Genomic DNA, 128,425 nt, shown 5'->3' on the forward strand with positions numbered 1-128,425 from the left:
ACAATGTTCTCTTTATCAAATTTTTTCTTTATTAAGCATTCCCCTGGTTGTTATAGCTTTTTGATAAGATTCCATAGTTCTGAAACTTTGGGAAACAGTTTAGCGTAATTTAAATAGCTAAATATACACTTACCTTTTGACCCAGACATTCCATTGATATTTATCAAGAATAATAAAAGTGTACATACATACAAAGACTTGTACATGAATGCTAATAACAGATTTATTTGCAATAGCCCGAAACCGTAAATAATCCAAAAGTCTACCAATAGGTAAATGGGTAAGCAAATTGTGGCACAGCCAAACAATGGAATACTACACATCAAATTAGAGAAAATTCTTAGTTACTCAATATTCTATTCTCTAGCGCTAGTGTAAATTCCATCTATTTTAATTACGTCTTATTGCTTGTTGATGGCAGATGGACATGTAATTGAATTTTGTATATTAATCTTGTGCTCAGACACTATGCTGCTCTATTTCTAAAAATATCTATAAAATCTTTATGAATGATCATGTCATCTGAAAAGAATGTCAGTTCTATTTCCTCTTTTCCATTTCTTTTGTACCGGATTTTTGTCTCATTGTGCTGGTTAAGACTTGCATTACAATGTTGAGTGATAACGGTAGCAGGAACGAGCATCTTTCTCTCATTCTTGATTTTAAAGAGAATGTATCTAACTTAACCTGTTTAGGGTAATGTTTTATGTGGGGTTTTTAATAAATTCTATTTGTGTTAAGCGAGTTTCTTTATATTATTAATAAACGTTAGATTTTTGATAGTGATAAACATTTATCACATGCTTTTTCTGCATATTTTGAAATAATTATTTGGTTTTTCAGTTTTAGTTGCCAATTTGGTAGATATATTTATCAAGATTCTAACAATAAACCATTCTAGAATATCTGAGATAAATTCAATTTGGTAATGGAACAATAATTTTTATACAAAGTTAGAGTAGGTTTGCAAGTATTTTTTAAGACGTTTTACAGTCTCAATTTTGAAGGAAAAAAGACCAGTAATTAATGGTATTTCCTTGTTATAATAGTTGTATTCTTGCAAAATAATGATTGTGTGCTTTTTACTTTGCTAAGGCAGACTTTGTATAAAAAAGTAGTATTATCTATTCTGGAAAAATATGGTAAAATTTTATAAATGCATTTTGGCCTAATATTTCTTTTATGCAATTATTTTTAATTAATTCTGTTTCTTACTAGTTATAGACTAGATAACTTTTGTAATTCTTCTTAAATCACTTTTGGTAACAATTTTTTCTAGAAATATCTTTACTTGGTTTACAATTTCAAATTTATTGGCATTTAGTTGTTGATAACACTTTATAGTTTTATTAATTTCTTTATTTATCAGTAGCTATATCCCCCTTCATTAATATTTATTTGTCTTTTTTTTAATATTGATCCATATTGCTCAAAGTTTCTTTATTATCATAGGTTTTTTTCCAAGATGCAACTTTTGAATTTGTTGCTCTTTTGTTTTTTTGTTGTTGTTGTTTCTCTTTCATTTACTTCTCCTATGATTTTTCTTATGTCTTTTCTTTTTATTTCTCTATAATCTCCTGTCTTCTAAATATAGAATTCTTTTCAGATTTTCTTTTCTTCTAATGTAAATAGTAAGGTTATAATTTTCTTTAAAAGTGCTGCAATGACTGAATCTTATAAAGTTTGATATGTAGTATGTTCCTTATATTTCAATCATAGGTAGTTTTAAAATTCCAGTATGATTTTTTTTAACAAATTAGCTATTTTGCAGGATATAGTTATAATTTCCTGATATCGTGTATGTGTTTGTATCTATATCTATCTATATCTAAACCAAAGTCGATATCTGTACCTAGATACAGATCTAGATATATATTTTGTTGTGTTCAGATTTGTGTATATAATCACTTCTTTAAAATATGTTGAGGCTCTTTTAAAGATCTAATAATTAACTTTGTAAATATCCTAACTATGCATGCAAATAATATGTAGTCTTTGTTAAAATATAATTTTATACATGCCTCTATACACTTTTAAATTGTATTGTTCAGATCTTTTATATCCTTTCTGATTTCTTGCCTGCTTTACTCATCGATAATGAAAGAAGAGCATTGAAATCTTCCACTGTGAACGTGGATGGATATTTTCCTTCTTATTAGGTATTCGATATCTAATTTATCCAATTAGATAAATTTGGATTTATCTAATTTTGTTTCACGTATTTTAAGGCTATATTATTAAGCACATGTATGAGTCAGGATCATTGAGCAAGGGGCATACTGAGTCACATGCCGTAACTTAAGGGGAATACTGTGAGAGGTTATTCTCAAGATGTGGTAGTTGCAGGGAAACTGCAGGGAAGGCGACACACCGGGACTGGCGGGAGTTGAGTGTGTTAGAGCACAGTGCACATCTGCAAGGCCAAACGGAGCGGACATGAGCAAGCAAAACAGAAAAAATATATTATAAAATAAACTTTGGAGGGACCTTGCATGGACCCAAGAGGATCATCTGCTGTGAACTAAAGACTACGATTGACTCACACTGTTCCTTTAGGCTCAACTGACACGCCTCTTCCTCTCTCACTCAAGAGGGGAAAAATACAAAACAAATATGAACTAAAATAAGGTGAAAAATACGCAATGTGACATTTCCCTGTTCTAACCAGCACCCTAATACTAGATGATACTCAGTAACACAGAACAGTGGACATGTCTTCTATGTATGCAATGGGTGTAATTAAATATTGAGATACGATTTCCAAATCTCCATCATAATGGCAATGATTCTATGTTGATGAGGAAAATATTACTCTTTTGTAGCTCTCTTAAGATATTGATTTAATTGGATGATAAATAATTCAATATCTTACATATATATATATAAAACCATGGCAAACATCAGCAAGTTCAATCTTAGAGGAAATTATTCTAGGGCAGTAGAGACATAGAAAAACAAATATCCATAATATTTAATCAGTGCCATCCCATTACAGAAGTATTGAATCATTCCTGTGATTACTCTCATGAGATAAATAATAGAAGTAAGCCTCAAGCCCCTCTATATGACCATTGTAATAACATTAGCATTATTTCTACAATTATAACCGCACACACACTGGCTGTTGTAAAATGCTTGTGGGATTTTTTCCCTCTGGTCCCCCTTGTGCCTTTTAATTCAAGGTATTCCCAGAAATGTTTTCCTAAAAGGTTCTTTTGAGTGGAAGACTCATGGGACAGTCAGAGTCTTTCCACCTTTATTTGCAGTTTCACAGCACAGTCTCAGAAAAATAAGAGGAATCAGCCTGAAGAATTACCTTGACATTCCAAAGAAATGTAAAATCTTGCAGCAGTGAGTATAATAATTTATATATATGTGGAGAAAATAATTGAGATTTTGAAAAACTCTTTATTTTATATAAAAATTTGATCATAGTAATTCAAATTTTTGTTTACTTTTTTCTGGAATAATTTTGTTAGTGGTTATTTTCAAAAGAGGACATTTAGAAAAATCGGATGATAATTTGAGGGCAAATTGAGGGTTTTAAGCCTATATTTGTATTTCTGAGAAGACATTTAAGCATAATTTGAAACGTATGAGCTTCCCAATCCTACAGAAGTGGTTTAGATATGGACCTTCCCCTTATTACTTGTGTAACCCTTGGGTTCTACTTTCATTATTTCCAAAACAGGCTCAGTAATACAATAATTATAACTCTTCAAGTCATGGTGAAGATGAAAAGATTGGTAAATGGGAAGTATTTAGTATAGTGCCTAGAACATATCATTATTTAGTATATGATATCTAAACATTTTACTCTAAATGCATCAAATAACGAAGCCCATAACTTTCAATTTCATGATGTTTCTTTATTATAGATGTGATAAACAGTTAAAGGCAGAGAAAAATCATCTCAAGTTACCCTTGATGGATTTTTACACCCTCCATATACTCCATGTACTTAGTCATAAATCCCACCTCCCAAGAATCTTATTTCAGGGTTTTTTTCCTTTCAAACTCTAGTTGACATGTCTTTGCAAACAATTCCTCACAGAGGTTTTTCTCAAAGAATGTCAAGTTTAAAGGAGATATTTTTGGGAGACACTCTTCAACTGAAAGATGTGTGAAAAGGTGGACTCAATATTTTCACTCCAAAAACCCTTTGTGTCTCAACATATATGTGGATAGAGTGTGTGTGTGTGTGTGTGTGTGTGTGCGCGCGCGTGTGTAAGAGAGAGAATGTGAGAGAGAGAAAGAGAGAGAGAGAAAAGGGAGAGAGAAAGAAAGGAAAGAGAGAAAGAAAGGAAAGAGTCTCAGGAGAGACTTCATGGATTAAAAGAAGACCAGAAGGAAAATGATCTGCAGATGGGACTGGGGAATATTTATGCATAAGGTAGGTTGGTCAGAGGATTTCTAGTAGAGACTCTCTGGACACTGCTTTGAAGGATCTTTTTCCATATTAGTTTGTATTTTCCCAACTGATGTTCAGTCATTGTAATTTAGGCAGCACTGCCCCAAATGTTAAGAGATGCTGAGGCTTGCACCAATGTTCAGGACACATTCTAAACCAAAAGTTGCATTATCCAGTTTTTCTACAGTTTTGTACTATGATTTTAATGAAAAGTTATCTTTAGATTTCTTTATATCCTTTGATCAGATTCTTCCACATAAATAAAAACTAGGTTTGAATATTTTCAATTTATACATAAAAAGTACTTTGCTAAACTCCACTTTGAACCCAGTACAGACTTATACTGACTCCAATGTTTCTTCCTTAAACTTGATGTAGTTTAATGAGTTCTTCAACCAATCCTCTCATGGCAGAATACAAAAATCCACAGGTAAAACCAATTAATTGATGAAAATGCCGATATCTATTTTCTTATACAATAATTTGGCCGTCTCTAAATATTTTTGGGAGTAGCACTCTGTGGAGTTGATAAGTTAGAATATAAGCCCTTTATGTTGAATATTCTTTGCATGAACATTACTTGTTTTACTCTTGGCACAAGACAAATAGATCCAATATTGTTAGTTCCACTTACTAGTTGAAGAAAGAGGCTCAAAGAGGATGAACTGCTCAGCGCCAACAAGAAAAAACTAACAGGACATGTGAGACTAGATGCTCATCTTCATGATAATTAGGTGAGGGATCTGCCCACTACATCATATTGCTCTCCTATTGGTACCATTGAAACAATTAATTGAAATTAACAGTCTTTAAGGAAAGAAACATGATTTTGCTATGGAGTATATTTGGCATTTTGTTACGGGTAAAAGGTGGTGGTTTCAACATATTCACTCTGCTCCTAGCTGTACTGCATCAAAAGGGCAGCACTGTTCTAAATGTGAGCTGAAATAAGAAGGTCATTCTTCAATCACACTGAGCTCTTCAACATGTCAACAGAAAACAACTAGCTCTCTAAAGTGTTTCTAATGCTTCAACAGTGACCTCTGAAATGTGTCATTAGAATAATTAGCAAAAAGGTGAAGCTTTTATTTAATAATAACCTCTGTTCCTGTGTTCAGATGTCCAGCATTGTGCCTCCAGTTCCCTCTGTCCAGCCTTTCCATGTTCTGAACCTTGAACAAACATGCCAAGAAAGAGAGTCACCGAGACTATTTTCACCTAATTCAGCTATGCTCTGCTATGATTAAGAACCTTTATTTATTTTTATTTCAAGAATAAATATTTAGTTTCACAGGATGTACGGAATGTTTGTGTGTGATTAAAACTTTATACATAAATTATATGTAGCATAGAGAAGAGGAGGGACTTGCTTAAAGTTATACAGGTAGTTAATGGCGGGGAAGGAGATCTTTTATAGAGGTGGACAGTGGCTGGAATTTCATTTGGTCAGTGGAAGATGTAGATAGTTCCCAAGAACATGGAATCTGGCATCACATACAGGTTCATCTTAGGTTGCTACTTAATATATGAAAGAATTGGTGTAATTAACTGAAGTCTCCCATTTTTTCCCCATATTAAATATGAGTATGAGAATATTAACTTTTGGATTGTTGTGAATTAAATGCATGCAAAATTTACAAAAGTTCCAGACATAAAATATGTTTTTATTAAAAATCATTATGGATGTAATGATGGTTTTATTATAAAATGGATTTAAGAGATTCAGTCTAATAAATCCCGTATGACCAAATCTTTTCTTAATGTATAAAACTCTCCAAAACTTAAAAAGTTCTATTGAAGATGTATTATGTTCTGTCCATTTCAGATGAATTGAGTTTCTGCTGTGTACTCATCACTCAACTCAACCTCATGGAAAATCAGAACAATGTCACAGAATTTGTTTTCATGGGGCTGTGGGGAAATAAACAAATAGAGCTGCTGTTCTTTATCTTGTTCCTGCTCTGTTATCTGGCAGTTTTAACGGGGAACTTTATCATCTTACTCACGATCACCTGCAGCCATCTAATCCAACAACCAATGTACTACTTTCTCTGCCACCTTTCCCTCATGGACCTCTGCTACACCTCCACTGTGGTCCCCCGGCTGATCAGGGACTTAGCTGCAGCAAGAAAAAATATTTCCTGTAAAAACTGTATGACCCAGCTCTTCACTGCCCACTTGCTAGCCGGTGTGGAGACATTCATCTTGGTGTCCATGGCCTTTGACCGCTATGTTGCCATTGTCAAGCCCCTACACTATGTGGTCATCATGAACCGGCAGAGGTGTAACATGCTGATTGTCATGGCCTGGGTTGTGGGGTTTTGGCACTCTGCTGCTCTGCTGCTCATGGTACTCAGTTTACCTTTCTGTGGTCCTAATCAGATCCATCACTACATATGTGATGTGAAGCCTCTTTTAAAACTGGTGTGCAAAGATATTCATGTTGTTAGTATCTTAGTGATTGCTAATTCAGGGATTGTGGTAGTTGTTATTTTTCTTGTCCTAATAGCTTCTTACATTCTCATATTATATAATCTTAGGACACACTCCTCTGCAGGACAACACAAAGCTCTCTCAACCTGTAGCTCTCACATAATAGTTGTAGTTTTATTCTTTGTGCCGTGTATCTATACTTATGTTCTACCTGCTGGGAGTGAGAACAAGGATAAGGAAATCTCTGTGTTTTACACTGTGATTACCCCCATACTGAATCCTCTCATCTATACTCTGAGAAATATGGAGATGAAAATCACAATGCAGAAGGTATGGTCTCAAATGGCACATTCAAAATTAAAGTAACTAAGATGATATGCATTGTGCTTTTGATCCTGTGTCCTTAGGACTTTTATCACTTGAGATGTTATAGAAAGCATATAAGCTTTCTTTGGGGAGTTGGACTGAATGACCTCTGACAATCTATGAGCCCTAGAAGTAAGTCACTGTGATTTATAATACAATCTCCGCTTTAAAGGGTCAAACTAGTTCCAGGTGTGACTACTTCAATTTGAAGAATGCAAGAAATATCCTTTGAAAGCACATCTCTGATTATATCATTTCCCTCTCTAAAAATTGATATGGAACTCTACTTTCCTTGAAATAAAGTCAAACTTTCTCACTTGTTTATCAGAAACTTCCAAAATTGATCTGATTCTAACTTGCTCATCTCAGAAGTCACTGCACTGGAACAAAGTATGCTGTTACAATGATAGGCTTTGGGGTCAGGGAGAAATGAGTGATACTGACTCTAGTTTTTATCTCTGTGTCTTGGCAATTTGCTTTAACTATATGCATCTCCATTTTTTAAATATCTTTAAAATGAAGTAGTGATACTTCATAAAGATATAATATTACTTTGGCTAACACACATGAAGTTTTAGCATGGCGTATGGTGTACAGGAAACTCATGTAGGTCATTTTCTCTTTCTCTACATTTTTTCCCGTGTTTCCCTTTGCTTGGATGTTTTCATCTAGCTACACTGAACCCCTCTACATTCTCCAAATATTCTCTAAAATCTCTCACCTCTATGGTTTTATTTCTACTATTTCCTCTGTTTATAATGTCCCCATCCTTATGTTTCAGTGTCTATTCCCTACATACAACTCATGCTTCTGTTGTTTTACTATTCAGGAAGATTTTGCAGATCCATCAACAGACCAGAAGTATTTCTGAAACCTGCTCTGTATTTTTATTGCTATTCAGCTGTACGTTTACTCTATTTCAAATAGTCCTTTGCCCTATAGTAGGTTTCATCTTATAAACTGTGTTTTTTCGGTTTGAGCCAGAAGATTATGTGCTATATCTTTGTTTTTCTTTGTATCTCTCTTACTTCTAGCAATAAAGCCAGCACAAATCAAGATGTAAATAAACAGTTACTGAATTACATTCAAAGACACTACCTTCTCTTTTTATTTGACTGAATACATTGTTCTCACATATCTAGAACGTCCAATTTTTGTCTTGAACAATCATGCATTAATAATAAAATAAGTACCATCAGAAAGGCAAAAAATTTAACATAAATATCATGTGTCTATCAGGGAGGAAATGAGATCAAGCAGACTCTCAGCCCCCTATGATGTCTTTTAATCTATTTATTTTCTGCATTAAGCAGGCACTCCTATTAGAATTATTGTTTACTTCCTTGTCCACTGAATCCCACAACCCGATTTCAGCTCAGTGCTTTGGTTCCCATTTGTCCAGACATTTCTCTCTGCCCGGGCACTTGTCTTCTCAGCACAATGACTGCGTTGCTTCCACACAGAGTTTCCTTCATTGAGTTACTCCTGCCCTGCAGCCAAACACAAAATCCAGGAAAAACCATAGACAGTAGTGTCTGTCTTGAGGGCAAGACACCCTTCTTTTAGTGTTTTAACCTTTATAAACTTTCACACATCTAATATTTTTTTTGGTTGTCCTGGTTCCATGCAAACCTCTGATATAAAATGGGAAAACATTCTGTCCATTCCCTAGGAAATTAGCTTTGGTAAATTATTCACAGTCCTGTTTGATCTGGTTTAATGTAGAATGTTTCCAAACAGTATTTGGATTTCTTTTTAAGTATAGAAAGAGGGTGTGTATAAGTGTGCCTGCGTATGTGTGAGGGTTGTGTTGTGTGTATATGGTATGGGGGGTTTTGTGAGTTTTGTGGACAGGTCACAGGAATTTCCCACGCCATCAGAAAGAATGTTATGCAACAAAACTACAAACACACAAAAATATTATTTGTTTTCTTTTCTCAAGTGTCTACAAGATTTTTGACAAAAATCTAATGATATTATATAATAAGCTCACAGAATATACTGAACTAAGATTGGTTATCTACTGGCTATGTGCTGTTTCTAAGACTGACTTTCCAGCCTAAAGCACAATGTGTAAAATCTTTAAAAAATTGTCAAGTTAATGTATTTTCCTCAGCATGTGAGTGCACACAGAGTATTTAAGACGTATTTATGGCAGTAAACGTGTAATTTAATACATTATCTATTTACACAGAGATTTATTGATAATTTAAAAATCCACCTTTACTAAATGTTATTAAAGGAACACCTTAATCCGTTAATGAACATCCACATTACATAGACACACTATTTAAGCCCCAGGGTTGTCAGAAAACATCGAACTAGAAGAAGACTAGAAGACGTGACTGGGGCCTAATGGAAAGATTGGAGGCCATAACTAGCCATGGGTCATGTAGTTCTATGTGACTTCCTGCCTCACTCACACTCTCTCCATCCCTCACTCTTTCTTCAACTTTACACCTGTCTCTAGGCATCCATTGAGATGGCTGATTTAGATGCTTGTAGGCTATTCTAGTATTCTCTTCAACACAAGAGAGACAGACCTCTGATTACGGCGTCACATAGCCTAGACGTTTTAAAGCAACCTTAGTTTCAAACAGGTCTTCCTTTTCTCTATACCTAAATCATCAACTTTCCCAGAGCATTTTGATTTTATTAAATATCTCTTAGAGTAGCTGGTTCATCTGAAACTGCACAAAAATAGTCTTATTTCACTTCAAGTTCTGATATTTTTACTGCACAATGAGCCATAATCTGAATTGGGTACACCACAAGGAAAAGTAGTCTAGAGCTAAATATTTCAGAGGAGGATGGAGGGACTTTCTTAGGCTTTGAGCCTCCCCATCTCTGTCCAGTTCGTATATTAGAGCCACAGTGATTAGAATATGTTCTCACATGCAAGTGGTTCTCAAGGGATGTGATGTGCCAGGTGCATTATTGTGGCCAGGAATCAAGGCTTTCACGTCAGTGAGACCTGTTTATGGTAGGCTAGCTGAGTGGCTTTGAACATATATAAACATGCGGTTTCTAGTTTGATTCTTGCTATAAACTAGGCGTCCCATGTGTGGTTGTAGTCGTTGCTCTTGTTATCAGGATTTTATCAAATTTAAGTCCCTTCTCCAGAGATCTTAAGCAGCGTGGCTAGTAAGAGGTTCTGTCCAGTCTCTCTGAGTTTGAAGCTTCAAATTTTTAAAAGCTGTGCTGCCTATGTGTCCTTTAGCAGAAGCAAAAGTCTGTTCTTAATCATAAGTTAATAAAAGAAGCACTGGTGTCGGGTTCTTGCCTCAGCTTTCCACTGATTGATGGGGAAAGGGCGATGGAGATGTTGGTGATTTTCTCTCTGAAGGTAACTATGAGGTTGACTGGAGCTTCTTTCCTGAGGAGCAAGGATGTGTCCTGACTTCACTTTTTCCTTAGAAGAAAGAAAGAACCTTGGAAGCCCCTGTTTGCCTGCTCAGAGTCCTGGCTTCCTTCACTGCACATCCTCAAGTTCAGCCAGTGGTCCCCTCCTTCACACACACAAGTTCTTTCAGACTGAATTCTCGAGCACTGTTAGCATTCTATGCTCCCAAAATTCTTTAACTTCAATGTTTTATTTTCACTAATCTTATGTAGTTCTGCCCCCTAAATGTTGTAAATTCTAAAATTCTTTGTAAATTTATGAGATATCATAATATAATGATTTCACTGTGCCACAATTAACCTAAAACATGAGGATGGGCAGGACACCATATGTTTTCCTTAAATATATTTTTCTTCCAACTACAAAAGCTTTGTTACTGAATTAAGACTTTCTTGAAGGCTCCTTCTTGCTTACAATCAGTTTTTTTTCAAATTGCTTCTTATTCTCCATACAGATATGCTTTCCTCAGGCTCTCTGTTTAGTTTATCCAAATAACCAAGCTATAATTGAATTCACTTCTGAATCCAACTTGAAGGGTTTTGCACATGAATCTTTAGGTGCATTGCAAGCAGGCTTCTGGTGTGTTATACTCTCTTAAATCCTGACCTGTCCACTTTGTTGAAATTAATGCCCCCTGTGCCTGAACAAGTGGGTACATGTTGTAAGAAGACCAGCCTTAGCGTTTTTGGTTTCTGTTGCTGAAATGGCTATTAAATCTCACGTTAAGTCCAAAGAAAATTTATTTTCCCTACTTGAACTGAATTTGAGTGTTTTGTCTTTGATATTTATTATAAACAAGGTTTGGGCACTTTAAGTGTGAGCCATATGCTCATTTGACATATTGTTTCTCTAAGACCAGATATAACTCCATGTCTAATGATGTTACATCCACATCTAATTGATGAAACCTTGGTGTTAGTCATGCAATTTTATGGTACTTTAAATTAATATCTAGAAGTAGAATTGCTGGAAAATAGCTTATGGTACCTTGAGTAGATATTGTCAACCTGTATTTCAAAGTTTTTGTACAAATTTACACTACAGTCAGCAATAAATGACTTCCATTTCTCATATTGGTGATTTGTGTGTTTTTTTCCTCTCTGTTCTCTCTTGATTGATCTTGATAGAGTTTTCTGAGTTTATTAATCCTTTCAGAGAATTAACGTTTAGCTTTTTTTCCTATTTGCTATTTAGGACTGTTAGTTATGTCAGGGATTTCTTTCCTTAATTTATTATATCATCATCTCCATATTATTTGGATTCAGTTTTTTTTTTTCCTATAACTTAATTCTTAGGATACTTATAAATAATTGGTTACTAAACATAGTTGTTTTTAATAATAGAGATGATATCATTACACATTCTTCAGATTTTAAAAGAATAATAAAGGATATAATGATCGTATTAAGGCCAATAAATTCAACACCTTAGATAGACGGGATATATTTTTTGAATGATATAAACTACCAAAGCTTATTACAAAATAAATATAGATATTCTCAGTACTCCTTTATATCTTAAAGATTTAATTTATTGTTTTGTCTCTACACCCCCAGTCTAGATAGCTTCACTGGTGAATTCTACCAAACACTAAAGAAAAAGACAATACTTATTCTACACAAACACTTATAAAGATAGAACAGAAGTGAATACATATGAACTCATTCTAGTAGTCCAGCATTTCTCTGATACTTATAAATTACCTTGGCTTTATTATACATTCCTTAGAGTTTTCTATATAACAATTATTTCACTGTGAAAAAAGACATTCTAGTACTCACGTTGAAGTTGAGTGACTTTCATTTTAATGTGAGCTTAGCATGGTTACAGTATATAAGATCAATATGTAAAAATCAATTGCATAGTTTTTCCTAGACACTAACAAGCAGATATTGAATTTGTGAAATTCCATTTATAATAGCACCAAAAATAAAAAATACTTACGGATAAATGTGACAAGATATGAGCAAGACATATGCTGAAAACTAAAAACCATGTTGAGAGAGTATAAAGACCTTAATTTATAGGCTGAAATATTGTGTTTATGGACCAGATAACTCTACATTATTATGATACGAATTCTCTACAAATGACTTTCTAGATTCAAGCAATCCCAAACAAAATATGAGCAGGCATGTATTTAGAATTTCTAAACTGATCTAAAATGGAAATGGAAATGCAAAGGACCTAAATTAGTTCCCACAACTTTAAAACACAACAAAGTTGGGGTTGGCCCCATGGCATAGTGGTTAAGTTCAGTGGACTCCACTTCAGTGGCCAAGGTTTGTGGGTTCAGATCCTGGGCGTGGACTTACACCCATTCATCAGCCATGCTGTGGTGATGACCCACATATATAGTGGAGGAAGCAAAAAAAGAGGAAGATTGGCAACAGATGTTAGCCCAGGGCTAATCTTCCTCAGGAAAAGAAATAAATAAAACTAAATAAAAAATAGAACAAAGTTGGAAAACTTACAGTATCTGATTTCAAGGTATATTATAGAGCTTTAGTGTTCAAAATGGTGTGGTGTTTTCATAAAGATATACAAGCAGATCAATGGACCAGACTAGAGAGTCCAGAATTAGCCTGGTACATATTGGTCAACCAATTCTGAACAAAGGTCTGATAACTTAGTGGAGGAAATAGCCTTTACAACAAATGGTAGTGGATGTGTTGAACATCCACATGTACGAAGAGCAACAACACAAAAAACCTTTCATCTATACACCACATCTTGTACCAATTTAATTCAAAGTGGATCTTAGATCTATATATAACACGCAAATGTATAAAACATTTAGAATAAACAGAAGATATTTGTGACCTTGGATTAGAAAAAAATGTTTAAATACAGTACCATCTGTGTGGTTATTAAAAAAAAAAAAGATAAAATGTACATCATCAAAATGAAAACTTTTGCAGCAGAACAGTTTATATGTCCAGGGGTGAATTCAAGATTTGAGGATATAAATGCAATACCTGTATGTGTTTCTAAGGGATGTTCAAGTGTGTGTTTATTGAGGGAGGAGATTAGAGATATGACCAGCTATCTTCATCTGTGGATTGATCCCAGCTAGCTTGAGTAAAGTTTGGTCAACACTGGGCATAATGTTGAAGTGGACAACCAATAAAACACTGGGTTTTGATATCTTCTATGCTGAAGTGCTGGATCCTTCATTTACTCAGAGTTACTAAACTTTCAAAGACTGGAAACAAGCACTAAACTTAGAAACATCCATTTTCTCACTTCTGTTGCTTACTGGCTATTTAAGCTAGTCATTTAACCTCTAGAATATTTTGTGTTCTTATATGCATAATAAAGGTCATAATACTTATGTCAAAATATGCATTATAGTGAGTATTAAATTATATAATGAATTTAAATACCAACCAATAATCTCTCAATAAATTATTGTTATTATTGTGCTAAGTAGTGTGATCCAAATCAGATCAGATACTATAAAATTTGATTTCCTGATGTGTTAAACACAAGAACAAACTTTATGTGTGGATTTGTGTATGGTAGAGAGAGAGACTAACTCAACTTCAGTGTGAATATTCAGTGACGGGAGAAAGAACTGAATGGTAAACATAGTAAAATCTTTACTGTAACTTTGAGTACTTCCTTTCTCTGATTTTTCCATATATTTTTGCTTTTCCTCCCTGCCAAGCTTATGGGGAAAATAATGTTTATTCTTTTATCTTTCCTTTTCTTTGTCTCCCATCCCTCAACCATCTATTTCATCAATGTTAGTCCCTAACAATGAGTAACTTGGTACAAATTATGATGTCACAGGTCAGTGATTTTATTGATCTGTCTACTCTACACACGTAAGATCTTGATAATGGTTCATTCTTGGACTGTAAATGCCCGTGTTTGGTTCTCTTTGTCCTACCTCATCTCAGATTTCCTAACGCTAAACTAATACTATCACAGGCTATATTAGTTTGCCTCCTATTCTTCAGAAAGCTAGAAGAGCACAGAGCAGTCTGTTTCCTATAATGGTTTTGGGTCTCCAGGGAAATAGAGCCTGAGGCAAGACAAGGCAAATGTGGAAAGCAAATGCCCAAGTGCACTAGAGACATTACCTTGGACAGTGGTTTAACTAGATTTGCCCAGGACCTGTTTTGAAACACCTTTGGGAAATTAATTACTTTCACCTTTCAGAGACCTATTAATTCTTGTATTTCACTTAGGTATATATTGTTCTTCCAAACCAAATTTTCTTCAGGCATAGGCATAAAATAGACAATTCCTAGGACCTAGAAACTTGTGTTAGCTTTTGCAGAAACTTAAGAAAGCTTTTTGTTTATTTTTTGGTGTGAGCTAGTATCGAGATATTAAATAGGCATTCAAAATCCTGGCCTGCTTTCCTGAGGCATAAAAATGCAGTTCTTGCGTCACAGAAAGTTTTAGTAAATGTTTGAAGTCTATTTCCCTTGTAAACCTGTAGAAGATTTAAGATGTGCTGATATTTTCAAAATATTTTCAGAGAGTTAATCTGGATGTATTTGGTTTACTAGTTTACAATTCTGTGCATTTTATTGCAGATTTTGGTGCTGTAGATGAATTGGCGTAGTATCTGGGGGTGGAATTTTTCCTGATGCAGCTAAAAAAACTAACCTGACAGACACTCAGATCTGATGGCAGTGAATTACCCATGGCAGCTTGGTTTGGGAAGGGTCCCATCAGCCACTTGCTTGGCTAATTATATGATTTTTATATTTCTTCTGTATACTTTCTATAACTCCTTTTGTAGCCTATAGTAATTTGATTATTATAAAAGTGTTTTAGCGTATTTTAGTTTTAATTATGTATCATTTAAAAGCAAAATTTCATTAGGGATAATGAAGTTAAAACATTCTCAAATTGGCAGTGAATTTCACTGTGCCTCACACTTGTGCTTACATGCAATCCTCCATAGTACTGTTAAGAAATAGCACAGTTTACACTTAAATATCTACAAATATGAAGAGTTTTCTCTATTTCAAAACACGTGCCATCTTAAAATAGCCTAGTTTCATCTGAGTCAACTAAGGTAAGTTTATACCGTTCTGCATTCTGATACATTACAAGAAAATTTGAATATGTGGTGGAAACTTTAAATATAAGAGATTGTATTCTTATGCAAATAGCTAAATAAAAGGGCACTCAGGATTTTTATTCAGTACTATCAAAGAAGAAACGTAATTATTTGACTATACTTTTATAGTGCAAAAAATCCAGGTAGTTTTTATGTTAAATATTCCCTAGGAGGACCAATCTACTATCAAATTAACTTAAATGTTTCACTAACAGATGCTGACATTAAAGATTATCTAATCAGTTATTAAATTCATGTTGTGAATTTTTTTCTTTATTATTCCATTTAACTTGATTGTATATATGTGCATGACAATTTCTGTGATTCTAAACTACTCACTCAAAGAGGAAAGAGCTCGATATTCTTTATTTCATCAACTGTAACTTCAACTTTTTCATAGGAGTCCTCCTCAATCTCTCTGTGAACAAAATGTTATTTTTATGGCAATATTCTCCTCAACTGACCTTTCTCTTTTACTTCTGCTAACAGCAGTGATCCTATAACAAGTTCACTCAGATTACAGGATGGATTTTAAGAACTATTGTAGATTAAATGCCAGTGATGATCTAGAAAACAAGCAAGGATCCTGATTTAAGCAATTTACATTTTTGTAAAACTGAAGGAAAATTATTTCAAATGTTTTAGAGTCAGAGAATTCTAGTGTACATGTTTATATTAAATACTCCATATCTCCTTACATACGTAAATACTTAGAAAGACAGACTGGGTGTTCTGGTAAACTATCATCTTTCATATTCTTTTCTACTTGGGTAGGAATTCAAAATAGACTTTTCATTGCTGTCCTTCGTGACATCTTCTGCCATCCCTCTCAGCTCTCATGCATTAAATGTAGTCCCAGATTGAGGAAGAATCAGGACTTTTGTCTTCTAACATTCACAGTGTATTATTTTCTAATCCTGAGAAATACTTAGATTCTCTTGATCTGAGTCTCTTCTCTTTAAAATCAGAGATTTGGATTAGTCAAGTGATTTCTACCTTTAAATTGTTCACAGTCAATTTATATAATAATTCTCTGTAAATCAATTTGTTTTAGGTAAAGCAATATATTTGAAAAATTAACATAATTCCATCTCATAAGAAAAGAGTTAGTATTAGTTCTAATAAGTAGAAGATAGGTCTATGATCCCTACTCCCCTAAAATTTTTCAATACTCTTTAGTTATTGTTAACTGCTGAACACTCTGTCACTGATAATTATTCTTAAAACAATAAAAACAAACTGAAAATTTCTCCCTTGCAAAGTTAGAGAATTGAATAATAATTTAAAATAGAATTGATGTCCTATAGTACGTTTTTTAAATGCCTACCTTTTTGGCATCTATAATAGACTTCAAGAGTATAAATAACATAGATACTGATTTTAAGGATCATATAGTTGATGATTTCTAAATAACTTTGCTACAAAAACGTTCTTTATTTTAAAAATAGACATCTAGAGGCCCAGATATGAGTGTCACATCAGATCCAGACAAAGGTAGAAGGTGTACTAGCTTTTGCAAACCAAATGGAGTCAGATAATTCCTCATCAATGAGTTAAATAACTCCTGGAAATGCTTTCTCTTTATTCTTCAGTCATTTTGCACTGATTAAATAATGTCTTAAGACTACACGTTAGATACGAAATATGTATATCCATGAATTTTTAATTTATTCATTATTGCAACAAATACCACTGAGTGCTAACTAATCACAAAGTTTCTCTAAAGTTACCTTCTGTAACATCTCCTTTAATTGATGTTAGTTCCTTAGATTATATATAAAACACATGAAATTTCTAGCAAAAGCCATGACGTATGCACAATTCAAACAACTTGGGCAATTTAATGATTTTTATCTACCCTTTAACACTTGCCATCACAAACTTAAATGGCAGTATATATTTTTTAATTGTCTTTAATACATGAAATGTAAATATGAGAAAAGAATGAGTTTGCTGACTATTGTTCACAATTTTGGTCATTATTCGACATTCTTTTGCTGGATAGTTTTTAACCATTCTTTGTTTTTGAATACAGCAGCAATTACATTGATTTAGCACGACCCATTGAAAATGGTTAATCACATCGCAAAGAAGAGTATGCTGTACACAAATTAAAATTCAGCAATTCAGGCTGGGGTGTTCAAACATGTTTCATTTCCTGAGGATTTACTCCCAGATAATTCAGGATATTTGTCCAGATAATGGTAGAAAAAGAAAGATGACCTTACGTATAAAGCCCACACAATTAAAATACAAGCAAAAAAGCATGTTTTACTTTGATGAATTTTTAAATATATTTTATCTAAATAACATAATTAACTAATAAATAGTTTTTAATTTTCAAAGTATCACTGAAATATTTTAAATCATTACTGGTAAAATATATAATTGTTCCCATTATTCCCATGATAAAATTATTCCACAATAGATTCATCAAATACTAATGAAACTAATGAAAATGATAAAGATGCTTAATTTAATACATCAAGAATAACTAATATTCTATTCATATCAATTTATTTTTTAGTAAATTTTATATTATTGTGATCATACTGTTAGTTTTTCACCAAAATTTATGTTTTCTTTCTTTCAGATACATAATTCATTTGCATATAACATACACCAAACTCAAACATATGGAAAGCCAGAGAAACATCTCAGAATTTATTCTTCTAGGTCTTTCTTATGACCAAAGTACACAGACGTTTTGCTTTGTGCTCTTCTTATTCTGTTATGTTGCCCTGTTGGTAGGAAACCTTCTGATCCTTATCTCCATTCGAAGCAGTCGTCTTTATAACCAGCCAATGTACTATTTCCTCAGCCATTTATCTTCAATGGACATCTGCTATACCTCTAGTGTTACCCCCAAATTAATTGCTGACTTGCTAGGGGGGACAAAAACTATTTCCTATGGTAGTTGCATGTTACAGCTCTTTGCCATGCACTTCTTTGGCCCTATTGAGGTCTTCATTCTTACTGCTATGGCTTTTGATTGCTATGTTGCCATCTGCAAACCTCTCCACTACATGATTATCATGAACAGGACAAAATGTGATCTCCTACTTCTGGCTGCTTGGGCTGGTGGGGCTGTCCACTCCTTTCCTCAATTATCTATGGCAGTCCAGTTGCCATTTTGTGGTCCTAATGAAATTGATCACTATTTTTGTGATATCTTCCCTTTACTAAAAATTGCTTGTACTGATACCTACATCATTGGTGCCCTGGGGGTTGCCAATTCAGGTATATTTAGCTTAGTTTCCTTTGTTGTCTTATTTGTTTCTTATGTCTTTATACTATTTACTTTACGAAATCACTCAGCTGAGGGAAGGCGCAAAGCCCTCTCTACTTGTGGGTCTCATATCACTGTGGTCATCCTATTTTTTGTGCCTACAATCTTTATCTACCTTAGACCTCCTACTACTTTCCCTGAGGACAAAATATTTGCGCTATTTTATACCATCATTGCTCCTATGTTCAATCCCTTAATTTATACATTAAGAAATACAGAGATGAAAAACACCATGAGAAAAGTTTGGTGTCAGGTATTATTTTCAAAGGAAGCCCACAATTAATTTGAAGAAGCTTATAGCTAAGCATCTTTATAAAAGAAAAAGACTTTATGCAAATGAAAAAGTGAAGAACTAGCTCATAGATTTTATATTCCATCACTACATTGAAGGGAATGAATGAGAGAAATAGCACTTAGAAATTTAAAGGAATGACTAAACAAATACTAATTTTCACACACCAAAATTAATTAGAAACTTAGTTAACTTTATAGAGTAGAGTAATAAGATGGTGTAGGGAGGGTTACCTGCAAGGAAAAACCATCTGGGCCAAAGTAAATAAGGCAATGCCATATTAATTAATGAATTACAATGAATTACAATTTTATTGATGATTTTATTAAAAACTCTGGAGTTGGGCAGCCTGGTGGTGTAGTGGTTAAATTCATGCACTCTGCTTCAATGGCCTGGGGTTTGCGGGTTCACATCCTGGGTGTGGATCTACACCACTACACCACTCATCAAGCCATGCTGTGGCGGTGACCTACATACAAAAAGTAGAGGAAGATTGGCAACAGATGTAAGCTCAGGGCCAATCTTCCTCAGCAAAAAACAAACAAACAAAATCTCTGGGCTTAGGAGCCAGATGGCATAGTAATACACATTCTGTGGTAGTGGAGAAGTTGAAATCTATAACTAAAATAATATCTTTACATTTCTGATAGAACAGTCACATATACATCCTTTAGTTGCATTCAGAAATCAGTTATGCAACAAAGAAATCAGTGTAGTAGAGCTTGTCTTAAAGTGATTCCTGGGAGTCAATCCTCCTGACTTCACACTGAAAAATATTAATAACTAGTAAAGACAGATCAAAAATCCACATTTCAGAATGCTGGAAACATAATTACTATTATTCCACCTATTGATTAGAATTTAAGAACACTTCCCATAAAACTTAGGGAACTGAATAATAAAATGTAAGTGTCAATAGTACCCTATCTGCCTAAAATTGAGAAGTAAATGGCAAGTCACTGGATCGACGACCAAAGACCTTTCGTGCTGTAATGACAAAAAAAATAGGAAAAGACAAATAAGATGGTCTAAAAACAAACCAACCAATGAAAAAGCAAATGCGTTTTGGCTGCACATGAATGTTTATAGCAGCTTTATTCATAATTGCCAACCTTGGAAGCAACTATGCTATTCTTCAGTAGGTGAATAGAAAAGTAAACCATGCTACATCCAGACAGTGGAATATTATTCAGTACTAAAAAGAAATGAGTGATCAAACCATGAAAAGGAAACTTAAATGCGTATTACTGAGTGAAAGAAGCCAATCTGAAAATGCTGCCCATTGAATGCTTTCAACTATATGACATTCTAGAAAAGCCAAACTATACAGACACCAAACAGATAAGTGGATGTCAAGCACTGGGGGAAGGGATGGATGAACAAGTGGAGCGAGGATTTTTAGGGGAGTGAACCTTTTCTATATGTTACTCCAATTGTGGATACATGTAGTTATACATGTCAAAACTCATAGACTGTACAACCCCCAGGGTGAACGGTAATGTAAACTATAAATTTGGTTGATCAAATTGTGTCAATGTATGTTTCTTTGATTGTAACAAATGTGCCACTCTGGTGTAGGAGGTTGTCCCTGTGTGGGGTCAGGGACATATGGGAACTCTCTGTACTTTTGGCTCAATTTTGCTGTGAACCTAAAAATGCTTTAAAAAATAAAGTTTATTAATTAAAAATATACATTGTGGCACAGTAGATATATCAAATCACCTTGTAACTGGAATGAAGAAGAGAGCTCTGAGAAAGATTTTCTAGAGAAAACAGAAGAAAATTTTAAGAAAGGTCTTTTTCCCATACTTAATAGAATTTAAAATAAGTTCTGTAAAGAAACACAGCAAATATCAGAAGACAGAAGGGAGCGGATAACAGGATTTTATGAGAAGGCAGATGGTGAAAGTACTGAAAGAGTTTTGGAATATGTAACTACAATGCAATAATACACTCATTCTAGACGCACTGTACACAAAGATGTAAAGAGCAGAAAAATAATGCGGGAGATAAAATTAAGTAGAGCTTTTGGAGTAGAGAGGAATTAAACAAATTACTACCTCAGCAATTACTAATATAGAAATAAAAATATTGTGAGATGTAATTTTTTAAGAGACATTCTGTGATGTTTAATTACTTAGGTTGAGCAAATAAAACCATCACTAAAAATGAAATGGAAGATCAGATATTTAAATGATAGATTCATTTTATTTTATTATTATTTTTTTGCTGAGGAAGATTTGCCCTGAGTTAACATCTGTTGCCAATCTTCCTCTATTTCGTATGAGGGATGCCGCCACAGCATGACCACTGACAAGTGGTGTAGGTCCATGCCCAGAAACCCAACCTGGATCGATGAAACAGAGAATGCTGAAATTAACCGCTAGGTCACTGGGGCTGACCCAAAAAATAGATTCATTTTAAAGGACTCTTTTAAAAGGCAATGATTATTTGTTTCCATTATTGTGTTTTCTTAATAACGTGAATTTATCATTTAGAACATTATTAATGATCAAAATTATTATTTGAAAACAATGTTGACTTAGTACCAATGAACTTTCTAAAAAAATCTAAAACACAAATTCCACTTTAATGAGACTTTAGCATTCAATAATACCAACAGCTTTCACAGAAATTACTCAGGACTTCTTATTTATAGTAGCTGTCATTTTTAATAAGTTGAGAGCATTTTTTTAAATTGAGCTACAACTGACATGCTACATTATACTAGTTTAAGTGTACAACATAATGATTTGACATATGTATGCATTATGAAATGATTACTGCAATGAGTTTAGTTAACGTGCATCACCACACATAGTTAGGATTTTTTTTCCTGTGATGAGAACTTTTTTTTTTTTTGCTGAAGAAGATTTTCCCTGAGCTAACATCTGTTGCCAATCTTCCTCTATTTTGTATGTGGGTTGCCAACACAAGATGGCCACTGATGAGTGGTGTAGGTCTGTGCCTGGGAACCGAAGCTGGGCCACCAAAGCGGAGCACACTAAACTTAACCACTAGACCACAGGGCCAGCCCCAATGAGAACTCCTAAGATCTACTCTCTTAAAAACTTTCAAATATGCAATGCAGTATTACTAACTATAGTCACCATGCTGTACATTACCTCCCCAGGACTTACTTATTTTATAACTGGAATCTGTACCTTTATCTACTCCCTACTCCCATGCCTCTGGAAATCACCAATCTGCTCTGTGTACCTATGAATTCAGGTCTGGTTTTATTTGCTTGTTTTAGATTCTACATATAAGTGAGATCATACAGTGCCTGTCTTTCTCTGTCTGACTTATTTCCCTTAGCATAATGCCCTCAGGGTCCAGCCATGTTGTTGCAAATGGCAAGATTTCCTTCTTTTTTATGGCTGAATATTATTGCACTTTATATATTATTTCTATGATAATAGGAATAATAGAAATAGAAATAGTGTAATAGGAATAATATATATTATTCATTTATGTGTGTTAATATGTGTATATATGTCATATTTTCTTTCTCTGTACATCCATTGATGGACCTTATCTTGTTTCCACGTCTTGGCTATTGTGAATAATGCTGTAATGATGTGGGAGTACATGTATCTCTTGAGGTAGTGACTTTATTTATGATTTCTTAAGTTCCAGGATCCAATATAGAATACCATGTTGCATAAGGTTGTCTTGTCTCTCTATTACTCTCCTCTGGTCTTTGACAGTTTCTCACTCTTTCCTTGATTTTCATGTCATTGATAGTCTTGTGGAGTAATGGTCAGGTTACCTGTAGATTGTCCCCAATCTGAGTTATGTTTTTTTGGAAATAATACCACAGAGGTGAAGAGTCAGTCTTGTCACATCATATTCATTTGACATCCCTAGTGAGGTTAAAGATTATCAATTGGTTAAGGTGGTGTTTGCCATGTTTCTCCACAGTAAAGATGCTATAGTTCCCTTTCCTAACTTTGGAAGGGAGACACTAAATCTAGCTCATCCTCCAGGGATATGGGTGGGGATGAAGCTTTACCTTCTATGGTGCTAGTATTTGCACATATATGGAATTATTCTGTAAAAGATATTTGTCTCTACTCTCATTTATTTATTCACCCATTGATTCATTTATGCCAATATAGACATATCTATATTTTTTTTATACTTTAGGCTTTAATCAAGTGGTATGTTACTTATTTTGTTGCTCAATTTATTCCAACTTTGGACATTGGGAGCATGTTCAGGTTGGTCCCTGTGTCCTTTTGACATGCCCACATTCTGCTATTTCTTTGAGAACTTACTGACTTCATAGTACTACAAGATATTCAAGGCTCGTCTTCCGTTTTCCCAGCCTCAGTCCTAGAATCATCCAGTTTTCCTAAGAATCCTGTTTCATTTTTTTGGAGAAGGATATTTAGAAACAAAGATATAGGAAGTGGACGTGCTGGGTATGTTTGTTGCTACTGCAGGGTCATTATTTCTATACCTCCCAACAGAAAGAACTAGGTAAAATAGGTAAGTATATAAACGTTTGTGTGCACAAATACTTATAATTGTTTCTGTATCTATCTGTGTGAGTGTGCATATTAAGCTAAAAATGAGTTCATTCTAAAATTGTTAGTAATTTCTATCTCTAAACCAGTAACACAGGGTTCATTCTAGTCATTATTTCCACCATAGACCATACAACCTTTTTCTTATCTTTAATTGCTCTAAAGACAACTGACTGTTTAAAGCGATAACAGTAATAACGCATTCTTTGTTTATAGTGAATGGAAATCTGAAATGTATGACAACAGGGACATAAGCAATGAGGCGGGGGAACTGGGGGTATTTTGTTATAAGATTCTTTTGCTACGTGGGAAGCCGGCTAACATTATTTGAAGATATAATCATATAACTTAAGAGTACACTGTAAATCCTAGGGGAAACCATTATAAATGTTTTCAAAACAAGTATAAATAATATTCTTGGGCAGTGGAATTTATGACTAAGGTCATGAGAGTATACGGATAGTGTAAAAATCCATCAAGGGCCATTTGATATGATTTTTCTGTTTGTTTAATTATTTACCACATCTACAATAAAAAAACATTGTGGAATTGAATGTTATGGGCTTATCTGAGGTATTTAGAGGAAAATGTTTAGATACCATATATAAGTAATTATATGTTCTAGTCACTATACTAAATGCTTTTCATTTACCAACCATTTCATCTTCACCATGACAAGATGAGGTATATATTATTCTATTATTGTCCCTGTTTTACAAAGAACAAAACTAGAACCCAAGGTTACACAAGTACTAACAGGAAGGTCTATATCTAAGCCGTTTCTGTATGATTTGGAAGCTCATACGTTTTTTATTATGCTTAAGTGTCTTCTCACAAGTACAAAGAAAGGCTTTAAACTTTCAGTTTGCCCTCAAATTATCATCCAGAATTTCCTGAATGTCCTCTGTGGGAAAAAAACACCAGGAAAACTGATCCAGAAGAATTTAAACTTAAAAATTTGAATGAGTAAGATCAAGTTTTTACATAAAATAATTGTTGGAATTCCCAATTATTTTATGCCAATTTTAACCATAATGGTCATTTCTACAAGGCTTTACATTTCTTTGGAATGTCAGATTATCCTTCAGGAAGGTACCGTTTATTTTTCGGTGACTGTGCTATGAAACAGCAAACAGATGTGTGATGCCTCTGACTCCACCATGAGTCTTCCATCCAAAAGAACCTTTTAGGAAAGCATTACTGGGAATACCTTGAATTAACACAAGAGGGACTGGAGGGCAAAACTCCCATAGGCATTTTACAGCAACCAATGTGTGTGGTTTTAATTGTAGAAATAAAGCCAATGCTGTTAGAGTGGACATATTCATGGGCTTAAGCCTTACTTGTATTATTTATCTCTTGAGAGTTCTCACAGGAATGATTCAATACTTCTATAATGCGATGGCACTGATGAAATATTATGGATATATGTTTTTCTATCTCTCTCCTCTCCTAGAATAAGTTCCTCAAAGACTGAAGTTACCGATGTTTACCATGAGACATAATATACTTAATAAACGTTGAAATTTTTATTATCCAATCATAAAAATATGCTAAGAGAGTATCAGAAGAGTAATCCCACTGAAAGAAAATACTGAGGGCCATTTTTAAGTCTGAAAGGAAATGACAGCACAGAGCGTAAGAAAGACCTGAAGAGTATTGTGAAAATTATATATGCTTTGTAAATATAAAGGAACATCAGCTATTAAAACAATAACAATAATAATGTGTTGGACTTTATAACATGTGTAGAAATAAAAGACACAGCAGCCAGAGCTAGAAAGGTAGAGAGTTGAGTTAAATTGTTTTAATGATCTTTCATTTTAGGATTGCAGTAAAGGAATTACTTTAAAGTGGACTGTAATAAGTCAAAGATGCATATTTTAGTATCTAGGGGAACCATAGTAACAAAAAAGTGAGAGAAAAGGTTAACAAAAGAGAAAAAATAGAATAGAAGAATTGCATAATTAAAAAGAAATTAGGAAAAGAAAAATTCAAAACAATGGGAAAATTGAAAACAGTAGGAAAAAATTCACTTTGTCAATAAACATATTAAAATGCAATAAAAATTTAGTGGGCATTAATATGATCCTAATCTTATGATTTTGCTCTACATAATGTACTTAAATATGTGTTAAAACTTTTGAATAATTGCTTTGTGCAGTGAAAACATTTTAATAAGAAAAATGAATCAATATAAAGCAACTTCACTTATATTTTGGACTCAATGCTCATTAATTAACAGGTAATCAGTGTCACACTGACTAAAAGGAGAAGACAAAATACTATGCCTCATTAAATGAATAGATTTTAAATATAAAAACACACATGAGTAGAAAGTAAAAAAAAAAGGAAACTATGTACATATAATCACCAAAAGCAAGTCATATTAACATCACACATTGCAGTTTTTAAGGCAATACACATTCCTAGAGACAAAGAGGGTGATTTCAAACTGACAAAAGAGTTAATTCAATCGTAATATCCTCAGAATCCATGATTTGGTCTATCTCTACCTTTCCAGGTATCTTTGCCTGGGATCCAGACACAAGTCCCCTTAGCGGCACAGTCCGTAATAAAGGCAGGGCTGGCTCTTTATCTAGAAATTTTGCTTTCTTTCTTGTTTCACATCTGTGGAGGCCAGCTTTGCCATCCCTGGATTCCAAGTTTCAGTCTGGGTCAAAGAGAAAAGCATACCTTGTTCATTCAGAGTAAGATAAGTTATTAGGTGTAAAATGTAGAATTATGAATAAAATCATTGCTACTATCTAGTGAATCTCTAACTCTGTTGAATAAAATTGATTGGGGTATTGTCATCCAAAATGATAATAAATGTGGAAAAAAAATCTCTTTTCACAGATGTTCAGTGAAGTGAAAGATAGAAAACTACCTAAAATTCCAGCAATAAAGGAATGGCTAAAAAAAATTGTACTTTACAAGGTGCAATATTTATTATATAACTACCAAAAGTATGTTCTGTCACAATTTTACAACAATTTGGGAAATATGTATATTATGAAATAAAGTGAAAAAGAAGGAGAATAGAAAATTGTTGGTCTAACAGGATACTCTGTAAAAATGTAAAAAATGTTACCAAAATAAAATACAATAAAAAGTCAGTTTTTCTCTCAGAAAAAACAAAACAAACAAACAAAAATCCTAAATGGCTAATACCATTGAATGTTAAAGAAAATTTGTCTTCACAACATTTTATTATGAAATTTTTCAGGCATACAACAAAGTTTGCAAATGAATACATCTGTGTAACCTAAATACCTATCTGATATAGAAATTTCCATCACCCCAGAAATTTTCCACATGCTGCTTCCTAGACAATCCCCACGTCCTAAACCAATATAGGCAATTGCTGTTTTATTTTTCTACCACATATTACTTTAGCCTGTTCTAGCCTTAATATAAATGAACCCATAATGTTTGTATTATTTTATGTAAGACTTCTTTCCTCAGCAAAATATTTTGCAATTTATCAATGTCGTGTGGATCAGTTGTTCATTCCTTTTTTTTTTTTTTTTTTGGTCAGGAAGATTATCCCTGAGTTGACATCTGTTACCAATCCTCTTCTTTTCTTTGCTCAGGAAGATTGACCCTGGGCTAACATCCATGCCCATTTTCCTCTAGTGGGACGCCTGCCACAGAATGGCTCGATAAGTGGTGCGTAGGTCCATGCTCAGGATCTGAACTGGCCAACCCTGGGCCACCAAAGTGGAGAGTGTGAACTTAACCACTACACCACTGGACTGGCTCCCAAAATAATCTTTCAAGTCAAAAATGGTCAAAAGAGAAAAAGAAGGACAATATATAATGATAAAAGGATCAACTCATCAAGAATACTTAATAATTATAAATATACATGCACCCAAAATCAGAGCATCTAAATATATAAAAATACATATCAATATAACTGAAGGGAGAAAGAAGGATCAATATAATAATATTAGGTCACTTCAGTACCCCAATTTCCATAAGAGATAGAACATTTAGGCAGAAATTCAACATGGAAACAGTGGATTTGAATAACATTATAAACTAAATGGACCTAACAGACATATACAGAATATTCCACCCAAACAGCAGAATACACATTCTTCTCAAGCACACACAGAACTTTCTCCAGGAGAGATAACATATTAGACCACAAAACAAGTTTTAATATATTTAGAGAAATTCAAGTCATTCCATGTATCTTTTACAACCACAGTGTTATGAGACTAGAAATTAATAACAGAAGGAGAATTGGAAAATTCATAAATATGTGGAAGTTAAGCAACACAATCCAAACAACCAATGGGTCAAAGAAAAAAATCAAAAGGTAAATTGGAGAATATTTGGAGACAAATGAAAATGACAGCACAACATACCAAACGTATGGGATGCAGCAAAAACTGCACTAAGAGGGAAGTTTATAGCCTTAAACACCTACGTCACAAAAGAAGGAAGATCGCAAATAAAAGCAATCTAATTTTACACCTTAAGGCACTAGAAAAGAACAAACCAAGCCCAAAGTTAGCAGAAGAAGGAAAATAATAAATATTAAAGCAGAAATACATAACATAGAGACTAGCAAAACCATAGAAAAGTTGATGAAACTGAGAGGTGCTTCTTTGAAACGATAAGCAAATTTGACAAATCTTTATAAACTAAGAAAATAGAGATATGACACAAAAAATTAAATTAAAAATGAAAGAGGAGAATTTACAATTGATGCCACAGAAATAAAATGATCATAAGAGACTATGTCCTAAGAACAATTATATGTTGACAATTTGGATAACCTAGAAGAAATTAAGAAATTTCTTAAAACATACACACTACTAATATTGAATCATAAAGACATAGAAAATCAGAACAGACCAATAAGGAGAAAGGGGATTGGATCAATAATCAAAATCTTCCAAGAAAGAAAAGCCCGTGACCAGATGGCTTCTCTAGCGAATTCTACCAAACATTTAAAAAATAATTAATAGCAACAGTTCTCAAACTCTTCCAAAAAAAATAAATAAATAAGGAAGGAACACTTTCAAACTCATTTAATGAGAACTGCATTACTTTAACACCATATCCCAGCAAAGACACCACAAATAAAAAAAAAAAAAAAGGAAACTATTGGCAAATATTAGTGTAGACCTGGAACTCTCTATTCTGCCTCCGGGTCTGCATACTTCCATAATGAGCTGTCTGTTTAAGTCTTTTGACCATTTTTGATTCAAGTTGTTCATTTTGTTATTGTTGAGCTTAAAGATTTCTTTGTATGTATATTTTTGATAACAATTTTTGATCATATGTGTCTTTTACAAATATTTTCTCCCAGTCTGTGGCTATTCTTCTCATCCCCTTAGCATTACCTTTCACAGAGCAGAAGATTTAATTTTAATGAGATCCATCTTATCAATTATTTCTATCATGTGTTGTTCCTTTGGTTTTGTGTTAAAAAGTCATTGCCACACACAAAGTCATCTAGAGTTTCTCTTACGTCATTTTCTAGGAGCTAAGTTTTGAGTTTTACATTTAGGTCTAGGATTCATTTCTGAGTTAATTTTTGGGAAGAGTGAAATGTCTGACTACATTCATTTTCATTTTTTTGCAAGTGGATATACACTTGTTCCACCACCATTTGTTGAAAACTCTATCCTTGCTCCACTGTATTGCCTTTGCTGCTTTGTCACAGATCAGTTCACTTGTGTAAGTCTGTCTCTGGGCTCTATTCTTTTCCATTGATCTAGTTGCCTTTTCTTTTCCCAACACTGCACTGTCTTGATTACTACTTTATAGCAGTTTTAAAGTCAGGTAGTGTCAGTCCCTCAACTTTGTTTTTCTCCTTCAATTTTGAGTTGGCTATTCTGAATCTTTGACTGTAAAATTAGTTTGTCAAAATCCACAAAACAAATTTCCGGGATTTTGATTAGGATTGTGCTCAAACTATAGATCAGTTTGAGAAGAACTTATATCTAGACAATATTGAAGCTTCCTTAACCATGAACATGGAGTATCTCACCATTTATTTAGTTCTTTGATTTCTTTCATTAGGTGTTTCATAGTTTTCCTCATATATATGTTGTACGTATTTTCTTATATTTATGCCAAAGTATTCCATTTTTGTGGGATGCTATTGTAAATGGGAATGTGCCTTTAATTTCAAATTCCATTTGTTCATTGCTTGTATACAGGAAAGTGATTGACTTTTGTACATTAATCTATATCTTGCAACCTTGCTATCAGTTATAGTTTTTTTTGGTCAATTTACTCATCACAATTCCATTGTCTGTCAATTTAGCACCTTTATGCATCTCCTTAAACCATACTTAATCTCCAAATAAAGAAACTACAAGGCCATAAGTCCACCTAACATGACACAACTATCCTGTGTACAACTGAAAACACACCAAGTCTTTCCACAGAAGGGGAGGTAAAGTTCTTGAGTGATTCTTACTTTTCTACTTGATATCCTGTAAGTTAAATGCTGTTCCATCTTCTCAGTTTCCTGATCCATCCAGTGGTCTAAGCCAGAATCTGGGTTTCATCCATAACTCTTCTCTCTCTAGTTTTCAACCACTATTAAGTTCTTTTTTATAACTCCTAAACATTTCTTGTACCTCTCTCTATCTCTCCATGTTATTTTTGGTTCCCTAGATGTAGACAACGAGATGAGGATTTTTATTAAAGTGATTTATATCAAGAAGGGGCTGAGGGAATCTGACTGTGGTAGGAAGAAGAAGGATGTAGTCTCAATTCAAGTCTGGCCTCAGCCTGGAGCCAAGGGAGCACTGGAGTATACATTGTACTACAGAACTGGTTCCACCTTGAGGCAAGGGGACCAGTCTTTTTTCCCCAGTGACAGTCAGTCCCTGATCACTGCTGGGCCCTGGGATGATGGGCATTATACCCCAGGTGAGACAGCTTTCATTTTCTTAGGTATGATGGTCCAGGGGAGGGTGGGGTTGTGAGCTGTTAGTTGCCTGGACACACAGCAGCTGGGTCCTAGCTGTACTGGCCCAGTGAAGGGGATTTGAGCTGGATGCAACTGTGTCCACAACATTCTACATCCTATTGGCACGACAAAAGTTCAGTCCTCCATCTTTTCACACCCAAATAATTACAAGGACTTCCTAACTAATGTTAGCAAGAAGGCAAATGCTTTGTGGAGTATACCCACTTATTTAATAAATAGAAATTCCTGTCTAACATTAAAATGTTCTTTTATTTGAGTCATCACTCTTCCTCATGGGTTAGCAGCCTAAGATGGTACATAAGCAATACCAAAAGGTTGTAAAGTCATAGGGAAATTTGGAAACATGATCTAGTATTTGTTACTTTCCCCTTAGAGGTTCAATCATCTATTTCTTTTATGGCCCTAAAGTAGTTAGACACCATAGTGTTACAGAGAACATATTACCCTCAACTGTGATAAATAAAAATGAATAGATTTAATAATGAAAAATTATTAGAATTTAGTTATAGATAATGAACTAATATATAGTATGCCCAGCACAGTCTGTGGCTCAATAAGTAGTAACTAGTTTAATTACCTTACCTTTCTACCATCATTGCCTGGCGGTGTATCATAGCATTTAGAGCACAGTCTGAGAAATCAGTTAGGTTCCGGTTGTTGCCTTTCAATGTATCTGTTTTGATGACTTCATCTTTTGTCAGTTTCCTCACATGTAAAACAGTTTCTACCTCTTTGGATTGTTACAGAGATTACTGCTCAAAACCAATATATGTTATTATTTCTTATATTTTTATTGGAGAGAAAGCCTTTGAATCCATGTACATGGATGAAACTAGTAAAACTAAGCCTAATTTGGTAAATTTTTCCAAATATGAAAAGAGTGGTTCTGGGTTAGGTTTGCTCATTTTCTTGAACTCATTTCTGCTCCCCTCAATGTGAAATCTATGTTTCATAGCAGTTAATCTTTGTCTTTATCCCATAAGGATTCCTTGCTGAGTTCATACAAAAAATCCTTTTGATCTTTTCCTTGGTTAAATCAATGTTGGTCTCCAGGCACATTTACTTGTCACCTGAAATAACTTTCTTACTACACAATTTCCTAATGGCATTTTTCATCCGGGTATTTCTCAAGGTATAGATTAAGGGGTTTAACATGGGGGTTATCATAGTATAGAATACAGCAACTGCTTTGTCAATTGATAAAGTAGCTGCAGGTCTCATGTACACAAATATGCAGGGCACAAAGAATAAGACGACCACCGTGATGTGGGAGAAACAGGTGGAGAGTGCTTTGCGCCTCGCCTCCAAGCTGTGCGTCCTTAGAGAGCACAGGATGACCACATAGGAGACCAGCAAGAGGAGGAAGTTTAACACACAGATGAAACCACTGTTGGCTGAAACGAAGAGTCCTAGAGTGTGGGTATCAGAGCAGACAAGATTGAGCAAAGGATTCAGGTCACACATAAAGTGATCTATGATGTTAGGGCCACAGAAAGGTAATCGGAAGACGAAGAGGATCTGTATGGTTGCATGAAGAAAGCCTCCCATCCATGCCACTCCCACTAGCAGGCCACAAACCCTCCAGTTCATGATGATTGTGTAGTGCAAGGGCTTGCAGATGGCCACATAGCGGTCATAGGCCATCACAGTGAGCAGGATGATTTCAGCACCTCCAAAGAAATGTTCTCCAAAGATTTGGGTCATACACCCATTGAATAGGATGGTCTTATTTTCACAGAGTGAATCTACAATCAGTTTAGGGGTACTGACAGAGGAATAGCAGGCATCAATAAAGGAGAGATAGGTGAGGAAAAAGTACATGGGGGATCCCAATGATGGGCTTGCAGTGATGGTGACCATGATGAGGACATTTCCTACAATAGAAATGATATAAATGACGAAAAACACAGCAAATATGATTTTCTGCATCTTCAGATCCTCTGTGAGTCCCAGTAGAACAAACTCTGTCACATTATTCATATTCTCTATGTCTTTCATGTGATGGTTAATTACATTACCTGAAAAGAAAACAATTGTTGTTAATGTAAACTTGAATTCATTAAACTTATCCATTCTAATAAATATTAAGTGAGCGTGAATTACGTTGCATATTATGAATTCTTATGAGATTTTTTATGAGATGGAAAAAAAAGTCAGAGTTTTTGAGGATTACTCAAATTGCCTCCCTGGTGAAGATTCTGGTAAGAGTATAGACATGAGAATCTACTGTAAATGAATAGGTAGGAGACCACGTGTGTACACTCAATCATCTGAGATGACTAAGAGCCTAACTTGAAGTAGTAGATCACATGCAGAGTGGCAGCTAAGCAAGAAAAGGGAGGTAAAACAGGGATGTAAAGGATGTGAATGCAAAGGTAAGGGATTTTCCCTTTATTCTTAAGAAATAGGAAACCATGGAGGGTAATTGAGAATATGAGTGGAAGGATGAAGAGGAATTTGAGGAAGGGGAATCATTTACACTGCTGTAGCAAAGATCTTTGTGTGTCTTGGATAAAGTGGCCTGAGGTTCATTAAGGGCATGGAAGCCAGACACAGTAACAGGGCATTGGTGAAGGGAGTGTAAGGAAAGTACACTGTAGCTACTCTAAAAGAATTCATTTGCTTGTTGTCTACATCCAATAATCATATAGGTAACAGCTAATAATACGTGCTTTTTAATGATTGATGGCTATGTGCATGGCACAGAAGTAAGTGCTTTGTACATATGATCCCATTTACTCCTGATAACAATCTGCGTGGTTGGTATTGTTTCATCCATTTTGCAGGTAAGGAAACAATCTCAGACTTATGTTGATAATGATAGAAACAATTATAATAATAAATAAAAGTGAATATTTAGTGTGCTTTAAGTGTTTTTGCAGACATCTGCCTTTTTAATCCTTACTGCAAACCTATGATATGATTACCACTCTCATTTTTATACTTATTTTATACATTAGGAAATAGAAGCATAGAGAAGTTAAGGCTCCTGCCCAAGACCAAGCAGCTAATAAAAGGCAGAGCCAAGATTAGGTCAAGATATATGTTAACTCTTTTTATCCTGTAAACTCTTAACCCATGCCCTACATTGTTACAATTAACAATGTTGAATTACTAATCTCTTTTTTATATGACCTTAATAATTATAATTACTTTAATACTTTTTCAGATGCAAGTGTATATGAAGCAATCTCATCAGCCAGACACACACACATGCACCGACACACACACACATACACAATGCCATGTTTGAACTCCCAAAGATCAAATATTGCACTCATTGGAAGTGTTTTTATTTTGACTTTTCCCTCAGACACAGTTCTCCCTTCTCCAATCCCCCTCCAAAGCATGGACCCCCAGACTCTTCTGCAAAATGTTGCAAATGGCTACCACAGTGATTAAGTGTATTCGTTTGAAAACCAGAAAGACCAGACTACAATCCTGATTCTTCCACTTGCAACATCTTTTATCCAGTGTGCATACTTCTTTCCTCACGTATAAAGAGAGAATAGTAATGTCCACCTCACAAGTTTTATGGTAATTGTTTAAGGGAACATATATGAGTATAACCAACGCAGTGCTGTAGACACACGTAGGGTTTTCATCTATTTTTGTGACTACGTATGCTCTTAGGAGATAAGAAGAACTGACATTATGAATAAAAAAACAAAGAAAGATTTAACCATGCAATAAGCTCAAGATGAATCAGCCCCAATTTTACTTTTAAAGAAACTGCACAGACTCATGCATAGCACTTAATCCCAGGGAGGGAGCTCCATGTTCGTGCTTGCACAAAAGAGCTGATGATTTACGTCATTTAATATTAATATTTATGTCTTCTGTGTGTGCAGTGTATTTAAAATTTGTTTTCCTTCTCATGATTAGTCTTGGTTACTAAAGGAGGTGCCTCATTGCAAAAGTATGGTGTCTCTTGTCAGAGAGCTGAGTCCTACTATCTGCTTAATTTTGATGAGTCTCCAATTTTTCATCTGTCAAATTAGGTTAATGATATTTACCAACTATCTTTTGAAGAATTGGAGTGAGCATGAAATGTATTACTATATTAGAAAAGTGTTGAAACATAATGATTACTATATATGAAAAGTACCAATCTTTGATAAGCATCACCACTATTGAAAAACTTACCTTATAGTCTTAGATGATCTTGATATTTGTGGGTGTGCAGAAAAAAATCCACTTTCAAATTGAGCTCATCTTGGGATAGGTAATTTTCAATATGAAATATATGACATGCTGAGAAAGAGACTATTCAGACAATTTAACATCAAATCAATAGTTGATAAGTGTTTTCACAAGTCTAATTCTTTCCTTTTAGCCTAAAGCTTCAAAATATTTTGACCGCAAACCTCGAATTCGAATTTTGAATGGATTCATTTGAAACACTGTGAGGAAATATCTTTTATAAGTGGCTCTGGTCCATTTGAAAAAGGCATCAAGTGTGGAGGAAACACATTCAAATGGGTCATTTCACCTATGATGAATCTTGTTCTGGAGACATGCACAAAAAGAGACATTTTCACCTTGCGCTGCATGGATATTTAAAGAGGTTTCCGTAAAGATTCAGGGACCTTGTCTTGTATCTGCTACTTTCTCCCCCAGGAATTAATTATCTCCTTTGATGGAAAAGCTTTGTCTTAGAAGCAGGTATTCTCCGATAGCTGTTTTTCACATTCCTCAGAGGGCTATAGAAGTAGACAGAAACTCTGAAAGTCTCCTGATAGCTATCTCTGGGTCTCAGGTGATGACCGATATGGAATATCAGGGAGCATTAGAACGGGGAGAGACAACGAAAACAGAACAGAGTTCCAGCTTGTTCCACGTCCTTGTCATTGATGTTGTTAGTTATTTTCCTTTTAGTCATTCTAGGAGGTGTGTAGTGGTGAATTATCGTGGTTTTAATTTGCTTTCCCTGATTACTAATGAAGTTGAGCATTTTTAAAATTTTCATGTTATTATTGGCCATTTGTATATCTTATTTCTTGAAGTTTCTGTTCAAGTCCTTTGCACAATAAGTATTCTTTACATATTCTAGATACAGATCTTTTCTCATATGTATGTTTTATATATATAAACATAAAAATACATATTTATTTATAAAATTTTGTATACAAATTTATAAATAATATTTTTGTATTTGTTAAAAATGTATATATGCAAAATATATATGAAATTATATATATATTTTTTATTATTTACTTATACATAAATATATATATATAAAGTTTACTATTTAAAATATTATATATGTATATAATATTTTCCTAGTCTGTGGATAGCCTTTTCAATTCTTAAACAGTGACATCAGGTGAGCAGAAGATTTAAAATTTGGGCAAGGTCCAATTTGTAATTTTTTCTTATGGTTCTTGCTTATTGAGCCATATGTAATAAATAGTGATATACCTCAAAGTCAAAAGTATTTCTTCTAGAATATTTATAGATTTAACTTTAACAGGTAGATTTTTAGGTCTCTGACTCGTAAGTTAATTTTTGTGTATGGTGTGAGGTAATGGTTGATGTTCATTTTTTTTCAGATGCATATCCAACTCATGCAGCACAATTTGTTGAAAAGTCTATGCTTTCCCCATTGAAATATCTTGAATCTTTATAAAAATTCATATAGTTAGTCTATCTGGAAGGCCTATTATATTTCAATGATTTATATGTTTATCCTTATGTAAACAGCACACAGTATGGACTGTGGTAGCTTTATAGTTAAGTCTTGAATTTAGGTAAAATAAGTACTCAAACTGTGTTCTTATTTTTTAGAATAATTTGCTATTCCGGGTTTCTTTAAAATTTGTATATTTCTATAAATATCAGAATAGGTTGTCAAAGTCTCCAAAAACATTGTTTTGTTTTTACCAGATTGCATTGAAATTCAAAAAGTAATATGGTAAAAATATTGAGTCTTTTAATCCATCGACATAACATATCTCTCCATTTACTTATATATTTAGTTTTTCTCAGCAAATTTTTCTGGTTTTCATCTGCGGGTTAGGAGCTCTACAAATACATATTTTTAAAATATATTTTAAAAATGTATCCCTCAAATTTTGTGTTTTTAAATAGTATTTTGCATAAAATTTTGTTCTAATTTCAATTTCAAATTGTTACTATTATAGAAATGCATTTGATTTTTTATATTGACATGATATCTTGCGAACTTGCTAAATTTATCAGACCTATCAGATTTTTTGTAGAAGCACTTAATATTTTCTACCTCTACGACTCCACATTCATGCTATCTGCACTAAATATAGTTTTACAATTTTGCTTCTTCCTTTCTAATACATATGTGTTTCATTTCTTTTTCTTACCTTGTTGCAATGGCTGGGATGTAGAGCACAATACAGAAGGAAAGTGGCGAGTGGGCAGCCTTGTACTGTTTCCAGTCTTAGACAGTATTCACCATTATGTGTGATGGTAGTTGCAGGGTTTAAACATGTGCCTTTTCATCAGGTTGAGCAATTTCCTTTATATTCTTCACTTGCTAAAAATTTTTAATGTAATATCATATATATAAATTAAATTTATCAATTTTATTCATTTATTAAAATGATCTTGTGATTCTTCTCTTTATTGTATTAGTTCAGTGAATTACGTTTATTGATTTTTAAATGTTAAACCAGCCTTTTTTTCCTGGGATAAATTCCATATGGTCATGGAGAATTATTATTTAAAAAAAAATTGATGGATTTTATTTACGGGTATTTTGTTTAATATCTTGGTGCCCATATTCATAAGGAATATTTGTCATTTTCTTCTGATAACGTGATGACATTTAAGCAATGTTGGCTTCATAGACTGAATTGCAAAATGTTCTCTTCTCTGTTTTCTGAAAGACTTTGAGTAGAATTTGTATTATTATTATTTTTTAATGTTTTGTGGAATCCGAAATTGAATTAATTGGGCCTAGAGTAATTTTTGAGAAAGATTTTAACTTCAAATTTAATTTCTCTAACTGATACAGGATTATAGATTTTCCATTTCTTTTTCAGTCAGATTTTGTAATATTTTTAGAAAATATTGGTTAGGTTTTTTTGTTTGTTTTATTTTGACTTGCAGTATTCATTCTCATCCTATATTACTTATTCTTCCTTTTCTTTTTTTAAAAATCATTTTATTGAGGTCATGTTGGCTTTTAACATTCTGTACGTCTCAGGTGAACATTATGATATTTCAGTTTGTGTATAGTCTGCATCATGTTCACCTTCAATAGAGTAGTTTTATTTCGTCACCATACATATGTGCCCTTTTAACTTTTTTGCCCTCCCCAATCCCCATCCCCTCTGGTAACCAGCAATCTGTTCTCCTATGTTCTCCTATGTGTGTGTTTGTTTATCTTCCAAATAAATGAAATCATACAATATTTGCCTCTCTCTGCCTGACTTATTTCACTTAACATAATACCCTCAGGGTCCATCCATGTTGTCACAAATGGCAAAGGTTTGTCTTTTTTATGGCTGAGGAGTATGCCACTGAATATATATGCCACATTTTTATCCATTCATCCATCAATGGGCACTTGGATTGCTTCCACACCTTGGCTATTGTGAATAATGCAGAGATGAACATAGGGGTACGTATACATTTTTGAACTATTGATTTCACGTTCTTGGATAAATACCCAGTCGTGTAATAGCTGGATTATACTATATTTTTATTTTTTATTTTTTGAGAAATCTCCATACTCTTTCCCACAGTAGCTACACCAGTTTGCATTCCCACCAGCAGTGTGTGAGGGTCTGCTTTTCTCCACATCCTTTCCAACACTTGTTATTGCTTGTCTTTTTAATTATAGCCATTCTCACAGGTATGATGTGATATTTCATTGTAGTTTTAATTTTACACTTCCCTAATAACTAGTGATGTTGAACATCTTTTCATGTACCAGTTGGCCATCTGTATATCTTCTTTGGAAAAATGTCATATCTTCTGCCCATTTTTTGATCAGGTTGTTCTTTTGTTGCTGTTGAGTTATAGAAGTTCTTTATATATTTTGGAAATAACCCCTTATCAGATATATGATTTACAAATATTTTCTCCCAGTTTGTGGGCCGTCTTTTCATTTTCTTGATGGTTTCCTTTGTTGTGCAGAAGCTTTTTGATCTGATGTAGTCACATTTCTTTTTTTTTTTTCTTTTCTTTCCCTTCCCTAAGTAGACATGGTATTTGAAAATATACAGCTAAGATTGATATCCAGAAGTGTACTGCCTAAAATTTCTTCTAGAAGTTTTATGCTTTCAGATCTTACATTCAAGTCTTTAATCCATTTTGAGTTAATTTTTGTGTATGGTGTAAGATAACGGTCTACCTTCATTCTTTTGCATGTGGCTGTCCAGTTTTCCCCAAGACCACTTATTAAATAGATTTTTCTTTCTCCATTGTATGTTCTTGGGTAATTTGTCAAAGATTAGCTGTCCACAGATGTGAGGTTTTATTTCTGGCTCTCAGTTATGTTCCATTGATCTGAGTGTCTGTTTTTCCACCAGCACAATACTATTTTTATTACTATAGCTTTGTAGTATATTTTAAAATCAGGAATTGTGATGCCTCCAGCTTTGTCATTTTTTTCAGGATGGCTTTGATTATTCAGGGTCTTTTTTTGTTTCACATAAATTTTAGGATGCTTTGTTCTATTTCTGTGAAGAATGTCATTGAAATTCTGGTTGGGACATATTAAATCTGTAGATTGCTTTAGGTAATATGGACTTTTTAACTATGCTTATTCTTCCAATACATGAGCATGGAACATCTTTCTATTTCCTTATGTCTTCAATTTCTTTCAACGATTTCTTCTAGTTTTCAGTGTATAGGTTTTTCACCTCCTTGGTTAAATTTACTCCTAGGCATTTTATTCTTTTTGTTGCAATTGTAAATGAGATTGTGTTCTTGATTTCTCTTTCTACTAGTTCATATAGAAATGTAATAGATTTTTGCATGTTGATTTTATACCCTGCAAATTTCCTGTATTCATTAATTATTTGCAATAATTTCTTGGTGGATTCTTTAGGGTTTTCTATGTATAGAATCATGTCATCTGCAAATAGTGAGAGTTTTACTTCTTCCATTCCAATTTAAATCCCTTTTATTTCTTTTTCTTGCCTAATTTCTCTGGCTAAAACTTCTTCTACCATGTTGAATAAGATTGATGAGAGTGGGCACCCTTGTCTTATTCCTGTTCTCAGAGGAATAGCTTTTATTTTTTCACTATTGGGTATGATGTTGACTGTGGGTTTGTTACATATGGCCTTTGTCATGTTGAGGTACTTTCCTTCTACACCCATTTTATTAAGAGTTTTTATCATAAATGGATGTTGGATGTTGTCAAATGCTTCTCTGCATCTATGGAGATCATCATGTTATTTCTATTCTTCATATTATTAATGTGGTATATCACATTGATTGATTTGCGGATGTTGAACCATCCCAGCATCCCTGGAATAAATCCCACTTGATTGTGGCATATGATCCTTTTAATGTATTGTAGTGTTTGATTTGCTAATATTTTGTTCATGATTGTTTTTTGATCTGTGTTCATCAGCATATATTGGCCTGTAACTTTCTTTTTTTCTTGTCCTTGTCTGGTTTTGGTATCAGGGTAATGTTTGACTTGTAAAAGTAATTAGGAAGAGTCCCATCATATTCAATTTTTTAGAATAATTTAAGAAGGATATAAATTAAATCTTCTTTACATGTTTGGTAGAATTCTCTAGAGAAGCAATCCGGCCCTGGAATCCCATTTTTTTGGGAAGTTTTTGATTACTGTTTTAATCTCTTTGCTTGTGATTGGTCTATTCAGATTCTCTATTTCTTCTTGATTCTGTTTTGGGAGGTTGTATGATTCTAAGAGTTTTTGCAGTTCTTCTAGTTTACCAAGTTTGCTGGTGTATAGCTTTTCATAGTATTCTCTTATAATCCTTTGTATTTCTGTGATGTCTATTGTAATTTCTCCTCTTTTTTTTTTTTTTAGGAGGATTGGCCCTGTGCTAACATCTGTTGCCAATCTTCCTCTTTTTCTTTTTTTTTTCCTCCCCAAAGTCCCAGTACATATTTGTGTATCATAGTTGTAGAGTTGTAGCTCTTCTATGTGGAACGCCACCTCAGCATGGCTTAATGAGCGATGAGTAGGTCCACACCCAGGATCCAAACCAGCGAACTCCAGGCCACAGAAGCAGAACGTGTGAACTTAACTGCTATGCCACCAGGCCGACCCCTTTCCTCTCATTTCTGATTTTATTTGAGTCTTCTCTCTTTTTTTTCTAGTGAGTCTGGCTAAGGGTTTGTCAATTTTGTTTATCTTCTCAAAGAACCAGCTCTTGGTTTCATTAATCCTTTCTATTGTTTCCTTAGTCTCTGTTTCATTTATTTCTGCTCTGATTTTTATTCTTTCTTTTCTTCTACATAATTTGGGCTTTGTTTGCTCTTGTTTTTCTCATTATTTTAGATATAGAGTAAGCTTATTTATATGAGATTTTTCTTGTTTTTTGAGGTAGGCCTTTATTGCTATAAATTTCCCTCTTAGTACCACTTTTGCTGCTTCCCATATGTTTTGGTATGTTGAGTTTTCCCTTTTCTCCAGGTTTTTTGATCTCTCCTTTGATTTCTTCATTGATCCAATAGTCGTTCAGTAGCAAGTTGTTTAGTCTCCACTTGTTTGTAACTTTTCCAGCTCATTTCTTGTAGTTGATTACTAGTTCATACCATTGTGGTCAGAAAAGATGCTTCATATGATTTCAATCTTCTTAAATTTATTGAGACTGCTTTGTTTCTCAACATATGGGTCTATCTTTGAAAATATTCCATGTGCACTTGAGAAGAATGTGCATTCTGCTGTTTTTGGATAGAATGTTTTATATACATATAAAGTCCATTTGGTTTAGTGTATCATTTAAGGCCACTGTTTCCTTGTTGAATTTCTGTCTGAATGATCTATCCATTGACGTAAGTGAGGTATTAAAGTCTCCTAATATCATTGTGTTACTGTCATTTTCTCCTTTTAGGTGTGTTAACAGACCTCCTCCACATACTTTGGTGCTCCCGTGCTAGGTGCATATATATTATTAAGTGTTATGTCTACTTATTGGAATGTCTCTTTTATCATTATATAATGCCCATCTTTGTCCCTTGTTATCTTTTTCATCTTGAAGTCTATTTTTTCTGATACAGTTATGGCTACTCTTGCTTTCTTTTGGTTGTGATTTGCTTGCAGTATCATTTTCCACTCCTTCTCTCTGAGCGTCCATTTGTCTTTAGATCCGAGATGTGTTTCCTGGAGGCAGCATACTTTTGGGTCTTGTTTTTCAATCCACCCAGCCACTCTGAGTCTTTTGATTGGTGAATTCAATTCATTTATATTTAGAGTGATTATTGATATATGAGGGCTTAATACTGTCATTTTATCTTTTGTTTTCTGATTGTTCTCTATTTCCATTGTTTCTTTTTCCTTGTATTTCTGACAGTCAGTTCAGTTTGGTGGTTTTCTGTGATGTTTTTCTCAGCATTCTCTTTATTTATACTTTGTGACTCTGCTCTGATTTCTTGTTTTGTGGTTACTACAAGGTTTGTATGAAAGAGCACATAGATAAGATAGTCCATTTTCTGATAGCCTCTTATCTCCATTAGCTTATGAGATTCCATCCTTTTCCTTTTACCCTTCTATATTTTTGTTGTCACAAATTACGCTTTCTTGTGTTGTATATAAGTTTGTGACCAAACTGATGTGTTTATAGTTATTTTTGATGCCTTCTTTCCTTTTATCCTTTATGTTATAATTAAATGTTTACTAACCTATTCTGATATAGAGCTGCAATTTTCTGATTTTTTTCTGTCTATTTATTTCCTTGCTCAAAGCTTTGTAAACCTTTGTCTTTTTGTTTCAGGTAGGAGGGATTCTTTCAACATTTCTTGTAAGGCAGGCCTAGTGGTGGTGAGCTCCATTAGCTTTTGTTTGTCTGGGAAAGCTTTTATTTCTCTGTCATATCTGAAGGATAATTTTGCTGGATAGAGTATTCTTGGCTGATAGTTTTTGTCTTTCAGTATTTTGAATATATCATTCCACTTTCTCCTAGCTTACAGGGTTTCACCTGAGAAATCCAGTGAAAGCCTGATGAGGGTTCCATTGTAGGTTATATTTTCTCTCTGGCTGCCCTTAATATTTTTTTTTCATTGACTTTTGATAATTTTATTATTACATGCCTTGGAGAAGGTCTTTTTGCACTGAGGCAATTAGGAGTTCTCTTAGCTTTAGGTACTTGCATGTCCAGTTCCTTCCCCAGGTTTGGGAAGTTCTTAGCTATTATTTTTTTGAAAAAGCTCTCTGCTCCTTTCTCCCTCGCTTCTCCTTCTGGGATACCTATTATTCTTACATTACTTCTCCTAATTGAGTCATATATTCCTCATAGAATTTCTTCATTTTAAAAAAAATCTGAGTTCTCTCTCTTCCTCCATGTGAATCATTTCTTGATTTCTATCTTCAAGCTCTTTAATTCTCTCTTCCGTATGGTCTGCTCTATTTTTTTTTAATTTTTTTTATTTATTGATTTTTTTTGTGAGGAAGATCAGCACTGAGCTAACATCTGCCAGTCCTCTTTTCTTGTTGAGGAAGACTGGCCCTGGGCTAACATCCATGCCCATCTTCCTCTACTTTACATGGGACGCCACCACAGCATGGCTTGACAAGCGGTGTGTCAGTGCACGCCTGGGATCCGAACTGGTGAACCCTGGGCCACTGCAGCAGAGTGCGCGCACTTAACCACTTGCGCCACTGGGCCGGCCCCCTGGTCTGCTCTATTTTTAATGCTTTCTATTTTATTTTTCATCTCAGTAATTGTGTTCTTCATCTCCAGCATTTCTACTTTTTTGTTTGTTTGTTTGTTTCCATCTCTTTGGTGAACTACTCCTTCTGTTCATTAATTTTATTCCTGATCTCGTTGAACTGCCTCTCTGAGTTTTCTTATTACTCATTGGGTTTCTTCAGGACAGCTATTTTGAAGTCTCTGTCAGTTAGATTGTAATCTTCTGTGACTTCAGGTTCTGGAGAGTTGTCCTTCTCCTTCTGTTCTGCTGTGTTACTGTAGTTCTTCACGATACTTGTTGAATTGATCCTCTGCTGGTGCATTTGTGGTAGTAACCACATTTCTTATTTGGGTTTGGCTTTGGCTACTTTGGTTCTGAGCTGCTTCTGGTTGTATTTGAGTGCCTGCACTTTCCACCTTCCACTGACTCTGCCAGAGGCATCATCAATGCCCTCCTTGTGCCACTTGTGCCTCTGTGGTTGCTGGTGCCTTGCTGCTTTAGATGTCACTGCAGTCTCAGGTGTGCCAGCAGGGTCACCTGGCTGCAAGCACTTCTGCTGCTTCTGGGGTTGCCTGGGTCTCATGTTTCAACACTTGCTCTCTGTGGGGTCTCCACGGTCACACGTGCTGCTGTCCTATGCTCCAAATGTCTGATGCTCCTGGGTTATATTGGGGTGCTGGCAGCACCACGGCCAGGGGTGCTGGGTTCACAGGTGTTGCTCTTGCTGTCAGGGATCCAGGTTCTTATATGTAGCCCCTGCTGCTGGTAGAGCCAGTGTCATGGGTGTCACCACTGGGGCTGAGTCTCAGGTTCTGCTGTGGTTCCTGAAACCTCAGGTCACAGGTGCCACTTGCCACTGCTGGGGGAGGAGAAGGAGCTAATCTGTAAGTGTTGTTGCTGCTCCTGTAGTCTCTGGTCACTGGTGTGTGCCGGTGTGTTTTTTGAGACCTCATGTCAGGGCACACTTCTACTGCTTGAGAAATTCACATTTTGGTTGTTGTCCCCACTGCTGGAGAGACCAATGCCACAGCCAGGGGCGGAGGAGGGGGCTGGGTCACTGACACCACTATGTGTCCTGAATCATCAGGATGTGTGCATCACTCACCACCATTGGGGGGGCAGGAGCCACAGCTTCTGGTTACTGGCACTGGCATACACTGGTCGTGTGCTCTGAAACCTCATATCAGGGCACTCTGCCCCCATCAGGGAAATTCAAATCTTGAGTGTTGTCCCCACTGCTGGAAATACCAGCGCCACTGCCAGAGACAGGGTCACTGGCACCACTCTGTGTCCTGAAGCCTCAGGACATGTGTGCCACTTGCCACCACTAAAGGGGGCAGGGGCCAAGCCACGAGTGCAGTGTTTGCCCTTGCAACCTGTGGTCACTGGTATGTGTGCTAGTTTGAGGATCTGCATTTTTGGTTACCACCACTGAGGGAGGGAGGGGGTCTACTCCCCTTATTCTATTGCCCCCTAGAAGTCCAGTCTGCCCACCGTCAGATGTGTAGATGCATGGATCACTCTGGTGTTCTGGTGCACAGGGAGTCCATTTTTGGTTACTGGATGTCTGACTGGTTGTGACTTAGAGGGGAGAGACAAAGAGAATGACTCACTCAGTCATGATGCTGATGTCACTCCTGAAAATATTGGTTTTTAAGTTCTTAAATTTATTGAATTTAATTTGTTCATAGTATTTCCTACTATCCTGCTAATGTCTGTAGAATCTGTAATGCTGTAGCTATTTCACTCTTGGTATGAGGAATTTGCCTATTTTTTCTCCCTCTTCCCCTCTCCTGTATTTCCTCTCTCTCCCTCTCCTCATTATTTTAGCACAGACTTTATCAGTTTTGTTGATCTTTTCAAAGAATCCACTTTTTGTTTCATTGATTTTTCCATTGATTTTTTATTTTCTAATTCACTGATTTCTTTTCTTATCTTTATTATTTCCTGTCTTTTATTTACTTTCTGCTTAATGTTCTTTTATTTTTCTAGATCTATTGGTCAAAGCCTTTGGTCATTGATTTTAAATGTTTCTTTGATTTTTTTTGTTGTTGTTGTTAAGAAGATTGGCCATGAGCTGATATCTGTTGTCAATGTTCCTCTTTTTGCTTGAGGAAGATTGTCTCTGAGCTACATCTGTGCCAATCTTCCTCCATTTTCTATGCTGCATGCCTCCACAGAGTGGGCTTGATGAGTGGTGCATAGGTCTGCATCCAGGATCTGAACCCATGAGTCCTGGGCAGCCAAAGTGGAGCATGTGAATGTAACCATTACGCTGCCAGGCCAGCCCCTAAATATTTCTTTTTAGACTATGTACATATATCCAAATTCCCTATGAAGACTTTCATTGCTTCTGAGAAATTCAAATATGTTGTGAATTCCATTTTATGTATTTCAAAAAGTTTTTTGTTTGTTTTCTGAATTCTTTCTTTAATTGAGGTAAAATTCACATAATGTAAAATTTATCATTTTAACAATTTAAAATGTACAGTCTATTGGCTTTTGGAGCTTTTACATATTGGGAAATCATTGTAAATATCTAATTTTAGAACATTTTCATCACCCCACTCCAATGAAGCAGTCGATTACCATTTCCCCCTCTCCCTAGCATCTGAAACCACTAATCTGTTTTCTGTTCATATGGATTTACTTTTCTGGACATTTAATATACATATTACCAAACAATGTGTTGTCTTTAGTCACTTATTTCACTAAGCGTGTTTTCATGGGTCATCCATGTTGTAACACGTGTAAAGTACTTCGCTCCTTTTTATGATGGAATAATAGTCTACTCTATGGGTATACCACAAATTTGTTGTCCATTCATCAGTTGGCAGAAATTTGTGTTGTTTGGACTATTATGAATACTGCTGCTGGGAACATTTGCATACAAGTTTGTTTGAACATCTGTTTACATATTTTAGATATATATATAGGGGAGGAATTGCTGGGTTTTGTGGTGATACTATGTTTAATCTTTTGAGGAACTGCAACTGTTTACTCCCAGTTCTACATCATTTTACAATCCCATCACCAATGTCCATGTTTTCCAATTGCACCATATTGTGCCAAAACTTGAGAATTTCTTTTCTTTTTCTGTATTATGGCCATCCAGTGGATGTGAAGTGGTTTCTCATTTTGTTTTGATTTGCATTTCCCTAATGACTACCGATGTTAAGTATAGTTTCATATGTTTGTTAGCCATTTGTATATCTTATTTGGAGAAATGTCTATTCAAATCCTTACACATTTTTTAATTAGTTGTTGGACCCTTTGTTGAGTTGTGAGTGTTCTTTACATGTTCTCAATGCAAGACGCTTATTGGATATATGGTTTGCAAATATTTTATCCCAGTGTGTGGGTTTACTTTCACTTTCTCAATAGTATACTTTGATGCACAAGAGTTTTTAATTTTGTTACAGTCCAATTTATCTCTCTTTTTTCCTTGTGCTTTTGTTGACGTATTTAAGAAACCACAGCCTAATCCAAGGTCATGAATTTTGCCTAATGCTTTCTTCTGAGAGACTCCGCCTTAGCCTTCACTTCCTGCTTTCACAGAGCCTAAAGGTCAGTGGGTGATGAAAATTTAGTGTCTTGAACTTTTCTGAACATGTATCCAGCCCTGGTGATACGCATGGTGTTCTAGATTCCCTGGTACACACCGGAGTTTTTCAAAGCCTTTTTCCTGCCCCTTGTCTCCTCCCTCAGCCACATTCTTCCGAGGTTTTTCAATCTCTCTACCGCCTTCCTTATCTTATCCTTTGTATCAGGCCCTTGTGGTCAGTATATTTGCCTTTAAGTGATTTTGGTAAAAACTTCCCTGGAAGTCATTCTAGCAGAGAAATTTCCAAGCCACATGAAGCAAAGTTTAGCCAGTGAGCCAATTCTTCAGGGAGTCACCATAAAATTCAAAACACACAATCACAATTCTTTGAGATCAAGGTCTGCGTTGTTCACTCTGGCACCAGCAAGGTACATGAGGAATGTGGGCCACCATCCATTGCTGCCACTGAGCTGGGACTTGGGAAATGGTAAGTTAAAATGCCACAATGTTCTCTTTCCAAAATTTATTAACTTATTTCTTCACTAAGCATTTCCCTGGCTGTTGTAGCTTCTTGATTAGGTTCCATAATCCTGAAACTTTGGGAAACAGTTTAGCAGTAATTTAAATAGTTAAACATACACCTACCATATGACCCAGACTTTCCATTTTTAGGTATTTACCAAAGAATAATAAAAGCTTATGTATATACAAAGACTTATACATGAACATTAATAACAGCTTTATTTGTTACAGCCAAAATCTGTAAATAATCCAAAACTCTACCAATGGGCAAATGAGTAAGCAAATTGTGGCATAGCCAAACAATGGAATACTACACAGAAAATTACTTGATATTCTATTCTCTAATAATACTGTAAATTGTGTCTATTTTAATTGCATTTCTTATTGTTTGTTGATGGCATACAAAATTGTAAGTGAATTTTGTACATTAATCTTATATCAGAGACTATGCTGCTGTACTATTTCTAATAAAATCTATAAAAGTTTTGGATTTTCTATGTGAATGAGCATTTCATCTGCAAATAATGTCAGTCTGTTTCCTCCTTTCCATTTCTTATGTATCAGATTTTTGTCTTATTGTGCTGATTAAGACCTGTATCACAATGTTGAATGAAAGTAGTGATAGGAATGAATATTTTTCTCTCATTTTTGATTTTAAAGGGAATGTGTATAACTTAATCCCTTTTGGTTAGTGTTTTATGTAGGATTTTTAATAAATATTATGTTTCAGTGTTATGCAACTTCCTTAATATTATTAATATACTTGGGAGTTTTAATATGTTAATCACTTAATATGATAAGCATTTAAGTTTATTACATATTTTTATAGATATATTAAAATAATTACTTATTTTTCCTTTTAATTTCTAATTTTATAAATATATTTATCAAGATTATAATAATAAACAATTCTAGAATATCCGGGATAAATTTGACTTGGTAATGGACCATTAATTTTTGTAGAAAGTTAGAGTAAGTTTGTTAATATTTTGTTGTCTCAATTTTTTTTTACAGTGTCAACTTTTGAGGCAAAAGGATCAGTAATTAATTGTATTTCCTTGTAACAATAGTCTTGCAAAAGAAAGAAATGATAGTTTGTTTTTTATTCTTCAATGGAAGATTTTGTATAGAAATAGGATTATCTATTTTGGAAAAATATAGTAAAATTTTGTAAATCCTTCTGGTCTGGTATTTCTCTAATGGAATTATCTTTAATTAATCATTTTTCTTACTAGTTATAGACTAGACAGGTTTTATAATTCTTCCTGAGTCACTTTTGGTAATAATTTTTTCTAGAAACACCTTTTTGTCTGCATTTTCAAAATTACTGGCTTTTAATTGTTGGTATTTTATAGTTCTTTAATCTCCTTTTTAATCTGTAGTTATATATGCCCTCATTAGTATTATTTATTTGCCTTTCTTCTTTTTTTGATCCACGTTTCTCAAAGTTCAACTATTCTGATAAGGTTTATTTCAAAGATCCAAATTTTGATTTTGTTCCTCTTTTCTTTGTACATTTTTCCCCATTAATTTCTACTATGATTTTCCTAATTTCTTTTCTTCGTGGTTCTCTAAACTGTCTTGTCTTCTAAACATAGAATCCTTTTCAGGTTTTCTTTTTTCCTAATGTAAAGGTTAGAATTTTTTTAAAAACACCACTATTGCTGCATGCTATAATCTTTGACATATAGTATGGTCCTTTTAGTTCAATTATAGGTTTTAAAATTTTCTAGTATGATTTATTTCTTAACAAATTAGATATTTAGCAGGGTATAGTTTTAATTTTCAAAAATTGTATATGTGTGTATATCTATATCTATATCTATCTGTATCTGTTTCTAGATCTACACATAACTTTTATTGTGCTCAGAGTTTTGTATAATATCACTTCTTTAAAATATGTTGACCTAAAGCAATCCTGAGAAAGAAAGAACAAAACTGAAGGCGTCACGCTCCTTGATTTTAAAGTATACCGCAAAGCTTTAGTAATCAAAACAGCATGGTGTGACCAGAAAAACAGACACACAGACCCATGGAACAGAATAGAGAGCCCAGAATTAAATGAAAACATTTATATATAGCTAATATTTGACAAAGGAGCCAGAAATATACGATGGAGAAAAAAAATATTTTTCAATAAATGAGATTGATGGGGCCAGCCTGGTAGCCTAGTGGTTAAGTTTGTGTGCTCTGCTTTGGCAGCCTGGGGTTCACTGGTTCTGATCCCAGGTGCAGACCTACACACCACTCATCAAGCCATGCTGTGGCAGCATCCCACGTACAAAATAAAGGAGGATTGGCACAGATGTTAACTCAGGGACAGTATTCCTCAAGCAAAAAGTGGAAGATTGGCAACAGATGTTAGCTCAGGGCCAATTTTCCTTACCAAAAAAATAATAATAAAAATAAAATAAATGGGATTGCGAAAACTGGGAAGCCACATGCAAAAGAATTAAACTAGACCACTATCTTACACCATGTACAAAACTTAATGTAAAATGGATTAAAGACTTGAATGTAAGACCTGAAACCATAAAACTCCTAGAGGAAAACATAGACAGTATGCTCTTTGACATCAGTCTTAGCAAGGAAACAAACCACCACCAACAAAAAAAGACAGCCTACCAATTGAGAGAAGATATTTGCAAATCACATATCTAATAAGAGATTAATATTCAAAAAATATAAGGAACTCATACAACTGAAGAACAACTACAACAAAAAAAACTCAATTAAAAGATGGACAGAGGATCTAAACAGACATTTTTCCGAAGAAGACATACAGATGGCCAACGGGCATATAAAAAGATGTTCCACTTCACAAATTATTAGGGAGACACAAAACAAAACCACAATGAGATATCACTTCATGCCTGTCAGAATGGCTATTATTAAAAAGACAAGAAATGAAAAGTGTTGGAGAGGATGTGGAGAAAAGCTAACACTCCTAGACTGCTGGTGGAAATGTAAACTGGTGCAGCCACTATGGAAAACAGTATGGAGATTCCTTAAAAAATTGAAAGTAAAACTACCATAGGACCCAGGTATTTCACTTCTGGGTCTTTATCCAAAGAACATGAAAACACTAATTCCAAAAGATATATGTGCTCCTGTGTTCATTGCAGCACTATTCACAATAGCCTAAACTTGGAAACAACCTAAATGCCCATCAACAGATCAATGGATAAGGAAGATGTGGTATATATATATAAACATACAATGGACTACTACTTAGCCATAGAAAAGATGAAATCTTTCCACTTGCAACAACATTGATGGACTTGGATGATATTGTGATAAGCAAAATAAGTCAGATGGAGACAGCAAAATACCACATGATTTCAGTCACTTGTGGAAGAGAACACAACAGCAACAAGGAAGCAGCACATCTACACAGAGAACAGATTGGTGGTTACCGGAAGGGAAGAGGCACTTGGGGTGGGTGAAAGGGGTAAAATGGCACATACCCACAGTGAGGGATGGCAACTAGACTTTTGATGATGAACACGATGTAGTCCATACTATATTCGAAATATAATGATGCACATCTGAAATTCATATAATGCTATAAACTAATGTTACCTCAATTAAAAATAAATAAATAGTTAAATAGGTAAAATAAAATATTTTGAGGCTTTTTTAATGATTTAATGATTAATTTTGTAATATTCTATATGTGCATGCAAAGAATATATCTTCTTTGTTAGGTGTATAATTTTATATATGCTTCTGTATACTTTTAAATTGTGTTATTGAGATCTTTTGTACCCTTCTTGAGTTAACTCCTGAGTTACATATCAGTATTTGAAAAAGGAACATTGTAATATCCCACTATGCAGTTGAATTTTTATGATTCTTCATGTACATTTATCTTTGTTCCAGCGTTTTGAGACTATCTTAAGTGCACATATGAGTCAGAGTCACGAAGCAAGGAGAAGACTGAGTCCAACGCCATGACTCAAGGTGATATGGTAAGAGATTATTTTCAATGTGTGGGGAACTGTCAGAAAACCACAAGGTATGCAATACCCTGGAGCCAGTAGGAGTTGGATATGTTAGAGTACAATGCATGTCCAGAAAGGCAAACAGAGTGGAAACAAGTAGTTAAAAAGGTAAAATATAAAATAAAATAAACTTTGGAGGGAACTTGTATAGACCCATGAGGATCATCTGCTATCAACTACGGGCTACGATTTACTCAACCTGTTCCCTTTAGATTCCGCTGACCCTCCTCTCCCTCTCACCCAAGAGGGGAAAAAAGACAAAACAAAGCAAAACAAGTACAAGCTAAAATGAGAAAGAAAAATGATTATGCATTGTGGCATTTCCCAATTCTAACCAGTACTCAAATACTAGATGATACCAAATATCACAAAATGTTGTACGTGGCTTCTAAGTTTCCAGCTAATGTAATTAAATATTGAGAAATTACTTCCAAATCTCCATCATAATGCCAATGATGTTAGGTTGATGAGGAAAATATTATTACTCTTCTGAGGCTCTCAGCATAGTTTTATAATTGAATAATAAAGATTTCAATATTTATTAAATATATATTATGTACTTCAGTCTTTGAGGAAATTATTCTGAGAGAGGAGAGAGATAGAAAAACAAATATCCATAATATTTCATCAGCACTATAATATTACGGAATATTGAACCATTCCTGTGATAACTCTCAAGAGAGTAAATGAAGTAAGTCTCACACCCATCTATATGCCCACTATAATAGTATTGGCTTTATTTTTATAATTACAACCACACACATTGGCTGCCGTAAAATGCTTGTGGGAGTTTTGCCCTCTGGTCCCACTTGTGATTTTAATTCAAAGTATTCCCAGCAATGCTTTCCTAAAAGGTTCTTTTGCATGGAAGAATCATGGTGGGGTCAGAGGCGTTCCACATCTATTTGCTGTTTCATAGCACAGTCTCAGAAAAATAAATGGAACCAGCCTGAAGGATCACCTGACATTCCACAGAAATGTAAAATCTTGCAGAAGGGAGCATTATGATTAGTTATATGTATATGTATTTAAATTGCTATAAAATAATTGGAATTTTGAACAACTATTTTATATAAAATTTTGACTTCAGTAATTCCAAATTTTAACTTGAATTCTTCCAGATTAATTTTCTCGTTGGTTATTTTCAAGAGAGGGCATTCAGGAAAATCTGGATAATAATTTGAGGGCAAATGGAAGATTTTAAGCCTTTATTTGTATTTGTGAGAAGACATTTAAACATAATGAAAAAAGTATGGGCTTCCAAATCATACAGAAAATGTTTGGATACAGATTTTCTCTTAGAACTTGTGTAATCTTGGGTTCTATTTTCCTTCTTTGCAAAACAGGGACAATAATATAATAATATATACTTCATCAGGTCATAGTGAGGATTAAATGGTTGGCAAGTGAAAAGTATTTAGTATACTGCCTAGAACATATAATTACTTATAAATGGTATCTAAACATTTTACTCTAAATACTTCAAGTAATGAAGGCCATAACTTTCAATTTCATAATTTTTCTTTACTGTACATGTGATAGTTAAAGAAACAGAAAAATCATTTCAAATTGCCCGTAATGGATTTTTACACTATCCATGTACTCTCAATTCTTTAGTCATAAATCCCACTTCCCAAGAATCTTACTTCAATGTTTTTTTTTCTTTCAAACTGTACTTGACATGCCTTTGCAAACAATTCCTCACAGAGATTTTTCTTAAAGAATGTAAAGCTTAAAGGAGAGATTTTTGTGAGACACTATTCAACTGAAAGGTATGTGATAAGGTGGACTCAATATTCTTCACCCCAAAATCCCTGTGTATCTAAATATATATATGGGTAGGGTTTGTGTGTGTGTGTGTGTGTGTGTGTGTGTGTGTGTGTGTGTGGAGACAGAAAGAGAGAGGGTGAGAGAGAGGACAGGGAGAGAGAGAACAGGGAGAGAAAGAAAGGGAAGAATCTCAGGGAGATTTTATGGATTAAAAGGAGACCAGAAGTAAAATGATCTGAGGATGGGACTGGGGGACATGTCTGTATGAAGTAGCTTGTTCACAGGATTTCTAGTAGAGAGTCTATGGGCACTGCTTTGAAGGATCTTTTCTGTGTTAGTCTGTATTTTCCCAACTGACGTTCAATTATTGTAATTTAGGCAGCACTGCCCCAAATGTCAAGAGATGCTGAGGCTTGCACCAATGTTCAGGAAACATTCTAAACCAAAAGTTGCACTTTCTAAGTTTTGATTCTCTAATTTTTCTACAGTTTGTACTATGATTTTAAAGTTATCTTTAGATTTCTTTACATCTTTGATCAGATTCTTCCACATAAATAAAAACTAGGTTTGGATATTCTCAATATGTACGTAAAAAAGTACTTTGCTAAACTCTGCTTTGAACCCAGTATAAACTAACACCAACACTCATGCTTCTTCCTTAAACTTAATGTAGTCTAATGGATTCTTCAATTGATTCTCTTCTGTAGAATACAAAAATCGACAGATAAAACCAATTGATTGATGAAAATGCTGCTATCTATTTTCTTATACTACAGTGTGTTCCTCTCCAAACATTTGTGGAAGTACTCTTCCATGGAGTTGACAATTTGAATCAAAAGTTCTTTGTATTGAATATTCTTTGCATGAACTTCATTTATTTTACTCTTGGCACAAATAGACCCAATGTTATTAGTTCTACTTACTAGTTGAAGAAGGAGGCTCAGAGAGGATGAACTGCTCAATGCTAACAAGAAAAAACAGGACATATGAGACTGGATGCTCCTAGTCATGATCATTAGATGAGGGATCTGCCCACTACATCATATTGTTCCCCCACTGGTTCTATTGAAACAAATCATTGAAATTAACAATCTTTAATTAAAAGACATGATTTTGCTGTGGAGTTATTTGGCATTTGGTTACGGGTAAAAGGTGATGGTTTCAACATACTCACTCTCTGCTCCTAGGTATACTGCGTCAAGGTGGCAACACTGTTCTAAGTGTGAGTTGAAATAAGCAGGCTGTTCTTCAATCACACTGAGTTCTTCATCATGTCAACAGAAGATAACTAGCTCTCTAAAGTGTTTCTAACATTTCAACAGTGACCTCTAAAATGTGCCTTTAGAATAATTAACAAAAAGGAGAAGGTTTTATTTAATAATAACCTGTGTTCCTGTATTCAGCTGCCCAGCATTGTGCCTCCAGTTCCCTATGTCCAGCCTCTCCGTGTTCCGATCACACATACTAAGATCACACATACTAAGAAGGAGAGTCACTGAAACTATTTTCAACTAATTCAGCTATGCTCTGCTATGATTCAGAACCTTTATTTACTTTTACTTCAAGAATAAGTATTTAGTTTCACTGGGTGTATAAAATGTTTGTTATTAAAACTTTATACATAAATGATAGGTAGCATAGAGAAGGGGAGGGACTTGCTTTAAGTTATACAGGCAGTTATGGCAGGGATGGAGAAAGATCTCATATCTTTTATACAGGTGAACAAGAATTGGAATTTCATTTGGTCAGCAGATAATGTTACATAGCTCATAAAAGCATGAAATCTGGCATCAGATGCAGTTTCGTCCTAGGTTGCTACTTAATATATGAAAGAATTAGTGTAATTAACTGAAGTCTCCTATTTTTTGTTCCCCATCTCTAAAATGAGTACCAGAATAGTATTATTGGATTGGTGTAAGTTAAATACATGCAATATATTTACAAAAGTTCTAGACATAATATATGCTCTTTTTAAATATCATTTGATATATAATGATGGCCGTAATCTAAAAAGTATTTAAAAGATTAAGTCTGTAATAAATCATGTATGACCTACATCTTTTTTTAATGTGTAAATCTCTCCAAAACTTAAAAAGTGCTACTAAAGATGTATTATGTTCTGTCCATTTCAGATGAATTGAGTTTCTGCTGTGTACTAGGAATTCAACTTAACCTCATGGAAAATCAGAACAATGTCACAGAATTTGTTTTCGTGAGGCTGTGGGGAAATAAGCAAATAGAGCTACTGTTCTTTTTCTTGTTCCTGCTCTGTTACCTGGCCATCTTAATGGGGAACTTCATCATCTTACTCACGATCACCTGCAGCCATCTAATCCAACAACCAATGTACTACTTTCTCTGCCACCTTTCCCTCATGGACCTCTGCTACACCTCCACTGTGGTCCCCCGGCTGATCAGGGACTTAGCGGCAGCAAGAAAAAATATTTCCTATAAAAACTGTATGACCCAGCTCTTCACTGCCCACTTGCTAGCGGGTGTGGAAATATTCATCTTGGTGTCCATGGCCTTTGACCGCTATGTTGCCATTGTCAAGCCCCTGCAGTACATGGTCATCATGAACCGGCAGAGGTGTAACATGCTGATTATCGTGGCCTGGGTTGTGGGGTTTTGGCACTCTGTTGCTCTGCTGCTCATGGTACTCAGTTTGCCTTTCTGTGGTCCTAATCAGATCGATCACTACATATGTGATGTGAAGCCTCTTTTGAAAATGGTGTGCAAGGATATTCACATTGTTAGTATCTTAGTGATTGCTAATTCAGGGATGGTAGTGGTTGTCATTTTTTTTGTCCTAGTAGCTTCTTATATACTCATATTATATAATCTTAGGACACACTCCTCTGCAGGACGACGCAAAGCTCTCTCAACCTGTAGTTCTCATATAATGGTTGTAGTTTTATTCTTTGTGCCCTGTATCTATACTTATGTTCTACCTGCTGGGAGTGAGAACAAGGATAAGGAAATCTCTGTATTTTACACTGTGATTGCTCCCATGCTGAATCCTCTCATCTATACTCTGAGAAATGAGGAGATGAAAATCACCATGCAGAAGGTATGGTCTCAAATGGCACACTCAACATTAAAATAACTAAGATGATATCCATTGTGCTTTCAGTCCTGTGTCCCAAGAGCATTTATCATCTGAGATGTTATAGAAAATGTATAATCTTTCTTTGGGGAGTTGGAGTAAATGACCTCTGACAATATATGAGCCAAAGAAGCAAGTCACTGTGATCCAGAATGCAATCTGCACTTGAAAGGGTCCAACTAGTTCCAGGTGTGACTACTTCGATTTGAGGAATGCAAGAAATGTCCTTGGAAAGCACATCTCTGATCATATCACTGCCCTCTCCAAAAATTGATATGGAACCTTATTTTCATTGATATAAAATCCAACCTTCTCACTTGTTTATCAGAATCTTCCAAATTGGTCTGAGTCTAACTAGCTAGTCTGAGAAGTCTCTACACGGGAGGAAAGTATGGTGTTACAACGATAGACTTTGGGGTCAGGGAGAAATGGTTGCCACACTGACTCTGTAAGTTTTTATCTCTGTGTCTTGGCAATTTGCTTTAATTATTTAAGTTTCCATTTTTTAAATATCTACGAAATGGGTCAATATTATACTTCATAATGTTGTAACACTACTGTGGCTAACACGTGAAATTTTAGCACGGCGTCTCGCATGCAGGAAACTCACGTCGTGTGATTTTCTCCTCCCTTTCCTTTCCTCCTATGTTCCCTGCGCTTGGGTGCTTTCCCCAACTACACTGGCCCCTCTGTAGTCTCCAAACACGTCTCTAAAATCTCTCACCTTTATGGTTTTATTTCGGCTATCTCCTCTGCTTGCAATGCCTCCACCCCAATCCTTTAGTGTCCATGTCTTATATATCATTCACACTCCTAATTGTTTCCTATTCGAGTAGATTTTGCAAATCCATCAACAAACCAAAAGTATTTCTTACACCTGCCCTGTTTTTCTATTGCTGTTCAGCTTTACATTTACTGTATTTCAAATAATCCTTTGCCCTAGAATAGTGTCTCTTCTTATGAACTGTGTTTTTCCAGTTTGACTTAGTCGGAAGATTATGTGCTCTATCTTTATTTTTCTTTGTATCTTTTTTCCAACAATAAAGCTGGCATAAACTAAGATGTAAATAAACAGCTGCTGAATTATATTCAAAGATACTATCTTCTCTTATTTGACTGTATACATTGTTCTTACATATCTAAAACTTCTCCTTTTGTCTTTAACAATCATGCATTAATAATAAAATAAGTAATGTCAGAAAGGCTAAAAATTTAAAATAAATTTCCTGTATCTATTAGGGAGGGAATGAAATTCAGCTGACCTCAACCCTCATGATGTCTTTTAAGCTATTTATTTTTGCATTAAGAAGGTCCTACTATTTTAATCATTATTTACCTGTTTGTCCATTGAATGACAGAACCAGATCTCAGCTCAGTGCTTTGGTTCCCACTTCCCTAGACATTTCTCTCTGCCCAGGTGCTTGTCTTATCAGCAGAATGATTGCATTGCTTCTATATCACTTGTGAATAAAGACAGTTTACGTGTTCTTCTGCAATCTCAATGACTTTTTTTCATTAATGCCAGTTTAGCAAAATTTCAGGATATTGTATCGTTGTACAAAAAAATTCTTGTGTTTTCTATTAGCACCAAACAGGACCCGGCCCCGTGGCTTAGTGGTTAAGTGCGCACGCTCTGCTACTGGCGGCCCGGGTTCGGATCCCGGGTGTGCACCAACACACCGCTTCTCCGGCCATGCTGAGACCGTGCCCCACATACACCAACTAGAAGCATGTGCAACTATGATATACAACTATCTAATGGGGTTTTGGGGAAGAAAAGGAGGAGGATTGGCAATAGAAGTTAGCTCAGAGCTGGTCTTCCTCACAAAAAAATAAATAAATAAAAAATAAAAATAAATGAAACTTATATTAGTACCAAACAATCAGAAGATAATTTTTATGTCATATGTAATAGCATCAAAATACAAAATATCTAGGAATAAATATCACAAAATATGTGTGTGAAATGTACATGAAAACTATAGAAATTAGTTGAGAGAAATTAAAGTAGGCTTAATGATAGAGAGCAATCCATGTTCATTGATCAGATGACAAGACCACATTGAGGTATATTCTACCCCCTTTAAATTAATCTCAAATAAATCTACCCCCAAACTCAAAGCAGTCATTGTTTGCAATTTAAAAGATTATTCTAATATTTATATTGAAAATGAAAGGGCATATGTTAGCCCACACAACGTTATAAAAGAACAAAACTTGAAGAACTTACACTACCTGATTTAAAATATACTATAAAGCTACAGTAATCCAAGCCATTTGGCATTTTCATAAATGTAGACAAGTAGAGCAATGGAACAGCCTAGAGAGTCCAGAAGTAGACTTGTACATTTATGGGCAACTAATTGTCAACAAAGGTCTGCAGGTAATTCAGTGAAGAAAAGATAGTCTTTCCAACAATCTTGATGGAATAATTGTACATCTACAAGCAGAAAAAGTGAACCTCTACCTGTATATCATACCTTGTATAAAATTTAATTCAAATTAGATGCAGATCTATATGTAAAATACAAGTGTATAAAATTGTTACAATGAAACACGGGAGGAAATATTCATGATTTTAGATTGGGGGAAGGGCTCTTAGGATGCTAAAAAAGTATGTCCTAAGAAGGAAAAAAGGGGTAAATTGGACTTCATTTAAATGAAAACTTTTGCTGTAGGAATGAGATAGTTAATAGGGTGAACAAACAAGTTACATGTTGGAAGAAAATATTTTAAAATTATATAATTACTAAAGAACTACTATTCAGAACATATAGAAGTCTTTCAAAACTCAGTAAGAAGAAAATGAACAACCCAATAAAAATGGGTAAAAATGTTGAACAGATACTTCATCAAGGAAAACATGCCCATTGCAAATAAGTACATGAAAATATAGTAAATATCATTAATCATTAGGTAAATGCAAATAAAAAACACTGTGGTACTGCCACATACCCATTTGAATGGCTAAAAGTAAAGATTAACCTCACTGAGTGTTTGCAAGGATGCAGAACAAGCAGGACATACAAGCTCCACAACTGGGGATGTAAAATGGTACAAGTACACTGGGAAACAGTTTGGGAATTTCTTTAAAATACTAAAAATACACTTCTTCTATGACCAGGCATTCTACTCCTTCACACTTTCCCAAGAGAAAAACAATCATTTGTCCATAAATATTTTGCACATGAGTTACTATAGCAGCTAATTAATGGTAGTCAAAATGTGGATTCAACTAAAATGTCTAAAATTGGGGAAATGGATGAGCAAATTGTGGAATTTTCATAGAGTGGAATGACCTTGGAGATAAATAGGAAAGCACATTGATAAATAAAAGACATTACTGAATCTCAGAATATATAAATTGAGTGAAATAAGCCAGACACTCCTCTCCAAAAAGCAATGCATGCAATATGCTTCCATTTTCATAAAATTCCAGAAAATGCAAATTAATCTACTGTTCCAGAAACAGATCAGTGTTTTATTGGTTATGAGGGAGGAGAGGGAGGATAGAATTACAAAAGGGCATGAGAAAAGTTTGGAGAACTATTGATTCACTATCTTGATTTCGGTGATGATTTTATAGGCATATGTATGTATATATATGTCAAAATTTTCATATTATATATGTTAATTGTATATATTGTATTTCAGTTACGCTTCAATATAAATTTGAAAATATATACTCTTGGAAGTGATCTTGTTACTTCTTTTCTGGCCATTCTGGGACTTCAGATTTAGAAGGGAATCCAAAGACTCTTCTCAAGTTATCTGTTCAAAAATGCATGTAAACCTTATAGATACTGCACAAATTTACCACCTTCCACCTTTTGGAAAATTATGAAGAAATATCATTTTGGAAATAAGTCTATATAGCACATGAAACAGAAAGTATTGGAAGGGGATTTTAGGAAAAAAAAGATGAAAAGAACAAAATCAACCCTCAGCAGAGCAAGTTAAGATGACCTGAAATGAATCAGGAATTGGGATTGTAAATGAGGCACTTGCATACATCTCTAAAGACCATCCTGGTGTGTTCATGTGTGTTATTGGTAGAGATATGACAAGCTATCTACTTCTGTGTGTTGACACAAGCCAGCTTGAGGAAATTTGGTCAACATCAGACATTATGTTGAAATGGAAAACCAGTAAAACACAAGGTTCTGATATCCTTCATTCAGTAGTCATGGAATCTCTCATTTCCTCAGGGTTACTACATTTTCAAAGCCTGGAAGCAAGTAGTAAACTTACAAAAACCTGTTTCTTTCACTCACAGAATGAACATTCCTTTTTCTTTTTGTTTAGTAGCTATTTGAGCTAGTCATTTAACATTTAGAGGCTTGTATTGTCAACACAGTAAAGGCGATACTACTTAGCTCAAAGCATGCATCAGTGTGAAGAGGAAATTATATAATGAACTTAAAGCAAGGAATAACTTAATAAATTATTGTTAATATTAATATTTTGTACCTAATAAGATACTATAAAAATTGATTTCATAAAAAAAATGTCTGAAGGAAACTTTCAATATATGGATTTATGTCTGAGAGAGAGGAATTGGTTAACTGAACTGGAAAAGGAAAGAAGAAAAGCTAGATGGCTAACCTAGTTAAAAAAGTTAGTAACCTAGTTACAAAGGAGATTGAGTAACTGACAGTACAAACTATGTCAGGGTTCTGATGGAAATAAAAAAGGAGAGGTTTGTCGCTAGGCTTCTGGCAACGTATTAAATAATATGCAAATGAGAACCCTGAATGAGAATTTGCTTTCTCAGATATCAATTCAATAAGGAACTGGTTTTGGAATGCACATATAATATTTTTGGAAGAGAATTTAGAACCCAGAAATATTTCTTAATATATATATAATGTAATACATGATAAATATATAGTTCTATGAATATATCCCCCCGTTTAGATTATATTCTCTGTCATTAAAGATTTTTCTCCATATATTTATTTAGCATGTATTTACTCAATAAATATTTATTGATTATTTATTATACACCAGCTATTATTCTAGGAACACAGTAAAAAAAAATACACACCTACCCCTGCTTTTATTGAGCTTACGTTTTAATTGAGACAGTCACTAAATAAGGTAAATATATAAAATGTATAACAGGCTAGATACTAATATGTCTAAGGATAAAATAAAGCAAAGCAGAGGAATACAAAGGGTGTGAATGTGTGTGGAACTTTTATATAGGTTGTCCAGGAAAGAATTTACTGAGAAGTTGACTCCTGAGTAAAGAATCAAGAAACTGAGTTGGCTAGTCATGCAAATACTTGAATGGAAAAATTTACGATGACACCCACAAAGAGGAAGTTCAGGAAATAGTGAGCAGACCAATGAAGTTAGATCGAATGAAGGAGGCAGAAATTAGCAGGAGAGATAAGGTGAGGGATCCAAATTATCTGGAGCCTCCCAGGACTTACACTTTGACTTTGAATGACATTGCTCAGTTGCGATTAACAAGTGAAGGCAAGTGCAGAAGAAAGGAGATCGAATTGAGGGCTGTTACAGTAATTCAGTGAGTAATGATGGGTATGTGAGTTCAAGGGAGAGGTCTGAGTTGGAAGATTAAAAATTTGGAGTCCTCTGCACATAGGGAGTATTTAAAACTATTAGATTATATGAAGTAACCAAGATCGAAAAGAACATAGATTCAAGACATGACCCCCATGACTGTCTAACATAGAGAGTTTAGTGAGAAAAGTAAGAGCCATGAAAAGAAAAAAAAAAATGAAAAAAAAACTGAGACACAGTTTTTAGACAAAAGAGGGAAATCTGCAGAGCATGGTGACCCCAAAGCCAAGTCAAAATGTCTGGAGGTAAAAAGAGTGATCAATTCTGTGAAATCCAGGATATATCGACATGAAAGTCATTGACAACCTTGATACGAGCAGCCTCAGTGACGTGATAGAGGGGAAAATCTGACTTGAGAGCTTACAATAAACCTGGGGGAGGGAAATTAGATACAGTGAGCACAGGAAGAAAAGAAATCAAAACTGGGGAAACTGGGAAGGGAAGGTAAAGACAAAAGAGGTTTTCGTTTTGCTTTATTTTAGATGAAAGAAATAACAGTTTAGTTTGTTAAAGGATAAATATTTAAAGAGGATACAATTGTGATTTTCACCCAAATAATGAATGGACATGTCAAAGATTTTGTTTACCTCAGTATTTACTGCAGAAACCAGTGAGATGTTGCCATTGGTTCAGACAAGAACAAAATGTGCCACACTTTTATAGTCTGCTAAGGAGGGCTGAAATGAATTTATAAGTGGAAGCAAAACTAGCAAAATATCCACAGGGCTACAATCAAATTGCATTTCACTGAACACAGTTTGGATTTCCATGGGCAGCCATTATTGGCATTTCTATTGTTTTCTAAGCACCAACTTCTCTATCTATAGAATTGTAAAATATCCTAGTAAAAGACAATAAAAGAAGGATAACCTGAATGAAAGAGCTAGTAAGGTCATTCACTAAATTGCATAGAATCTGATCATGTTTCCCTACAGTGTTATGCTGATATTAATGATCCAGCTGGAGAGAGAAATATTGCTGATGCAGAGAAAGACAGGAGAGTCAATGAAGTGGTGATGAAATGATGTTCTTGAGAAGGTGAGAAGGGAGGAGATCCAATGCAAAAGTGAAGAAGTTAAATTAGGAATTCGCTGGTTAATGGTTGGTGTTACCAATGTCTTTTGCTCCTTATGTTTTAATAATCCCTGTTCAAAACTGTTATTTCAATAATAAAAATAAAAGAGAAACATTTGTATTAATTTTTGAAGTTTTATTTTTCAATAATACAAATCTGTTTGGCTGAGAGATAGAGCTTCTGAAATAGAGGCAAACTTTAAGGCTTTGTTGGTTCTCTTACCAGAGACTCTGTTAATTGTACGCCAGAAAGTGGTCTTTCACGTTTCTGCTGTGATGATGTTCTCTGACATGGGCACTGAACAAGCCTACTCAAGAGTTTCAGGATAACTGTCAAGAACTAGATAAAACACAACTTGGGAAGTATGTTCAGATATTTTTCAAGAATTTCTAGAATGTAATATTTTTAGTTTTATTTGTTGGGCATTTTAAACTGAGGCACAGCATTATGGTATTTTTCTCCGTATATTCTTCACCCTTTTTAGAAACCCGCAACAACAACTCATCTTTATTTGGTATGCCTTCCACACCAACCTGAAAACAGATTCTTATGCAAGCATGTCGTGTCAGTGGAGTTTCTAAAGATCTTTGAGATCCTCCCCTCTCCTAACTAATTATTCAGTGCCTTGATTTTGCTCCCAGCCATTTGTGATGCTGGGCAAATTTGCACAAGGGTGACGTTTAGGAAGGAAAACAGTTGATGCATAACAGGGAATTGGACAATAAAAATAGCTCACGCTTATTGAGCACTTACTGTGTGACAGGTCGTGTTTTAACCCTTCACATACAATCCTCACAAGACGGTGGGTGGTGACTATTATCACTTCCATTTATAGATGCTTCATTGGGCATAAGTCCTCATAGTTAGTAAGAAACTCTGGGTCTGGAACTCATGCCCTTAACTGATACCCTATAAGGTGCTAGAATAACCCAGAGAGGAGCAGTTGATTTATATATGAACAGAGCTGAGAGAGAAAGTAAGTTAGAACAAAAGAAAAATTTTATTGTGGGGCTTGGGAAAGAGTCTTGGCATGGGGCATGTGAGAAGCCCCAGAATGCCACTGGCTACAAAATTATCAGAGTAGAAGTTACATTTTTTGAGAAATATTGTTGTGGAACATAAATTAGATAATTTAAACTACTTTGTAAGTGATGCAAGTAAAATATTGGAACTGTTTTTTCACCCTTGTTTGGTGGCTGGAATTGGTTCATTGAATAGAGTCACACACAAGAATGAGCTGTATGGGCTCGCAGTGCTGATTTGTATTGCACACTGCCTTTGAGGGTCTGCTGGTAAATATCTAAATTAGTTACACAGCCAAAGGACCAATAGGGCAGAGGAGACATAAATAAGAAAACTAGAAAAGAAAGCACAGCAGAGAAGAAACCTGAAAAAATCCAAGAAATCATAAACTTCTGCTCATATTTGGGCCTATATATGTTGCTAGCTACAAGAGATAAGCAAACATTATGCATTTTAAAGGTTTCAGGGTAGAGATGTCATATATTCAAACTCTGTGGTGAAAATCAGAGACTCTTTCAGTTTATTTCCTTACTTCCTATGATCTGGCACCAGAGTTTCTTTATGGCATTCTTCATCTCCATGTTTCTTAGTGTGTATATCAGAGGGTTGAGCATGGGGGCAATGATAGTATAAAAAAGAGCAAACACTTTGTCTTCTGGTAAAGTAGTTGCTGGTCGAATATAAATAAAGAGTAAAGGAGCAAAAAAAAAGACCACCACAGTGATGTGGGAGCTGCACGTGGAAAGAGCTTTGTAACGATTCTCTGCAGAGGAGGACCTGACAGTATGTAAGATCACAGTGTAAGATATCAACAAGACCACAAAAGTCACCAGGCCCATCAGGCCTGAATTGGCAATGACCAGGAGACCGATTCTGCTTGTGTCAGTGCAGGCCAGTTTCAGCAAAGGATACACATCGCAGAAGTAGTGATCTATTTCATTGGGGCCACAGTAGGGTAGAAAGATGGCAAGGAGAAACTGACCAAAGGAATGTAGGAATCCCCCAGCACAGGAAGCAGCGATCATGGCATCACACTTCCACCTGCTCATGATGACAGTGTAGTGCAGGGGCTTGCAAATGGCCACATAGCAGTCATAGGCCACCCCTGTGAGGATGAAGACCTCGATGCCCCCAAAGAAATGCATAGTAAAAAGCTGTGTCATGCAGCCATTGTAGGAAATGGTCTTCTTTTCGGCCAGCAAGTCAACGATTAACTTTGGGGTCACAGTGGAGGTGTAGCAAATGTCTGAGAGGGACAGGTAACTCAGGAAGAAATACATAGGCTGGTTAATAAGTTGACTGCAGGTGATAGAAATCATGACAAGCAAATTTCCAATCAAAATTGCAATGTAACAAAGTAAGAACAGTGAAAAACAGAGAACTTCTATTTCCTTTTTCTGAGAAAGTCCTAAGAGAATAAATTCTGTGATGTTATTCCTATTTTCCATGATCCCAAGCAATTTGCAGCCACCTGAAATTACATAAATTATGAATCCTTATAATATATATTTAAATATAGTTAGTTATGCATACCATTCCTTGGCATGGGGCAGATTATAATGGAAAGGGTCCAAAGGTCGAAGAGAATAGAAATTTAATTTTTGTTTAGGAAGGCTTTCCTGCAGGTCTTTTTGTTCTTTTCTTGAAAATATTAATTACTGGTAAACATGTCAGGTACCTGAGATAAAGACTGTCATTGTCAAATGCAGGATATTTATTAAAAATTCTATTAACATATATTACCAAACACAACTGGATATTATGCCCCAATAGAATGACAGAAATGGTACTTTTGGAGAAACAACAACAAAAATTTAGACATCTCTTTGTGATTCTCACTGTTTATTATTGAGAAAACACACACATAAATGAAACCTTGAATGAAAATACAAAAAATGCAAATACACGAAGTATAGTATATGGATAATATTATCTGCGAGAAATGTCCTGCCGTATGTCCTATGTGGAAAGGTGATACACAGAAAAATCAACAATTGTATTTAGAATCATAAGGCGTTTACCCACTGCTATAATCAGTTATATTTCTTTTGTGCTTAATTTACAAATATACTTAATTTACAAATAAAGTGTTATATTTAATAGTCAACAAAAAGAATAACAAGGTGAGTATGATCACCTGTGTTTTTCAAAACATTATAATCTCAAATGCATTTGACACTTAGCAAGGCAGTTGAGGATGCTAATAGATTTAGCTTGGATTTTAGAGTCTCATGCGATGCCTTACCCACTTGCATAAATTGGCTTCTTTTGAATTGATGTACACAAATTGTTCACTTCTTCCTAATCAGCCATCCTGAAAATGTGTGCTCTTTTCAGTTTCCATATTACAAGTCTTAGTATCTCAGGCTGGATTTCCTCCCTTTCATTCCCACTATTTTTACTTCCTCCTCCTTGTCACTGTTATAAAGTGATGTAGAATCAACTCTTAATGTCTTTTCGGTGATAACTATTAAGCCTTAGGACAAATAGCTACCTTTCTGCTGGTAGAAATTCAAGCATCTTTGATAGACTAAGGAAGAACTGTTAACAAACGTTCCACTAAATCTTTGAACCATTCCACTAAATCGTATCATATATTCTCTACTTCAACTATATAAAACACTGAACCTTAGTATTTAAAATATTTTATGTTAATTACTTATAATGTTAGCACCAATATGTTTATAATTTATTTAAAAAATTGTAACACTTCCCTCCTCCTTTTTCCTTTCAATGGAATTACCATTTAAATTTGTGTACATAATGTAGGGTTTTGAAGAGAGAAAATATAAACTTATCCAATGCATGAAAGTTAACATCAATTGTCACAAAATGACATTTTGGCATCTTTTATACTGTGTAGTACAAAGGTATATTCATATAGTATAAATGTATATTCATAGTGGTCAAATAAGCCATCTTATTCAATTAACAATTGCATTTTAGGCTTTTAAAATTATTCACAATAATTTAAAAAAATTTATTGTTCTACTCTAACGTCTCCTAAAAATAGCATTCTTGTGATTTAGTGAAAAGAACTGTAAGTTGAATTTTAATTACATTCTAGTATTTACTTCACATTAACTTGCTGCTGAGCTGATCAATTAAGTTTTCTCAGCCTTCTTTCCCTCACAGTTAGCCTAAAATCCTTCTCGATCCAGCCCATAGCAACTTTGTGAGATTTTTTATTAAATAAGGGATCAAATCACCTTTGAAAAAGACAATGTAAATGCCACTTTGTTGAGAGTGTGTGTTCATACCAAAAGTGGAAAATAAATGGAAAGATTAGAAGTTATCAGGAAAATATACAAGGACATTTTTTAATGCAGATTATTTTATTTTACAAACGCTTGGATATTTCAGACAAAACACAAAATTTAAAAAAAAAAATTATAGTCACACAAATGTACCCAATCCAGTTTATTAGAAAGAAAGAATAAAACATGTGAAAAAGACCTTTCATTTAGTTTACTTTTTAAAATACCAAATCTATATAGTGCATGACTCAGAAACTATAATCTATGTTCCTGAATAACTTGAAAATACTAGATCTCCTACTTTCAAGTATTTCTGTAGAAAGTTAAGAAGATACAACTATACATCTACAGGAATCATTTTATATTTTCATGTTTTTAAAATATAGATAATAATATCATCTTATCAGTAAATATCCTTTAAAATACTACACTATTTGGAAAACAAGAAAAAACAATATCTCCTTCATCTAGCTGTACTACTTCTTAACTCAATTATTTTTAAATTTTATTTATTTATTTATTTTTTCCCCCAAAGCCCCAGTAGATAGTTGTATGTCATAGCTGCACATCCCTCTAGCTGCTGTATGTGGGACGTGGCCTCAGCATGGCCAGAGAAGCAGTGCGTCGGTGCGTGCCCGGGATCGAACCCGGGCCGCCAGCAGCAGAGCGCACACACTTAACCACTAAGCCACGGGGCCAGCCCCTTAACTCAATTATTTTTAATACGCCACATCTCTCATGTATTTCAGTTTAACCATCAGTAAGCTGTGGGAGTTAAACTAGATCATTCAGGGCCTCATCTGTGCCTGACCTGGCGATGACTGACACCACTTTTAGGAGGATCAGCGGCTGAATATCGATGGCTGGTTACCTTTCTTACAAACGTGTCAGAATGAATCTAACACTATAGCTTCAGATTGTCGTCCCTCTTCCTTCCTTTAAGGTCAGCTGCTCTAATCACACACTGACAACAAAGTGGCCTTTCTCCCAGAGAGAAGCAGATCCTCTAGGCTCTCTTCCTTCCTTTGGATCCTTTCAGCCTGCTACTTTAAACTCCCTAAACAACGTTCCCTTTATGCAGTCCAGGTACACAGAGATCTCCATGTCTGTAGTTATCTTCCCTGGAATTCCTAATGACTCTCTACAGCAGTGGAGCTGAACATTTTGCCATTCCGTCAGGCCTGTTCAATCCTATCAGAGTCAGTTCAACACCTACTATTTCCAGATAGATTTCACTGACTGCTGCAGCCCACCATGCAACATTTACTCAAATATTCTTTCACTGGCACTTAGAACTAACTACCTTCCTTCATATTGTTTATTTATTCTTGTCAGATTGTGAAATGCTGTAGCATATCTCTCTAAGGGAATCTTATCTCAGTGAGAGTTAGGGCCAGTCCCTCATCTTCTCCGTGCCCTAAACATAATGGAAAAACAAAACTAAACAAAATTTTGTGCCTTTCACATCTGTGTTGAATGGTGGGTGTCTGATTTTTGGACAAATTATGTGAACTTTCTGAACCTCACTTTTTATCTCTCAAGTAAGGAAAATAAACTCATCACCTGTTGAATTGGGAGAAGTCCAATTAATTAATTAATTAACACCTACTCAGTGCCAGGTATTTTGTTAGATGAGCAAAAGCCTGAAATCACCAAAGCTTCACTGAAATTCTCATTTAGTAAGATAGTTACCTGGTTCTCCCACAGTAAGATTGTGACTGGATAATTAAATAATTAATTGTGAAGGATTTGGTGAATTAGATGATACATTCATAAATTAATCAATTTGATGACATGTTGTTTCATCAAGTATTAAAATACCAGTTCCATTGCTTTCTTCTTTCTAGCCCCACACTATATTTTGATCATTTTAAGTAATCAATATGTATTTGCCAGATTAATGACAATTTATTTTCAGTGTTTGAAAGAATGAAATGGAAGTTCATTTTAACTATATATCACTATCATTATAATTGTTTTGTCATGTATTGAAGAGATATAAAAATACAGAATGTTTATAATCAAATTTACTTCAGAATATTAGAGATACAGAGAGAGCCATTTGAAATGGTCCTGGTTTCTACCATATCCTGTTTGTTAGCAAAAATCATGCAGTGGTCACGTAAACCCCATTCCTTAACCTTCCCCCATTTCTTAGTCCATTGGCTGACTGTGGAGACCACACTCTATAGCGTAGTCTCATTAAAATTTAAGTCAGTTTCCTTAACACCCAGGTGGTCTCCTCCCTTTGTGGTCCCCAAATGTACAGAAATAAACTCGATTGTGCTTTATTCTCTACCTTTTCAACCATCCTGGAGGGATGTTCAGATAAACTTCACTAATTTCCTGTTTTAACAGATAGCCCAGATTTGGCTGAATTGTAATAGAAAAAGTAACGTTCAAGTACAGAAATAAGAAACACAAGCTTCAAATATGACACATTCAGACAATTTATAGGAAGTAGGAATAGGGTCATTTGACACAGCCTGCGTTTCTTGAGTTTCCCCTGTCAGATTTTCTCTATATCCTTCACTGAAATACAAATCACTAACTTTCTGCTTTCTTTATTTCTCCTGAACTTTCCTCAAGTCAGGAAAAAAAATAACATTTATTGCTCTCATGTTTTTAATCCCTTTATGCAGTTGACACACAAAGCATAAATTATCATATATGGATTGTATAGAAAATATGTAACCACAAGAGATGTTCTATACTACCAGGTTGATGGATCAATAGTTTCAACAGTTTATTGTATGTAAATTATGGCTAAATTTTTCCAATAAGCAATAGTCAAGGAACAAATAATCCTTAAATTGATATTTTAATAATATGTTCTAACATTATATTTCTTATTGACCTAAGAACAGTGATTAATTGTGGATTGCTTGAATAAAACAACATGTGCCCAACTCACCAGATATTTGGCTTAAATCTAACGTACATGCAATGATTCACGACTACCATACTCAGAATCAACCAATAAATTCAATGAATAAACATTAATAAATCTCACTGTGCAAACAATTCCGAGGAATCCTGAAGAGAGAACTTACCTGCTCTCTAAGGTAAGGTGTCCAGCTTTTTCCTACAGCAAATTCAAGACTCTTTTCCCTGTTTTATTTTAATATTCAAAAGAAGAAACTGGTGTCTTCAGCATTTATGTTGGTGACTCTTATTTCTCTCTCCTCGAACAGCACATTTATCACATTCTCTGGGAACAATGAAAACACGGACATGGTTTCGGTCTGATTTCCGAACAGTTTTGCCTGGGAGATGTTTTAACCTGCAGAAATTTATTGCGATATCTCTGTGAGTTTGGGAATTCCCATTGGGATAATTTGACCAAGGTGGAGCTGATGTTTTTTTTCTCCTTAAACTTTATTCAAAGATCTAAAAATAATTGTATCGAACAAGTCATATTTTTCCTATGTGTATATGGAGACTAAGATCAGGTCAGCCTCTATTTTAATGTGAAAATAGTTATAGGGAAGCTCTGGTGACCTGGAAGGAAAATTCATAATACTCACACCTCAGAAAGAAAAGAAGTAGAAAGAAAAGAAAATTCAGTTGCAGGTAAAAGAAAACATTAATGTTGCCCCAATTTACAGTTTGTGGAGGATGCCCCATACTCCAGCATGCATCTCTATTGTCTAATAAAAACTGTTTTAAAAGTTAACACAATCTGTCGCCCTTTCCTTCTCAGTGTCCTTGGCTGTTGATTTTTCTGTCAATAATTCATCCAAGCGATCCCCTTATACACCTTATCCCTGTGATGGAAGATATTTCCACATCCCTTTCGTAATGATTTCTTTTTATTTTATAACTGATTTCTCAGTGAACTCATCTCTGACAGTATTTTCTTCAAGATCCACAGACTGCATTCTTCCAATTTGCTTATATATACAATGTGGCATTTTAACAACTTTGAGTGCATAATTCAGTGGCATTAATTACATGTACAATAAAGTGCAACCATCACCACTATAAATTTCCAAAACTTTTTCATCAGCCCAAACAGAAATTCTGTAGCTCTTAGGTAATAACTTTCCATCACCCTTTCCCTCTGCCACTGGTATCCTCTAATTTACTCTGTCTCTATGAATTTGCCTTTTCTAGATTTTGAATACAAGTGGGATCATACAATATTTGTTCTTTTGTGTGTGGCTCATTTCACTTAGCATAATATTTTCAAGGTTGATCCATGTGTCAGTTTCATTCCTTTTGGTGGGTGAAAAGTATTCCATTATATGTATATGTAACATTTCGTTTATCCCTTCCCTGTTGATGGACATTTGGGTTGTTTCCACCTTTTAGCTATTGGGAATAATGCTGCCAAGAACGTTAGTATGCAGATATCTATTTGAATCCCTGATTTCAATCATTTTAGGTATATAACTAGGGGGCGTATATGGTAATTGTATGTATAGATTTTTGAGAAACCACCAAACCCTATTCTACAGTGGCTGTACATTCCACCAGCACTGTACAAGGGTTCCAAATTCTAGACATCCTGGCTAATGCTAGTTATTTTCCATTATTATTATTATTGTTGTTATTGGCATCCTAGTGAGAGTGAAGTGCTCTCTCAGTGTGGTTTTGAGCTGCATTTTCCTAATGAATAGTGATGGCGGGCACCGCTTCATGTGCTTATTGACCATTTGTGTACCTTCTTTGCAGAAATGTCTATTCTAATCTTTTACCCACTTTTTAATTCAGTTGTTTGTGTTTTTGTTGTTGAGTTCTAGGAGTTCTTTATATCTTCTGGACATTAATCAGCTGTCAGATATATAATTCACAAATATTTTCAACAATTCTTTAGATTGTCTTTTCACTTTCTTGATAATGTCCTTTGACACAGAGAAGTTTTGAATTTTTAGGGAGTCCAATTTGGTTGTTTTTGCTGCTCATGTTTTTATTTTATCTAAGAATCCATTGCCAAATTCAAGATCATCATGATTTACCCCTATGTTTTCTTCTAAGATTTTTACAGTTTTACCTTGTGTACTTAGGCCATTGATCCACTTTGTGTTCATTATTGTATAGAGTGTGATGTAAGGAAACAACTTCATTCTTTTGCATGTGGAAATACAGTTGTCCCAGCATCATCCATTGAAGAGACTAGTCTTTCCTTATTGTATTCATCTGCCACCCTTGTTAAAGATTAATAGGTCATAGATTTATAGAATTATGTCAGCTCTCAAATTTCTACTCCACTGGTCCATATGTCTAACCTTATGTTGTATCACACTCTTAATTACTGTGGCTTTGTAGTAAGTTTTGAACTTAAGGTAGGTGAGTCCTCAAACTGATTCTTTTTCAAGATTGCTTTAGTTATTTGGGACCTCTTGTAATTTCACATGCAATTGAGGATCAATTTGATTATTTCTGGAAAGAAAAAACTTTTGGAATTTGATAGGGATTGCTTTATAACTGTAGATCACTGAGTAGTACTGCCATTGTATAAATCTCAAGTTTTCCAATTCTTGAACAGTGGAATAAGTGGGTATCCTTCCATTTATTTAAATATTTCCTAATTTTTTTCATCAATGTTTTGTAGTTTTAAGTGTACGAGTCTTTCATCTTGGTGAAATTCATCCCTAGGAATTTTACTTTTGTGTAGATGCTGTTGTAAATGCAATTGCTTTATCTTTTTTGAATTGTTTGCCGCTGGTGTAGAGAAATACGACTGATTTTTGCGTGTTGATCTTGTACTCTGCTTTGCTGAATGTTTTTATTAGCTCTGGTATCTTTCTTGTGGATATTTTGGGGTTCTCTCTGTATAAGAACACGTCATCATAGAATAAAAAAGTTTTACTTCTTCCTTTTTAAGTTGGATGCTTTTTTTCTTCCTTTTTCTTGTCTAATTGTTCTGGTGAGAACCTCCAGCACAATGTTGAATGGCATTTGTGAATGTAGGCATTCTTGTCTTCTTCCTGATTTTAGGTAGTGTGGGGGATCAGAATTGGCCACCTCAGAATAAGTCTCTTTGCCTTGATTATTTTCAAGAACAGAAGACTCTGAAAGAAACTTTGACCCTCTCCCCCACTAACTGCCTATAAGAATTTAAGATAGAAAGCCCGTCCCCAAGACAGATCATCACCGTAGATAACTCTCGGTATGGATAGATTGTGAGGGTCCTTGCTAAGCCTATTCTTATCAAAGCTCTGAAAACCAAGTAAAAGCAGAAGTTACCCTTTGTAAGAGACACTTACATTCATAAGGAAAGTCTCCATTTGTAAAGGTATCTCCCTCTCTGTACTGGAAAGAAGAAGGGATGACCTTATCTCTAGGAACTCTTAATGCAGAAGGCAAGGACTTAAATCTGCATGTTAACCTTACTCTCGTTTACTGTGCTTTTCTGGTAATCTCCCATAGCTGACACCCCCCACACCCAACATGCTCCTTTGTCTTTAGCTGAAGACAGTATTTAAGATGAGAACTTATGCCATTTTGGTGAGTTACCCAGTTTTTCCCGGGTTTCTCTCATGTATACAAGTTACAAAATTTTGTTTGATTTTCTCCTGTTCTTCTGTCTCTTGTCAATTTAATTCGAAGTGGAGCCAGAAAGGACCCAGGGTGGGTAGAGGATAGGTCTTCCTCCCCTACAATAGAAAGCTTTAGGTCATTCATCATTGAGTATGACGTTAGCACTGGCCTTTTTATTAGTGCCCTTTATCATATTGCATAACTTCCCTTCTGTATCTAGTTTTTTTTTTTTTAATGATGAAATGGTGTTAGATTTTGTCAAATGCCTTTTCTGTGACAATTTAGATGATGATGGGGCTTTTTCCTTAGTTCTATTAATGTGGTACATACATTGATTAAGTTTCTTATGTTGAACCAACCCTGAATTTCTGGGATATATCACCCTTCATCTTGGTGTATAATTCTTTTAATTTGCTGTTGAATTTTGTTGCTAGTATTTTATCGAGGATTTTTGCAAAATATTAATAAGGAATAGTGGCCTGTAATTTTCCTTTCTAGCGATTTATTTATCTGACTTTGATATCATAGTAAATGTTGGCCTCTTAGGATGAGATAGAAAGTGTCCTCTTCTCTTCTATTTTTTTGAAAGAGTTTCAGAAGAATTCATGGTAGAATTCATGAGTGAAAGTATCTGATTCTGGACTTTTCTTTGTTGAGAGATTTTGGTTACTGATTCAATCTCTTTACTTGTTGTAAGTATACTCAGATTTTTCTATGTCTTCTTGAGTCAGTTTAGGCAATTGGTGTGTTTACAGGAATTTGTCCATTTCATCTAGTTTACATAATTTGTTGGTGTACAACTGTTAATTTTATTCTCTTTTAATCCTTTTTTATTGCTATATAGTGTTGGTAGTGCATCTTATTTCATTCCTGATTTTAGTTATTTGTGTCTACACTTTGTCAGTCTACCTAAGGTTTGTGAAATGTTTTCATCTTTTCAAAAGATCAACTTTTGGTTTCATTCTCAGTTGCTTTTCTATTCTTTATTTAATTTTTCTGCTCTCTAATCCTTATTTCTAACCTTCTCATAGTTTGAGTTTAGCCTGATCTCTTTTTTTTCTTGGTTATGCAAGGTGTAAACTTAGGTTATTGATTTGAGAACTTTTTAATTTGTTAATGTAAACTTTTACAGCTATACCTTTCCCTCTGAGCACTGCCTTTATTGCATCCCATAAGTTTTACATTGTGCTATTTTCATTTGTCTCTAAGAATTTTCTGATTTCTCTTGTAATTTCTTTTAGGCCCTTTGATTGTTTAAGAATGACCTATTTAATTTCAACTTATTTGTAAATTTTCCAATTTTCCTTCTGTTAGTGATTTCTAGCCTTATTTAATGGTGGTTGGAGAAGATACTTTGTCTGATTTTAATCTTTTTAAGTTTATTGAGGCTTGTTTTGTGGCCTAATATATGGTCTATCCTAGATAATGTTTCTTGTGCACTGGGTAAGAATGTATATTCTGTTTCTGTTGAGTGAAATGTTTATATATGTCTATTAGGTCTAGTTATTTTAAGTGTTGTTTAAAAACCTTTATTTCATTATTGATTTCTGTCGAGATATTTTGTTAATTATTAAGAGTGGTGTATTAAATTCTCGAGATATTATTGTAGAACTAATTGCGTCTCTCTTCAATTATGTCAATTTTTCTTTCATATACTTTGAATCTGTTAAAAGACAGCAGAACCAAAATGGAGTCACTTATGCTAAGCCCTACATCAACAAACCAAGATTTAAGTTAATTATAGTTTTGGCTCTCCCAAAAATGGAATCTTATACCAGTCAATCAGGAATCATCTGATCAGCACTAGTTAGGTAATCTGCATGATAGATCTCTGCCATCCCCTAAAGGAAAGTAACCTTGCAACAACCAATCTGCTTTTATGCCTAATATAACTTCCTTGTTCCTGCTCCCTCTGCAAGTAAAAGTCTTTCATTTTCTACAGTTCCTCAGAGCTCTTTTCTGTCTGCTGGATTGGATGTTGCGCAATTCATGAACCACTGAATAAAGTCAATAAGATCTTTAAATTTGCACCATTGAATATTTTAACAGGGCTTTGTTATTTGATGTATATATATATATTTATAATTATTATACTTTCTTGACAAACTGACCACTGTATCAATGTATAATGTGATTCTTTGCCTCTTGTGGCCATTTTTGACTTGAAGTCTATTTTGTCTGATATTAGTACATCCACATCTGCTCTCTTTTGCTTACAGTCTGCACAGTATACATTTTTCCATCATTTCACTTTCAACCTATTTGTTTCTGGGGATCTGAAGTGAGTCTCTTGTGGACAGCATATAGTTGTCTTCAAGTCTTTGCAGATTGGCTAAGTGCTGGGACAGTCTTTCAACATTCAGCCAGGCTTATACTGAGCCCAGGGATCTGCCCACGATGAAAGCCTAGGGTCTTCTCAGGTTCTTTCAGAGCATGCATCTTGCCTTGAACATGACCATATCTTCCTAATTCCCCCATATACAGAGGTAATTTGAATGTCCTAATTTCCCAAATAAACTCTACTCTGCTTTTTGTTTTGGACCTTAGGCATCAGTGGGTGATTATTCATCTTGCAGTGTTTTCAAGCAATGCTCATTGTTCTTCCCACCTGAGATTTCTACACTAAATGGAACAGAGCTGCGCACTTTGCATCAGTCTTCCATGTAGCCTCCAGACAGGTTAGAATAGGCATACAGAATAATTTGCAAATATGATTGTTTCTGTTCCCCTCAGAACTAGAGTTCAGAATCCCACACTGGGAATGCAGGCTATCATTTCAAGACTACAACCCCACCAGGGAGGGATCAGCCAAGGGCAAGTAAAAATGCAATAAAACTTTCCTAACATTTTTAAGTTACCTTTTTTGTTTTGTTTTGTTTAGCATTACCTTGGTTGCTGTACATCTTTGGCTGCTTTCCAGTTTTCCAACAAAGTTTCTTCTGATAGTATTTCCTTTTACTTTGATGATTCTGTGTGTGGGAGGGAGAGAGCTTGGAGTGCCTACTCTGCCATTTTAATACATCAAGACATGCACAAGAAGAAATAGAAAACTTGATTTGAGATATTTATTTCATTTTCATGAATAAACCTGATAATTAGCTTCTCTCTATACTTTACCCTACAATAAGAATGGTGAGTGGGATTTTGTTAAGCCCTAAGGCCTGAAAGTGCTAAAAATAATTTCTATAAAAGTGTTTAGTTTTCCAGAACATAGGAAAGGAATGAAATCTGTATATCTCATTCTAAGTATTAAATCTTAAAGAAAATGATAAAAAAATGTGATCAATTTCTCTTATGAGCAGACATGAAAAAATCTGAAATGAAATTTTATCGATTGAATTCACTAAGCCTTTACAAATAGCATGTTTAAGAATAGGTGTATAAGAAAGTATCAGAAAGTTTTTCATTTTATTTCACATGTGTGTTACATTGATCTAGCATGATAAGAAATGTCCTGAAAAAAATAAAGACAGAAGGTCAGGCCAGCCTGGTGGCACAGTGGTTAAATGTGTGCGCTTCGCTTTGGCGGCCTGGGGTTGGCAGGTTCAGATCCTGGGTGTGCATCGACGCACCGCTTGGCAAACCATGCCGTGGTGTCATCCCATATAATGTAGAGGAAGATGGGCACAGACATTAGCTCAGGGCCAATCTTCCTCAGCAAAAAAGAGGAAGATTGGCATCGGATGTTAGCTCAGGGCTGATCTTCCTCACACACACAAAAATAATAATAAAGACAAAAGGATAAATATGAGGGATATGACTTGAAAAAATGACAAAATTATTTACAATATATGTTTATTATCTTTCTAATATGAATAGGATATCTTTTATAAATATTGGAATTGGTAGTGTTTTCTTTATGTTTTTTTCTCTTGATACATCAAGCTAGGCATTTATCAATTGTGTTGATCTATCCAAAGGACCAAATTTGATTTCACTGATTTCTTTTTCTCTTATTTTTTCTTCAGCTTCTTTATTGAGTCCAATCAACTCTTTTTTGGTATAATGTCTTTTTTCTATTTATATTTTATTTTTTTGAAATTTTTATTCAAGGCATATTTTTAATATTTCCAAATTATTATTTAAAGATATTTAGCTCAATTTAAAATGTTACGGTATAGTTTCCTTTTGCTTATTTTGTGTTATATTATTTGGGGAAATTTTTATTGTTTGAAATGTTTTGACTCTTATTTTATGTCCCCCAGCCCCTTTATAGTAGCATTGTATGGATACAGACATTTTTATTAACTTTATGGACTAAGTTGAGGGTTTTGTGTGGTTTACAAGATTTCTAGTTTAAGACTGCTTTATTGCTTTCTTCTGACAGTATAGTGAAATGAAGTGTGTGTGTTTATGTTTATAAATTTACACACGTATATATGTATACACTCATACATACATATATGTGGTATATATCTGTATCTGTCTATAAATCTCTCTAAATACAAAATTTGTGGTTGTTAGGAGGTTTTTTTTGACGGGGGAAGATTGGTCCTAACGTAACATCTGTTGCCAATCTTCCTCTTTTTTTTTTCAATCTCCCCAAAGCCTCAGTACTTAGTTGTATATCCTAGTTGTAGGTCCTTCTGCTTCTTCTATGTGGGACGCCACCTCAGCATGGCTTGATGAGCGGTGAGTAGGTCCACGCCCAGGATCCAAACTGGCAAACCCAGGGCCGCCAAAGTGGAACGCGTGAACTTAACCGCCACGCCACCAGGCTGGCCCCAAGGAGGTTTTGATGTATTGTGTGTGTGTGTCTTCTACCTTGTTTTTAGAGGATCCTTAACTTCATTTACTCACCTCACTTCCTCTTGTTTTCATCATTACAACTCTAAAGGGTACTGTCCTCTTTTTCCTTCCCTCCTTTCCTTTAGAATATTTTTCCCTGAGTTTTTCACCTCAAATTCTATATAATTGCTAGGCATTTCCCTGTAGCCAACATCGTTTTCTATCAGGCTTTGGACTTGTTTTCAATTATTGGTTATGTAAGAGGAATTTTATTATTTTACCTGTTTTATTTCACTAATAGGATCTCCACTTCCCTTTTCTATTTTCTAAATTTTTTCTTCAGACTTCTTCACTGAATGCACATAGAATTATGGTAATTCGAGGGCTGGAAATATTTTTTTTTCACTTTTGATAAATATTTCTCTACTTACAGCCATCTTCCACTTCATAGGATTATCGTCCTCACAGTGATGCAAAATGTGTGTGAAATTTATTTGCTTTCTCTGGTCTGAATGGTTTTTGGGAGGATGGGTGGGTAAAGATTAAATTTTAGGTGTTGTTATTATCTTAAGGCCTTTTCTCTAAGCCTTTGGAGTGGAATGTTTTAGTTATTTTCATTTTATGATATCAAGATGCAATTCCATAAAATTTCTTCTGATAATTGCCTTAAATATATCTCATATAGTAATTTTGCTGTTGTGGTCTATATTATTCCTTTGTTATTTTCTAATGGCATGCTTTTATATTTTCAAATGAAATGCCTCATTAGTTGATATACATTCTTATTAATTTATATTTATATTTATTAGTATTCAGAGAATGCTATTTACATTTTTATCATTTTTGTCAGATTTATTGTGGTTTGACTCATGGGTTAAAATATAATCAGTTTTGGGGGTGGTCCCAGTGGTTTAGTGGTTGGGTTCATGCACTCTGCATTGGTGGCCCAGGGTTCACAGGTTCAGATCCCAGGTGCGGACTTACACATCACTCATCAAGCCATGCTGTGGTGGTGTCCCACATGCAAAATAAAGGAAGATTGGCAGCAGATGTTAGATCAAGGACAATCTTCCTCACTAAGAAAAAAACAAAACAAATATGTATATATATATATATATATATAGTCAGTTTTTATTACTTCTCATGTGCAATTGAAAAAAATAATATTTCCTATTACTAAAGTTCTGTGATATATACATGATTGTGTTATTTGGGATTATAGCCTTAGTTACTAAATGTTTTTTTTATTTTTCTTTCATCTTGAATTGAGAGTGTCTGTTTATTTCTCCTCTCTTCTCCTATAGTTTCTGGTTTTTTGACATTGTTTGTCATTGGGTATATAAATATTAATAACTGCTATAACTTCATTGTGGACTCTAGCTTTTTGTAATACAGTGTTTGTTTCTTTAAATACATTTAAAGCTTTATGGTCTGCATTTTCCTTTGCCACATCATAATTTTGGCATCTTTCTTTTTATTTGCTTTTGTCTAATATCTTTACCAAATTTTTAATATGTATATACACTTTTTTTTTTTAGTTTTAACATGCATACAGAAAAGTGCATGAAGAGCACCACAAGCTCTTACAAAATAAGCACAACTCTGTAACCAGCATAATGATCAAGAAACAAGACTTTAACAAAATTCAGAGGAACGCTTGATCATTTTCATTTACCAACCTTTTCACATTCAAATAAAATAACTAAATTTATAACACCAATATTTTATCTGTTTTTAACCTCTATAAATAACTATACAAAATACATCCCTTGTATCCAATTTCTTTTGATCAGCATTATATTTATAACATTTATTCATCCTATTTGCAAATTTCTTTGAATATACCCCAAATTTAATACATAAAAATGTTGATGGCTTTCTAAGTCTTTTCGTTTTTGTTTTGACTTTTAAGGTATTATGAATAGTGGCATTATGAAGAATCTTGTTGTATTGTTTGGTGAACATAAATATTTTTGTGGGGTATAGACCTGGGTAAATTCCTGGGTAGTAAGTTATGCACGTGTTCACCTACTTTAAATATTGAGAAACTATATACAAAGCAAAATCTCTCTAAAGAAAGTTCATGCAGCTGTACTAATATAAGACACAGTAGGTTTTAAGCAGAATAAAGTTACTAAAGATAAAGAGGATTATCTCATAATGATATAGAGCTCTACCTACTAGATGAGATTACAATTCAAATATCCATGCACTTGGCAATAAATCTACAAAAGAGGTAAAGAAAAAATCCAGAGCTATAAGAAAAAATAGACAAGTCATTCATCATTGTGGGAGACTTGAACATACTTCTCCAATTGATGAATAAACAAGCAACACAATGTCTAAGGATATAGAAGTTCTAAATGGTATAATTAACGTATATGACCTAGTTACATTTTACAGTATATAACTCCCAACAAAAACAGCATACAGACGTTTTTCAGTGCACATAGAAAATTTACCACAATATATCATTTTCTGTTTCATAAAGCAGAAAGATTAAAGGACTCAAACAAAAGGACAACAAAGATTAAAGGACTCAAATCATTCAGAATATGTCCTGTGACACTAAAATTAATTTAGAAATCACTAACTATTCTTTAATTTCACCTTTGTTTATGAATTTCTCCTGTATATAGCACAGTGTTGAATTTAACTTTACCATTAAATCTATTAATATAATCAATATGTTCTGTTTCAGTTATGTCATATATATGATATTTTACATAACATGCATGCATGCATATGGATATGGATATGTGATATTTGTGTGTGTATATAACTAGATAAATGGCTTTTCACCATTTAGTTTGTTTTGTTTGATCTTTGCTTTTAGGAACGTTTGCATTTTTGTAAGGATTTTTTTCTTTATAATCATATCTGTGTGTATTATTAGTCTCCTTTTCATTTGTGTATTTACTTATTATAAATGAATTGAAATGAACTGTTAATGCTCTTCATTCCCCAAACTGTGGGGTTGTGTAAGTGACCAAGAGCCAACATATTACTCCTAGTTTAAAATTAATAAATTGGAAAACAAGATAAAAATAAAAGGTGAGTTGATGCTTGATTGGGGTCAAGTAATTTATCATCTCTGCAAATGTGTTCCCTTATCCCTGAAAGAAAGGGTGTAGAATAAATGATCTTCAAGTTGTATTCACACTATGAACATGTTTTCTATTTGTTTCTCTGTTACACTCTTTAAAGCAATTAATACACAGAGAGTTTAGTGTTGATTTAAGTTATGCTAGCACTCTGTCTTCTAGTGTTATTCTTTTGTATCACTTGTAAGGGAATTCATACTCTCTGTTACTATTTTGCAGAGCAATTTTGTACTACGGGACCTTATGAAAAAAACTCTACCAATTCTTATGGAATTTGGTTGAGAATGGAACCGCAAATAGATGAGAGCCAAATTGGCAATGTTGGTTTAAAGTAAAACCAACATTTCTTTCTCATTATGTCAAACTAAAATAAACTTAAGAAAAAAAATATTGCCTTGTGTAATAAGAAATAATATTTAACTGAAATTTAAGAGATCCATTATCAGCTCTATCTTAATTCTTTTTTTTTTTTTGTGAGGAAGATCAGCCCTGAGCTAACATCCATGCTAATCCTCCTCTTTTTGCTGAGGAAGACCGGCTCTGAGCTAACATCTATTGCCAATCTTCCTCCTTTTTTCCCCCAAAGCCCCAGTAGATAGTTATATGCCACAGTTGCACATCCTTCTAGTTGCTGTATGTGGGACGTGGCCTCAGCATGGCCGGAGAAGCGATGTGTCGGTGCGCGCCCAGATCCGAACCCGGGCCGCCAGTAGTGGAGCGCGCGCACTTAACCACTAAGCCACAGGGACGGCCCACTATCTTAATTCTTTAACCTTCTCTGAAATATGTGCCAGACTGGAGACCCAGCTTATATCAGAGAAAAATGAAGAAAATTGCCTATAATCACATTAATTGGGAGTTATCCTAGACACAGAGTGCTAGTGATAGGCATACACTTTGTACTTTTCATTCTCAAAAGCATCTATATATCCATATCTATATCTATCTATATGGATATACATCTATCTCTAACTATATATCTATATATCATACTAGATTTGGGAGGCTATTTTGAGTTGAATTTCTTATTTCTTACTGTATACTGTACTTATATATGCTTGCATGAATCGTCTCCTCATTTACAGGCAAGAATTAACAAATCTGTCATTGAACCAAATCCTTATTGGTTAGGAAGGTTAAAGTATGCTGCTTAATTACTGTAATCATTACTCTTATGGAATGAGTAGTTAAACCAACCCAGTAGGTATGTATAAGTTCTGGGATTTGAGAAGCATAAAAATAATTTATAATCAATGGAGTATTTTGAGAACACAAAAAATGAAATCATCTTAGTTATAGCTCCATACCAACATGAAGGTAAGTTGCAGAATATGGGAAATGCAGAGAGACGTGGAGTTTTATTGTTTTGTCTACTTCTTCCTCAAGAGCCACCCCCTTCCTTTTACTCACATTAAAGGCTATATCTTTATAGAGTCTTCTTATATCCTATTAGTAAAATTGAGCAACCCAGGGATACTAAGAGTCATTCATACTATTCTATTTTTGGACAATATGAAGAGAAAGTCCTTTTTTTTTGGTTCTGAAATTTGTTTTCCTGTGTTTTTTAAATTAATGGAATTAATTCACTCTCTTGAAGACACAAAAAAACAAGGCCAGACCTTTTTTACATTTTAGCCTTGAAATATGTGAAGACGTTGGTCAGCATTCCCTTTAGTTTTCCTTCTATAACTCACGCATCTTCAGGCACTTGATTAGCTTATTAAATGTTCTAGTTCTGATATATACGTCTCACTGTTAATTACTTGATGTCTCGGGGTACCTGTATAATTATTAACAGTTATTAGAAACCATTTTTTTACCTGTAATGAGATACTGTCAAGAACATAATGTTCCTGTCCAAACTAAAATGAAAACAGGAGTTACCTCTTTCTGTCTACATAATCCATTAAAGCAACCAAATTGAATGCCATGATTATAATATTAGAACTGAATCAATTTCATTCACAATACCTACGGCCTTTTACAACCACAACCTCTTCATTATTCCATCCTTGTCCTGTTGGCATTGAACCCTATTACAGGGTTGAACAACGCACGCTGATTCCAATTGCGTTCTTTACACAATTTGGCTCCTCCAATCTTCCAACCTTACCTGCTACCTGCGTTTATGCAGGTAGCAGTACCTGCATAAACCCTACTTCTAATTGATAGGAACATGAACTTCCAAATTCCTACCTTGGCTCAGACTATCTTCTCTGCTTAAAAAGTCTTTTGTGGGCCAGCCCCGTGGCTTAGCGGTTGGGTGCGCGTGCTACGCTGCTGGTGGCCCGGGTTCGGATCCCGGCTGCTCACTGACGTACCGCTTCTCCAGCCATGCTGAGGCCGCGTCCCACATACAGCAACTAGAAGGATATGCAGCTATGACATACAACTATCTACTGGGGCTTTGGGGGAAAAAATAAATAAATAAATAAAATTATTAAAAAAAAAAAAAAAAGTCTTTTGTTTTTCTTTCTTGTCCCTGCAATCCTATCTGAACGCTAGAGCTCAGCCCAAAGTTCAAAATTCTATTATGATTTTGTCAATCAGGAAAAATCTTTGATGTTATTCAATTATTTCAACTTCTGTAGAGTACTCCTGATGTGCTCGACAAAACCTTGAAGTAAAATACTAAAAAAACAACAAAAACTTTGAGCATAGTAACAATGCAGAAAAGTACAGTATCTTTTAAAGTAAATTATGTTTTTCCCTCTATATTATAAGTACCTTATAATAATCACATTATTATAAACAATTGAAGCTAGGTCCATGTATTGCTACTCCGAGGACATCTGCCGACTGATCTGGAAATAACTTTGGACCTTGCATAATCAAGAAATATTTCTGGGCCGGCCCTGTGGCTTGGTGGTTAAGTGCGCGCGCTGCGATGCTGGCGGCCCGGGTTCGGATCCCTGGTGCGCATCAAGGCACCACTTCTCCGTTCATCCTGAGGCCGAGTCCCACATACAGCAACTAGAAGGATGTGCAGCTACGACACACAACTATCCACTGGGGCTTTGGGGGGAAAAAAATAAAATAAATAAAAATCTTAAAAAAAAAAAAGAAATATTTCTATTGCACGGGTTGACAAATTATGACCCACAAACCATTTCTGGTCCACTGTCTTTTTACAAATAAAATTTTATTTGAACAAAGCCAAGCCTATTGATTTATGCATTGCCTATGGCTGTATCCACGCTACAACATGCAGAACTGAGTAGTTGGGATTGAGACAATACGACCCACAAAGCCTAAAATACTTACTTAATGGTTCATTACAGAAAATGGTTAGGGACACCTGTTCTATTAAATCGAGTCACTGAGATTGAGATGTTTATGTGTTAAGATATGGCAGCTTCTTAGATAATCAATATATGTTCCTTCCTATAAATATAGATTATAAACTGAAAAGTAGGGTACCAACGTTTTTTTTCAGTTTCAATAATAAATGTAAGAATTGAACAGCATTGTGCTCATATTTGGAAGAGCAATGCAAACTGTATTATCTTAAGAAAATTAAAGGTGTTCATAGAAAATGAAGCTCACATTACAGTGTTAAAGTAAGGATAATAAACAATATAACTATAATATTATACTTAGTGTATAAGTTTTATATCTAGGTACACACTGATAAATATATATCCATATAGAGAGGGAAACCAGAAATACAACAAAGAATAAAAGTGGTTGTCTCTGGATTGTTGCCAAATAGCTGATTTTTCTTTTGTACTTTTCTGTATTTTATGGGTATTTATAGACAAAAAATTGTCTGGTTCAACATTTTTAAAAGGTCAATGGATTACAGATTATGGTGAAAATGTTCCCCAATCTCTAGAGGAAATTATATACAAACAAAATATCACATGGGGAATTACTTCATCTAATTGCTGGATTGTGGCCTCCAATGCAAGATTTCAGTGATATTCTCCAGGGTTAACATCCCTAAGGTCCTGGTGGCATATATGTGTGATGCAGTTGGGTGTTAGGATTTAGCTTTTTGATGTCTTTTTCTCTTTGTCGTTTCTGAGTTTATTTTTGACAGATTAGAGGAAAAAGTCATTTCCCTGGAATATTCATCGCAATATACTGTAGACTCCTGTTACTACTTTTTCAGATTGGTTACAATATTAAAAAAAAAAAAAAAAAGCTGAATTCTCAGCAGGACCTTGCCTGGAGTCCATTAATCTTAACAAAGAAGCTTCACTAAATGAATAAGTCCAATTCTTTTGCACTCAGGTGAGCTGATTCAGTTATTTTTTTTAGCTTTAAAAGGAATATAATGTGCTCCAATAATATTAGCAGGAGGCAAACTCCTGTGTAAATCTAACTGCCATGATACCTACGTACTTCAGCCAACTAGAAGTATCTGATTCCTTATCTTTCAGCACGTTATTATTATTCACTGACCTACAGCACTAGGAAATATTTTCAGTTTTTCTTGATCACAATATTCTTTTTTTTTTTAAAGATTTTTTATTTATTTTATTTTTCCCCCCAAAGCCCCAGTAGATAGTTGTATGTCATAGCTGCACATCCTTCTAGTTGCTGTATGTGGGACTCGGCCTCAGGATGGACGGAGAAGTGGTGCCTCGATGCGCACCCGGGATCCGAACCCGGGCCACCAGCATTGCAGCGCGCACACTTAACCACCAAGCCACAGGGCCGGCCCATGATCACAATATTCTTATCTTTCTTTTTATACACACAAACTTTAATTTTAATAACAAACAAGAATTATATGTTGCAATGTGTCATTTGTAATTATATGCATTATTCCTCAGATTAATACTCATTAGAAAAAAACTGAGGTTGAAGTCCATATTTTACAATTTTGTGGTTTCTCAAATTCCTCTTATACTGCTGACTACACCGTGGATATGCAGTGAGAAAGTCATGGTGGATGTCACTGGAAGGGAGAGAAAGAGTGTGCACAGCACCTGGCTCTCGCAGTCAGTTCAACGTAGTTGACACTTCCTGGGGGTAAAGGGGGGACTGGGAACTTTGCCCCAAGTCTGTTGGCACAAGTACGGGGTGCAGGAGGTGGAGTGAAAAGCTACATGTGTGGAAGAGATGTGTGGGTAAGAGTGAGCTGAATAGACATCAGACTTTCCTTTCTCTTTGGTGGCTGTGCGTTCCCTTTCAGTCCCGGGCTGCCCAGCCTTGGTCACCACAGCCGTAGGAGACGAGCACAGATCTTGGAAAGAGTATGTTCTCTTATGGAGTTTGCACTCAGTGAGCTTTATGTTAAAGTGAAAAATACTTTCAGGAAATAATAATAAATGTGGTGGAAGATTAAATCACAAGTATCAAACCAAAGGAATCTAAAGGAGTGATTGACAAAGAAAAAGAGCCAGGATATGTGAACGATGTCTTTATATAAGTGCAGGAAACGTGTAAGTGCTGTATATGGTCTTGGAGGATAGAGTCATAACAACAGAGTGAAAACTATAGCACGTTTAATTTCAGCTCCTAATAAGACATAAAATTTTTACAGAATTCTATGTGAGAGGGCCTGCCCTTTGTGCCTCACGCCATTTTAGTTTTCAGTAAGCAGTCAGGAAGTGGCTTTGAGAATAATTGATTGTAATGCAGAAAAAGACAGTTTAGGCATTTTGGAGGAACACAGGATATTTTTGAAAAAGAATTCAGCACATTTACCCCCCAATATCCCTATTTTATGCTAATTCAGGAAGCTTAAAGTCCCATGGGGTTTCGCTATAGCTACTTGTTTTGCAAGACTCAAGATGTGTCTCAGTGCATTATGAGTTTACAGTGTAGTGCTGATTTTATAGGCAGGTCTAACTTCTTTAGTATTATTATAAGCTTTTACCCCAATACATGTATATTATACACCTAGAGTTCACTAATTTGGATACTCATATGTTCATTTATTCGATAAGTGTTATTGAGTACTTACTCTGTTCTAGTGCCCCATCTTTGCTTTGATCAATTTTATTTTACTGCGAGACAGACAATGTTAAAAAGGTAAATGGTAAAATATAAATACAATCCATATTATGTGACAGATGTGAATGAAATTCCTATTTTTGAGGTCTTATAGTCATTGATAAGGGCATATTTAAGACCATGACCATGGTCAATGAGGAAGGAGTCAAGTGGAGGTAAAATTATTGGAAGATCAAGAAATTAAGAAAACAGGGCTTTGGAAGGATTATCTTTATGTCTATTGAAACCAATTCAATGAAAGAAAATCTCTAACCAAATAAAAACCACACTGTAATATCTCAGGAAGCAGTGGTCCATTTTTGGAGGTTTTGAGGTAAACTAAAATGACCAACTGATGATAATATTGTAGAAAGGTCTCCAGTATAATAAAAATAGTCTGGGCATATTATACTTAAGTTTATTTCCACCACAAATCTCTCTAAATACCTGATATTACAATATACCAAGAAAGGGTAACAGATTTTTATAATTTTCAATAATTAAGTGTGGTTGATCAAGTTCATTATTCTTCTGAAGAAAATACTTAAAATATGGGAAAAGAAATGTGTGACTGACTGTAAGAGGGTCACCGTAAAGGGAAATTTAGAAGTAGTTATAGCAATAATAGTAAAAAAAAAAAAAAATTGTAACTCAACCGTTTTGCTGGGTCATTAATTTTCTTTTGAATTCTAAGTTCTCAGAGTTAAACAAGTTGTCAGGGAAGAAATTGTAGAAACTTATGTATTTCTTCCAAAACAAGCATTCTAACTAAACTAAAATTCATGCAAAAAGCTAGACTAGTCCTTCTCATGAAGTCAACAGCCTCTGAGGATCCTGTCTGATCATTGAAATATAACGAAGTCAACTCTATTTTTTTTCTTCCTCTCTCAACTGTCTTTTTTATACCATTTGCACAGATTTCATACTCTAAAATTGTGTTATTAGTAAATTTTAGTTTTTAAATAATGTAATAGTTGAAACTAAGAGTTTTCCACAACACTATATATAACTAATCACTAAGTCTCTCAACATTTCCTTGTTTTAACCTGCCTTATCCAAATTTGATTTCTCATTTCTTTGAATCAACTTTCCTATTTTGTCCACAGGAACCAAGAAAACCAGAGTGCTGAAGTCACGTTCATTCTCTTGGGCTTCTCAGAATATCCAGGACTGCAGGTGCCCCTGTTCCTGTTGTTCCTAACCATCTACACCATCACTGTGCTGGGGAACCTGGGCATGACCGCGATTATCAAGATCAATCCCAAACTCCACACTCCCATGTACTTTTTTCTCAGCCACTTATCCTTTGTGGATTTCTGTTACTCTACCACAGTGACACCCAAACTATTAGAAAACTTGGTTGTGGAAGACAGAACCATCTCCTTCATAGGATGCGTCATGCAATTCTTCTTTGCATGCGTATTTGTGGTGACAGAAACGTTCATGTTAGCGGTGATGGCGTATGACCGACTTGTGGCAGTTTGTAACCCTCTTCTCTACACAGTTGTAATGTCTCAGAAGCTTTGTTCCTTGTTGGTGGGTGCAACATACTCTTGGGGTACAGTCTGTTCCCTGACCCATACCTACTTTCTCTTGGAATTATCCTTCAGAGGAAAGAATGCCATAAATAACTTTGTCTGTGAGCACGCTGCCATTGTCTCTATGTCTTGCTCTGACTCCTACATTAGCCAGAAGATCGTTTTAGTCTCTGCCACATTTAATGAAATAAGCAGCCTGATGATCATTCTTACTTCTTATGTTTTTATTTTCATCACTGTCGTGAAGATGCCTTCAACTGAGGGACGCCACAAAGCCTTCTCCACATGTGCCTCCCACCTAACAGCCATTACCATTTTCCATGGGACCATCCTGTTTCTCTACTGTGTTCCTAACTCCCAAAGTTCATGGCTCAGGGTCAAGGTAGCCTCTGTCTTTTACACAGTGGTCATCCCCATGCTGAACCCACTGATCTACAGCCTCAGGAACAAAGATGTGAAGGAGACAGTCAGGAAGTCAATCAATACCAAATTATTATGTCATTAATGTAAGATAGTAAGATTTACTTATTCATTTTCAAGAGTATGGTGGAGAATTGTCCAAGTCTTTTAGCATTTTTAATACTTAAATTCCTTTTTTTCATAAAGCAAAGCAGTGTTTAATGTAACTCCCCAGTTGACAGATTACTCAACATCTGTTAAACTTAAAACTTTAGTAATCTAGCCGTAAAATAATAAGTAACACAGTAATTAAAGTTCAGACCACGGAAATGAAGTCTCTAACACAGAGTCTGTCATGTAGAGAGTTCTGGGTCGGTGCCATTACCATTTGGTTGCCCAGTAAATCTTTCATTCCTTTTTTTTCTCATCACAGAATGGGTTTATAGAGTTGTTCAAAAAATTTATAGCTTACCATCAAGGAGGACACATCAAATTCAGTATAGTAAACTAAGAGTTACTCAACACTCAGACATTAAATTTAAAAATATATATTTATTTAATTCCACACGGGAAACACTGGTATATTGCAAGTCCAAAGAAGGCATCTCTCTGCCCTGACAAAGTCTAGAATATTGTTTGGTTAAATTATACTTGTTAATATAAATTTTATTTGCTCTTTGTATATAAAACATCCAAAAGTAAAAATTAAAAGATGCACATTTCAGAAGTAGCTCATGCTAAATTTAAAATTGTTATCTATGACTGTCTTGAGTTGTATACTATAACTGTTGATGCATAATAATGAACATAAAATTCAGTGATATGTAACATTAGGCACTTTTCACTTTTTATTGGGGGATTTGTTGGAGCAGCCCTGCTAATATCAGCTAGAGCATCTTGGTTAACCTGATATAGTCTTGCCTAACTAGTAAAGTCACCTCTAGGCTGTAGATCTGCATGGTGATTGGATAGCTCTGCTCTGTGTGCCATTGGGCTAGTTAGACTATCTTCTTGCATTGTCAATGGCTGAGTCACAAGACAGAATGTGCTATCACAAAAGCTGATTCAAGTACCTATTTATTTCATGTCTGTTAACATTCTAGTAGCCAATGTGAATCATATAGCTGAGCACAAAGCCAATGATTGAGAAAGTATATCTGTCTTTTGTAGAACTGAAAAATTACATGACAATGAGCATAGATAGAGAACAGAAGGAAGAATTGGGCCCAATATTTCAATATCCCTAAAGTTTATAGTCAATTTTACCTAATGGAAAATATTCCTTTTGTATATTTCAGATAAAAATTACTGTTCTTGAGCCAGCCCTGATGGCCTAATGGTTATAGTTTTGTGCACTCCACTCCGGTCACCCGGATTTGGTTCCTGGGAGTGGAACCATACCACTCGTCTGTCAGTAGCTATGCTGTGGTGGCGGCTCTTGTGGAAGACCTAGACGGACCTACAACTAGAATATACAGCCATGAACTGGGGCTTTCAAGAAGAAAAAAGAGGAATATTGGCAATAGATGTTAGCTCAGGGCAAATCTTTCCCTACAAAAAATAAAAAATATAATAAAAAAATAAAAATAAAAATAGCTGTTCTAGTTTGACAGACTTTTCCCTAAATTGATGGGTCATTTGATTAGCTTCACTAAAGGGCTGTCATTGACAGTTGTTGCTTGCTGATCTTGGTTGATGTCTCACAGTACAGACAAAGTTTTGGTAAATTTCCAAGTATCATGGTTTCAGTTCAACTGTAGACTGTGAGTTATGTTATTGGCTTCGCCCAAATCATAAGCTTTTTATCTCCAAATAAAAAAATTCTAATTTCCATTATGAGGAAGATTGCTACCAAACTTTGTAACCTAACCTATTTATTTGATTGTTTAGCAATATATAACAATATTTTTAACAATTCAGGATATATAATTATAGAGTTATAGATTTATTTAACTTTTAATTCTCTGTCCACCAGTTGTCATACACACTGAACTGTGTTCTAGTCCACAAGTACTTTAATAGGCTGTGTGTATGTTAATAAAATATTTTAATGACAGAAAAATGTATTTAGAAGGTGTGAACACAGTATAGAGTGAACTATATTTGACATATGCCATAGGTCCTTGGATTTAAGATCCTAAGGAGAAAATAAAATGAATTATAAAGAAAAAAACTCTGAATAGTTGCAAACTCCTTTAGAATAGATTGTTAGTTATTCTGGAAAATGCTTTTGAACGGACATTTATTTACACAAATATAAAGTAGATATTCTCCAAGAATTTCAAAATTATAATTTTAATCTGGATGTACACATTTTAAACAATGAAATGAGTGTATGTTTGTTAACATAAATGATTTCATTGAGAGTTCTACAAAGTGCTAGTGATGGGCTCTTCATTTCTGTGTATGAATTATACTCCTCTTACTTTAAATTCTTATTAGTGGTTTGGATAGGGTCAGCTCCTTTGTTTCATTTCTGAAGAGTTGTGTCAAGATTTTTGGTGAAGGTATTCACAAGATTAAAGGAAGAATGTACTCCAAGATTAATGGAGAAAGTGTTATAAGTTGAATGTAGACCATATTATGTAAATATCAATTTGCATATAATGTTTAATAATAAACAACACTTCAGGAAATTTGCAATGCTGGACAATTTTCTTATGATATGAGTATTCCTTGGGTAGTAGGTGATATTTTCACTGCCCAACAGATCTTCCCTATTATTCATCATCTTAGAAAAATATTGACCCTGAAAGAGAAAAAGGAAATTTACATGGACACTTAGGGGCAGGTATTGTGGAGGTGGTACATTAATGCTCTGTCTTTCCTGAATATTGCTGCCTAGATACATAGTTCATTCAAGCTCAAAGACAGTCTTGTTGATGAAAAAAGTTGTTTTCTAAGCACAAGGGTAAAACCCAACAGAAAGTGTATGAAAATAGTTCTGAGCTTGTGGATCTTAGAGAAGCAATATGTAGGAGTGATTTTCTAGTTATATTTGGTGTTTATTTCCCTACAGATATCATCAAAATTCCAGGAAAGCCTTATAAAAAATTATAACCTTATTCTTAATGTAGGTGGCACATTAGAGAAGATGTAATTCCAATCTTACATAAGTTTACCTTAACAAAAGAATAAGCAGGGGACATTTTCCAGTTCATTTTATGATGCCAGCATCACCAGATAGGTAAGCTACAGAACAATATATCATAAGTATACATGGACAAATACTTAACATAGCAAATCAATTTGTTGATATATAAAATAGACAATCCTATTTAATCCAAGGATTTAATCCAGGAATGCAAGTTTGGTACATCATTTCTAATCCATCAATGTGATCATCACATTAACAAAATAAAATAGAAGAACATATAGTCACCTCCAGAGATGTGAAGAATAGTTAATAAAATTAAGCTACTATTCATGGTAAAAATACTCAGCAAACTAGGAATAGAAGAGCCAGAGTGTTAAAACAAAGAACTCATTTACTTCCTTCTTTCTGAATAATGAATTATCAGTAGTATGGAAGACTGAAGCAATAGAATTTTAGTTGGGAGAAGGACAAGCTTTTACCTTTGACAAATTTGCATCAATTACTGCAGAGACTGAGGTCGAGATAAAAAATGGGATGAAACCTCATTTCTTTTTCATAACTGGCTTCTTTTTTATTGAAGTGAAATTCTCATAACCAGTTTTTTTATTGGTGTTTTAATAGTTTTTAACATTGTGAAATTTTGGGTTGTATATTTTTGTTTGTCCATCACCATATATATGACTCCCTTCACCCCTTGTGACCACCCCCTACACCCATTGCCCCTGGTAACCACAATACAGTTTTCTCTGTCCATGTGTTGGTTTATATTCCACATATGAGTGAGATCATACAGTGTTTGTGTTTCTCCTTCTGGCTTACTTCACTTAATATAATACCTTCCAGGCCCATCCATGTTGTTGCAAATGGGACGATTTTGTCTTTTTTATGGCTGAGTAGTATTCCATTGTATATATATACCACATTTTCTTGATCCAATCGTCAGTCGAGGGACACTTAGGTTGCTTCCACTTCTTGCCTATGGTGAATAATGCTGCAATGAACATAGGGGTGCATAAACCTCTTTGGATTGTTGATTTCAGGTTCGTTGGATAGATTCCCAGTAGTGGGATGGCTGGATCATAGGGCATCTCTATTTTTAATTCTTTGAGGAATCTCCATATCATTTTTCATAGAGGCTGCATCAGTTTGCATTCCCACCAGCTGTGTATGAGGGTTCCTGTTTCTCCACATCCTCTCCAACATTTGTTCTTCTATGTCTTGGTGATTATAGCCATTCTAACGGGCATGAGGTGATATCTTAGTGTTGTTTTGATTTGCATTTCCCTGATGATTAACGATGTTGAACATCTTTTCATGTGCCTATTGGCCATCTGTATATCTTCTTTGGAGAAGTGTCTGTTCATTTCCTCTGCCCATTTTTTGATCGGGTTGTTTGCTTTTTGTTGTTCAGTTGTGTGAGTTCTTTATATATTATGGAGAGCAACCCCTTGTCAGACATATGTTTTGCAAATATTCTCTCCCAGCTGCTGTGTTGTCTGTTCATCTTGATTCTGGTTTCGTTTGTCTTGTAGAAGCTCTATAATCTGATAAGGTCCCACTTGTTTATTTTTTCTTTAGTTTCTCTAGTCTGGGTAGGCATGTCATCTGAAAAGATTCCTTTATGACCAATGTCAAATAGTGTATTGCCTATATTTTCTTCTATGAGTTTTATAGTTTCAGGTCTCATCTTCAGGTCTTTGATCCATTTTGAGTTAATTTTTGTGAATGGCGATAGCAGATGGTCCACTTTCATTCTTTTGCATGTGGCTGTCCAGTTTTCCCAACACCATTTATTGAAGAGACTTTCCTTTCTCCATTGTATGTTCTTGGCTCCTTTTTTTAAAATTAGCTGTCCGTACATGCATGGTTTTATTTCTGGCCTTTCCTTTCTGTTCCATTGATCTGTGTTTCTGTTTTTGTACCAGTACCATGCTGTTTTGATTACTATTGCTTTGTAGTATGTTTTGAAGTCAGGGATCGTAATGCCTCCTGCTTTATTTTTTTTTCTTAGGATTGCATTAGCTATTTGAGGTCTTTTGTTGTCCCATATAAATTTTAGTATTCTTTTTTCTATTTCCGTGAAGAATGTCATTGGGACTCTGATTGGGATTGCATTGAATCTGTAGATTACTTTAGGTAATATAGACATTTTAACTATGTTTATTCTTCCAATTCACGTGCATGGTATATCTTTCCATTTCTTTATGTCATCATGGATTTCTTCCAATAATGTCTTGTAGTTCTCATTGTATAGGTCTTTCACCTCCTTGGTAAGATTTATTCCTAGGTATTTTATTCTTTTGTGCAATTGTAAACAGTATTATCTTTTTGAGCTCTCTTTCTGTTAGTTCATTATTAGCATACAGAAATGCAACTGATTTTTGTAGATTGATTTTGTACCCTGCAACTTTGCTGTAGTTGTTGATTATTTCTAATAGCTTTCCAATGGATTCTTTAGGGTTTTATATATATAAAATCATGTCATCTGTGAACAGTGAGAGTTTCACTTCTTCGTTACCTATTTGGATTCCTTTTATTCCTTTTTCTTGCCTAATTGCTCTGGCCTGAACCTCCAGTACTATGTGAGATTGGGCAGCCCTGCCTCGTTCCTGTTCTCAGAAGAATGGCATTCAATCTTTCCCTGTTGAGTATGATATTGGCTGTGGGTTTGTCATAAATAACCTTTATTATATTGAGGTACTATTCCCATTTTGTTGAGAGTTTTTATCATAAATGGATGTTGTTTCTTGTCAAATGCCTTCTCTGCATCTATTGAGATGACCATGTGGTTTTTATTCTTTGTTTTGTTGATGTGATGTATCATGTTGATTGATTTGCGGATGTTGAACCATCCCTGCATCCCTGATATAAATCCCACTTGATCATGGTGTATGATCTTTTTAATGTATCGCTGTATTTGGTAAGCCAATATTTTGTTGAGGGTTTAGGCATCTGTGTTCATCAGTGATATTGGCCTGTAATTTTCTTTCTTTGTATTGTCTTTGTCTGGTTTTGATATCAGGGTGATGTTGGCCTCATAGAATGATTCAGGAAGTGTTCCATCTTCCTCTATTTTTTGGAATAGTTTGAGAAGGATGGATATTAAATCTTCTTTGAATGCTTGGTAAAATTCACCAGAGAAGCCATCTGGTCCTGGACTTTTATTTTTGGGGAGGTTTTTGATTACTATTTCAATCTCTTTACTTGTGATTGGTCTATTCAGATTCTCCATTTCTTCTTGGTTCAGTTTTGGGAGGTTGTATGAGTCTAAGAATTTATCCATTTCTTCTAGATTGTCCAATTTTTTGGCATATAGTTTCTCATAGTATTCTCTTATAATCCTCTGTATTTCCGTGGTATCTGTTGTAATTTCTCCTCTTTCATTTCTAATTTTATTCACTTGAGCCTTTTCTCTTTTTTTCTTAGTAAGCCTAGCTAAGGGTTTGTCGATTTTGTTTATCTTCTCAAAGAACCAACTCTGTTTCATTAATCCTTTCTACTGTTTTTTTGGTCTCAATTTCATTTATTTATGCTCTGGTTTTTAGTATTTCTCTCCTTCTGCTGACTTTAGGCTTTGTTTGTTCTTCTTTTTCTAGTTCTGTTAGGTGTAATTTAAGGTTGCTTATTTGGGCTTTTTCTTGTTTGTTAAGGTGGGCTTGTATCACTATGAATTTCCCTCTCAGGACGGCTTTTGCTGCATCTCATATTGTTTGGTATGGAATATTTTCATTTTCATTTGTTTCCAGATAGTTTTTGATTTCTCCTTTAATTTCATCAATGATCCATTGGTTGTTCAGTAGCATGTTGTTTAATCTCCACATTTTTGTCACTTTCCCAGGTTTTTTTTCGTGGTTCATTTCCAGTTTCATAGCCTTATGGTCTGAAAAGATGCTTGTTATGATTTCAATCTTCTTAAATTTATTGAGGCTTGTTTTGTTTCCCAACATATGGTCTATCCTTGAGAATGTTCTATGTGCACTTGAGAAGAATGTGTAGTCAGCTGTTTTTTGATGGAGTGCTCTGTATATGTCTACTAGGTCCATCTCGTCCAGTTTTTCATTTAGGTCTACTATTTCTTTATTGACTTTTTGTCTGGATGATTTATCTATTGATGTAAATGGGGTATTAAGATCCCCTACTATTATCCTGTTGTTGTTAATGTTTCCTTTTAGGTTTGTTAATAGTTGCTTTACGTACATTGGTGCTCCTATGTTGGGTGCATATATATTTATAAGTGATATGTCTTCTTGGTGGAGTGTCCCTTTTATCATTATATATTTCCCTTCTTTGTCTTTCTTAACCCATTTTATCTTGAAGTCTACTTTGTCTGATATGAGTATGGCAACACCTGCTTTCTTTTGTTTGCCATTAGCTTGGAGTATTGTCTTTCATCCTTTCACTCTGAGCCTGTGCTTGTCTTTAGAGCTGAGACGTGTTTCCTGGAGGCAGCATATTGTTGGGTCTTGCTTTTTAATCCATCTTGCCACTCTGTATCTTTTGATTGGAGAGTTCAATCCATTTACATTTAGGGTAATTATTGATATATGAAAGCTTAATGTTTCTATTTTGTCACTTATTTTCTGGTTCTTTTGCGTTTCCTTTGTTTCCTGTCCCATTTGTTTTGGACTGCCAATTCAGTTTGGTTGTTCTGTCTTATGGCTCTTCTAGTTTTCTCTTTGTTTATCATATGCGATTTTGTTTTGATTATTTGTTTAGTGGTTACCTTGAGGTTTGTGTAAAAAATCTTGTCTATGAGATAGTCCATTATCTGATGGCCTCCTATTTCCTTGTACTCAGTCAATTCAATCACTTTCCTCTTCCCTTTCTAAGTCATTCTTGTTATACCTTATTCTATCTTGTGTTGTGGCTGTGTGTTTACAGTGATGAGGTTAAATTTATTTTTGGTGAATTCCTTCCTTTGATCTTTGATTTTGGTATGTAAGTGGTTGCTAACCTATTCCAATAAAGATCTACTATTTTTCTAAGTTTATCTACCCATTTTTCTCCTTGCTCCAAGCTTTGTATTCCCTTTCTCTTCTTTTTTTCAGGCCTGAGGGCCTTCTTGAGTATTTCTTGTAGTGGGGGTCTCATGGCCATGAACTCCCTTAGCTTTTATTTATCTCGGCGAGTATTTCTCCATCATATTTGAAGGATATTTTTGCTGGATAGAGTATTCTTGGCTGAAAGATTTTGTCTTTCAGTATTTTGAATATATCATTCCTGTCTCTCCCAGCCTGTAAAGTTTCTGTTGTGAAATCCGCTGAGAGCCTGATGGGAGTTCCTTTGTACATTATTATTTTTTTTTTTTGTCTAGCTGCCCTTAATATTGTTTCTTTGTCATTGACTCTGGCTAGCCGTACCACTAGCTGGCATGGAGTGGGCCTCTACCTGTTGACATATTTAGGTGACCTGTTGGCTTCACTTACTGGTATTTCCTGCTCCTTCCCCAGATTTGGGAAATTCTCAGCTATTATTTCTTTGAATACGCTCTCTGTTCCTCTTTCCCTCTCTTCTCCCTCAGGAATACCTATAATTCTTATGTTACATTTCCTAATCGAGTCAGATATTTCTCGGAGACTTTCTTCATTTCTTTTTAATCTTAGTTCTCTCTCCTCTTCCATCTGGAGCATATCTGTATTCCTATCCTCTAAAATGCTAATTCTTTGCTCCATATTGTCAGCTCTGTTCTTTAAAGATTCCAGATTCTCCTTTAACTCCTCCATTGTGTTCTTCATCTCCATCAACACTGATTGGTTTTTCTTTATGATTTCAATCTCTTTTGTGAAGAAACTCCTAATCTCATTGAATTGTTTGTCTCTGTTGTTCGTATTTGGTTGAGTGTTTTTATGATAGCTATTTTGAAATCTCTGTCGTTTAGATTATGGATTTCTGTGTCTTCAGAGTTGGTTTCCGCGTGCTTGTCATTTTCCTTCTGGTCTGGTGATTCCATGTATCTTTGCATTGTGGTTCCTGTGTTGGCTTTGTTTTTGCTGATCCTGGAAATCGCTGGTTGCAATTTCCACCAGTCGCCACTGTGTAGGGGGTAAAGGGCTGTGTAATTAAATTCAGTGACATTAAAACTTTCACCATATTGTGCAACCACACCTCTACTTAGTTCCAAAATATTTTCATCATCTCAACAAAAATTCATACATTTTAAGCAGTCTTTCCCTCCTCCTGGGTCCTAATAATGAGCAATTTGCTTCCTGTCTCTATGTATTTACCCATGCTATACATTTCATATAAAGGGAATCATACAACATGTGACCTTTGTGCCTGGCTTCCTTCGTTTAACATACTGTTTACAAAGTTCATCCACGTTATAACATGTATCAGTACTTTATTCCTTTTTATGGTTAAATAATATTCTATCATATGTATATACCACCATCAGTGTATCCATCAATTTATCGAAGGACATTGGGTTGCTTGACCTTTTGGCTATTGTGAATAGTGCTGCTAGGAACATTCGCGTGTGAGTATTTGTCTGAGTGCCTGTTATCAATTCTATTTGGTATATACCTAGGAGTGGAATTGTTGGGTACCTGGAGTTAGCCAGACTCTGAGGTTTAAGGGCACAACATCTAATACTATACTTGCTTCTGACACAAATTGCAAGTCTGAGGAATTTCCAAAACCACTCTTAGGTACATTAATTTCCTAGAAATTTCAAACGAGTCACCAACAACTATACTCATAGTTATGGTTCATCACCAGATAAGGATACCAGTCAATAACTCAAGGGAAGCGACATATTTGACAGAGTCTAGGAGGGGTACAAGAGAGAAACTTCCATTGTCCTCAGGATACGTTACCATCCTAGCATTAACATTGTACAATACACGTGGATTATCGCCAACCAGGGAAGTTCACACAAGCCTCAGTGTTCAGTTTTTATTAGGACTCTGTTACATAACTTTGATCAATTGATTGATTGCCCAAATGGTTGATCTCAGCCTCCAGGTTGACTGATATGCCATACATAGAAGCCTCCACCCTAAATCACATGGTTAATCTTTCTGACCTGGGCAGCCCCTGCCTTAAGATTGTCTAACATGGCCAGCCCTGCCTTGATATCAGGTGTGGCCAGTCTCCCTCCCTAAACAGACACTACTACCAGGTAGACATAATTACCTCCCAGAAACTGAGGGCAAAGGCCAACTTCTCTTTGTGCAGGGCAAAATTTTTTACTATACATTGGGTCTAATAGTAATTCTATATTTATCTATATTAGGAGCAACAACACTGATTTCCACAGTGTCTGAACCATTTTGCATTCCCACCAGAAATGTATGACAGTTCCAGTTGCTCCACATCCTTGCCAACACTTGCCATTATATGTTTTCTTTTCTTTTTTTAATTAGAGTCATCCCAGTGGGTATGAAGTGGTATCTCATTATGGTATTGATTTGCATTTTCCTAAAACCAAAGATGTTGAGCATATTTTCATGTGCTTGTTAGACATTTGTAAACTTTGTTATATATCTCGTTTGACTTTTTGTTGTTGAATTCTAAGAGTCCTATATATATTCTGGATATTAGACTATTATCAGATATATGATTTACAAATCTTTTCTCCTATTTGTAGGCTTTTTGTTCACCTTATTGATAATGCTTTTTGATGCACAAATGTTTTAAATTTTGTGAAGTGCAATGTAGCTATTTTTTCTTTTGTTGCTAATGCTTTTGTTTTCATATCTAAGAATCCATTGCCAAATCCCAGGCCACGAAAATTTACCCGTTTTTCTTCTAAGAGTTTTATAGTTTTTGCTCTTATATTTAGGTATTTGTTCTGTCAATGCAATTTACCCATAACAATTCTATAGATAGGAGAGATAAGGTGAATTTTTTTTTTTTTGCTGAGGAAGATTAGCCCTGAAGCTAACATCTGTGCCAATCTTCCTCTATTTTGTATATGGGATGCTGCCACAGCATGGCTTGATGAGCACTGTGTAGGTCCGCACCCGAGATCCAAAACTGTGAACCCCAGGCTGCCGAAGCGGAGCACGTGAACTTAACCACTACATCACCAGGCAAGCCCCCAAGGAGAGTTTTTTTGAGCAAAGCTGAGAATTATAACCCAGGAAAGCAGTCTCCACATAGGAAGAAAGCATTCCAGAGAAGCATGGTTTTCAGTACAGTTTTATACCTTTTTAGAACAAAGAACGTACATTAAACATGTCTAGGATACATATTCATCGATGTTTCAAAGAGGTATTCAGTTGCAAATTAGCAGGACAACATGTCCCTGATGTCTGGGAAAGAGAACTTATCCTTAGGAGTACTGATACAGGTGTTATGGATACTGGCATCGTAGGAGGGGAAGTATGCATTCTTATCTTCAAAGAGTGCATTCTTTTACTTTAACTGTTAAAGCAGATATACCAAGTATGTTTGATAGGCCATAAGTCAGGCTTCTATAGTTCAAGCTGAATAAGTTTTAAACCAGCATAGCCGACCCATATACCTCAATATGTGGAAATTTCTTGTCAGTTCAGTTTTGAGTTAATTATTGTATATGATATGATGTAGGTGTCCATCCTCCTTATTTTACATGTGAATATCCAGGCACCATTTATTGAAAAACTATACTTTCCCCATTGAATGTTCTGGGCACCCTGTTGAAAATCAATGCTCCATAGATACACGGGTTTATTTCTAGATTTTCAATTCTACTCTCTTAGTTGATATATTTATCCTTTTCCTAGTACTACACTGTAGCTTTGTGGTTAAGTTGCAAAATCAGGAATTGTGAGTCCCCCAAATTTCTTCTCTTTCAAGGTTGTTTTAGCTATTCAGGCCCCCTGGACTTCTTTATGAATTTGAGGATCAGTTTCTATTTCCACAAAATTACCTTTGGAATTTTTGTAAGGACTGCATTGCAACTATACATAACTTGTGGTAGGATTGCCAACTTAACAATATTAAATCTTCCAAGCTATTGTAGGGGAGGCAAAACTGTACCTCTATTCATTTTAATTTTTTAGCTGGGGATTTGTAACAAAAAGGTAGATTAACAGGAGAGAAACAAACAATTAATGCATGCAGTGCACATCACATGGGAGAAACCTCAACATAGAGAAACTAAAAGGCAGGCCCTAGAACTGTGGCTTAGATCGCATCTTCAAGAACAATGCATTCAGAAAGAAATGACAGGACAAAGGAAAGCAGTTTTAGGCTTCGCAGGGTGGCAAATGTGGGAAGGTAAATACATGGATGGAAACCAATGGAGTAAGGTTTGTTCGCAGATTCCTTCGGTGCCTTTGAGCTGGTGAGAGTCTGTGTCCAGTAATGGAGAATTTATATTCTGCCTTTTGGCTGAAACAGGGAGGGTAGAGTGAGCTTTTCCTGCATTTGCTGCTTCCTGCTTGCCTTCAGCTCAAAATAATTTTTATGTCAAAGGGGCATGTTTTAGGATAACATATTCCAGTTTCCTTCACTATGAACACACACTATCTTTTCATTTACTTAGATGTTCTCTCATTTGTTTCAGCAGTGTTTTGTAGTTTTCAGTGTACAAGGCTTTCATCTCACAGTTAAACCTGTCTCTAGATATTTCATTCTGTTAGATGCTACTTAAATGGAATTATCTTCTTAATTTCCTTAAAAGATTGCTCATCTCTGCCTTATAGAAACACAACTGATTTTTGTATGCTTATTTTGTACCAGGAAATTTATTTATTAGTGTGAGCAGTTTTTTGTTGTTAATTCTTTGGAAGATAGATATAAATGTAGATATAGATACCTAGATATAGATATCTAGATGTAGATATAGATACAGATATATCCCATGAATAGAGATAGTTTAACTTCTTTCCAACTTGGACTCCTTTTATTTATTTTTATAGCCAAATTACACTGGCTGGAACTTCCAGTACAAAATGGCCAATGGTGGTGAAACCTGAATCCTTGCCCTCTTCCTCATCTTAGTGGAAAATTTTCAATCTTTAACTATTTTATATGCTACCTGTGGATTTTTCATAAATGGCCTTTTTTTAGTTTCATAATAGCCTTTATTAGGTTTAGAAAGATCCCTACTAGTACTAGTTTTCTGAATGTTTTTATCATGAAAGAGTGTTTGAATTTGTCACATGCTTTTTCTCTGTCAATTGAGATGATCTTGTGGTTTTATTCCTCTGTTCTATTAATGTTGTATATTGCACTGATTGGTTGTCCTATACTGAACCAGATTTGTATTCCTGGAAAACTCTCACCAGGTCATGTTGTATAATTCTTTTAGTATGTTGTCAGATTCAATTTGCTGGTCTTTTGTTGAGGATTCTACCAAACATTTAAAGAAGCATTAACATCAATCCTTCTTAAACTCTTCCAAAAAGTAGAGGGAAAACTTCCAAACTAATTTTATGAGCCCAACATTGCCCTGATACCAAAGCTAGACAAAGACACTGCAAGAAAAGTACAGGCCACTGTCCCTGATGAACATAGATCCATATCACTTTTTTTCTGTAGTTCCTCAGGTGTACTGTTTCTGAGACTGCTCACCCTCTCTTGACCTTGATTTCCCTCTGTGCTGTGTGAGGTCAGCTTCAATGAGATCCAGCTTTTCTAAAGAGGTATTTACAGAGTCATTCCATGATTGCTTCTTCTTCACTTACAAAAGAGAACCATAAACTCAGAAGCACCATAGTGATGGTGAGCCACAAGTTGGGAGAAACCTGAGCCCCTGTAACACTCTAAGGAGCAGAGCTGTCAGTATGTAGGAATGCATTTTTGGCCTTGCCCTAGTGAGAAATAATCATCTACTGTATCAAGCTACTGGGAAGTTTGATTTGTCTTTTTAAGCATAATGGATAGATTTACCAAACTTAGTGAATATATCAGTCCTTTCTATAACTTGGTATTTTTAGAAAACATATAATCCAAAATTGTTTTCCAGATTCACTAGTAAGTATGAACATCTGAGAGCACTGTACTGCATTTAAAAGGCCAATACAAATTGTTTTTTATTAATAAAACCGAGTGTAAATAGAAAATGGTTTGCAATATATTACTAATTAACAAAGAAAAAATAAACAATGTGACATTGTTTAGGCAGGTTTATATTTAGAAACATGGGAACACAGATATACCTTCATAAGAAATTAGAAAAATAAATTCAACATCAATTAATAATTGCTCTCTCTAGCTGTTGTCTTATAGATGCTTTTTTCCCTTGCACATTTCTGTTTTATACATCCATGTAAAGTTAAGATATATACAGTCTTGTTTATTTTTCTTAAGATTTATTGAGGAAAGTTGATAATACAAATGCCCCAGGAGGTCTTTAGGAAAGTAATATACAGCTAAGATATCACATGGCACAGTGTTACATCTAATTACTCAAATTGCAGTCTGCAAAGCAATACCTCAGTGATAGTCTCTAGTCCCCACATCCCTAAGGTCTTGATTCATATATTTGTAACACAGTTCGGTGTTAGAATTTGGTTCTAAGGTGTGATCTTATCTCTGGTATCTCTAAGTTTTCCTAGTAGCTTGGAAAAGAAGTAACTCATAGCAAACATTTAATGAAATATTCTGTGGAATCCTACTACTCTTTTCAGACCTGTTTCTATTAATTAAATGCCAAGCAGGAACACTCCTGGAGTTCATTAACATTAGCAAAAAATTCTTCAGTAAATGACTCACTCAAGTGCTTCTGTACTTAGGTGAGTTGATTCAATTTTCTTTTGTTTTACTTTAGAAGGAAAATATGGAGTCCCGGTAGTCTTTGCAGTAGACAAACACATGTGTAGAACTAAGTGCCCACAAATCCACTTAGTTTGGCTAGGAGAGGATTGATGATATTATATTCTGATTCCTTATTTCTTTCAAATGATATTCATCCTAATTTTCTCATTGGGTTCCCAGAATGTAGCCAGCAATGAAATAAAAATTTTGGCAAATAGAGAATAATAAAAAAAATGGGCCCTGTCTTCACATTTCTTTAATCTCTGAGGAAGGAAGTGCCAATAACAACCATGTTTGTAAATGATACGATATGACATACAGTAATTGTGAGTTATATATATTAATGTTTCTATGTATAAAAAGGAGAAGAAACAATGAGCAATGGTGGTAATAGTAGGTAGTAAAATAAAACATTATAAGAGTCAGAATAAAATGGGAAAGTAAACTACAAGCAATGAGCATGTGCTATGTAACAGAGCTTGATAAATTCACCATGACTAAAAAAGAATCTGTTAAGTGGTAATGAGGTTGAATTTATAGATACAAGAATTTTTGGAAAAGCCAGGCTGAACAATGTAAATTTCATGTATTGACTAATAAAAAGTATCTGGAATGTTAAAAGTCATTGGCTGTAAGTCTAAAGTAATCATGGAAAATTGTTCTTGCAATTTTGCATAGAATATTTTAAATTGAAGGAATGTGGCTGGAAAATATGACCATAATCTAGCTTCCCAGTGCTAACAATTTATTAAGGATTTTTACAGAGGAATGATCTGTCATGGGATTGGTTTTTGGAAGATATCTTTCCTACAGGCAGAAGAATGTGGGAATCAGAGGAAACTATAGAGTGATCAAAAAACCTGTAGGAGAATGGGGAACACTAATTACGCATCTTAGATGACGTGCCCAAAGAAATCCTACAGTATTTCTGTTGTGTGGGTTCTGTAGGGAAGAATTTCTACATTGTATTCCCAAATCTTCCCACCTGTTGACAGTTGTCCATGCTTGGGCCTGATTTTCACAATCAAATAAGGATTTTGAAATCATACCAATTGCTCATAAATCCAATAAATAAGAAAGCTGATTAGCTACTGTGCATCACATCATGTCTTATAGCTTAAATTCATTACCAAAGTACCTACTTCCTTTCTAGTGACTTAAATTTTATATTATTACTATACTCATTTTACTATTCAGGAAACACCTAGCAGTAACAAGTAATATTCAAGAAATATTATGGTGTCCTGTTTGAAGTGGGTCTCTGGTCCTTGACACTGGTCCTTGGAAAAGCTATAAACTTAATTTTTGCTGCAGCCTGAAATTTATATGCATTGCCCTGTACTTTCATAGTTCTTATTGTTTGTCACTTACCTAACTTACGAAATTTACCACATTGGAAAATGAAGCGATTTTTATTCAATATAGTTTCAACTATTATCACTGCAGACACAGCACATATTTTGTTGTGAACACCTCCTGATGAATAATGTAATATGCCATCAATAATAGCATTTAAATATTTTCAAAATTAGTTCAGCATGAGTGAAAAGATTACAATACTTCTACAGCACAGAATGTGTTGAGACTCTTGAGTTACTAGGAGCCAGAAGGGCACTGAAAAGAATATAGAGCAACCAAGAAACTATTAAATTGATCATTTTGTAGGAATGTTAGCATTAAAAATAAAATTTAACAAACATAAGTTAATTACCTCACAGCTTAAGAGGTGAGGCAGGGAAGAAACTGTAGAAACTCATGATATGTATTTCCTCCAATACAACTATTTTTAGTAAGCTCAGATTCAGCAGAGTTAGATCAGCCCTTCTCCTGTTAACTGTCTATGATGAAACTGAGTTTTATTATTTGAAATATAGCAAGATCTACTTTGTTTTTCGCTATACCTGTCTTAACTTTGTTTTTGATTATTCCACTCACACAAAATTCTTATTTACTGTGTAATCGTCACACAAGTGAAGACTAACTTTTGATATAATGTAACAGTGGAAGTCTAGCATTTTCAGCAATACTCTTAATAGAGACCCACTGAGCCTCTCAACATTTCTTCTATTCTTTTATCTATTTCAAATTTTGGCTCTTACTTCTCTGGATCATCTTTCATATTTTGCCCACAGGAACCAAGAAAACCGGAGTGGTGGAGTCACCTTTGTTCTCTTGGGCTTCTCAGAATATCCAGAACTCCAGGTGCCCCTGTTCCTGGTGTTCCTGACCGTCTACACAGTCACTGTGCTGGGGAACCTGGGCATGATCGTGATAATCAAGATCCATCCCAAACTCCATACCCCCATGTACTTTTTTCTCAGCCACTTATCTTTTGTTGATTTCTGTTATGCTACAGCAGTCATACCCAAATTATTAGAAAACTTGGTTGTGGAAGACAGAACCATCTCCTTCACAGGGTGCATCATGCAGTTCTTCTTTGCATGCATACTTGTGGTGACGGAAACGTTCATGTTGGCAGTGATGGCATATGACCGATTTGTGGCAGTTTGTAACCCTCTTCTCTACACAGTTGTAATGTCTCAGAAGCTTTGTTCCTCGTTGGTGGGTGCTTCATGCTCTTGGGGTATAGCCTGTTCTTTAATATACACATACTTTTTGTTGACCTTATCCTTTTGTGAAAGTAACTTCATAAATAACTTTGGCTGTGAGCACACCGCCATTGTTGCTGCTTCCTGTTCTGATCCATACATTAACCAGAAGATCATTTTAGTCTCTGCCACATTCAATGAAATAAGCAGCCTGATGATCATTCTTACTTCCTATGTTTTCATTTTTATCACTGTCATGAAGATGCCTTCAACTGAGGGGCGCCACAAAGCCTTCTCCACGTGTGCCTCCCACCTAACCACCATTACCATTTTCCATGGAAGCATCCTTTTTCTCTACTGTGTTCCTAACTCCAAAAGTTCATGGCTCATGGTCAAGGAAGCCTCTGTCTTTTACACAGTGGTCATCCCCATGCTGAATCCACTGATCTACAGCCTCAGGAACAAAGATGTGAAAGATACAGTCAACAAGTTAATCAATACTAAATTCTTGTGTAATAAAATGTAAAGAGAGAAATATTCATTATTTCCTTTTGAGGTTACTGGTAAGAGTTTTTCAATAACAAAGCAGTACATGAATCTATGGTAAGCTTGTAATTGACAGTCCAATATATGGTCCCTCTAATGTTTAGTAAAATAATTTTAACATTACTAATAATGTTAGGGGTAAAAGTTTAGACTACTTAAACTAAGTTTTTGATTCAGAAATTGGAATTGGAATATAAAGGTCTCTGTGTTAGTATACATGATTGTCTGATTGCCCAGGACAGATTTAAGTTCAATTTAAGTCATGTGGGATCTTTGAGGTGATCTGAAGGGTTATAGCTTACAGTGGGGAATTTTACTTCTTCAAATAAAAGTAGTACATTAAGAGCTGTTCAACATAAAACCCTAAATATCTAAAAATGATTTTATTTAGTTCCGTAAGAACTACATTAGTGCTGAAAGATTCACAGACAAGCAAAAGTAAATAAGAAATATATCTCCCTTATAAAGTCCAGAATATGGTGTAGTTAAATCATAATTGGCAGTATAACCAAATATATAATATTTTCTTTCTATGTACTAGCAGAAGAAAATGATACACATTTTGGAAATGTGCCCATCACATTGGATTTCCATTCATGTCAATGTGGTTGTATAATTTTTAATTTATTTTATGGAAATTTTATTGACATAATTTTAAATTTATTTTAAGTTGTAATAAATAATATAGACAGACCCCAGTGTCTTTTACTCAGTTTTCCCCATGAGAGTACAATACAGCAACCAGTATATATAATACAATGCATAGATCTTATTCAGGCACTAGTGATTTATAGACAGAAAGCAAACAATCATGAACTCCAGGGGGATACAACAATGACAATCATTTTGAATCAGTCACTTGGTTGAGGTAGCTTGCTGATACCAACTGGGTCACTTGAGTGTCGAGACTGAACTAACCAGATGAACTAACCTTCAATCTACAGGCCTGTTTGTATGTCGTCTTCGTTGGACCATTTGGCTAATGGTCTATGTTGAATATTGAGTCTCAATAAAATAGGCCCAACAACAAAAGCATATTTCAAGCCCCTGTTTGTGTCTCATGTGTTAATATTTTCTGAATCAAAGCAAAACACACTGCTAAGTCCAAAGTCAAAGTGTGAGAAAGTCATCTACCTCTTGTAGAACTGTAAAATTCCAAGTCAGTGGTCAGGGGCATAGAGAGAAGTGTAGAAGTTAGCTCAAACTCTGCTGAAGGTTGACTAAAACATTTACCTCAAGGAACACATGCTTTCTTGATAATGCCAGGTAACTCGATGGCAGGTAACTGATAAGCCATGACTGGGACAGGTTTTACCAAAGTTTTCTAATAACTGATAGGTCATTGCATTGCTTTAAGCAAATGACGGGTTGAGATTAAACATAAGAACTTATCTTTTCTACGTGGGTCTTACTAATCATGATGAAGGTTTACAAGCAGAGAGTAGAGCAATATCCATGTGTTATGGTTCTAATTCAACCCATTAAATGTTACTTGTTTCTTCCCATGATTTAGAGTTTTATTTCCATATGGAAATTGAATGCTCTTTACCAGATTGCTTTACATCAAATCATGTGTCTTATGTAACTTACTTTTTAGGGACATACAGCCACATTCTCAACACATATATTGTATAGCAATAGTAATAAAGGATTTACCTTAATTTTTAGTTGTTTATCAATTGGAGGACATAAGTAACTGTCCCTATCAGGTACTATAAAAATCTGTGTGTGCGCGTGTGTGTATGTGTGTGTAGTTTAGTAAAGATCTTTTTAAAAATACAAAAAGGATTTAGGAAGTTTGAGCATGCATCATGCCACATTTGGTATATTCAGTAAGTTTTCTAGGATAAAAATTAAAATATAATTTTCTTAAATATTTATTTCGAAGTTAAGTAACTTGTAATCTGGTACTCTAATTTTCTGTCTTTTAGTGGAAAATAAAACAGAAGCAAAAAAGTGTGAATAGTTGCAAAATCCTTGTAGAACAGGATGTTCGTTTATTTTGGTAACCACTCTTGAATGAGTAATTAAATTACACGAGGTAATGCAAAAATTTTTTTAAAAAAATCTATGGATTCTTCTTTTACAATTTTGGCTGTAGTACGTATAAATGTGACTGTTTTTCCTTGAAGGCCTGTGTCAGGATAGGTCAATATTTAACACCACTTTCTTTCTTTCCTGATCTGTGTCCTGGAAGAGTAGGTGCAGAAATCACATAGATGGATTTAAAATATCAACACTATGACCCCTATGGCCGAACTGAAGAATACAGCTGGGTCTATAGCCAAGATGGGGATAAATTACACACCCCCACTCTCCCAAACCCAGCTGAAGGAATGCATATTCAGGATGTAACAAACAATAAGCCTAAATAGTTGAATGTAAAAATATGTACAGTAAAATGTTAAATGTGTTTCTATATAAATATATGTGCCAACACTTAAGCAAAATAAAGAGACTAAAAAGCATCTCATATCAACTATAATTATGGAGTCATTGGAATAGATGTGACGATAATTTTTCATGATTTTAAGAATTATAGCCTCTATACAGAAGTAAAGTATTTTTTAAGACATAAAGGCCCACATGTTAATGATTTAGAAGAAATTATATTCCAAGTTGCAGAAGAGGAAGTTTCCCCTAATTATTTTGTTTGTAGCTCATGATAACAAGCTCTGTCAGGAGTCTCCAGGGCCTGTGTCCCCAGGGTCAGGTAGTTAGATACAAAACAAACAACACGACCATGGAGTATAGTTTCCAGGTTTGTCTATTCCTCAAGGACATCTCTATGCCTCCTCTAAAATTTCTTGACAGAGGCAAAAATGACATTTATTAGTATCTTCATTAAGTCATATCTTGCAAGAACTACCAACTGTCTGACTAAAGGACTGGAAAATTTTAAAGGAAAATTTCTGTTTTGAAACAGAATATGTATGCAGCTTATTAATACTAGCAAGGAGGACCTCAAGAAAAAACACATCAGGAATATATGGCTTTTGGTGAGTTGATTCTACGTAGGGTCGTCTTTTCATTCTGAAGTGAGAGATCTTGGAATCTAGCAAATTTTTGACGGGAAAAATCTATATGAGCTAACAGCAATATCCACTGGCTAGTGGTTATAATCAGCAGCCTAAATTCTACTTTTATTCTTCCCAGGACCATTGTCCTGAGCTTGAAAATATGTCTATGTTAAGCACATTAGGGGTCATGGAAGAAATGTTAAGCGTAAGTCTTGTCCTAAAGGAGTGATATTCTTCAGGGAAAAAGCTAACACCATCCCCCCGACACACACACCCATATGCACACAGACATACGCGTACCCATAAAAATAGCAAGGTTTGCCAGACCAGGCATGCTGTGATGTTATGAGGGAAAGGAAATAGAGTAAGAGAAAAGATGTTTAGATTAACCAGCAATGTTCTCCTGGAAGAGCTGTGTAGTAACTGTGAAGTGATGACACTGTGAGAGAACAAGGGGAGAGGTGCCATTTCAGAGGCATACATAGTGGAAGATTAGAAGATAGAAACGACTTGTTTTTGTACAGTAAGGACTTAAAATACCATGTGAACGAAGTCTTGAGTTGACAAAAGGATATGGTTATATAGTTCCTAGAAACATAGAAATCCAGGCTAATGAGTTTCAATTTGATTCCTTTAGTATAAAATGCCTTCCAAAACCTCTACACTATTGCATTCCAGGCTAAGGGAGAGTCCACAAAAGTTAATCTTGCAGATTGAACTGTAGTGTGGCAGCATAGTTAGAAATCTTGTATCCAGAAGAGTAGATAGTTGATCACAGTGGAAATGAAGAGGGAGGTATATTTTGAATATGTCTCTTTTTTCGTTTTTCCTTGATTGCCTTTTCCACAATCAAAGATAGATAGGAGATGGCAAAAAGAGAGTCAGAAAGAACCAGATGGGGTTAGCAAAGGAAGGGACCATGAAGATCGTATATCAGTGGATTAGAAATGGATACAATTGTGAGTCCCAGACTGAGTGAAAAATCTGAAATTAAAAGGAGTTCAGGACATAAAACCCTTTTTAAAATGACTTTCCAAATTTGTTTTGCCAACTTTTTCAAAACTTGAAACTGATGCTATTGTTTTGGAGAGCAACAGCATTAAAATATCATGGTGGAAGGGAGCTGATATTTGTGGACACTTTAGCTAAATGTAGATTTTGTTCTCAGATAATTTAAAGTCAAACCTTATTTAAGATGTTCATGGTAATATTAAATGACCTAGCATAGTGTTATTATCCACATTTCATAGATGATAAAATTGAGGCTCTTAAAATCAAACAATTTGCCAAAGCTAGATATATAATAAATGACAAAGGGTGAATCTGAGCTAATGAGAACTGTTTCCTTAAGTCCACGTTCTTTACAAAATGGCAGGATGTGATGGTGCCTTTTCTCCATCCATTCAAATTAGTCTCTTCTCTGAATGAGAAGAAAAAAAAAAGGCTGATATTTGAGTTTTATAAGAAAAGTTTATGACAAGAAAAAATAAATGGGATGTTTATTTTCCTTTTTCCAAGCTGTGAACAAAGATGCAATTTATTCATTTAACCTCAGTCTTACACTCAGGTACCAAGCTAAGTTAGTTAAAAACAATACCCTAACAACTTTGATAAAATTATCACCATAACGTTATCTTAACAATTATTATCTTCTTAATGCATTTTTAGTACCTGTTTTATTTTTAAACTAATAAATATAAAATGTAGCCTGGCCCTCGAATGATTGTGAGATGGATGAGGAAGTGTTACATTCATCATCAGTGATCTTGAACTCTTCTAGGTTAAGACTCCTCATAACTCTTTTACTTCAAGTTTGTGTTGAGCACAACATGTTGAACAGAACATGTGTGCTCTTCAAAAGTGGAGGTGAGGGGCCGGCCCCGTGGCTTGGTGGTTAAGTGAGCGCGCTCCAGTGCTGGCGACCCGGGTTCGGATCCCGGGCTCGCACCGACGTGCTGCTTCTCCGGCCATGCTGAGACTGCGTCCCACATACAACAACTAGAAGGATGTGCAGCTATGACATACAACTATCTACTGGGGCTTTGGGGGAAAAAATAAATAAATAAAATCTTAAAAAAAAAAAAAAAAGTGGGGGTGAAAGAATATTTATCAAAAATTTAACAAATACCCCAAATAGTAATAGAATGGAATTGGCACTGATGATTGGTAATATTGATGGAAACTGAAGAAACAGCAAAGGGCTTTCAGGCAGAGTGTCCTGAGTCAAGACAGGAAACAGTGTGGTTAGCAGTGAAGCCAATTAGAATGGAAGATCATGCAGGCAGCAAGAGGAGAATAAAAGAATCAAACAATGTATGAAATTTAATAATAAATGCACAGTCCTCAACTCTGGCTGAAAACTGCAACTGCACATGCATGGGATTTGTTGCTTACTGGTAAATCATGGACAAAGCTTGGCAAGGCAGTAAATTGACCTCACACTCAAATACTTGACGACGAGTGCTCAGTTAGGCATTGTTAGGTATGTAGCAAGTCAAAACAGATTGCTGAGTTCATTATCTCTTAGCCTGGCAGGATATTCCTAAGAAGATATGTTTAGTTCTAGCTTCAGTATCACCTCAGAGGGGTCAATAGTATACACAGAACATTGAGTAGACTTTCTGGAGTATTTAGAAATCAGTGTGAGGAAGAAAATGGAGAACAGACACGTACATAAAACCAATGCTAAAAATATGTACCTAGAGAAAAAGAGCAAGAGATTCATTTTAAATGTCTTCACATATTTGAAGGTCTATAACGTAAAAGGGGGTTATATTTAATTTCTGTAAACTCCGGAGATAGATTTAGATCCATTTGGACCTGGAAAGTACCAGAAAATACAGTAGGAAGAATACTAGTTAACAGAAATTTTCCAACATAGAATTCACTGTAATGGTTATTGCTTTGGGAAGGTGAACTAACATTTTGAAGAGGGATCATCAGCTGTGAGGACAGGAGCATTAACGTAAGGAAAGGGCAGCAGAAGTATTGCTAATGAAGACTGAACACAAGGTATGTGAAAATATTGAGGCATTCTCTGCTTTTTAACTGTACCATCAGTTTTGGTAACAGTTGTCTTAATCTTGTTTTAGAATCTTTAGCAAAGATCTACTTAGTTTCTATTAGGTAGAGCATGATCTAACAATTCCAGGGATTCTTTCCTAATCGAAATTCTAGAACCTTTACTGATATAATGGACTCATCTAGCTTGCTTTCTTTTCTACTTTTTAGTAGCAGATTGTATCTCAAAACTCTTAACTTGCACGGATGTGACCCAATAAAAGTAATCTAAGTTCCTGAATTTAGAGAAGACTTTTTTATCAATACATGTGACTAAATACACGCAGTTCACAGAAGATCAATCCTATCTTCTAAGTGGTGGGGAATATAGCTGCACAGCTGATGCTCTGAGCCTGGGATTAGTGGGACATTTGATGACAGGTTGTTGCTTGTTAAAAGAAAAGCTAAAAGTGGTGCCAGTTCACAGGTGGGTTCAAGATGGCAGCATCATATTCATTGCATCTCCATATTCATTTCTGAAATCAATTTTTTGGGGTTCAATAGTGAAATTTCTAATATTCAAACTCCTGTTGGCTTACAAAAATAAAATATCTATATTTTTGAATCTTACACATTTTTTCATTCCTCATTGGCCACCACACCTAAGTTTGCCACATCAGAAAAAGGGTTGTGGTTATTGTTGTAAAAGATGTTTCTTTTTTAGTACCATTTTTTCTGTGTTTTATAATCACTGTAAATAAGCAGATTTTTTTTCTTTTTTAATGCACTATGCACTACAAACAGACTGCATAACCAACAGAAGATAGTCAATGTGAAACTTTCAAGAACATCTCCAAAACACTTCCTCAGAAGACGGTTTTAAATCATTGAGCATTTAGGGACTCATAAATACCATATGGTGGGCATGTAATTGAGAGAACATAGTTATCAGTGGAATTTTTCCCCAGAACACTTAAAGATCTTAAGTAGATGTTCTACGTCCTTGATTATGGGATATACTTGGAATATGTAAACATTCAATATATCAGTACAGAATTGTGAATGTCTGATGACATTCCCCATTTTTTCCCCAAAGAAATTAACTATTTTTTTTTATGTATTAAAAGTGTTTAATTTCCAAGCCACTTCTGCCATGATCATATGACTACTTTGATGTACTCGATGTTTTTCTGATTTTGCTCTGTCTCCTTTGTTCTCATGCTATTATATTTTATCATGGGGTATTCAATGCTGTAAGTACCACACACATTTAAAAATAAAATATAAAATAATGTTATTGATAAGTAACATTTTTTTTTTGTTTTCCAGATGACAAAACCAAATTACTGAAGGACAAAGCTAATTGTCCTTAATCAAAAAGTCAGTAAGTTTTCAAGTGGGAGTCTAAAGGGGAGCAGAGCACTCAAGAGTGCATGCTGACCGCATTGCCTTCACTAGTTTACACTGCTCTGTGCTGGGTTCCTCTTACCCCACCTTCTTTAGATCTGCTGCTCAATTTTCTTTTTTTTCTCCTTTATTTACTCACTTTTTTTTTTTTTTTAATCAAGAGCCATGATACTGGATGAGGGAAAGCAGAGCTCTGTGAGCACGTTCATCCTCCTGGGCTTCTCAGAATACCCACACCTCCAAGCACCCCTCTTCCTGGTTTTCTTGACCATCTACACAGTCACTGTGGTGGGGAACCTGGGCATAATTGTGGTCACAAGGATCAATCCCAAACTCCACACCCCCATGTACTTTTTTCTCAGCCATCTATCCTTTCTGGATATTTGTTATTCCAGTGTATTCACACCCAAACTGCTAGAAATCTTGGTTGTGGAAGACAGAATTATCTCCTTCAAAGGATGCATGGCACAATTTTTCTTTGGCTGTGCATTTGTGATTACAGAAATGTTCATGTTGGCAGTGATGGCCTATGACCGGTTTGTGGCTGTTACTAACCCTCGTCTCTACACAGTTGCTATGTCTCATAAACTCTGCACCCTCCTTGTAGCTGGAACCTATACATGTGGTAGAATATGTTCCTTGACAATCACATACTCTCTTTTGGATCTATCCTTCTGTGGTTCTAATATCATAAATCACTTTGGCTGTGAGTATTCTGCTGTCCTCTCTTTATCCTATTCTGACTCCTACTTCAGTCTGATGACATGTTTAGTCATTTCTATATTCACTGAGGCTTGTAGCCTCCTGATTATCCTCTCCTTCTATGTTGTCCTAGTTGTCACAATCATCAAGATGCCTTCCACTGGTAGACTCCGAAAAGCCTTCTCCACATGTGCTTCCCACCTGACTGCCATCACCATTTTCCACGGGATCATCCTTCTTCTCTACTGTGTGCCCAGCTCCAAAAGCTCATGGCTCCTGGTCAAAGTGGCCACTGTGTTTTTTACAGTCATGATCCCCATGCTAAACCCCCTTATCTACAGCCTTAGGAACAAAGATGTGAAAGAGGCAGTCAGGAGCTTAATCAACTCCAAACTGCTTTCTCACTCAATATAATTCAAATTAGTATATGTATTTATGTTGTACTTATGTCCAAAATTTTTCATATATATTGCTCATGATGGTTTACCTTTATTTTAAGTAGATGTATGACTATGTTTTAAATCAATTAAATATTGCACTTTCAATGTTTTTCAGTGCTGAGGCCACTTGGAATTAGTATAGAGTAACCTATTCTGATGCACTTCATCTCAGCTGCTTTCAGAAAGAAATACATTTCAAAATCGCCCAGTTAGACATTATGGAAGCCAGAATGATGAAGAAGGGATATATGTTTAGAGACTTATTACTTAAGTTATAATTTAAGTTTTGCTTTATAAAAGTGTTGCAAAAACACAGATGATAACCGCCTTTACTGGATCTGCACTCAGGTTCTCATAACCAAATCTCTTGACTCGGAAAGTTCTATAAAACAGAAATTTTTGTTACCTTTAAAACTTCATTTCAAGTAAAATGAGGATCTGGGAGTTTGCATTATGAGAAATATTATCTGACTTTAAGTGGGCAGATGCTGAAAATATTAACTACTCTCTACTTGTATCACTCATTGTTTTAGTATCAATGTAATATATTACAGTTTAATAGAAGGTGTTGAAAATAATACTAAATATTAAAGAAAAGTTCAATTTATTTCTAACAAGACTTATATCCATTACTCATTGATAAAAAGACCAAGATTAAGAAAATATACTTTTTGATCATCCATTCTCAACAGTAAACTTTTCCCACCTATCAATTTTCTTTACTGAGTTGCTTAAGCAAAGGAAAGAAGGCATTATTTATTTTGATTTATTATTCTGTAGCCTCTCTCAAATATCTGTCAGTAAGTTATGTCATTTCTTTCTCCAAAATGGAATTATGTCTTCACATCTCTGTGATGTTTTCTGAATCATCATTGTCATTAAGTTGGTTTTTAGCGGTTAATATCAAATTAATATACTTTCCCTATTTCTTAAGCGTATATAAGGCATGAATCTCAGATCATTGGTAGTGATTTTTTAGAAATATAAAATCAATTTGTTTTACTCCCCAGGTTATAACTGTGCAAGAAACTTTATTACGTTTATGATTTTCATCTAACTCTCTGCAAAATGTAGCATCTGCTTAATTCTCTGGCTCCATCATTTTAAATTTAAAACATACTGAAACATGTTTTTGAAACAAACACCCATGTAACTCCCAAGTAGATCAATCCAGAGAACATTACCAGTACCCCAGAGGCAATTACTGGCCCTTTCCTCCCACTCTCAGCAAGAGCCAAAAGCATGACTTTTATCATAATGATGCAGTTGCTTTTCTATATAGATTCAATTTCTAACTACTTCTAACTCTCAAAAATACAAATTAATATTCCTTCTTTTAAGACTTTGTGTAAAGGAAATCGTGCATTATGTATTCCATATATCAGACTTTTATAAACGAATAATACATTTTACTAATCATTCATGTTGTTGCTCCTATTTATAGTTTATTCAATTTTGCTTCTATTACACATATTATAATTATTTCAGATTTTTTCTTTATTCCAGTCTACTCTGATGGATATTTGGGATGTTTCAATTTTGGGGCACATGTACCATTACACTGCACAGAAGAACTCATTAGAATGAGGGTTATACCCAGAAGTATCATGCATTTATTTAGTTCTTAATTATTCAAAGTGATTTTATCAATTTAGACTTCTAAAAACAAAGTTTGCAGGTTCTAAAGTTATGATTCACTTCCTCCCCAGTGTTCAGTATTATTTGATGTTATGATTTTTACCCATTTACTTGATCTGGATTATTTCATTTGTAGTTTTGATTTGCATATTTATTATTATTGAGGTTAGGCATATTTTAATGTTTATGGATTTTTTTTCTTTTTAAAGTGACTTCTTAAAGTATATACCAGTCTTCATTTAAATTGTAAGGTCATTGTTTTTATTTATTTTAAATTTATTTTATATTATGAATATAATCGCTTTGACAGTTATGTATCTTGCAAGTATTTTTGCATTTTGGCTTTACCTTTCACTCACTATGTCCTCAAATAAGGAACAAGTTTGAATTTTAGTCAAATCTATTACTTTTGTAATGTTTTTGTAATTGTTGAAGATTATATTTATCTACCCTTGATGTCAGATGACATCTGTCTATATTACATTCAAGAATGTTTATTCTTCATACTTTGTCCTATGAGTCACCTAATATTCATTTTTGTGGATGGTGCAGGGTTTGGGTCTATGATAGATTATTTTACTTGTTCAGTATTATTTATTCTCTCTTCATCTTTGTCATGCTTCTCTGTAGGCAGAGAGAGAATAATTCCCATGAGGCTTGCTTGGGACAATTGAAAGTGAGTGAAGGTGTTATAAGTTACATCATAGAAGATGCTTTAAATGACCCTACATGATTTGAATCTTTCCTCCTTGAGCTTATGCATTCAACTTGGAGAGGGGCAGACCACAAATCGTGAGTGTTTTTTCAGCCTGGGTACTGGAATGAGAAAACATGGGAATTGAGTCAAACTTAGCCAAACACAGTATATCAGAGCTGTCGTCAATCACCAACACTCACGGTACTGCTTCATTTTTAACCAGATGAATATATCATTGTCACATGCTGTTTACTGGAAAAAATCCAATCTCTCCTTGTTGCTCTGCAATATCAATCTTGTCATAAATGAAGTGTCCATATATGGGTTTATCAGTATAATTGTCAGCTCTTGCTACAATAGCTCTTGAAAAAAAACATCAAACAATCAATGACTTAAAAGTACATTTATTTATTTTTAAGATCAGGAGGTCATCTGAGGTGGCTCTACCTTAGGCTACGAGACTAGGAATGTCTTGCTTCACACTACAGTTTTGTGAGTATGGATTCTCCACATGTATTTTATCATCTTTAGACTCTTTGGCTATTTGTATTATGGAAATATCAGAAAAGCAGTAGACCAAGTGAAAATATTCAAGGTCTCTCAAAGCCTAGGCTAAGAACTGCCATACTTTCTTTTCTGCCAACAGATCATTAAACATATCACAGGACTGGACTCATAATCCAAAGGTGAAGACATACACTCCATCAGTAATAAAGTACGGAGAACTTCTGGATGCAAGGAGATGGTGAATAATTGGACCCAATCTTTCAATCTACTTCAGTCAGCTTCTTAACTGCCTACAGCATTCCATTGACGTATTTGCCATTACTACATATTCTTAATTATTATAGCTTTGATATAAATCTTGATATCCATTAGATAGTTTTTTTCATCTTCTTCTTCTCCACGGATGGATACTGGGTGTGCTTGGCCCTTTACATTTTCATCCAAACTTCAGGATTTATTTTGTTCACTTACCACATACTTTGGAAGCCCTCATGAATTTTAAAAATTATACTGTTTCTTTAGATCTGCACTTGACAGCATCCTTAGCTGTAGCTATGCCTTCTTTGTTTCATTAGTCTATAGTCCTCCATCCGCCTTAACACGTTTCTGAAATTATGGGATAATTATATCAGCTGGTTTTTATTTTACCATTGTCTTTATTAGTGTGGCTTTGTTATTTAATTTATTCCTTCATTATCATTGCTATTTTTGACTGGGTTTATGATGGAGGGGAGAGGCAACAAAGATATATAGATTTTGACATATTGAATAAAAAATCTACTCTTTCTTTATCATTTCATAGATGGATGATGTGTAGATAAACAGACCTGTAAATCTATTTGTTGATAGACATACATAAAGTTAAAAAAATGGAAAAATAAAAACCAAAATATTAACATTATTATCTAAGTTGTTGGCTTATCAATTTTTTTTCACTGTAATATCTTCTCAGTATTGAAAAGGCAACCTACAGAACGGGAGAAAATATTTTCAAGCTACATATCTAACAAAAGATTAATATCCAATACATATATAAGGAACTCATACAACTCAATAGCAAAAAAAAGGATAATAAGCCCGTTAAAAAGTTGACTAAGGACTTGATTTAGACATTTCTTCTAAGAAGGTATACGGATGGTCAATAGGTATATGAAAAAAACGTGCCCTGTCACACTAATCATCAGGGAATTGCAAATCAAAATCACAATGAGATATCACCTCACAAGTGTCAGGATGGCTACTTCCAAAGAAACAAAAGATGAGTGTTGGCTAGGATATGGAGAAATTGGAACCCCTGTGCACTGTTGGTGGGAATGCCAAACAGTGCAGCTGCTATGGACAACAGTATGGAGGTTCTTTGCAAAACTAAAAATTAAACTACTATATGATCCAGTAATCCTGCTTCTGGATATTTATGCAAAATGATTGGAATCAAGATTTCAAAAAGATATTAACATTCCCCTGTTCATTGCAGAACTATTCACAATAGTCAAGAAGTGGAAACAAGCTAAGTGTCCATGGATAGATAAATGGATAAAGAAAACGTAGTATATACATACAATAGAACAAAATTTAGCCTTAAAAAAGAAGGAATTTCTGCAACATGTGACCACATGGATGAAGCGTGAGGACATTATGCTAAGTGAAATAAGCCAGTTCACAGAACGACAAATACTGCATGACTGCACTTATACGAGGTATCTAAAATAATCAAATTCATAGAATCAAAGAGTGGAATGATAGTGGCCAGGGGCTCAGAGAGGGAGAAATGGAGAGTGTCAAATCAATGGGCATAACATTTCAGTTAAGTAAGATGAATCAGTTCTAGAGATCTGCTGTACAAAATTGTGTCTGTCGTCAATGATACTGTAGTGTATACTTAAAAATCTCTTGAGGATAGAACTCATGTTAAATATTCTTACCACAATAAAATAAAAGTAAAAAGAGGAAACATTGATATATTTGGATTCCATCAGTTTTTTCTATTAATGCCCTTTTTCATTTCTAGGATCCAATCCAGGGTACCACATTGCATTTAGTTGTCCTGTGTCCCCAGCCTTCTCTGGTATGTGACAATTTTTACTCTTGTCTTGTTTTTCTTGACTTTGACAGTCCTGAGGTGTGCTGGCTAGTTAGCCTGTAGAATGCTTTCAAATACGGGTTGCCTCATGATTTTCTCATATTAAACTGGGATTATGGATTTTGGGGGAAGAATATCACAGATGTGAAGTCTTTCTTATCACATTGTATCAGGAAGTTAACGATATCCACATTATATCACTGATGATGGTAACATTCACCCTTTGTTTAAGGTGGTGTTGGCCAAATTTCTCCACTCTAAACTTGAATGTAGAATTTGAAATGCAGTTGAGTTAATAACAGCTATTTCTGTATTGTTCATTTTTCTTCTTATTTAAAACTCTACAGTGTATGTTTTCTTTAACTTATATGTATTATTTCAATAATTTAATATCTACAAGCAACTAATGGAATAGATGTGATGATGTAATTATGCCTAATGATTTAGAAGAAAATATATCTACTACGATGACACAAGAGACAGTGTTTCTACTAATTATGTGTCCGTGGCCCACTGAGTAATACTTCAATTATAATTCTCTGTAGTCTATATTTCCATAATAATGGAGGCAGAAATGAGAACCAGAGCTTGGCAGAGTTTAAACTGTGGATTCAGCTTTTAACTTTTTGTTTGTATTCTTTGAGACTTGGAAATGCAATGCTATTTTACTGGCATATCCGTTGAAATATACTGCCACTTTTGTTACAAACTTCAAGCCTGTTGCTATCTTAAAGAACATTTGATTACTGAGAAGAAAAACGCCTGAGGTTCATTAATCATAAAAAGACATCCTCAGTAAATTAATCACCGTCTTCTCGTTTCAGGTCAGTTCATTTCTCTTCTGATATCTTTCAACTTAGATGGAAAACATGGATCTACAGCTCATAGAGATTATTCTTAAAATTATAGATGACCCTTTTTATGGCCAGAGATATTTTAATTTTCACTAATAGGGCATGAAGTGTTTCTTAGAATTAAATTTTGTATTACAGAAACTGGCAGCAGTGAGTAATGGGGAAGTCACAGAAAATTTATGGGATATTTGTTGATTTTTGAAATCTTATAGGGATGGTTTCAACTTGAGTACAAACCTAATCGTAATCCATTGATTTTCACCAAAATTATTTGAAATTTCTAGGGTTTGATTACTAAGTCTTTTCCTGAGTATCTTTTTGATATTGACGTAGTAAGTGTGCCAAAAAGCCAGAGCAAGAGTGGCAATCTCCCTAATATGCCAGGGTTTTGCTAATACATTCAAATGTTGAAGGGAACTCATTTACTAAAATAGTCTGAATAATAATGGATATTTACAATGTATCTACCCAGTCCCACTTGGTATTGGAAAGACTATGCTGATGATGGATGCTTTATGTCTGGAGTTATTTGTTGTGCATGCAAAGGTAGGCGATCACGGACCTGAGTCTGGAGTCTGACACTTGTTCCAGGCAAAGCTAAGAAGATGGTATAGAACATTAATCTAATTCCGCTGCAGCCTCACGTCTATGTCTTGGAGCCATTCATTTTATGGTCTTAGTGCTCTCACTTCCTTATCTTCCCCAAGTTTGCCTCATCATAAGAGAGGGCTTACTTCTTATTGGTTAAGAAAATGTGCAATTTTCATTGGATCATGGAGCATATTTTGTATGGAACTATTCTTGATGAATATAAGACACTTCTGTTTTCTGTTCTCAAAAACATTATATATATGTATATAATTTATATATTTAGTTATATATGCATAATTTTGTAATATATATATGAGAATGGATGACCTAAAAGCACAGTAATAAATAGTAAATGAAAATTTAATTAACTAACTTTGTCTAATAAAATAATAAATGTTAAGCACAATGTCAATAAAATACCCACAAAATTACCCTAGGAGGCAGTGTACCCTTAATGAAGCTTTTTATGGATGCTACATGATTATTTCATGCATTAGATTCTGTAATGAATTCTCAAGCATTAAGTGGAAGGCACAAACTAGATACATTTTAAGATTTATTCCAACTCATAAATTCTATGAGTATTTAATTCTGTTATGTCTAGAAAAGGTAAAAAATAAAAAATTATTAATACTAAGATTTATATAGCACCATTTGCCATGCAGTGATCTTCTTGATTCTTAGTGTAATTCTTAGAACCATGACAAGGTACTCTGTGCTTCTGTTCTGCCTCTCTTCTGTTTTTTACCATTTCTTTCATGCTCTCAATTTACGTTTCGGTTCTATATTAATGTTGCTAACAAGGCCTGAATTTTAAACAATAGAATGATTACTATACATTTTCTATAGCTGTGGTTCTCATAATTTAGCATGCATCAAAATCCCCTGGAGGGCTGGTTAAATCATGAACTGCGGGCCCCATCCCAGAGTTTCTGATTCAGGAAGTTGGTGATGCGCCTAGAGAATCTGCATCCCTGACAAATGCTCAGGCGCTCCTGGGGCTGCTGGTTGGGGACCACACTTTGAGAGTCACTGCTCTACACCAACTTCACAGAGATGTATGAAGCCCCTCTCTTCTCTCTGTTTCTCCTTTCTATTCAGTTGTATTTTTCAGGAATAACTTTTGGTTCTTTATTCAACAGGAATCATGATGTTATCCAAAGGAAATCAAAGTACCATACCTACTTTTGTTCTCCTGGGTTTTTCAGAATATCCAGATCTCCAGATTCCACTCTTCCTGGTTTTCTTGTCTATCTACACAGTCACTGCAGTGGGGAATTTAGGCATGATAATAATCATCAAGATCAATCCCAAACTCCATTCGATCATGTACTTTTTTCTTAGTCACTTGTCTTTTGTAGACTTCTGTTTTTCCACCACAGTTACGCCTAGACTGTTGGAGAACTTGATTGTGGAAGACCGAACCATCTCTTTCTCTGATTGCATTCTACAATTTTGTTTTGCTTGCATATTTGGAGTAACAGAAACTTTCATGTTAGCAGCGATGGCCTATGACCGTTTTGTGGCAGTTTGTAACCCCTTGCTCTATACCACTACTATGTCTCAGAAGCTTTGTGCGCTGCTGGTGGCTGGGTCTTACTCATGGGGCGTAGTGTGTTCCCTGACACTCACATGTTTTCTTCTTGCATTATCCTATTGTGAGTCTAGCATCATAAATAATTTTATATGTGACCACTCTGTCATTGTTTCTGTCTCCTGCTCAGACCCCTATATCAGCCAGATGCTGTGTTTTATTATTGCCATATTCAATGAGATGAGCAGCCTGATGATTATTATGACATCCTACATACTCATTTTTATCACTATTATGAGGATGCCTTCTGCAAGTGGGCGCCAGAAAACCTTCTCCACCTGTGCCTCGCACCTGACAGCCATCACCATCTTCCATGGAACAATTCTTTTCCTTTACTGTATCGCTAATCCTCAAACTTCTTGGCTCATGGTTAAAGTGGCTTCTGTGTTTTACACAGTGGTGATTCCCATGCTGAATCCTCTGATCTACAGCCTTAGGAACAAAGATGTGAAAGACACATTCAGAAAATTAGTTGTCACAAAATTGCTTTTTCACTCACTTTAATAGTGTTATAGTCATTATTTTATTTCTGAAAAGAAATGATTTGCTATGCTACAGATTGCTCAACTCTTGCAGTGCAATTGATAATTCCAACCATTTAATCCATAGGCTCTTAGTTAATATATTTATGGCAGCACATTTTATGATTCTGGAGTTTTGCATACGTTAATTTTTAGTGAAATAGCTCTAAACCACATGTAAACCAAAATTTTATGAAATAAAATTCTTGGACTATATTTTGCAATATTTGTAAATTATTTTAAAATGCTTTATCCTACAGTGTAATTACATATGTGTGTTTCCAAAGTAAAACTAATTCTCTGTTCACCAAATATGTGCAGATCTAGAATGGCTCTTTAGAATTGTAATCAGGCAGCTCCTACTCCAGAGAAGCCTTTAACAAATGCTTAAGCTTACTGTGTCTTATACAGAAACCAGCCTTTTGCTATTTATTGCATTGAATGACAGAAGTTGGCCTTTATTCATGAAAATTATAGCCTACTAACTAGCAAACAAAATTGAGTAAAGTATTTTTCTGCTCTCCCTAAATTCATATCCTATTTTACTCCAAAAAAAAAATTGAGTAATAAAGGCAGTAGGATATTAGAGTAATAGAGTCCCAAATGGACTCAAGCAGATGAGGTCATCTAAATTTCAGCAAACATGCCATTATAATTCAATGGAGTGATGATTTTCAACAAATAATGCTGAGATAACTGGATATCCATTTAGATAAATGAGCTTTAACTTTTACCTCACATGATACACAACTATTAACTTGAATTAAATGAAATGGATCATAGATCTAAAAATAAAAATTAAAAGTACAAAATTTTAGTATAAAACACAGAAAAACCTTCTGAAGTTTTTGGTGGGAATCTTTTAGATAAAACACAAAAAGCATGGATTGTCAAAAAATTGATAAACGAAACTTCATCAACATTAAAAACTTGTAGTAAAAGTTTCCCAATGGTGACAGACACCGTTAATAAAATGAAAATGTAAGTCACATATATGTTTGACAAAGGATTTGTATATAGAACATACAAAGAACTCTATACTCAAAACAAGAAGACAAAATATAATTAAAGAATTGGTGAAATATTTGAGCAGACGCTTGACAAAACAAGATATGCAAATCACCTATAAACACACGAAAAGATAATAAACATCATTAGTCATCAATGAAAATCTTGCTAAAATCACAATGTGATACCCTTGCACACCAGTTAGAATGGCTAAAATGAATATGACTGAAATACCAAGTACTCGTGAAAATGTGGAGCTAGTGGAATGCTCATATATTTCAGATGGGAGTAAAAGGTAAAATGACTTTGAAAACAGTTTATAGTATCTTATGAAGTTATGCAAAAACTTTCCACACAACTCAACAATTCCTTCCTAGGAATTCACCCACAAGAAATGAAATCCAACATTTTAGTTTAGGAGAAAATTGTTCTCTCTGGTACATGCCATAATATAGAGAAGGGAAAAGAGTAGGCAGAGTGATGTCTGTGAAAATTGTGTCCTTTTATGAACTTTTTGGTTTTGTTCCTTTAAAAAGTGATTTTCCTAGAGAAGGTGAATTTTCTTCCGTGAAAAGCTGTTTCTATAGCCCTACAATGGTAAACAGGAGATGGCAGAAAATATATGAAAAGGTCTTGTCACTTTAACTTAGAGAAATATTTATATATATGTACACACATACATACATGTATATAAATTTATATATATAAATAAAATATGGTACAATATACCTATACTGTTAATGTATATAAATTTCTTGCATTGTGCCTTTGATGACCTTCTCATAATATCCACACTACCAAGCCTTTGAGAACTGTATAGATGAGGTATAATTGCCCTCTTATGTGATTGTCCTTCTGAGATTCAAAGTGAGAGTGTAGTTTGTTCATAAAACATGGTATTCAAATTGCTATGAATTCCAAGAAATGACAGATTCTGCATATACGAGTCAATGCCTCCTCAGGACAAAAGATCAATTACTCTTGGCTTTTAAAGAGAGGGAAATTAGAACAGTGATTTGTCTTAAAGGTACTGGAAGAACTGCTAGAGTAAAAGGGGGAAGAGAGGTGTTCCAGGGGTTAGTAAAGAAGCCATTAAAATCAGCAGGCTGGGGGAAAGAAGTTTTCCTAAGACAGCCATCCTACAATTCATCCCTGTTCCTTGCGTTGGCTGGGGTTTTGATGAGACCTGACAGATGTGTGTCTCCCTCGGATCTAAAATGGTTGAGCTCTACTCTCTGAAGTCTGAGTTTAGCACTTTCTCCTGCTATCCAATGCAGCTTAATAGAAAGACAAATATTGTGACGGGGAGATAGTCAAGCTTTTGTGGAAGGTCTCAATTCTCTAGTCAGATTTTTTCTCCTAAGCACCATGAGATTTCTGCAGGACATTTCAGTTTGCCTTTCTGGTTCAGATTCCCAGCTCCTAACTCCCATGCCACCCCAGAGCATAACCAATGCCCTGTGGGGAAAAATTGGTCATGAGTTTTGGGTTGCTTTGGTTTTAAATTTATCAATAAATTTTTGTGTGCCCAGAAAGCACTACTGGATTCTTTATTTTCTCAGTAGTGTCCCCCTGCAAGCAACAAACCTGAAATGCAGCCGGTTCCCAGATCAGAAAATGTCTTCAGTGAAGGAAACAGCTGGTGACCGCCAGCTTACCAAGGAAGGTCCCTTTCCTCTCTGAAATTTTAATAATCTAGTCCTAATTACTTGCATTTTTTTCTGTAAAAAGTAATTTTTGCAACTCTTCTTTTTAAAAAAGTTATTTCATGGTTTCACGGAATTGTTGACCTGCAGTGATCTTCCCCACCCTGCCTGAAACAGAAGACCATGACTGACTCTCCAGTGAAACAATGGAAGGTAGAAGACAATGAGTGACATGTTAAATTGGTGAAGAAAGTAACTGTAGAACTATGATCCTACGCCTAAGAAATACTTTTAAAAATATATAGATGGAGCAAAGTCTTTTAAAACCAAAAATGCTAAAGGACTATCTTCAGTGGATTTACAGTAAAAGATATCACAAGAAGAGTTCCTCAGGCAGAAGGAAATCAGATGGATCTTGGAGAATGACTGTAGTCTATGGAAAACTCAACCAAATAGTAGCCCTTGAGCAGATGAATGTGGCTTAAGGCACACAGTATGCAATCACTGATTTGGAAAATGTGGTATTTTCCTTTTTAATTTTAAAAGGAAATCATAAACAACATCCCCATGGGATGGATAAAAGTATATCTTTAAAGTTTTGTTCAGGGCCATATTAACTCTCCAGCTCTCTGTTTTGATATAGTTTGAAGAAATCTCTACCACTTGATCATCCCACAGAACAGCACATCAGTCCGTTAAACTGACAGCATCATACTAACCATATAGGATAAACAAGAGGTGGCTAATATGCTGAAGGCCTTAGTAAGGCAAAAAAGAAGGAAGAGATTCAGGGACTTGCCACTTCAATGATGTGTTTAGGGTTGAAGTAATCAGAAACATTCTAGGCTATCCTCTCCAAAATAAAAGACAAATGATTGTATCTTCTGTCCCCTACCGGAAGTGATAAAGCACAGATCTTAGAAGACCTGTTTTAAGGCTTTAGAGGCAACACATTCCACACCTAGCAATACTGCTCTAACTCTTATACCAGCTCTGGTATAAGATCTAAGGTAATTAATTACCACTTCCTTTTGTATATGCCTTTGTGTAATCTCCTCTCATTCTGTGCAGGTGAGGCCTGTGACTTATGGCAAGATAACGGGATGCCATTCCCTTGGTTAGGTTATGTTACATAGCAATGTGAAGAAATATCC

At 35.0% G+C, this 128,425-nt stretch overlaps 9 protein-coding genes across 9 annotated transcripts; 7 read left to right on the forward strand and 2 right to left on the reverse strand.

Annotated features, from left to right (window-relative positions):
• The first annotated feature begins 6,280 nt into the window (after positions 1 to 6,280).
• LOC101400633 (olfactory receptor 4P4-like) lies at positions 6,281 to 7,210 on the forward strand. The gene has a single exon (XM_087423283.1). The coding sequence runs from the start codon at positions 6,281 to 6,283 to the stop codon at positions 7,208 to 7,210; it is 930 nt and encodes a 309-aa protein (XP_087279409.1).
• Positions 7,211 to 18,332: 11,122 nt separating this feature from the next.
• LOC101405479 (olfactory receptor 4P4-like) lies at positions 18,333 to 19,273 on the forward strand. The gene is given in 2 exon segments (XM_004443484.2): positions 18,333 to 19,226; positions 19,229 to 19,273. Coding segments are annotated over 2 exon segments (939 nt in total).
• Positions 19,274 to 31,835: 12,562 nt separating this feature from the next.
• LOC101391602 (olfactory receptor 4C46-like) lies at positions 31,836 to 32,798 on the reverse strand. Its single transcript, XM_004436978.3, has one exon. It carries the CDS (start codon positions 32,772 to 32,774, stop codon positions 31,836 to 31,838), a length of 939 nt encoding a protein of 312 aa, XP_004437035.1. The 5' UTR covers positions 32,775 to 32,798.
• Positions 32,799 to 55,611: 22,813 nt separating this feature from the next.
• LOC101395572 (olfactory receptor 4P4-like) lies at positions 55,612 to 56,541 on the forward strand. Its single transcript, XM_004443933.2, has one exon. The coding sequence runs from the start codon at positions 55,612 to 55,614 to the stop codon at positions 56,539 to 56,541; it is 930 nt and encodes a 309-aa protein (XP_004443990.2).
• An 8,202-nt stretch (positions 56,542 to 64,743) lies between these two features.
• On the reverse strand, positions 64,744 to 65,676 carry LOC101401166 (olfactory receptor 4P4-like). The gene has a single exon (XM_014792471.2). It carries the CDS (start codon positions 65,674 to 65,676, stop codon positions 64,744 to 64,746), a length of 933 nt encoding a protein of 310 aa, XP_014647957.2.
• A 17,974-nt stretch (positions 65,677 to 83,650) lies between these two features.
• Positions 83,651 to 89,884, forward strand: LOC106799980 (olfactory receptor 5D3-like). Its single transcript, XM_014792472.2, has 2 exons — positions 83,651 to 83,658; positions 88,856 to 89,884. Exons 1-2 carry the CDS (start codon positions 83,651 to 83,653, stop codon positions 89,790 to 89,792), a joined length of 945 nt encoding a protein of 314 aa, XP_014647958.2. The 3' UTR covers positions 89,793 to 89,884.
• A 10,579-nt stretch (positions 89,885 to 100,463) lies between these two features.
• Positions 100,464 to 107,546, forward strand: LOC101400855 (olfactory receptor 5D3-like). Its single transcript, XM_087423284.1, has 2 exons — positions 100,464 to 100,471; positions 106,604 to 107,546. Exons 1-2 carry the CDS (start codon positions 100,464 to 100,466, stop codon positions 107,544 to 107,546), a joined length of 951 nt encoding a protein of 316 aa, XP_087279410.1.
• A 7,469-nt stretch (positions 107,547 to 115,015) lies between these two features.
• Positions 115,016 to 116,109, forward strand: LOC101398491 (olfactory receptor 1165-like). The gene has a single exon (XM_004443755.2). The coding sequence runs from the start codon at positions 115,159 to 115,161 to the stop codon at positions 116,107 to 116,109; it is 951 nt and encodes a 316-aa protein (XP_004443812.2). The 5' UTR covers positions 115,016 to 115,158.
• A 7,540-nt stretch (positions 116,110 to 123,649) lies between these two features.
• LOC106799989 (olfactory receptor 5D13-like) lies at positions 123,650 to 124,600 on the forward strand. Its single transcript, XM_014779732.1, has one exon. It carries the CDS (start codon positions 123,650 to 123,652, stop codon positions 124,598 to 124,600), a length of 951 nt encoding a protein of 316 aa, XP_014635218.1.
• The last annotated feature ends 3,825 nt before the right edge of the window (positions 124,601 to 128,425 follow it).

The sequence above is a fragment of the Ceratotherium simum genome, chromosome 34 (genome assembly GCF_057802395.1).
Source record: "Ceratotherium simum simum isolate JZ-2026a chromosome 34, ASM5780239v1, whole genome shotgun sequence".
In the NCBI taxonomy this organism is placed as follows: Eukaryota; Metazoa; Chordata; class Mammalia; order Perissodactyla; family Rhinocerotidae; genus Ceratotherium; species Ceratotherium simum.

Excerpts from the sequence above, each read along its gene's own strand:
- LOC101400633 (XM_087423283.1), top strand. The coding sequence starts at position 6,281 with ATGGAAAATCAGAACAATGTCACAGAATTTGTTTTCATGGGGCTGTGG.
- LOC101391602 (XM_004436978.3), bottom strand. The coding sequence starts at position 32,774 with ATGAAAGACATAGAGAATATGAATAATGTGACAGAGTTTGTTCTACTG.
- LOC101395572 (XM_004443933.2), top strand. The coding sequence starts at position 55,612 with ATGGAAAATCAGAACAATGTCACAGAATTTGTTTTCGTGAGGCTGTGG.
- LOC101401166 (XM_014792471.2), bottom strand. The coding sequence starts at position 65,676 with ATGGAAAATAGGAATAACATCACAGAATTTATTCTCTTAGGACTTTCT.
- LOC101398491 (XM_004443755.2), top strand. The coding sequence starts at position 115,159 with ATGATACTGGATGAGGGAAAGCAGAGCTCTGTGAGCACGTTCATCCTC.
- LOC106799989 (XM_014779732.1), top strand. The coding sequence starts at position 123,650 with ATGATGTTATCCAAAGGAAATCAAAGTACCATACCTACTTTTGTTCTC.